At 43.1% G+C, this 144,179-nt stretch overlaps 3 protein-coding genes across 6 annotated transcripts; all 3 read left to right on the forward strand.

Moving 5' to 3' along the window:
- Nucleotides 1-14,516: 14,516 nt before the first annotated feature.
- Nucleotides 14,517-85,841, forward strand: LOC147632410 (katanin p80 WD40 repeat-containing subunit B1 homolog KTN80.4-like). 4 transcript variants are annotated; one of them, XM_086807221.1, is made up of 19 exons: nt 14,517-14,920; nt 15,167-15,297; nt 15,445-15,562; nt 15,665-15,891; nt 16,183-16,285; nt 35,827-35,897; nt 36,001-36,075; nt 36,151-36,294; nt 36,387-36,564; nt 36,878-37,441; nt 38,865-38,924; nt 38,996-39,135; nt 58,846-58,974; nt 84,155-84,229; nt 84,389-84,501; nt 84,657-84,773; nt 84,954-85,022; nt 85,231-85,349; nt 85,486-85,841. In XM_086807221.1, exons 1-18 carry the CDS (start codon nt 14,899-14,901, stop codon nt 85,289-85,291), a joined length of 2,397 nt encoding a protein of 798 aa, XP_086663347.1. In that variant the 5' UTR covers nt 14,517-14,898; the 3' UTR covers nt 85,292-85,349; nt 85,486-85,841. The 4 variants fall into 4 exon arrangements, with proteins under 4 accessions (XP_086663347.1, XP_086663346.1, XP_086663348.1 ...); XM_086807220.1 differs by having other exon boundaries at nt 14,527-14,920; nt 85,465-85,841; XM_086807222.1 differs by having other exon boundaries at nt 14,527-14,920; nt 36,878-37,408; nt 85,465-85,841.
- On the forward strand, nt 70,625-72,138 carry LOC147632411 (uncharacterized). The gene has a single exon (XM_086807219.1). The coding sequence runs from the start codon at nt 71,076-71,078 to the stop codon at nt 71,994-71,996; it is 921 nt and encodes a 306-aa protein (XP_086663345.1). The 5' UTR covers nt 70,625-71,075; the 3' UTR covers nt 71,997-72,138.
- On the forward strand, nt 72,118-74,052 carry LOC147632412 (uncharacterized). The gene is made up of 2 exons (XM_086807217.1): nt 72,118-73,188; nt 73,310-74,052. Exons 1-2 carry the CDS (start codon nt 72,154-72,156, stop codon nt 73,736-73,738), a joined length of 1,464 nt encoding a protein of 487 aa, XP_086663343.1. The 5' UTR covers nt 72,118-72,153; the 3' UTR covers nt 73,739-74,052.
- Nucleotides 85,842-144,179: the final 58,338 nt, after the last annotated feature.

The raw sequence follows: 144,179 nt of genomic DNA on the forward strand, positions 1-144,179 counted from the left end.
CAGATTCTGCTCAGGAGTATAAGGAGCTATGCGCTCTCTCTTGATCCCACGAGCCTCACAAAATTGTTGAAATTCATGAGAGATATACTCTCCAAATTGTTAGTCTTTAAGCACTTAAGCTTGCATCCTGACTCATTTTCAGCCAAGGTTAACCATTTCTGAAATACTTTGAAAACATCACTCTTCAGGGCAATGGCATAAGCTCATCAATGAATGTCACATAATATTCAGCTCCTCGTAGTGACCTGGTAGGCATAGGACCGCATACATCTAAGTGCACTAAAACTGAAGCTTTTCAGTCTCTATCTTTCATCTCCTTTTGTGGGCTGATTTTATCTGCTTGCCATAGAGGCAATGCTCACAGAAGTCAAAATCTGAAAAATTCAAATGTGGTACATAACCCAACTGGCATGACATCTTCATGCCTGTCTGGCTCATATGGCCTAACCGACCATGCCACAAAGAAGTGCTCGGCTACTCTGTGATTGCCACAACATGATCAGTTGCTCCTGACACTTGCAAGGGATACAATGTCCCACACTTTGCACCGCGAGCCAATAGCATAGACCCTTTCTGAATTTTCTAGCTTTGGGATCCAAAGACAACCTGATAACCAGCATCATCTAACTGACCGGTTGAGATAAGAATCTTGGTCAGCTTGGGCACATGTCTCACATTCTTCAAGAGAAAAGTAGATCCGTTTGCAAAAGCAAACTATATATCTCCTACACCTACTATGTCGCAAGCATAGTTGTCGCCAAGATGTACACAACCTATTCTCCCATTGCCATAGGCGGATAACCACTCCCTATGAGGAGTAACATGAAAAGAAGCTCCTGAATCCAAGATCCAATCCTGGGAATGTGCGTCATCCTGTGTATTCAACAGTTCAGATACAGATAGACATGACATAAGAAGAACATCATTGTCACAATCCTAAGTGATAGCATTAGTGTGACAGCATTAATCTCCTCAATCTTCACCGTGCTCTTATTCTTCTGGGTCTCTGCCTTATTGCTGGCATTGTTGTCATCATTTCTCTTCTCCTTTTGCTCCCTCTTCTAGGCAAAGCAATCTCGCTTGATGTGGCCCTTCTTGCCATAGTGATGACATTTAATGTCTTTACGGCTTTTTGACTTACTGTGTGACCTTCCTCTTTCATTGGGCTTCCCCCTAAACTGTTTCCTTCCTCTTTCAACATTGAGAGCTACATCCTACTTGCCATGATCCATGGACTCTTAATCTCTTCTACAAGTAGAGTACCCACAACGTCAGTGAAATTCAAAACTCCACCAGGGGCAGAGTTATTGATGGCAGTGTGGAATGTATCCCATGATGAGGGCAACGAACACAGGAGGAATATTGCCTTCATCTTCACATCAAAAGGTCAGCTTCATCATGGGATACAGTATCAACTGCACTGGCAACAACCACTATCACTAGTCACAGCTCAAGTGCATTCACCCTTCACCAAGCAGGGAAAAGCTGATCAATATGCATTAACTGATAACATCAATCAAAATGCATCCAGTATCTCTACATAATCACTGCCAAAATAGCATGATCACTGGCATGTGTCACTCTGCCCCACTGCCAAAAAACATATGTGACTTGACAATGCACAATAAACCCTTGGACTGAAGATAGTTCCCAATTTACTATTTCCAATTTACTGTTTTGCAAGAGTAAATTCCTGCAACAAAACCTCACTTGCCACTTTGGTTACCGAGCTCTTGGGAACTTTGTTGAGGTGGAAAGCTGTACACAAAAGCTCCAGAAGCAACCAGATTTGTGGGTTGTTCTATCATGAGCTTCCACAAAAGCTTTTTAGCTTTTCACAGCCCACTTTCTTGCTGTCAGCCCATGCCTCCTTGCTACATATGATCATGGGACTAGCACGCTTCTGATTGAGTAGATAGTGAGATTGCCATCGAATACATGACTATAGATAAACAACTAATCAAATTTGAAAATAGGCAACAAATTCAGACTTCATAACTACTTCAGTTGTGTCTCCTTGCTGAATACGATCAGCCGATTATAACAGCAGCAGGAACTTCATTTAAAAAAACCTTCAAATCCTAAGATGATGCGAAAGGCTGCTTCCTTGGATAGAACTCAATCTACTGTCCTTCCTTGGGTTCCCCTTCACTGAGCTTTCTCCCTGAACTCATTGACTGTTCATGCAGCAAACGATGATGCTGTTGATGGAGCCTCTGGACTACGTGATTATTCTATGTTGCTGCAAGCTGTGTGTGGCAGAACTAAGTGCAGCAAATGACCAATACTTCTCTTGACCTAGAAGAGTAATAGAGAATTAACCTGCAAACAGCTGGGCATCCCACAGAGAATCAACTTGGAAGATGAAGAGCCTATGTCCAATTCTCAGAATGCCAATGAAGCCAATGTCTCTTCCTCTCTTGGCACCTTGGATGAAACCAAAGCTCTAATACTAGTTGAGAGAGCAACGAAAGCAGGATGCGAGAGAGAGAGAGAGAGAGAGAGAGAGAGAGAGAGAGAGAGAGAGAGACTCAAACACAGAATGTGGTGGGTGCAAAATCACCCTTATCTTCTAATAAGTCTTATAATATATGTTTGAGTATACATGTGTATATAACCGGAGTTAGGCACAGGGGCCTTTAACCCCACAGATGGCTAGCTTATAACAATCATCAAGCAATGTTGGTTTAGCCAACAACAAGTAGTCTTGCATTTAAGTATCCATAACTCCCTTGTGGAAGCATCATAGCAATTTCTCATGTGTCAACCTTTCCCTAGGTTTACACCTGGATTTTAGGTTCTTTAGATGAGAGATATAGTCTCGCATCGCCTCATGCTCCTCTTTCTTGATGTTATACAATTGACCAACATGGCTCCATTTATCTCCATTTCATGCAAAAACTGCGTACAAACACACTCTTAAGTCGTGTGAAGGTAATCCTATCTTCTGGCTTAAGAAATTGATACCACTGATGTGCTTTCCCCTCTAATGTAAGGGAAAGCACAAATATCTTTGTTTGGTCCTAATCAGTCCATGCATCTCGCACACTGATTTGAATATCTCCAAGTGTTGTATGCAATCGCCATCACCTAAAAACTTTGACATTAGTCATGCCACATGTTTGGGCTTGACTAGTGTTTCTCTTGTTTGTGGTGTCAGTGTACTACCTACTAGCAACGCCCCTTCCTATTTCTTCACCCATCCTTAATAGATATGTGGGTGTTGCAACTCCCATATGAGGGGCTACTCTTATTAGCTCCCTCGGAGTGGGGCTTCATATGCCATCATATCTGTCTCCCCTACCTCAGCCTTTTGTGGCTCCACCATGTCGATTCATATGAACCCTTGGGTCAACTGGTATTGGAATATTTTCCATTTTTCTATTTACACAATCATCCAAGACTACCCCTCCCAATCTCCCTCCTTGTTGAGCAGCACAAGCCTCTCATGTAGTCCTAGAATTCATGGGTCCATAGCATTGCATCTACTTTGGCCTTGGTGTAAATTTTATATGCATCACCTTGTAACAGTTCCTTATTTCTTCATAGAGGTGCTGCGAGAGCGGCAAAGTCATCCCGAGGCTCCTCGAGAATAAGTTCTAGGGTGGCATACCCTTTTCCACTACTAGTTCAACTTCTTTAGCACTAACTCGTAGTACGACCGAGTTCTCATCATTCCTCAATCCCCTAAGATTAATGGAATCCTCTCCACAACTTGCTATATCATAAGCATGCCTCTCAGCCAACTACCTGTGGAGGTCTAAGTAGGTATTTTCTTGTTTATGCCTTCTAATTTGGGCTTGTTCTTCTATCAAGTTTTCCTCAATCTCTAGCTCTCTAGAAGTGGGAAAATTAACTACCCCTATTATTTGGGTTCTCACAGGAACCCTTCGTACATGTACCAAGAATGTAGCTCTCTCGTTTCAACTCTCTCTCTCTCTCTCTCTCTCTCTCTCTCTCTCTCTCTCTCTCAACACCATAGACAATCAAGAAAGCAAGGAGATAAGACTAAACTCAATTGGCACAAAGGGGAATTGTGTCTTTCATTATGAGAATAGTGTTATTTATACATCTGGCCCTTATTCACACTTGGGTGTCCAAAACTTAATAAAATATGGACTCAAAAGTTATAAATTACATGGTTTTATGGCATATCTAGCTATTCTCATAATTATTACCTTTATAGTGCCATTACATGACACCTATTATGCTCTCTCTCATGTGTAATGGAGAGATGGTAGGTTAACAAAGATACTATAAGGAGTGAACCTTTACTAGATTATAACTAGTAAAGGGTATTTATGATGGTATTCTTAGAATAGATTGTCTAAATTTAAAGCAAAAGGTGCCTCCATCACATCCACTCTGAGAGTGGAGAAATCTCATTTAAGGATGCTAAAAACAAAGAGGGAGTGGCTTTAGGGAGGAGGACTGGTAGACCCAGCTTACAAAAGCTAATACAAGGTAGTAAGTTACAGAAGGGTCAGAGTTGATATAGAGCTCAAGAAATAACTTTGACTAATGTTAGAGCAAGGTTTTATCAAGCCAAGTGTATCACCTTGGGGAGCCCTGGTCCTATTTGTGCAACCTCATTTCCACTTACATCAGCCCCAATAGCATCTTTTTTAGTAGTATACCATCTACTCATCTCATCAAATACATCCGTGCTTACCCTCAATTCACATGTATCAGGATTATAACATCTATATCTCTTTTGCTCAAGGGAATACCCAATAACCACACAATTTTTTACTTTTGGATCCAGCTTCGTATGCAACCCATCTGGCACATGCACATAGGTAATACATCCAAAAACTTTCCATTGAGACAAATCAAGGTTCTTGCCCACTAAATTTCTCCTCTGGCGTCACATCATGTAAGGCTGCACAGTAGGAGTCCTGTTCATGATACAAATTGTTGTAAAAACAGCTTCAACCCAATAGCTATGCAGCATATTCTTCTTTGTCACTCATCAATGCTCGTGCTATCTCTGTAATGTGCATGTTTCTCCGCTGAGCAACTCCATTTTGCTACAGAGTGTATCTACATGTAAACTGTCTCTGAATGCCATTCTTCCGCAAGAAATCAGAGAACTCATTGGAGAAGTATTCTTCCCCTCCATTTGACCTTAGGCACTTCACATGCTTTCCTATCCGTTTTTCACCCATCACTCTAAAATTTTAAAAATGAGTGAAAACTTCACTCTTCTCTTTCATGAAATACACCCACACTTTCCTCGTGTGGTCATCAATGAATGTTACATAGTACCTGCAGCCACCCATAGACATAGTCTTCGTAGGACCCCATACATCTAAATCCAGAACATCTAGTACATTCCTCCTCACATTCCAATCATCTGGAAATGCATGCTTTGTCCGCTTCCCAAATTTACATGCTTCATAAATTTTCTACATACCATCAACTTTTAAACTTAGGCAGCCCTATCACAATTTCCTTAATCTGCATAGACTTCATTATCTACACATTTACATGACCAATTCTTTTATGCCATATGTCTGTATCTGCAAACAATTCCTAATCCATTTGCAAACATTACAGCACTCGCATCAGGCATATTTACATTCAGTGTAAAAATTCACCTTACCATCCTGCATAGACAATGGCACATCTCCAACATGGGCAATCGGATGAGCAATGCTATCCCCTGTTTCAACAAAACCTGGTCTCTTTCAAGACTCTTCATTTCCTTGAACCACTCACCATGAATTATCATGTGGTCCAAAGCACTGGAATCAACATACCATACATCATCCTTACATGCTGCTACATCATTTCCAGACACAACATTAACTATGTGTTGCATAACAAACAACCTCTCATTATCCTAATTATTTCTCATGGAGAACGGATAGTTATTTTACTACACTTTTCCATTTTACATGTCATTTTGCTTCTAATAGCAATCCGCCTACACATGTCCAAGCTTTCCACAGTAAAAATAGCCTCGTGTATCATTATGATGCCTTTGCCAATTACCATGACCTCTTTTACTCCCCCTGCCTCTAAATTGGCCTCTTTCACCTGTGTGTTGTTGTTGTGATTCATGGGACTGTTGATGCTGTTTTGTTGCTGACCATAATTTCGACTACCTGTTCAGCCACCACCTTGGCCACGTCCATGACCTCTACTTCATCCTCTACTTGAACTTGTGTAGAAGGCATGTTGCTCTAAACTGTTTATGTTTTGTAAAGACTGTTGATCTTCACCCAAATTCTTCTCTTCAATGATCAGCATCATTGACACCAAATCTGTGAAGTAGGGAATGTTCTCCTGAGTCTAAATAGATGTCTTGAATGCCTTGTATTGTGGCCCAAGACCACATAGACATACTTATCATCATCATCAACAACAGAAACACCAATATTTGCTAGGGATTCCACAATGCCCTTGATCTTCAAGGCATAATCATTCACAAACACGTTTTTCTTCTCCACAGTATGAAGCACATTCTTTAACTGAATCTTTGCTTGGTGTTAGTTTCATACAGCTTCACCAAGGTGTCCCATGCCTCCTTGGGTGACTTGGCATCCTGTATATGCCCAATCATGGTGTCATGTATGCTAATAGAAAGCCAATACATGACTTTTCTTGCTCCTTGATTCTAATCCTTATATTCTTTTACATCTGCAGCAGTTGGATTAATCTCTAGTATCTATGGTGCCTCCTCATGTTCACCTTCAATGTAGTCCCAACAGCCTTTTCCCATTAGGAAATTTGTTAATCTAAACCTCCAAGCATGGAAGTTATTCTTGTCAAGCTTTTCTGTACAATCTGGTTAATTCCATCATTCGACATCTTGTCTGCAACACAAACTCACCAAAAACAACAGTTTGTTTGACCTCCACAAATTGTTGTATTCTTTGCAGCGGTACTATACTGTACCCAAACTGTCACAACCAGTGACCTCAATTGGCATACATACACCCAATGGCAACTATAAGACCTTTTTGCAGTACACATAGGGTCTACACAACCAATTACCCTTCCTACAATATGAAAAATAGAATTCTACAGAGAATCGAAACTTACCCGTAGTGCCTGTGATGAACGCTTGTGAACTGATGAAAAACAGAGATCTAGACACGCCTGAAACGCGTTTTTGGCTTGAAAAAATATGTTTAAATGGCAATATAGTTGCCCTTAAGCTTCGCTCCCACGAAGAAAGCTCCTCAATCGGAGTTTGTTTGTCGATGCCTCCCAAAGAGCTCCCGACAAGGGTGTAGTAGCCAACACAAAGGGGGGCATACGTTGCTTTAGTGTTGGTGAACATCATGAAGACTATTGGAGCAATCATTCAATGGAAGTGTTTGATGCAAAAAGTACGAGGTTTAAGGCAATCTATGATTGGCATTAATATATGCAATTGAACTTTTATGCTCATACACATTTGCATGGATGTATTGGATGCCCATGCTTATGACATGGACATGCCTACGTAAGGGCCATACTTGTATTGTTGGTTGATGAGATTTGGGATGTCTTTGGAGCTAAGTGGTGATGGAAAAGAGCATGAGTCCATGCTAAGTGATATATGGCATTTTGAGTTCATGCAATCAATCTTGTAAGCAAAGCTACCGATCCTTTCAAGCATTCTATGCAAGTTCCACACACACATTGTACTCACATTTCCTTCTAGAATCTAGATCGTGTGAGGGTGCCCTTGGCATATTGGAGGAGAGGCCAAGGGTAACATGTGTCTTGAATCCATCTATCTGTGAGTGCCTTGGAAAAGCGGATAGATGGAGGATTAGGTACATAGAGGTAAAGAAATGACCTCAACCCTTACCTCGGACATAAACTTGGTACGGGGATGAGAAGTGCTTGGCCAAGAGATCGGCAAGCATTGACGCGCTTCTTCGAAAACAATGAATCAAAGATCAACAACAAGTGAAAATGGCAAAGTGATGCATTTGGGGCACTTGTTGACACATGGATTGAGTTGGATCTTGCATAGTATGGCCATTGGTGAACATTACTTGGGGATTGATTTGAGATTTGCATCAAACTGTGGGGAGACTATGCCACAATTTGGGCGGTTTTCCCTATACTTTGTAGTACACAAAAAGTCAATTTAGTCTAGAATGGCACAAAATGTTACAAGGGTGTTTTGGGGACCTAGAATCACTTCCTAAGATGCTCCTACCAAGCCGTTAAACACTTGATTTGGTCGCCATTTAAGGGGTCAAAAAGGGTAATTATTAACTAGCTGAAAACCCTAGTTCAGTCAATAAAGATGTAGGCTGAATTAGAGATCTTAGCACAGCTTGGAAGTACTCTCTTAGAGCTACCATTCAAGCTAGCAAAAGCACTTCATTATGAGTTTGTTTGGGCAGTCAACCAACATAGTTGACTTTTTCACAAAAGTCAAATTAGAGAGTACTTGTCCTTTGACTAAAGTCAAACATCTCATATGGTTGTTAGTACTCCTCAAGAGCTTCCCATTGAGCTATAGATCGTTCCATTTGGATCACTTGTTGGAGATTTATGGTTATTTCTCTATTTTCAGTTGTAAATCATAAAATTCAAAACAGAGAGCCATAGGGATTCTCGAACCAGAGATCCAGGGTGGCAAGTGCATTCTTCTTATCATTACCAGCGCAGCAAGCTAAAGGCCATTGAATTTTGATTTCATTTGGTCAATTAGGGATTCTCGAACCAGAGATCCAAGGTGGCAAGTACATTCTTCCTATCATTACTAGCGCGGCAAGCTAAAGGCCATTGAATTTTGATTTCATTTGGTCAATTTACGCCTAAATTGATAATTTTGGTAGTTTTTAGCCATTTACATGAGGGTATAAAACCCTAATTCAGTCTGAGGCATATTGAGTTAATCTAAAGTTTTGATCAAGTAGGTTGAATCCTTGCTACTAAGATTTACAACCAACGAGCTCTTGGTTCCATCAATCAGATTTTGGAAGGTCGAGATACCACTATTTATGTACTTACATCCATAACTTTGGGCGATGCAGTGATGCATACTCCTTATAGGTGGAGCAAAGTTTATGAGAAAATGGATTACTCTATGGGAAATGCTCATGCTTTGTAGATCTATTAACATCCACAAATGTGTTTGCAATTTAGCTTCAAGACAATGTATTATGCAAGTTGGCTGCCCAAGAGAATGAGTTGTTGTTTGATGGCAATGTGAGATTGGCCTTTGAAATGGAAGAGTGGATATGGCGATGGAATAGATATTTTTATCTATGAAGTGTTGACAAGCACCTAAATGCCAAAAAGATCGAACAAGTGGGTTCTTTCCTTGTTTGTCATGCAAAGGATTGGAATGAAAAGAAGTTTTGGTATCTCTCCTTCATTCATGATCATGGGAAGATTTTGCATACTTCGCAAAACCTTTCTCTCCCATTTTCCTTTTAAAAAAAACTCCTTTCACATGCATGCAATTGGTCAATATGAAATTTAAAAAAAGACATTCCATACCCAAATTCCCATGCCCAAGTTCCCATTTGTCTAATTTGCTCAATTTTCAAAGCTTTAATGCACTCAACATCACCATAGCTTGGGTTCATAACATCAAACATGAAACATTATCCATGCTTGCACCAAATTCTTCAAGAAAATGTTGAGGAAGGATCAAGAAATGCAAAGTCCATGGCACAAGAAATCCAAACTATGCTTGAATAAAAAATTTCATGAAAATTTTGAGAAATTTCAAGAAAATCAAGAAACCATACCTTTTCTTGAAATTTTTGCAAGAAGTGAAAGAAAATGGATCAAATGTAATGCTTTAATACCAATGCAAGAAAGAAGAGAAAAGTGAGAAGAGAGAATGGAGAGATACACTCATCACACAGAGTACCTACCACATGTGCACTCTAGGGGAGCACCACCTTGCACTCATGAGGGAGTACCACCATGGAAGCTTGGGCATGCGAGCTCCAAGAACATGTAAAAGTGATAAGTCAAAAGTACAAAAGGTTGTCAATATCCATGTGCCCTATTTATTTTACCCCCCAAAGCCACATAAACCCATGTATATAAATGACCCTAAGCCCAAAGTGCTAGGCCCATTCCCCATGTGAATGTGCACCTAAGCCTCTACATTCAATCCTAATACAAAAAAAAAGATCCCACTACCTCGTGTAACTTGTTACATGATGAGTGATTAAAATTTGTTTATATAATTATGGGCTACGATTTGACGTAATGGTATGGCACTCAACAAATTCAAGTGTGCATGCGAAAACAATATTGGTAATGGTATGTCATAAAACAAATCCAAGTGTGCATGCGAAAACAATATTGGTAATGGTATGTCATGCAACAAATTCAAGTGTGCATGAGGAAACAATATTGGTAATGGTATATCTTGTGAAAAGCATTCCTTTACCATCACACCCACATGCCCTTCAATAATAGGCATTTTGGGGATGGTTTGCAGGCATGGTTTGCATGAGTAACCCATATCCAACTTTTCAATGGCTAGGCATCATTCAAACATCATCACCTCTCACAAAATCCTAATACAAAAAAAATATCCCACTACCTCATGTAACTTGTCGCATGAGGTAATTAAAACTTGTTTATGTAATTTTGGGCTATGATTCGACGTGATTTATTGATCTGTATCATTTTGCAATTTATTTAACTTGCTTCCATGGGTGTTACACCTCGTCTCCACGTGTGATCCACCTCATATGCATGTCTCAATTCCATCTCCACCTCAACCCCCATCACCATGGAAACAAAAGAGAAAAAGCAAATGGCCATGTGTGCAGAATTCTTATTTTAAGTATTGTAATGCAATGAGAGAGAGAGAGAGAGAGAGAGAGAGAGAGAGAGAGAGAGAGAGAGAGAGAGAGAGAGGATGAAATATAAGAGAGATAAGGGAAGGAGAGAAATTATAGACCGAGAGAAGAGAAAGAGTAGAGAGAAAGGAGGACGCAAAAGATTAGAGAGATTAGGGAAGGAGAGAGATCGGAGACCACAAGAGAAGAGAAAGAGTAGAGAGATCAGGGAAGGAGAGATATTGGAGACCAAAAGAGAAGAGAAAGAGTAGAGTGAAAGACTGATCGAGGAAATAAGCTCCCTGAAAAGGTCGCTTAGAAAATCTCACTCTATGCCCACTCGGAGCAAATACTATGCCATTGAAGAAAAACAAGCACCAATTAATCCCTTCCTACTAGGTTCTCACGTTGTAGCATTACTTCTTTGCATTTAAACCTCGTGCCACACTACAAAAAAATAAATAAATCCAAGTAGCCAATTTATTTCACACTTACCATTGTTTTGTGGAAAAAGTAGTTTTGTTACATCCAAGATCTAGATTTGATTTCATCTGGTAGCTCCCACTCAAAGGTTGGCTTCTCTTAATTGCTCTTAGCATTAGCTTAAGTGACTCAAATATTTACGAAGAAAATCATGACCTCGACTCTTAGAGATTGACAAAGTGAGCATTTTAATGTATAAAATAACTTCATAATATACCATGTGCCCCTCACTTAAAAAACTCAAATCCTATATTTATGGTAGACTATTACAAGGCCTCTGTTGAGTGAGGTTGATAGAACAAAAAAAACTAGAACCACTTATAAAGCTAATGCATTACATTGGACCCTCAAACCTTGTTTCAAAGTAGGTAACATGATATCTGAGCTTTATTTTAATGAAATATGAAAGTGTCCTTACATCACCCTTTCCTGATTGGCCCAGTCTTTTTAAACATTTTATATTACATCACCACCAAAGTCTCTTTTATAGTAATTTAATCACTTATGCAACCCCTTAAAAACATGTTTGAACCTCATTGTATGGAGACATGGGACTTGTGATGGTGTTCAAGTATACTTGTTAATTTTTTAATATCACTTTCCTCCTTACATCCTTTTCATTTCAACAATCAGGTGTTTATCATTATTATCTGTGCTCATGTAGATATGCAAGGTTAGCTCACATGTTTAAACTACTGCACCTTATGCTAGGCTTTTGCATTGGCTAGGTTTTTTTTAACTAATTCTCAACTTCACTCTCTAGATCTATCTAGCCATAGATCTCAACTACTAATTGCTTGTGAGCCATTTGTAGATTTATGTTTAATATGGATAGCAATATGTGACTTGCACAAATAAGTAAAATCCTTTAGTACCAAAAGACAACTGTGATTTGAAGAGTTGGCTATGCCCTTTCTTTGTGAATTAAAAAAAGCTTTATTCTAGACCCTAAGCAACTTTTCAACAATCTTAAAAGAGATATAAATAGTTAATCATTTGTTCCATTGACTATATGCCAAGTTGGCAAACCTCTTATGTAGTTCTATGCCTTCTTCTCATCTCGTTTAATGGTGTCAATGTCACCAACCTGCACTTCTTGTTTTGTTAATATATATGACCATTTTTCCTATATAATTACCCCACTCTACGCCTTATAGTAAGATGATAAATACGTTGCCTACACTAATGATTGGCATAACATTATCCAAATGGCACATTTATGTATGTGAACAAGTATGAATTTAACATTTATTTGTGTGCATGCTAATGTGTGTAATTTTGATCTTCTCATTCTTCTTCTTCTTCTTCTTCTTCTTCTCTCTCTCTCTCTCTTCTTCTCTCTCTCTCTCTCTCTCTCTCTCTCTCTCTCTGTCTCTCTCTCTCTGTCTCTCTCTCTCTCTCTCTCTCTGTCTCTCTCTCTCTGTCTCTCTCTCTGTCTCTCTCACACACACACACACACACACACACACAACAAACACAACTGATTTAAGAAAAGATGATACTCTAAGTCTTGAGCAATATATACGTTTAAAGACATGACCATCTACGGAGAATAGTGGAGCTCACTTAGACACCACTTAGAGAACAAGGAGCAAACCTACAAAGGTTTGTAATATGTTAAAAGGAATGATAAAGGCAATGCATTGAGAGGGACACAATTTTATTAGTGTTAATGTGAAGGGTCATAATGGTTCAAGCTACCAAGTCACTACCTAACAATTTAGTGCATCTATAGGACCATAACTTAAACAATGCATTAAAAGGAAAAGGAATGAATTACTAGGAGGAGATTATAAATATCTCCTAAATAGATGAAACATCCTTGCTTCACATACAAGAATGCTTCACTCTCTTGCTTCACATGCTAAAATGATTTTTACTAACAAAGGGACGATTGATGGGCATAATAATGAGATCACAGACATGGGAAATGACTTCTACATCAGTGGAATATAGAAATTCACTAATGATTTCAACAATCTTAGATGGAGGATTGGGAATAAACTCATTACAAAAGGATCAATACACAAAGTGAGTTTGACTACCTTACCAAGTTGGCTAATTGAGCAAGGGTAAAATCCTTAGGGTTGACGAGGTACCTTTCAATTTAAATAGCAAGCCTCTAATTGTAATTTTGGTCCTACCCAAGTCATCGATATAGTCTTAGGCAAGCCACGATTGAGAATGGCAAAAGCGATTCATGATTGTGGTGCCAGAAGAAAGCACCTTTAGAATCATGATGATGCCATCAACATTAATTATTATACTTTGGCAATAAAGTCCAAAGTGCTTAAAGAACTTGACTTAGCTTCAGGCACATTTGAAAGGACCCATAAAGTGCTAGTGACTAAGAGACACATCCTCATAGTGAAAGGAGCCCATAAATTGGATGCTTGAATTGGCTAAAATAGATGGCCCTTGCATCTATTATCATGGCTGCTTATAGAAGATAGAAACTTCTTGTAGCCACTTAAGAAAGCATGTAACCCTCGAGATTGAAGTAACTATGGTATAATTAGATGAGAGGTTTGGCACTTTGAACCACACCAGCAGTTGATCCCTTCCACATAGATCTAGTAGTAGGCACAATGGCAAGCGATGATGATCATGTTCACGCAAGCAACGGAGGCTCGATAGAAGATTGAACCCAACTTCACAAAGGCTTGCTATGTTTAGGGCCACCACAAATTGGGTATCCCTCAGAGGCCGCCCTACTTTTAAACTCTGTCTATATGCTTATTCTGTTAATGAATGTTATTTTGCGGAGGACAGAAATTGTGAAGTGGGCCATATGAACACCAACGTCCTCATGCTACGAGGCTTGGTTTTGAGCAATGAAAGAACCCCTTGCCATGGCATGTTGGGTTAATGAAAGTTGTAAAGTGTGCCCAATTTAGAGGGGCTCTCTAAAGCCACGACACATTGAAAAACCGGCAAATGGTTCTCACTTGATGATCTAGACTCAAAGGGGGTGGGGTGCTCCACAAAAGGAGACCCTATTTGGGCTCTCACCTTTCTCTTCAGTCGGTTGCTAGAGATCAAATACTCTCAATAAAAGCAAGCCACCCATGTGGGGTCAGGGGTGTGAACTGTCTTTTAGCATCCCATGATGGCCTTTTGTTGGTTTATTGTTCAACTCAAATTTCAGTGAGTATTCAAAATGAAGGGGTGGGGTCAAGTGGTTGGTTAGGTACTCAAAAGTGACCTCAAAAAACGGCGACAGTGTTGACGTGGCATAAAAACCTTTGGATTAAACCAATAAAACATATCATGAATCGGAGTTGAACATAAATTTCACGTCCGTCTGTCCTTGCGTCTCTCTCATACACACTGCTCTCTCTGGTTGCGTCTCTCTCGCATTCCCCAGATCTGCTCTCCTTTGTTCTCACTGTGTTTTCCCTTTGCAGAGCTGGTCTCTTCTAGGGTTAGGGTCTTGGTGCCCTGGCTCCCTTCTACCATCATTTCGATTCGGGTTAGGGTTGCGTTTTCTGTTACCTTTCCTCGGGTCTTCTTACATCAGGGGTAGGGTTTCGGTGCCCTGGACCTCTTCTTCTTCCGGCATTAGGGTTAGGGTTCCGGTACCCTGGCTCCCTCGGGGTCCGTCGATCGCCGCGACACTGCTCCGTCGCCTACACAAGCGACGAGCACCATGAAGCGGGCTTACAAACTCCGTATCCTACATCTGGCAAACTTTCTGGTAGTTTACTGTTCCTTCAGTCCACATTTTGATTTTTGCTTGCTTGCAGAGTGATTCTTGCTTCTCCGTGGATCCACTGGTACGTCATGAGCATCCCTATATGTGGTGCCACACGTTTGCTAGTAAGCGATGAATGTGTGTTACTGGCATTAGGAATTATTGCTGTGATTAGCATACAAATTTTTGATGTGTTATGCGATTCCTTCACCTACTTCCCCAGAGGAGTTTGTTGCTCATGCAACCAATGTCAATTGCTTGAAAATTGGCAAAAAAACATCGAGGGTGCTTGTCACTGGGGGAGAAGATCATAAAGTTAACATGTGGGCTATCGGCAGACCGAATGCTATCATGGTAAGTCTCCAGTATTTTACACTCCAATTAGAAACTGGCATAGCACATTCTGCCTCTCGAGGGCATCCTTGCTTCGGATATCATCGACAAAGGAACATTGCCTGATAAACCTTCCTGTTTTGTGTTTTGGACGACCATTTTCTTCAGAGTTTGTCTGGACACTCAAGTGCCGTGGAGTCTGTTACCTTTGATACCGCAGAAGCTTTGGTTGCAGCAGGAGCAGCAAGTGGAACAATCAAGCTATGGGATCTTGAAGAAGCAAAAAGTAAGTGCTATCAACCAACATTGGCTCGGTTATTTGATATGGAACATGCCATGATATGCCTATTTCTAATCATGGTGGGATTTGTTTTGAACATCTTTGCAGTTGTGAGAACCCTAACTGGTCACCGATCCAATTGTATAGCAGTGGATTTCCATCCATTTGGAGAGTTTTTTGCCTCTGGTTCACTTGATACAAATCTTAAAATTTGGGACATTAGACGGAAGGGCTGCATCCACACATACAAGGGGCATACTCGTGGTGTGAATGCAATCAAGTTTAGCCCTGATGGCCGTTGGGTGGTGTCTGGCGGAGAGGATAACATCGTTAAAGTGCGCTATCTTTTTTGACCTTTGGTGTATGTGTAGAATGTGCATGTTCTCCTGTTAGTTTTGTCAAATGCAAGTTGCAGTGATAGGTTTTAGAGCTAATACATCATACCTTGTTTGAATTTGTCCACTTTGCATGTGTTAACATATAAACTGCAAGACTCTAAGCTTAGGTTTTGTTCTTGAGCTCTTTAACTTGGCACTTGTGATGAAGGTGCAGGTGTTAACAAGGAAGAGGCAACTTTTATTTGCAGTTTGCTTTTTATTGATTTGTTTTAACTTACGTGATTCCAGCTTTGGGATTTAACTGCTGGCAAGCTCATGCATGACTTCAAGTGTCATGAAGGGCAGATCCTATGCTTGGATTTCCATCCGCATGAATTTCTGCTTGCAACAGGTGATTCTGAAATCTTATGCATTTTGTAATGGAGACTGGTCAAAAGAAAGTAAAATTCTCAAGCTAGTGTACGATTTGTATTTGTACAAAGTATGTTTACATTATTTTCTATTTGAGGCTATGGTTGAAAGCATGTGCATGCCTTTTTAACTTAAATATTTCCTCATTTTACATAGGGGTTATCAGGCAACAGCTGTGGGACATCAAACTTTCAAAGAAACTGCATCAATAGCAATGGAGATCCATGCCGTGCTAGTTTGCAATTCTGGCACATGTTGTCATCGGCACTTGGTTGGCCATTGGAGGGTAGCTGGCATAGTGCGTGTGTTGCAGCCATAGTCACAGGAAACGACCGTTTCAGTCCCTAGAAACACGTTTCCCCATCCGTTTCCATGGCCGTTTCTCATTTCTCAAGTGTAGACGGTGCGAGGCCTTCTTGCTGCGGATGAGAGAATGCATGCCACTAGCGTTCCAGGATCACGCACAGGCTCATGCACAACACTGGTGCTCCCGTACTAGTGCCCAGCTCTCTCAACCAACGGTGAAACCAAAAAGCACTATTCTTCGTAGCACTAGCACCCAAGGTCACTCTTGGACATGAATAAGCTTGGTAGCACATGAAATATCAGTTTTGGGAAGCATCAACAAGAGCTACACTCCACCAGGTAGACACCAAAATCAGCGACGAGTAGTGTTAGAAACATAGTTGTCACGGTACGAAAATGTGATACCGTACGGGAATTTTTGGTATGATATGAAATTTTCGGATATCGTACGAGAAAATATAGTTTTTTTTGTTTTTTGTTTTTTCACTTACAACCTATGGAGCTTCAAGCTTGAATGTGAGGGAAGGTTGGGGGGGGAAGGGGAGTCTACAATGCTTGAGGAATTAGAACATGGATATGTGTTTCTCCCAGTTGGATCTCTCGATTGTCTCCAAAAAAGAACCCGAACGGGTAATGCAATACCAAAGGTCTCCCAGTGTAGTGTTTATGACTAAGGGACCATCCTTGCACAAATACGAGTAGTGCATCTAGGGTGATAGGTTTAGGGACTCCTCTAGATCAAAATGGCCATGTCCAAATCTTCTCCCTCATACATAACTTGAGAATCTGATTGTCTAGCCTACCTAGCTATACCAAGGATCTACAAGTGATGTAGCAAGATTCTCTCATCCTACCAATCAAGTGTACACTACCAGTCTACCTTGCCAGATTTTTTAGGTCTCTTAACAACCCCATATGGAATACTGAGTGGACACGAAAGTTGCGAAGTATTGTGGGCATTTGGGATCTTCGTTAAGCAGGGTTTTTATATATTTTTTAAAACATTTGGATTTTTTTTTTCAAAGTGGGGGGGGGGGGAACTCGTACGTACGATATCGTACGGTACCGTACGAACTGTATGGTACGAATGGGTTCGTACCAGTACGAGAAACAACTATGGTTAGGAAGAAGATTGTGACCAACAACAACAAACAAGAATATTCAAGTTGTTTTACAAATTTCAAGGTGTCAGAAATGCTCAAAAAATGGATTTTAGGGTTTTCAATAGTAGATTAGGGTTTCTAAAAGGTCGTTCAGCATGTCTGTACATGTACGCATGTATCCATACATGTCCATATAGTATGAATTAGGGTTTCGTACAGGTTGGCTAGCAAATGGGGGGTGCTTGGGTGTAGGAGAGAATGCTAGTCCCCTTGCCTAGCTCACACAATGGAGAAAGAGAGAAGGGAATGAGTTCTGTATGCTAACTTGTCATCCTTGGGCCACTTGGGGCCAACCCCACTCACTTAAGTGTGTGTGGGTGCCCATGAGTAGTGCCTACATCTTTCTACGCACTTTTTAAAATTTGGGCCCTAGGCACCTCTTATAAATTGGGCTCCTTGGTTTTAATGAAGTGTGAACCTGTTAGGTTGTTGTTAGTATTCATGGTGCCAGGATGGAGCATATGGAGAGTTTAGGGTTTGCTAAAAGGCTATCGTGGATGGAGGATAGGCATGGTAAAGAGAGATAAAGAAAGAAAGAAAGTTATATTAACGTCTACAAAAGGTCAAAATGACCTATGAGACCAGAAGGATTATGTCATTTCCATGGAATACATCATCATGGGTACTAAAATGAAACAAAATGACATAGCTAAATGCTAAAGCTGAGATGCTAGGGCTGATCCATGTACAAAGAGCATAAGTCATCCACGGAGAGAGAGAGAGAGAGAGAGAGAGAGAGAGAGAGAGAGAGAGATGTGACAAAGCTCAAGAGATAAAGATTGCACAACTCAAATGATACTCCATGTTATTAAAATCACCCAAGTACATACTTTTATAGGCATCAAGCCTTATCTTTTGACCAAATTTAAATAATACCCAACCAACCCCCCTTCGGAGTGATAAAGGTGATGCTTGACAAACCTTCATTAGCCACAGCAATATGGACACTAAACTGCAATCATGTGATACAAAAGAACAAAGACAAAACCCCCCTTGCTCTAAGCAAGGGTAAAGAGGGAACAATGGAGCATTACAAAAAGGAAACACAAATATTTAATTTAGATTTTGGGGGACTTCTTGGGCAGATAATCCACGACTCAAACATAATAATAAAAAGATAATTTTGGAAGTTTAAAAACTTCCTCTTGTTGGAGTAGCGCCGTCCAATAGCTCCACGTGGAGGTTGATTGTCCCATAGTTGAAGTGAGTGGTTGGGCATAAGACATAGGGCTCACACGCTGGTTAATATCTCCCACAATTTTAATTGTGGTTGTATGGATTTGAGTGTGGGGGAAGATCTTGTTAGTAGTCATCTCGTCTATACCTTAGGGAGTGAGGGTCTCTGTTGTGGGTGTGCCTGCCCGGTTAGGAGTTTTCACCATTTTTCCTCATTGTCCATGTTTTTCCCTGTTTTTTTGGTCGTGGGGGGCTGTACTGTGCTCGCCGACCCGATTTGTTCATTGGCCGATCTGATCATGTGCTGGCCGATTGGGATTTATCCAATCATGTGTTGCTGTTAGCTTGTTTTGCTCTGGCTGACCAGCAGCCTAGGGTGGTATACCCTTGCCCCCGACACCATTGTTGTACCGGATCATGTGTATATAGTGGAGTTTATACAGCTTCTCTCTCTCCTATAGTTCTGCGTTTTTTTCTCACAGTAGTTTGTCTCATTTCCGCTGCCCATTCCGACATGGTATCAGAGCCCCAGGTGGCTTGAAGCTTGGAGACTGTGAGAGCTTGAGGGTTTACTATTTTTTGGTGCTGATTAGGGAATTTTTGGGCTGTTCGGGATGTGGAGAAGTAGGTAGAAGGCGGCCATCATTATTGGACAGCCACCTTGCATAGCAGTTGTAGCCTCTTCTTCATTTTTTTTTCCCACCCACCCTCCCTTCACAAGACCTTGTGAACCCCCGAGATGGCAGATTTGCTCAAGATGGCTGAGAAGCATGTGAAGATCCCCACCCTCTCGACATGGACTGACTGTTGGACGGGACTAATTATGGCATCTGGAAGGTAATGATGGAGTCCGTCTTAGAATCTTATGATTTGGCTGATTTCATTGTGGTTGGAGTTCCAAGGCTAGAGTTGGAGGAGGAGGAGGAGCTTTCACTATCCACTAGGAAAGAGCGGGAGGCTTAGGCACAGTTGTGGGATCGTGTCAATGCTCGCGTTCTTTCATCTTCCTTAATTGCACACCCCAAGTGATCAATCACATCAAACACATGACGTTGGCCCAAGGGATTTGGCAGCACTTGGCTTCTTTGTACAATAGGGTATCACCCATGAAGAAGATTTCCTTGGAAGTGTAGATGCGAGTGATGAATCCTGCAAAGTCTTCGATGATGCGAGAGCACATCAACAAACTCCAGGCTCTTTAGCAGGAGGTGCTTTAGGCTGGGAAGGAGATATCTTCAGAGGATATGGTCATCACCTTGTTGTCTTATCTTGCTTCTCAATACTCAGCTTTCTATTCTTCTTTGATTACTAGTGGGAGGTTCAACACCATTACATGGGAGGAGCTTGTGCCGATGGTTTTGAACCAAGAAGAGTGGTTTATGAACCCTCCACAGGATGAAGATTCTGGGGCTTTGATTGGCCAGCGGTCGAAAGGCCGCAACAACAATAACAAGGGCAAAGAGAAGTCTTCACCGGCGAAGTCTTCTGAGAAGAAGCTCGACTCAGAGCATGATGCTCTGAAGGTGGAGGTGACCTGTAGGCTGAGACCGCTGTGGCCAGAAGGTTCACTATTGGAGGAAGTGTCCTCAGTGGAGCACCGAGAACGGTGCTTATTCCTCAGCTGCTGCAGCCGCCGCAAAGACTCCAGCTTTTGTGCACTTGGAGATTATGGACACTGGAGCTTCATCTTCTTCGCAGTTGGTCTCACCGCTAGGGATACTCGTGAGTGGATTCTCGATAGTGGTGCTTCCAGGCACATGACTCCTTCTCGAGAGTTATTACAGGATCTTCGACAGCAGACATATCACATCTTTATTGGTGACAAATATCCCGATTAACAGTGAGGGCAGATTGGAGATTATTCCCGATGGCAGAGGAGGGAAGCATTCCTCCCGGGTTCTTTATGTCCCATCTCTTGGCTTTCATCTTTTGTCAGTGCATGAGGTTTGCAAGATTGGCATGCGGGTGGAGTTTGATGAGTATTTTGTTGCTCTCTGGGACAAAGCAATTGGCCAGGTTGTTTGGGAAGGCAGAGTGGAGAATGGGATCTACAAACTCTCAGCACTCTCTTCTTTGACAGGTACTCAACTCGGTGATTTGTGGCATTTTCGATTTGGCCACTTGAATGTGGATGCGCTACGGCGGGCTTTCCGGGACCAGATGGTGGATGGCTTGTCAGATGTTGGCAGCAACCAGGGACACTGTAGTTCTTGCATTCGTGGTAAGCAGCACAGGGAGTCTTTTTTGAAGTAGGCTACTAGGTGGGCTTGGAAACCTTTGGAGTTGGTACACACTGACTTGTGTGGACCTATGGAGACCCATCTCCGAGAGGTTCCTTGTATTTTATGCTGCTTGTGGATGATTGTAGCAGGTTCACTTGGGTGTATTTTCTTTCCTAGAAGGACCCAGCCTTTGCTCGGTTCAAGGATTGGCATGTTATGGTGAAAAAGGAGTTTGGATTGTAGGTGAAGATGGTTCGGGCTGACAAAGGAGGAGAGTTTTCTTCTAATGCTTTTGTGCGGAACATGGCATCAAGTGGGAGCTGGTCAATACAAGGTCGCCTTCAGAGAATGGAGTAGTTGAACGTGAGAATGGGAGTGTGGACATGGCGAGGACGATATTGGAGCATCGTGATCTTTCTCGTCCACTTTGGGGAGGCTGTGGCTACGGCTTTCCATACCCTCAACCGATCTCCGACGACTTCAGTACCTAAGATGATTGCATATGAGGCTCATTTTGGCAAGAAACCAAATGTCTCCCATTTTCGTGTTTTTGGGAGTGATGCTTATGTTCACATTCCAAAGAAGAAGGGGGGGAAACTTGACTCAAAGTCCCAGAAGCTTGTTTTTGTGGGATATAACTTTCTTTCCAAAGGCCACAGGTTATATGACCCAGAGCGGAACGAGGTTGTTTTCATGAGAGATGTTGTCTTTGATGAGCATGTTCCAGTTTCCACTGTTGAGGAGCCACCACTTCTTGGAGAACTAGATGGGTACGAGGATGATTCCCAAGCTATTGTTCTAGCTAGCCAGCCTCAGTCAGTTGTAGAGGTTGAGCCCGAGGTTGGAGATGAGCCTTAGCAGCAGCAGCAGAAGGAGGCTCCGCGTTCTGTTCGAGTACCAAAGTGGTTGTTGGACACCATTCGGGGGTCAGGTGTTACGAAGTATCCCTCCGAGTGGACCACAGAGGATGGACCTCGAAGATCGCACAGAGTTCGTGATAAAAGTCAATCAGAGGAGCTGTTTTATTGGTGAACTATGCATTGATGTCTCGTATCATTCGAGACAAAGAGCCTAATTTAGTTAAGGAAGCTCTTTCCCAGGAGACTTGGAGGAAAGCCATGCAAGTAGAACTTGAAGCCATAGAGAAGAATAACACTTGGGAGTTGGTTCCGAGGCCGTCAAAATGGTCAGTCATTGGTGTCAAGTGGGTCTACAAGACCAAGTATACGTCTGATGGGTCGGTGGACAAGCACAAGGCCAGACTTGTGGGCGAAGGGCTATGCTCAGCGGCTTGGCATCAACTATGAGGACACTTTTTGCACCGCAGCTAGGATGACCACGATTCGGACAGTTCTTGTCCTTGCCTCTTCTCAGCTGTGGACGGTGTATCAGATCGATCTAAAATATGCATTCCTGAATGGTGATTTGCAAGAGGAGGTGTATGTTGAGCGGCCTCCAGGCTTTGAGGTTCCGGGATCAAAAGGTATGGTGTTTACAGGTTACGGAAGGCCTTGTACGGTCTTAAATAGGCTCCCAGGGCTTGGAATCAGAAGATTGATTCCTTCTTTCTGCGAAAGGGTTTCCAGAGATCAGTTTGCAGATTCGAACTTGTATCTTTTTCGGCAACGCGGAATGGTCACCTTTATTATCCTCTATGTGAATGATCTTATTCTCACTGGCGGTCATGTGGAGCACATAGTTGTGAACGAAGGCTGCCTTGTCAAAGGAGTATGAGATGACAGACTTAGCCTTTACTCCATTTCTTTTTGGGGTTGGAGACTTGGTAGACCCAGAGGGGGTTCTTTGTTTCTTAGTAGCGGTATGTTCATGATTTGTTGGAGGCCTTTGGGATGGAGAACTGCAAGCCTATTTCATCTCCGAAATACCAAACTTACAGTACATGATCCTTGTGAGCAGGTTGATGCCTCCTTGTATCTGAAGCTTGTTGGTTCATTGATTTGGTTGCTGAACACCAGATTGGAGTGACTTTGATTGGGGAGGAGATCCAGACACGAGGAGACCTACATCAGGCTACGGATTTACCCTTGGCTCAGGAGCTATTTCTTGGAGCAGTAAGAGGTAGCCAACTATTGCCTTGTCTTCTGTTGAGGCAGAGTACCGGGCTGCTTGTGCTGTTGCTTGCGAGGTGGCATGGCTGTGGAGGTTACTTGGTGAGATTGGGTTTCCACATAAGGAACCCACAGTCATCCAGTGCGATAACCAAAGCTGTATAGCTATTGCTCGGAACCCGGTCTTCCATGCCCGGACCAAGCACATAGAGATACAATATCACTTTGTTTGTGAGAAGATTTTGGCTGGTGACATCTTGCTTATCTTTTGTTTGACGGCGGACAAGGTGGCGGACCTCTTCACGAAGCCTCTACCTCAGCAGATGCTCCGTCAGCACTCCAGCTCATTGGGGTTGGTTCCACGTCCAGGAGCTGAGAGGGGGTGTTAGGAGTCATCTCTTGTCTGTACCTTAGGGAGTGAGGGCCTCTGTTGTGGGTGTGCCCGCTTGGTTAGGAGTTTTCTCCATTTTGCCTCATTGTCCATGTTCTTCCCTGTTTTTCTGGTCATTTGGGGGATTGTACTGCGCTGGCCGACCTGATCTGTTCACTGGCCGACTGGGATTTATCCAGTTGTGTGCTGCTGTCGGCCTGTTTTGCTGTGGCCGACCAGCAGCCCAGGGTGGTATATATACCACCCTTGCCCCCCACACCATTGTTGTACTGGATCACGTGTATATAGTAGAATTTATACAGCTTCCCTCTCCTACAGTTCTGCGTTTCTTTCTCACAGCAGTTTGTCTCATTTCCGCTGCCCATTCCGACAGATCTAAGGTTGGCTGAAAGGTGGTGTTTCTGTTGCACGCCTTGTTGCTGTGTTTACCCTTTATGCCCGGAACCAACAGTGGTATCAGAGCTCGTTGGGGTCGTTGGCCTATTGTTGTTACTGTGCTTGGCGTCGCCTTGGTTGATCTCCTCCCTCGTGATGGTGGGCATGTTGCTGGTGTGCCACATGGACACATTGCTGTTAGTCGGTTGTAAATGCTCCAGGGGCTGGCCCATGTGTTGAGGCTGCTGGGCGTCATCGATGGCGAGGCAGGCAACCTTTGAGCCATGGTGTGGTGGTTGTTGCAGCTCTTCGTCGAGGGGGGGTGTTGGAGTAGCACCGTCCAGCAGCTCCACATGGAGGTTGATTGTCCCATAGTTGAAGTGAGTGGCTGGGCATTAACGGTATATAATGCAAATGCATAGGGCTCACACGCTGGTCAATATGCCCCACAATTTTAATTGTGGTTGTATGGGATTTGACTGTGGGGGAAGGCCTAAGGTTGGCCGAAAGGTGTTGTTGCTGTTACGCACCTTGTTGCCGTGTTTGCCATTGATGCGTGGAACCAACACCCCTTGAACGCATGTTGGTGAAGAGTACTCTCTTTCGGTGATGTTTCCGTGCCAGTGCCGATGCAGATTTTGTCACAGAAGGCAATGATAACCCAATGCCAATGCTTGTACCTTCCACGGCGCTATGGAAGCTCCAATCTGATGTAGGAGGCTTTTTTTTTGAAAAAGCCCCAAATCTTTGGGGATGCAAAGGCTTCAATCTATGATTTTCTTCATATTTCAGAAAAGCCCCAAATTTTTGCACTGTGTAGGGATGTAAAGCGGTGAATTTGCTGACCTAGATGACATGAAGAGAGAGGGTGTTGTGGGCTGAATGCCGGTCCTCTGATGTAGGATATGCTGGGCAGCTTTGTGACGTGCATTTATGCTTCTACAGCCTGGTTAGACCTGGGTCTTGCTTCATAGCCGCTGTCGACTGGACGTAGAGCTCTCTGTAGCTTGCGTTAATGGCTGAGGGCTGCCTTAGGCAGTGGTAGCAACCTTGGATGTGCAAGAATGATGAGAGATGGCTACATTGCTGTCCACTGGGCTACACAATACTTGGACCTTCTTGGACTGATATGGACCTGCTTCTGGGCTGATTTGGAGCCCTGTTGGCTGTGCGTTAGGCTGCATACAGAGCGGCTCTGATTGTACTTGATTTAAACACCGCCTTTGGATGCGTTTTGCTGCTCTGTAGGCCATTCTGATGTGCATTTTTTTGCACCGAAGATGGGCTGCGTTTTTGCTCTTTTGGCTGCTTTGATGATGTGTGTAGAGAGCATGTATTGTGAGAATATGTGAATATGAAGTGGAAGCAAATAGAGATCACACAAGAGAGAGTAGAGAGCCAATAGAGATCCAACACTTGAGCCAAGAACTGAAAGTATTGAATGAATTATGAAGGCACAATGGCCATGCTTATATACATCTCATGGAGAGCAGTCGACTAGTAGCAAAAGGCACACGACTGTAGCAAAAGTGATAAATGCCTAAAAATAAGCTATAAAATAGTGGAAAAATATGGGGAAAATACCTAATGACATTAGATAAATATGTGGATAAAAAATGGCATAAAATGGAGTGAAATGGGTTGGAGATGACATGTCCAACGCCTCCTCTCAGCTCAGCACGGGGGTCCGCCTCCCACACGGGTAAGGAGCTGATTAATAGTATCTCAAGGAAGAGGTTTGGTGAAGAGATGAACAACGTGGTCCTAAGAAGGACAATACTCCAGTGTAATGATGCCATCGGCGGTGACTAGCTCACGAACGACGTGAAAGTGGATCTCAAATATGTTTGGTCCTGCCATGGAAGGATGAAGTTCGAGCCAACACGAAGGTACTCTGGTTGTCCGTAAGACTATGGATTGGATAATCACATCAAGATTGCTCAATATCTGGAACAACCATAACAGCTCACAACAGGTATTGAGATAAGCACGGTACTTAGCCTCAGAAGAAGATAATGAAACTGTATTCTACTTCTTGGATCTCCAGAAAATAAGACCGGAACCAAGAGAAAAGCAATAACCAAAAGTGGATCGTTGAGTATCCTGATCACTTGCCCAATCCTCGTTAGAGTATCCAACAAGCTGAGTGCCTCCTCTGAAAGAGAGACCATAGTCCAAGGTATTAAAGAAGTATCGAAGAATCCTTAGAGCAGCCTTCCAATGAGAATGTCGAGGAGCGGAAGAGTACCGATTGAGCACCGACACTGAAAGAAATGTTGGACCCGGTGTAAGTTAAATAAATAAGAGAACCAACAAGCCTTTGGTGTTGTGTACTATCCTCGAAGAGGGGAGAGGGATCATCACGGGAGAGCTTGGAGTTAGGATCCATCGGACAAGAAATTGGACGACACTTGGCAAACAATCTGGCTTTGTGTTTGTCCAGAGATCCATCAGCATGAAACTTGGTCTTAAAGATCCACTTGACCCCAATGACCTGTCGATGCAAAGGCCGGTCCACAAGCTCCCATGTACGATTCCTCTCAATGGAATCAATCTCGGTCTCCATGGCTGCTTGCCACTTAGGAAGAGCAAGAGCCTCTTTAGCTGTAGTAGACTCATATGATTGTATCAATGTACTCATCAGGACGTGGTTACAAGAATAATGAAGCTACTGTAATCTCCGTGTCCGTGTCAAAGATTGTGTTGAAGAATCATCAAGCTGATGAAGTTCCATATCGGAGAGATGAGAATCACAAACAGTGGTTTCTAAATTCTAGCAATCGTGGAATCTTGGGGGCAATCCTCTGTTGCACAGGAGCAGGAAGAGGAGGAGAAGAAGCCGAGGAAGGAGGAAGTGGAGGTGGAGAGGCAGGAGTAAAGAAGTAGATGGTGGAGAAGCTAGTGGTGGAGTTGGGATGGTTGAGGAAGGAGGGGGGACCTCGATGGTAAGCTCGGGATGAGAGCGAGAATCGTTTGATGAGGGCTCAACAAAGTGAATATTGCGAGAAATCACCAAGGATCGCGACTCTAGATCCCATAATCTGTAAGCTTTGGAAGGAGAGCTATATCCAAGGAATTTGCACTTCGTGAACTTAGGCATCACAACCAAAAACCCTGAAATAAGAGACGAAAGGTTTCTGTTCAGTAAAAGCCTCCTTTGGAGTCATATGAGAAACCGCCTTTGTAGAACGGTTGATGATGTTGTTAGAAGTCATCTCCTGTCTAGTTTTATACACCAGGGCCTTTGTTGTGGGTGTGCTCGCCCTTATGAGGTGTTTTCCCATTTTTCCCCACTCTCCGCATTTTTCCCCTATTTTTTCCCATTTTTCTGTAGTGTGGATGGATGCCAGATGGTTGGCAGGAGCCCATGGGGCTGGCTGACTGCACCCCATGGCTGGCCGACCTGTTTCACACAGTCGTGTAGGTGCTGGTGGCTGGCCGTCTGTATCCTTCAGTCGTGGAGGCTACTATTGCTGGCCGACTGCATTATTCAGTCGTGGAGAGTCTCTAGCACAGGCCGACTGCATCTATGGAGCATATAAATATGCCCCATGCTCCCCACTACTTCATGTATCATTTCTCGGGATCTTCTTGTGTATATAGAGCAGAGTTACACGCCTACATCTCTCTCTCTCTTGTGCTGTTTTTCTACCTGCGTTTTTGCTCGTGTTCCCAGATTTGGTCATCATCTCCGCTGCGTATTCTGACAGATGTAAACAGCACTGCTCATAGCTTCTTCCCAGAAAGAGGGAGGAAGGTCAGAAGAAAAAAGCATGGTATGGGCCATCTCCTGAACAGTCATCCTGTTCTTGTGTTCAACCACACCATTTTGTTGAGGAGTGTGAGGTGTGGAAAATTGATGGCTTATATCTTTCTGTGAGCTAAAATTATGGAAGGCTTTGGAGATGAATTCTCGCCATTGTTGGAGCGGACTTGTCGAGCCTTTTGTGTGGTCGTAGTCATGACCAAAGTCACCCACTGTTGGAAGCAGGAGAAAGCTTGAGATTTTTTTGCCAAGAGATAAACCCAAACTTTGCGTGAGTAATCATCAATAATAAGCATAAAGTACCTGGCTCCTCCTTGGGTAGTAGTCCGCATGGGGGAAGCGTGATGAGTAGCCTCGTGAGGAAAGGGGTCTCGGTGTTGCTTGCCATGAAGACATGCCACACGAGTGGAGTGGGAGAGTTTCAGTGGTGGAAGACACTCGACCATCTGCTGAGAAGACATCAGCTGTGCAGAGAAGTATAATTCAGATACCCGAAGTGAGCATGCCACAAATCCGTATCCACATGAGCTACCAAGGCATGATAGCTGTGGAAGAAGTCTCATCATATGAGACTTGGATTCATTCAAAGAGCCACTAAAGTCCTTCAACCAATAGAGACCCCATCTTCTTGGATACCTGTGGCAAGGTGCTGGTGTCGATGATCTCAAGGATGGAACTGTCGAAGTAGACACCTTATCCTTTTTCCGCAATCCGAAAAACTAAGAGGATATTGTTGGAGAGCTTGGGAACATGACGCACATCCTGAATGGTAGAAGGTTGGCCTGGGGAGGAAGAGTTAAGTCGCACATTACTAACCGAAGAGGCCTCCAAGTTGGAAGCATCACCAATGGACACCATTGAAGAGCTGGGATGAATGTCATGAAGAATGGTCTTGTCAGGAGTTGTGTGAGTAGTGCACTCACTATCAACCACCCAATCCGTTAGACGTGAGGTGGAAGGAACAAGAGAGTCAGAGGGAGACTCCTCAGTACTGATGAAGACAATCTCCTTGGTGGAAGAGGATTTTTGAGTTTGGTTGGTGGATGAAGAGATTTGATTAGGGGGTTTCTTAGGAGAACCACCTTCTGTCTTCTTCTTGATTGTCGATTTGATTAGGGGGTTTCTTAGGAGAACCACCTTCTGTCTTCTTCTTGCGACAATCAAGCTGAATGTGACCTTTGAGAGCGCACCTACCAATCATTTCATGCTCAAATTGCTTCCAACATCTTGCTCCATTCAAGCCTCCAGAAGACAGAAGCGAGGGTTCGCCTCCTCCCGCCCCCGCTCCGGTTTCGGCAGCGGCTCCCTCTCCACCTCCCTCGCCTCCCCCTCCTCCCCCTCCGCCCGCCTCACCTTCCCGGGAGACCTTGGCAGTTCCCTGGCGCTCACCTGCAGCCCGGAGAGCGCTGAGCACTGACCTCGCTCGAGCATCACAGAGGAGACCTATGCCGATTAGGGCCTCACGGATTTCATCTATCCGCAGTCGGCTGAGTCGCCTTGTCATTAGGCAGCGCTCGGAGGCCTTTGATTATACCTTTACACGGCTTTTTGGAGCAGAGGGCCCCCATGAGCCAGCACCCATTCGAGTTCATGTAGTGATTCCTCCGGCCCGCGGGGAGGAGGCACTAGACTCAGCGGTGGCCTTCTCGTTCCCTCTTTGTGGACCTTGTGATCGGGAGTGGACTCTAGAGCTCGCTCTCAGCACTTTGAAGACTCAAGCAGTTGAGTTTTCTCACCACATGAGCGATCTGGAGGTGACTGATGTGATAGGCCGACTTTGGGAGTTGGCTCATTTTTTCTTGGATCCCGGGAGTGTGGATACCTCAGGGATTCGACATTTGGTCGTGCGCATAGTGGCAGACTTGGCGCGCGACCCTGGATATGTGAGTATACACGAGGTTACTTTGTCAGAGCAGGAGGCAGTCGCCATGGGCCACAGCCACTGGCGCCTGATCCGGGATTCTTGCAGTACACCGGGTGGGCAGATTCGCAGCCGTTCGGATGGGGACTACTCTCCATCCACGCCGCTTGCGAAGGCCCGCCGTACGGCTGAGACAGCATCCACCTCAGCAGGGCATCCATGAGGATCATCTCATGGAATGTACAGGGCCTTGGCGGAGCACACTTTATACGCTATCGAGGTTGCTTGAGGCAGGAGCTTCAGAGATGCCTGGTTGGTGGCAGCATTGACATTTTGATGATGCAGGAGCACCACTTGGGTGAGAGCAGGATCCGGAGATATGGTTCGGTGATGCCTGGTAGATGGGACACTTTTTGGTCTGCAGGGTTTGGTCCTTTGGGTGGACAGGGAGGAGTATGCATGGTTATTGCAGATGCATGGCGGCAGGCCATTGTGGATCGAGGGATCATTGTGCCTGGTAGAGCACAGTATGTCATTCTGAGGATGCATGATGAGCTATTGGGTGTGCTCAACATCTATGCGCCCAATCATGCTAGTGCCAGAGCAGAGTTTTGGACTCAGGTTACAGATGCATTGCCAGAGGCCGCACATTGGTGTGTTGGGGGAGACTTCAACATGCTTGAGGACCCGGCAGATAGGGTGGGAGGCAGTCATGTTACAGTGCACGGCACGGAGCTTGCAGCTTGGGACCGGTTTTGCATGTCACTGAGGATCACTGATGCATGGCAGCATGGGGCTTTCTCCCGGTCTCAGGACAGTCTTAGTTTCTCTCGGTCGGATCGCCGGTAGGGAGGGACTAATCTATCACGGATTGATCGCTTTTATGTGGGCGATTGGTTAGGGGAGCGAGGGGGCTCCGTTGGCATTCTTGCTGGCACCTCATTTTCAGATCATGCGCCAGTTATATTGACATTGGAGGAGGGGACACGGGAGCCCAGCTTGCAGTTGAGGATCCCAGAGAGGGTACTTGCAGATCCCAGTCTCACTGAGGACATTGAGAGGATCTGGCATGATAGTCAGTGCTCTGACCAGGATGCAGCGGGCCAGTGTGCCCAGGGACTCATTGATCTTAGCTCTTTTCTACACGCTGCAGCTTTGACACGACTGGGAGAGATTCGCGAGCGGGAGCAACGGCTGAGACGCAGCCTTGCTTCGCTACAGCGCCTTCAGGAGCAGCAGCCTGCATGTGAGTGGGTGGCGTCCCAGCTGAGCCAGGCACGCCAGGAGGTTAGAGAGGTAGAGGAGCAGAGACATGAGTTTTACTATCGTCGTCAGGCCTCTCAGTGGACGCAGCTTGGTGATAGAGTGACTGGGGAGTTTTTTGAGATCACTGGACCCCGTCATGCGCGAGCAGGAGTTCGCCAGCTTAGTAGACCGGATGGATCGATAGCTACTGAGCTCGGGGAGATCAGAGCCATTGCCATTGCTTTTTATAGTGACCTGCTTTCAGCGGAGCCAGCCACTGAGGATCGAGATGTGTGCAGACAGACTGTGTGGGCCCATGTGCAGAGGAGGGTCACAGACCATATGCGCACAGTTCTAGGTGCGCCTCTGTCAGAGATTGAGCTTGCCGAGGCCTTGAGGGTCCTGCCGCGACATAGTTGCCCAGGGGAGGACGGACTGACGCCGGCCTTTTTTATGCGCTTTTGGGACCTTTTGGGGCCAGGCCTCCGCAGGGGCTTTCAGCATGTTTTGGACACTGGGGTGATGCCGCAGAGCTTCTCAGAGGGCTTGATCTATCTTATCCCCAAGGGGGAGGGAGTATTGGATGACATTCGGCAGTGGAGGCCTATTACGATCCTCAATACTGTCTACAAGGTCTTAGCAAAGGCCTTGAGTTTGAGGATCCAGCCCTTCCTTGGGGAGTTGATTCATGCTACTCAGACAGGATTTGTCAAGGAGCGCAGTATCCTTGACAACATCTCTACTTTCTGGGAGGCGACGGCCCGAGCTAGGTTTCTTGGCGAGGACTTGGTCGTGATGCTTCTCGATTTTGAGAAGGCATACGATAGAGTTGATTGGGGATTCTTAGAGGGCACTATGCTGCGCCTGGGCTTTGAGCCAGGATGGATCAGAGGGGTGGCAGCTTTGTATTCCACAGCTCGTAGCCAGGTGCTGATTGCAGGAGGTCGGGGGCCGAGTTTTGAGCTGACCAGATCAGTCCGTCAGGGGTGTCCTCTCGCCCCCTTCCTTTTTCTCTTCTTTGCGGAGGCTATGAGTATGTATTTGACGGCAGAGGAGGTTGGTTTGAGAGGACTTCAGCTCCCAGTCCGGGGGGAGGATTTGCTTGATGCTGAGTTTGCAGACGACACGGGCTTATTTTTGCATGGCCAAGAGGCCAATCTTATTCGGGCAGAGCAGTCGCTCCAGGTTTTTAGTGCAGCTTCGGGAGCATTGATGAATTGGCGCAAGACAGTGGCCTTTTGGATCAGTAGTGCTCCCACTCCGGCATGGACCCCGGACCCCGGTTTTAGATGGATTCCTCCAGGCACAGCAGTGCGGTATTTGGGATGCCAGATTGGCCTCGATTTGTCACATGAGCAGCAGATTGCCCCGCTTCTTCTGAGCATTCGGAAGAAGCTTTTGTATTGGAGTACAGCTCGACTATCCTTGGCTGGGAGGGTGGTGGTGGCAAATCAGGTGCTGTTAGCGACTATGTGGTACATTACGTCTTGCTGGATTTTCTCGAGCTCTTGCATCAGCCAGGTACAGAGGCTGATCAGGAACTTTCTGTGGTCTGGGCGGGACGGTCAGCCAGCTCGGGCAAAGGTTGCATGGGCAGTTATTACACTTCCGCTGGCTCAGGGCGGTTTGGGCATTATAGATCCAGTCGATCAGAGTAGAGCCTTATTGGGGAAGCTTATTGTTCGGGGGTTGCTTCCAGGCGCTGAGCATTGGAAAGAGCTCCTCTTGCAGCGACGACTGCAGGCCCGGGCGCCTCCTGCAGGGGGTACTTGGGCACCAGAGATTCGTTGGATCTTCATAGAGATGAGGAGGACAGGCCTCAGTAGAGGATGGGAGGACAGATTTGCTTTGAGTATCCTGAGAGCTTGGGAGCTGCTGAGACCGGGGCTCTCTCAGCGGCCTCCTTCTTGTGTTGAGGAGCGGGTCAGGCAGCCGCTCATCTGGAGCCCAGCGGTTCGTACAAAGCAGGGTCATATGCTGGGTTCTCGGCCTCGTCTAGCCTGGGGACCTTTAGCGGCAGGCCCAGTTCGTAGTTTTGGAGACTGGCAGGCTTTCTGCAGTCTACCAGAGGAGACCCAGGTGGAGAGGCTGAGTCACTTCAGAGGGGGGTTGATTATGAGGAATGATATTCAGGAGGCACTTACAGAGGAGTGGTTCACACCTCTCGAGCCAGTGGCCCCACGGTGGATGGGAGCCTTTACACAGTTGGAGATCCTGATTGCTGTCAGAGCTAGCACTGAGGATGGCAGATGCCTCTATTATGAGATTCAGGATGAGGGCAGACTCCAGCGAGTGGAGGTGGAGTCGCCTTTGGTTACAGAGTGCACCTTTCAGAGGATTCGGGTAGTGGCTGCCGCTTCTCGGAAGTGGCATATTGACCCCGACCCTGCTGATGTGCTCCCGGATTGGCGCATATGGGCATATGCAGCGCGCCCCTTGGCCCCCGGCTACAGTGGGACCCCGGGGAGTACGTGTGGCATGATCCTTATGCATCCCTTGAGGCCACAAAGATCACCTTTTTCCAGTATACTGTTCGGCTGGGACGACATATTTGACGGCGAGGAGGACGGTTTCTCCAGCAGCAGCGGGGCATTGGCGATTGTAGGGACTATCACAGGAGTTCCTGGAGGATTTCTGGGCACGGCTCTGGGCTAGTCGACAGGCCCGCCGGATCTCGGCTTTTCAGTGGCTGGTCGCCCACAGGGGCTCAGCAGTTGGCACTTGGCTTGTTTACAGCGGTCTTCCGGCGGCATGCGTCCGATGCGGCCACCCTATGGAGACACAGAGACATTGCCTTTGGGACTGCCCTCAGGCACAGCAGATTTGGCTGCGGATGCTGCGTATTCTGGCCCCCCTCTCTCCAGAGGGTATGTTTACGTGGGGTGCCGCTGCTTGGTCCACTTCGTCAGGGCCTGCTATGGGCTATGAGATGGAGCAGGGCAGTCAGGCCATCAGATTTATTAGGGGCCAGCCTCGCCTGGTTCCGGCACCGGATTTCTCGTCCGCCAGCTGGACACAGGAGAGGGATTTACGATGGGAGCTCCTCAGCAGCCTCACCATCTGGTTCACCTGGAGGGCCCGGTGCTTTTCGGCCTTTGAGGGGCGATTAGAGCCACCAGCAGAGACTGTTCGGGGGATTTGGCAGGAGTTGATCCACACCCTGCGAGGACAGTACGACCGCATCCGGGGAGACTCGGATGAGGCGATCTTACGGCGCCAGGCCTTTCACACCACTTGGCGCTGCGGCCCGTTTTACACCCTACACATGGGATCCCCCCGCCGTTGGCACTATAGGCCACCTGTTTGGCCCTCCCCCCCCCCCCCCCCCCCCCCCCCCCCCGATTGTATGATTTAGCCGCTCAGTTTTTTAGACTGATGCTTGTATTCTGCAGCACCTAGGGAGAGTCTCCCGGGCTGCCATGATGTATTCACTGCTCTTCTCTCCTTTAGGAGCAGGGGGTTTTTTTGTAGCCCTTCGGGGGTTTTTTACATAACTAATGAAAGGATCTTTTCTCGGGAAAAAAAAAAAAAGACAGAAGCGAGGGTTACCCATGAGAGACCACAAGACCGAGCTCCGACACCATGTAAGAAGTCACAGTGGTGTCGCCACGTCTAAGCACAACCTAGGCCATCAGGATGACCATGCAACACGGCACAACTAGGAGGTGAACCACCATGAGTACGCCCCCCCCCCCGCGGCATTGCAGCAAACCCCTCTCCAGGCTCCCACCTCCCTCTGTGCTATCCCCCAATAATACTGGCCGAGGGAGATAACTATGACAAGGTGCCACTGTAGCCTATATATGGCTCTTCGACTTCCCATGTTTCCACACGTGGGATTATCCCACATGTTTCCACATATGGGATAATCCAAGTTCCAACACCCCTTCCAGTCATTTCATTCTCGAATTGCTTCCAACGGTGACAAAGCTCAAGAGAGAGATTGCACAACTCAAATGATACTCCATGTTATGAGAGCCTCCCAAGTACATGCTTTTAAAGGCATCAAGCCTTATCTTTTGACCAAAATTAAATAAGGGCTATTCACACCAAAAGAGGGTGTTCACACCAACTAACTCCGAAATACTCATAAAGCATTACATTAAAATAAACAAAGGTTTAGGCATTACTTACCACTTGTTTACATGCCACAAACCACATTAGAAGATAGGGCATACACGCATAGTTCACGGGTGGGTGTCCCCCATGCCCATGAACATGATGACACGCATAGGAGGCATTCACGAAAACAGTTCATGCGAAAACAATTTCAAGCATACAAACATGTGTGCACGTGCAACTTTGCCATGGAAACACCTCCCTTTCATGGAACTTGTAAAGCATAGGCATTGCCGGGCACAAATCTGGCTCTCCGGAAAGCACGAGTTACTTAGGTCCACACATTGACCTTAATACGGGCGGCACGAAGCTCTCGTTAAGCGACTCGACATTGGGGAGGAACACTTGGGTGGCCAAATGGTGACATTCGCTCAATGTCGGAGAAATCCAAGCATCCATTCAATAGCTCTTGGTTTCAAGCAATTGGAGTAATGTTGTTTCAAGCCATGTACCCAGCTGTCTGAAACTTTTTTTTTTGGGGATAAAAATGTGACAAGCTGCACAAAGGGAAGAGCTGCAATGTTTAATGTGTGACAAACACATGGCACCAATGATGTGGGGTTTTATACTGTAAAAGTGAGCATGCAACTGCAAGGAGTTAATCACATCTATAATGATTTGAGGAGCACTCTCACATCAACTAGGGTCCCACTTTCAGGCTTTCCTCAGCTCCTGACATCGTTGTCACTCTGATCAACACTTACATGTAACATTTGTTTCCTTGAATTGAGTCATTGTCCTGTTGATTTTTCTCCACATTGTCTAACATGCATAAACTCAAGTGTTGTGTTTATATTGCATAAAATATGCTATACACTTTTCATGCAGGATCTGCTGATAGAACTGTGAAATTTTGGGATCTTGAGACCTTTGAGTTGATTGGATCAGCTGGACCCGAGGTTGGCTCAAGCCTGATCATTTTTTGTGCTGCAACATCTTCTTTATACCCCATATTTGAATTTTCTTAATAGTTGTTCTTATGCAATGGGTTTTTAAAAGCAGGTTACTGGTGTACGCTCCATGATATTTAATCCAGATGGTCGTACTTTACTGGCTGGTTTACACGAAAACTTGAAGGTGAGCATTATAGTTTTGCTTTAACAATGAGCTCTATGTATTGGGAGCCTTTTCAAACTGAACAGCAATTTGCAGGTCTTCTCGTGGGAGCCACTGAGATGCCATGATGTCATTGATGTTGGGTGGTCCAAGCTAGCAGATCTTAATATTCATGAAGGGAAGCTTCTTGGTTGCTCCTACAACCAAAGCTGTGTTGGCATCTGGGTAGTTGACTTATCAGTAAGTAGTTCTTGTATTGGAAAATGCTTGTCCTTGAAAAGCTAGTTGTTGTTTAATTGCAGTGTTATACCTTTCTTTCTTGCTTGTTGCAGCGTGTAGGGCCTTATGCGGCTGGCGGTAATAGTCGTATGAATGGTATTACCACAATCAATCAGCCCTCTCAGCAGATGGTGGATGGAAGCTTGAAGAGCAGCAGTGTGGTTCGGAATGCGTTACCTCATGTTGTGGAATCTTCCATGAAAGACATGAAGCTGAGTATTCCGACAATACGTATGTCCTGATTATGTTGAAAATTTTGGTGATGTTTTCAGCAAGTACATTTTTTCCATTCTGCATACGACAATAATGAATGAAAAAATGGCATAAAATAAATGACATATGGCACATATACTAGAATGAAAGACATTATGCTGTGCTTCTTCCAAGCGATCGGTCAGTTTATTTTACAATGCATGAAGAATTAGCTGACATGTCTGTGGTGCCTTGTTGGAAAACAAAGCATGACTTCTTCTTGTGTAAGTTTTAAGGATTCATTTGCTTTTGCAAATAATGCTACCAGCTGAAATATGATGGAAATGTGCAGCTGCAGATAGTGTGCATAATACACCACAAAGAGTTGCCAGCACAGGTTCCACAAAAGTATCTGCATTGGGGTCTTCTGCAGTGTCAGCATATGTGCTAGCGTCAAGAAGAGTTGGTGCTGGAAAGGTTCAACCTACCCCCATGGTTCAGCCGACCAGTAAGCTTGATACAGCACCTGTTGTGGTACCAAGGCACGCATCAGGGGTGGAATCTGTTATTGCAAGGCCGGTTCTAGAAATAAATTCTGCTAGACCTATGGCCCAGCTAGTGTCTTCCCAAACCAATGATCCAAGCAAGGCAGACAGCTTCAAAGGTACCAATGACAGCCCAAGGGTTGATCTAAATGCAGAGACTGGTGGTTCAGGTCGGAGGAGTCCTGTAAACAGGGGAAGGATGCTTCCTAATGCTGTGCTACTGTGTTCAGAGACTCCAAATGAGGGAGTCCCTGCCGTTGGTGAAAATGAACGTGGAAACGTTAAGTGGATTGGATCCGGAAAATTTAGAAGAACTGCCTCCATTGGAGCCCAAAGAGGTATTGTTACACGAGGACTGCGACCATTTTCGGGTAAATGTTAGCTTGTTTGATACTACAGCGCCAGTCCATTTTTTTATATCTTGTGTCTCACTGCCTACAATGATATTAATGAAATTGACTAGTCCAATACGCTAAATATTCCCTATTTTTCATATTTTTCCTAGTCCTGGGGGCTGTAAAGCTGGCCAGCAGCTCTGCCAATCTCCTATAAATAGGACCCTTCGGACCTCATCCCTCATCACTCGGTAGTTTCTCTCCCATCATCTTGCTAAGCAGGTTCAGTGCTTAACATGGTGGATTCCAAATCAAGGCTGTGACTCTTCAACAAATAAGACAACATACGGCTTTCCATGTACAATATCAGTCTCTCCTTTACTATACTGAGCTTCAAATTATTATTGTCCAATCAGTGTTGATCTCTAAAACTTAGCGTTAATCATCATTAGTACACTTCCTCATGGTTAGCATGTTACATTGGTATCAGAGCTTCTAGGTTCTTCCCATGCAATGTTTTTGCATTAGGGTTTGAAGACCTAGGGCAAAGGAATCCCTGCGACACACAAGGGACAGTTTGGAATCTGTAGTTCTCCGAGATCAGTGCTGTAGCTGTCCGAGTCTACCTAGCCAACTTGTGAGTTTGTAAAACCATCATCAGTTCAAGGACCGGTCTCTAGTGAAAACATTTATGTTTCAGGTATGTCTCACTAAATCCAGTACGGAAGAGGATGAGACAAGCGTTGTAAAAGTTCTTGTTGCAGCAAAGGAGTTTCCCACGTCATCAGTGTCGAAAGAGCAACCATTGGCAAAGGAGTCAAAAGAAGTGCGGGTAGCCCCTGTGAGAGCATTAATGGAAGAGGAGACAGAAAAAAGAGATGAGCTTATGAATGGATCATGTTAGGAATGGAGGAAAGGTGCATAATTTTCCTCAGTATTCCAAGTTTAGCGAAAGGGGAGACATGCACACCTTAATTGGTTGCTATATAGACATGTTTATTCCTTGCAGCTTCCTTAGAGGCAAAGTTTGGGGCTGTATGTTGGAGCAGTTTTGGCAACCAATAGGCACCCCTTGGGATATATTTTGTTCATAATTTGAACATGTTTAATGACCTTTTTGATGATGTTTTGGGACTTGAAAAGAGTTGGCTGACCATCATATGACTCGCCATCAAAATCCCTATGAAAAAAGAGGGCTAGGGTCATGCTTCATTCATTCAAGCATGGGAAAGGCACGCCCAGACATGGATCAACATCAACAAGCACCTGCAGCACAGCAGGTTTCAGCTCTGAAAAGCTTAGGAGCAGGAAGTAGAAGCAAGCACAGTTAGTGTTATGCATTGTAGCATTTTAACTTAAAAGTTAAGTGTATCTGCATGAACCAAAATCTTGTTAAGAGTTGTATTTTGTGTTTTGGAAGTCTTGCAAGCATAACATGAATTTTTACCTTTTTGTGCAGAGGATGATACAGGGAGAGTCGAAGATCGATATACTGGCGCGAGAGAAGTGTCGCTGATGGGTAAGCTTACCTTTTTACTGCATTTTTTTAAAGTAGAATTGGCAATTGATTCTGGAAGTTTTCTAATGCAGGTGGTATAGAGGTTGGGCGGGTGCGCTCTGTGGCAAGCGCATATGATAAGAAGGATACAGTGCTGGGAGTGGATATGATGAGTATGCCTGCTGGGCATGGAGTGAGATCATCTATTCTTGATGCAAACCCTTTTATTTTGGTACGTGAAAGCTGAATCACTAAGGGCTCAAAAGAAATAAGGTGTCAGGCTTCTTGACAGCTTTTAAAAGAGCTTGGGATTCCTTTTTGATTTTGGAATTACATTGCTGGGTCATAAATGTGTGAAAGAATATGCAATCGCTGCACTGTTTAATAGATGGAATCATGTCATGATGGTGATGGGATTGCATGTTGGTGTTCCGTCCGCCAGCTGTGGTTACTACACTTATGGGAGTAGGTTCTGTGTGTGTCATGCAGGTTGACCTGGTTTATGACTCATACAGTATCGCTGGAGGATCTCCCCTCTGTGGAACTGCGGTGTGGGGAGCTGTCGTGGACCTCGGGCCCTCCAATGTCGAGTGCGCTGTAGCTGGTGGGCGCGATCCAGGGTGACTCGAGGGGGTTGAGGTGCGACACGGGGGCGGCTAGACCTCTGGGGCAGCTAGACCTCCCGGGTGGATCTGTGGGCATAGTACATCTTTGGATCGCTGGCTAAAGTTGCCATCCTGCATCTAATGTTCCGCTGTGAGGTGTCCGGGTTTGGGCTCTGTTCTTTCTAAAGAGTGACTCTCCGTGCTTGCTGAGCTCCAATCAGGTGTAGTTCTAGACGGTTCTCCTCAGGAAAGTCAATGATCCTGGACAGTGGACTGAACCCCTCTTGGATGCGGCAATGGAGTCTCCCCTGGATCACATAAAATACTGTGCATCTACATATGTAGTGCTCCTCTTTCTCAGCCTCCCTGGAGCAGAGTTGACAGATCTTGTCCTTTCTGGCAATGCCCTGTGCTCTCTCTGTCTCCACTCTAAGGCGGTGGGATGAGACCCAAATGTGTTAAATTGCAATCCGCATATGGCATGTGACATGTGCCTGTGCAAGTATCCCAGCATGTGCATCTGGATGAATCCATCCACTCTGTAGAACTGCGTCTTTGTGGGTAGCTCCCAAGGGAGGGGGGGGGGGGCATAAGTCATGTGGTGTGGGTGTGTAGGATTGTAGCATGCGCCGAGCTAGGACCGTGTGAACCAATGAAGCCTTTCTCTAAACCCGAGTTTAGTGAGTCTTTAGCAATCCTTTAAAACAGCATACATGAATTTGAAAGAGATGTAGTAGAGACGACAGCAGATGGGGTCCCGAATTACCCTCTGAAGCCCCCCCCTCACCCCTCCCCCGGTCCCCGGCCCTCGGCACGCCCCGCAAGCAGGAGTATTTGCTTTATTTCTTCTTTTGGAGAACTGTATTCAAGCTGAACTGTGACCACAAGACTGAGTGGACAAACTGACTGACTGACCACCAAACGCAAGGACAAAGCGACCAAACGCTGGGCAGAAATGTGCATAAGCTGTAGGCGATTGTGAAGCTATCTTCGAGAGAAATACACCGGCCCGAGACTGAGGGTTGGTGTGCTGAATACTCGTGAAGAGACTGAGCTTCTTTGCCTTGGGCTGAAAGCACAAGAGTGGCTGTAGGTATGCAGAGGTAGGAGCCTAGGCATACATGCTTGACCTAGCTTGATAATCTTTGAATTTTACTTGATGAATTATGGGACTGAACATGGCATGCCTTTTTATATGGCTACTGGATGCTGGTTGGCTGCCCGAGGATGCTGTCGGCATGTAGAAAATCCCACGATTGGAGACAAAATAGCATTTAATGCTTGGTCAGCCAGATTGGTCTGGTCAAGCTGCTGCATAGGTTTGCCGATTGGCATATCAACTGGCCGACAGCAGTCTGGCACTGGCCGACTATTGTCCGGGCTCCATTGGTCCTAGCCGACTGCATCTTAGCCCCCCAAAAGGCTGCTGACTGGCCCTAGGTGCATGGCTCGGGGGTTGGCTACCCCTTGCAAGGCTAGCCAATCTTTGGGGCTGGCCCTTTCTAAATGTAATGCAACTAAATGCTTCTAGTGCATACTACTGCTATGGCTGACCTCTACATGCACCTACATGATGAACACTTGCTGAATTCTCCACAGTGGGTTAAGAGGACTGACTTGACATTGACCTCTATGGCTGGGAGATTGACCTACGTAGCTTGTGCATGACATGTCCCGGACTCGGGCTCACAAAGGGTGTCACGACGTACGACATAAATATCCTAAAAAGGTACTACTTCTGGACATGATTCTTGCACTATTGATGAGCCAGTTTGTCACCGTGTACCACAGTGCATGGGTGCATGTGACATTCCCTCCTGCTTAGCTAGGTGGCACGTTCATAGCTTCGAGATAGTCCACCAATAACTGTGGATACTCGTGAAAGAATTCTTCATCTAGCCAAATCGCTTCATGGGTCCCTCGATCTTTGAACTTTGTATAAAATTGGTGAAGACGTCATCCAGAACCATGCTTCCAACGATGTAGAAGGATTTGCTCAGGCTCTATCACCGTTGCTTCATCAACCATTACCGGCTGCTGCTCTTCTGGAACATTCTGCAATGAAGGTTCAATATAAGGCTTTAACCAAGAGACGTGGAAGACGTTGTGCATCGTCTAATTGGATGGCAATCTGAGTTGCATGGCGACATTGCTTATCTTCTTGATGATGGGAAAAGGACCAAAACTTCCGAATAACAACTTTGGACATTGCTTGTCCACTTGCTTGAGTCTTTGCTTCATGATCCTTAAATATACCCATTCACCTTCTTTGAAATTGATGTCTCTCGGTGACTTGTTTGCCTATCTGGTGTAACCCGCTTGAGCTTTGGTAAGACGCTCTTTGACGGACTCAATGATGGCTAAAAAAGTTTCTGTCGACTTGTTGGCTTTCAAGGAAGGAGAGATCATCCTCGTGAGAAGGGATGAAAATCGTCGACCAAAGGTTGCCTCGTACGGAGTTTTGCCAACACTAGATGAGTGAGTGTCATTGAGAATTGCCTGTACCAATGGGAGTTGAATCTCCCAATATTTTCTTCTTCTTGTGGATGATTTCACTCGCAAAGTCTGGGTATGTTTTTTGGCTCGCAAGTGCTAGTTTCAGGACTTGGATCAGGATGGTGGAAAATCAGTTTGGCGGTAGAGTTTCTTTTCTTTTCACCGGATTGATAATGGTGGCAAGTTTATACTTTTTGATAACTTCCTTGCGTCAAAGGGCATTCACTGAAAGATCACAGTCCCTTACACTCCTCAGTAGAATGGAGTTGGGGAATGGAAGAACCGGATCGTCAAAGAGACGGCTCGTTCTTTGTTGCATCATGAAGGTCTCCCTCCTGCTTTCTGGGGTGAAGCTGTGGCTACCTCAATTTATCTCATTAACCACTCTCTCACAAAAGGGGTTGAGGGGATGACCCCAGAGGAGGCTTTTACAGGACATAAGCTTTCTGTTTCTCATCTAAGTGTCCCAGATTAGAAGAGGACCACACTCACACCAAAGTCAAAGAGGATGATCTTCACAGGCTACAGTCTGAGATCAAAAGGGTACCGCTTCTGGGATCTGGAGGTTGATGACATCATCATTTCCTGTGATGCTCGGTTTGATGAGAGCTTGTTTGGCATTGAATCCTCTCCACATGATGCATCTACAGATTTTCGGGATGATCCATTCCTGGCGGATGTTAGTGATCTTATACCTCTTCCACCTCCTCGTCCTCGTCCTCCTACTGCAACTTCGGTGCCAGTTGCTCCTTTACAGCCACTAGCAACTCCTTTACAGCCACCAGTTCGTGTTGCACCAGCTTCTATAGCTCCCAGTCCCTCTACTATTCTTGCTTTGACTCCGGGATTACCCCCACCAATGCTTACTTCATCACCTCTGCCAACAGCATCGGATGAGTCCTCTACTGCAACAACTAGATCTTCTTCTTCTTCACGCTTTGAGAGGAAGTCTTGCCTATCTCGGTGGGTTCAGCAACTCTTTAGAGATTCTAGTCTCACTGATGCACAGATCCATAACTAGATCTCTACCACCACCCTTGGACCTCGCCATTCATCTCGGGCTTCCACATCTCATCACATAGTGAATTATGCTCTCGTGAGTTCTCTCCAAGAGATCGATGAGCCTAAGAGTCCAGACGAGGCTCTAAAGAAGGCTCTTTATGGTCTCAAACAAGCCCCACGTGCCTAGTATGAGAAGATTGATGCCTTCTTGTTATCTCTTGGCTTTGAGAGGGCATATGCTAACAACAATCTCTATGTGCTTCTTTCTGATGGGGATATTTGTGTCATTGTTTTGTATGTTGATGACCTCATCCTTTTTGGCTCAGATACTGAGTTGGTCACACACGTTTAGTCCAAGCTTTCAGAGACATTTGAGATGACTGATCTTGGCCTTCCTCATTATTTTGTTGGGCTGGAGGTTTGGCAGAAAGATGATTGTATCTTCATTTCTCAGCAGAAGTATGTGAAGAAGGTGCTCTCACTTTATTTGTACTTCTCTTTCTTGTGCCATGGATCCCAATGCCAAGTTATCCAAGGAGGATGATACACCCTTGGTGGATTCCACAAAGTACCGACAAATTTTTGGCTCATTACTTTACCTTGCCAACACCCATCGAGATATCTCCTATGCTATGAGTGTTATTAGCCAGTTCTCATCAGCTGCCCGAAGGTCTCATTGGCAAGTAGCCTGGAGAGTTCTTCGTTATCTTTGAGGTGCTTCAGATTATGGCATCACCTATTCCAATGGTGTTGATTTGGTTGGTTTCATAGATTTTGATTGGGAAGGCTGCATTGATACTCTGAGGTCTACATCTGGATATTGCTTCATGCTTGGTACAAGATTGGTTTCTTGGAAGTCTCAAAAGCAGAGGACTATTTGTGCTTCTTTCGTCGAGGCTGAGTATAAATCCTACCTTCTCTCCTCCATTGTGGCACTTTGGATTCATCAGATTATGGAGCATTTGTGTTGTGCTGACACTTCCCCAATTACCATATTCTCAGATTCTTAGAGTGCTATTGCTCTAGCTCAGAATCCTGTGATATGGGGACGATCCAAGCATATTGAAGTGCATTATCATTTTGTACGTGACTGGATTCAATTGGGACCTCTTCGGTTGGCCTACTGTTCTACCAAGGACAATGTGGCTGATCTCTTCACTAAACCACTTTTGAGAGCTACTTTGGAGGTGTTACTTCTGTGTGCTGGTATTGGACCGCCCCTCTGGTGCTAAAGAGGATGTGTTGGAATATATCGTCTGTAGAGGGTCTACATCACCTTTTTTCATGCTTGTATTGGTCTTTTTATGAGACCTTGCATCGGCATATTTAGCAAATATAATTTGGGATTTTACTACCATTTTTAAGGCATTTTATAGCATTTTATGCTACTGGACAGCTATCGGCTTGCTACAGCTGGCCGACCAGCTCTTTGGATGGATATATAAGGGTTATCACCCTTCCCCTCACTTTTCATCTCATTCTTGCATATCTGCTGCTGTAGCAACAGTCTCTTATGCTTGTAAGCACCTACGGGCTTCCCTTGTGCTCATTTTCAGCAATAATCAATTGTTTCCAGCCTTCTACAGTTTGTGCTTTTTGGTCCTACAACCTGTGATGCTCTTTCTTTTAAAACCAACTGGTGACCCTAGCATACGATACCTGATCTTGCCCTTGCTCTTTAGCTGTTGGAAGGACTCCCAAGCAAGCCTCGTGCTTTGAGAGGTTGGGCTGCTGGACCACTCCCTATGACCAGCACCAGAGTGCATATTGGGGCTGCCCAGCTTGCCTTTTTCTGCCTGACCTGCATCTGACCAGCCCCGACCTGTTCCAATCTGACCCGGCCACTGTATGTCTTGCCTCGCCTGCGCGGCTCTGTGCCTGACCTGTCCTCCCTGCCTGCCCTGCCCAGATCAGCCCATTTCTGCATGGAACGTTACCCACACTGCCTGGCACTTCTGCTGGAGCTCAAAAATGTTGTGGGTCTGATATACATATTGTGTCTGGTGTGTGGCAAACGGTCTAATACGTTGCTTGGACATGTACAACTTACAACGTAAGTGCGCTACAGCTATGACATATTTGCAAGACAAGCCACTGACTAAATGTTCCAAGACCTAAACATGACGGTTACTAGTGAATAGTCCTTGGACTAGGTGTTACGTACCTAATACTAATCCTTGGGATTAGGGCCTAATTTAGCAAGATTATGGGAGCCCTGAGATTAGTGGAGGCAGGCTGATATACAGGTGACTAAGGTTCATTATTAATAATCCATGTATATTGGCTATTTATGACTTGATGGTTATTTAAGCAGGAGTATCTATATAAGTGACTTTTGGGTTATTATCATTATGGCTTGATAGTTGGCTTGGGCCAGAGTTGCCGTAGACATGGTGGATCAGACATAGTCAAGAGTTGTCATACTCCTACCATAGACATGGCGGAGCACAGATAGTCTTGCCAAGGGCCTCGACGTGTAGGCATTGGTGGTATGGGACTCCAGGCATGGATCTGTGGGAGTGAGCCTTAGCCTCTGGCTCGGGGGAGGTCTGCGGATGCGGACCATGGTTGGGTGGTAAAGCTTGCCTGCCTTCCATGTTGCTTGCACTTATCCTTGTGTTTAGCTTGTGTTTACACTAGGGCTCACAAAATGCATTGTGCTCATCACTAATCCTCCGAAAGGCTTCTGTGCACTCTAGTGGAGTGGGTTCACGTGACATGCAATATGTAGCAACAGTTTCTTCTCCATCATATATGGCAGCCATAATACTGATCATAGTCACACCCCACATGATTGTTTGTTTGCTGCACTGTGCTCAGCACTAATCCTCCAAAAGGCTACTGTGCACTCATGGAGTGGGTTCACGTAACATGCAATATGTAGCAACAGTTTCTTCTCCATCATATATGGCAGCCATAATACTGATCATAGTCACACCCAACATGATTGTTTGTTTGCTGCGCTCCCCCCCCCTCCCTCCTTTTTCCCTTTTGCCAGGGTGAAGGGTTCGCACCTTGGGACCTTCGTGTTGCCAGTGTTGGATCAGGCCCCAAGGTGCAGGCTAGTAGAGCTGCTATGGTGGATGGAACTCCATGGTGGCTGTGGAGAGAGAGAGAGAGAGAGAGAGAGAGAGAGAGAGATATTAACGTCTATGAGAGGCCAAAGTCGGCCTATGAGACAAAAAATAATACAACTGTGTTCTTCCGGTCATCGGAAGAAAAGAAACAAAAGAAAAAGTGTGCATGTGTCTGGATACAACTGTGAATCATCATGGATCGGTGGAGCCCATATACAAACAATATAAGGGGGGTGGGGATGTGGATGGAGTGCTAAGGCAAGATGAATCTCTATATGCTGAAGGTGTAGTACAAGCATGCTATGCAGATCTATGTCTAACTCCATCCACCAGTGCCATAAGAGGGATATAAGATATCATACATCGCCAATGCTGAGGCTGTGAATGGCATGAACATGTACCCTGAGTCTGAATGAAAGCGAGCTAGCCTCTCGTGTGTCTCCATCTGGTCATCACTTCTACCCATCCTTCGCGGGCCGCCTCCATTTTCCCCTCGATTGTGTGGGTGAGGGTTTTGGTGATCTCTTCTTTGATTGCCTCTTTGTCCACCTCAAGAGTCTCTCCTTCCTCTCGTGGACGATCGCGTAAGGATGCCACTTCGCCCTTCAGAAGGTTGATTTCCTCCTGCATGGCGAGCTTTTCCTTCTCCCACTCCTCTTGCATGGTAAGCTTCTCTTCCTTCCTTATTTCGGCTTCGGCCTCCAGCTTACCCATGCGCGTCAATAAGTCCTTTTTGATGGCGGTGATGGTGTTGTTGAGTGTCTTCTTCTGGTCCTTAATAAGATCCCTAAGGATATGATCAAGCTGGCTGATTTTGTCATCTAAACACCCTCCCATTCTAGAGGGAGGGAATGTTTGAAAGGAGCAGGTAAATATGTGGGAGAGAGAGAGAAGAAATGGATGAAATTCAAGTCCCCATTATGTTGCTGCCTTGGGGGCCCGAGCAAGGGTGGCTGGGAAAAGGGCTCGGACAGATGCAGGCGAACAGTGACAGAGAGGCGCAGGCAGCAAGGGTGGCTGGGAAAGGGGCTCGGACAGATGCAGGCGAACAGTGACAGAGAGGCGCAGGCAGGCAGCGGGAGGGGTGGGCGCAGAGCGAAACGGAAGGGGTGGGTGCAGCGGGAGGGGGGGGGGCGCAGGCAAGCAGCGGGAGGGGAGAGCGAAGAGTGGGAGGGGTGGGCGCAGAGCTTGCGGGAGGGGTGCAAGCGGCAGCGAAGCGGGAGACGCAGGCAAGCAGCGGGAGGGGGGGACGCAGGCAAGCAGCGGGCAGTGAAGCGGGAGGGGGGGGGCAGGCAAGCAAGCGGGCAGCGAAGTGGGAGGGGGGGGGGGCGCAGCGGGAGGGGGGGGGCGCAGAGAGAGAGAGAGAGAGAGAGAGAGAGAGAGAGAGAGAGAGAGAGAGAGATTAAGTGTCTACTTAAGACCCAATGGGCCTATGAGACCAAAGTGACACAATAATGTCCATGGAATATCTCATCATGGAATGGAAAATAAAACAGAAACAAAACACACACACTTTTTTTTTTTTAGTAAAACCAGTAATTGTTATATTTTCATAAAGTCAATATACAAGACATTAGACTCCAAAGGAGAGCCTAATGGAAGCACACAAGAAAGTTTACATAATCATATTCTCCAGAGTGGAGAATATCCAAAGATCAAAAGCACTCGAAGAAAAGCTGAATACAAGATGCATCCATGTCACCCTCAAGGCAAGCAGCATATACAGACTGTCGCAATGAGGCTCGGAAAGATTCATATGATTGGAGATTGTGCCTTCCCAAATATGCAAAATTGTGTTCACTCCAGATGGTCCATAGGGCCAAATATCTCACCCAAAATAGAAAAAGTGAGTATTGGGACAAAGTTCTGAGATGTCTGCCAAAGAGCCAGAAATGTTTCCCAAATCTATGAGTTGGGAAGCGAAGGCAAAGATAATCAGAAATACGCCTGAGGAGGATCCTAGAACAAGGACAATGCCAAAGCAAATGAGGAATTGTCTCTGAAAGAGCCATACATCTTAGACAGGTGGATGATGCAATATGGCGTCTTGCAAGTGTAACCCCCACTGACAATGTACCTGTCAAACATCTCCAGAGGAAAAGTCTTTGTTTCAAAGGCATTTTACTTTTCCATATCATTCGAATATTCTTCCTCCACCATGAAAGGGGTTTCCTTATATGCCATAAAGAATTGCCATATTGCTGGATCCATGGAGCAGGCTGAAGTAAATGATAGGCTTTAATGGAGGTTAGAGCGGGGAGAGGAACAGGATGAGTGCATGTAGTGGAGGAAAGCAGCTGCCAATCCATAAGCCGATCCATAGGAGCCATAGGAGGAACTGGTAGAAAAGGAAATAATAAATCAGCAATTTTCTTCCATATGGTCCTGTGATGCTTTGGAAACAAAACACACACACACACACACACACACACACACACACACACACACACACACACATGCACACTTTTTTTTTTTTGTGGAATCATAAGTATATTAGATTTACAAGATGACTATCCAAAGTAGATAGTCCCGAAGTACATCAACTGAAGATGTCAATATAAGACAAATATACATCATGATCTATTTGGTCAACCTGCATGCAATCGAAGAAAGATTGATGCAGGGAGTACCGAAAAAAAGAAAATGCAGAAAAAATCGCATCACCGAAAACTCCATGGTTGCGAACTTTCCATAGTGTCCATAAAGCCCAGTAGTGCACCCATGAGAAGAAAAGAGAGAACTCTAGTTTGGGCAAATGAAGACCAAATAGCCAGAAAAACTTAATTTATGAGAATCTTAACGAGATCCTTGCCATGATTCTGAGAGATCTCCTGACAATATACAAGCCGCCTGGCTATCAGCATAAAGCCAGTAAATGATATTCTGCATTTTTTCTCCAAATCCCAGAGCACGCATGGTTTCTTGAATGAACCCCCATTTAATAGTATCAAAAGCCTTAGCAATATCCACTTGCAATAATAAGACATCATGCTGCGTGTATTTGGCATATTCAATGCCAATATAAGCATTTGCAATGTTATCTGTAATGTGCCTGCGAGGAATAAATCCATACTGTGCAGAATGGAGTCCATCATTCAAGCAACCCTTAATGCGATCGACAACCATTTTACTGATAATCTTGTATATCACCGGCATAAGGGTAATTGGTCTCCAATCTGCCAAAGACTGACATAAGTGTTTTTTAGGCAACAGCTTCACTAATCCTTTTTTCCAGGAAGCTAGCATTTGCCTTGTCTCCCAGTCAATGTTTACCATACGCAGCAAAGGTAATTTGAGGGTGTCCCAATATGCAAGAAAAAATTCGACTGTAAGGCCATCCCATCCTGGAGCTTTCCATTGGCCACAAGACCTGATTGCATCAGACAGTTCTTGTTCAGAGAATTTTGTTTCTAGTTGTTGCGCCTGAGTAGCAGAAAGGATGGGGGATACATGCTGTAATAAACGATGACGTGCATCATACACTTCCATGGCGTGAGAATCGTCCTCACCAAATTGAGAGGAGAAATGGGTAACACAAGTCGCAGCCAATTGTGCTCGGGTGGAGGTCCACGTGTCATCTGAAATTAAAGTGCGACATATAGATGCAGCTTGTTTTCTGGAATGTAAACTCTTGAAAAATTCTTTGGAAGAGCAGCCTTTGTCCAAAAGCGCCTGTTGTCGTGCCCGTATCTCCCATTTGACAAGCTTTCGATGATCATTTACCTGAATACAGTGACGAGCTTGACATAAAGAAGTGGCTTCAGCCAAAGTTAGGGAGCGAAGATGACTAAGCTCGATTAACGATTGGCATGTTTGCTTAGCATAAGCAACAGTTTGTCTCCAACCTTTCAGATACTGTTTACCATAATCACGGATGACTGATTGCATGCGAGCAATAAAAGCTGTCCATGCATAATCCAAGTCAATGAAAGATTGAGGAAAGAGTGGCTGACAGGCCTCAAGTATCAGTGCTTTGAATGCATCATGCTCCAAGTAACCATTATTGATGATAAGCAACCTTTGAAGTGGCAATCTGTCATCGGGCATGTCGTGCAGATGAACTTTGAGCCATAAGGGTACATGATCTGAATATGTAAATGTATAATCCACCCACAATTTGGTCGTGAGAGTATCATAATGAAACGGATCAAGCTGATACCATCGATCCAAGCGAGCTTTGTAAGTGGATTGTGCATCATGTTGGAAGGTATACCCAGGCATCAGAGGTTGAGATTCTTTCCAAAGATCAATCAGATTAAGCGTTGCTACAAAATCTGTCCACGAAGACCTCTCAGTAGCAAGCATATGTGTACGATCGGATGTATTATCACCAGGTTGAGGGGCATTATTGAAATCTCCACATATGAATGCTTTCTGTCTCCAAGGGTACAATTTCATTTGTTGCCATATCTGTCCTGTAGCCTGAGAGGATTGAGGTGCATATATTGATGCAAATTCAAAGATTTCACCCTGAATAAAGCATTGCATAACCATCCATCTGCCTTGGAGGTCATTAAATGCCATGACTGGCTGCAAATGATGTTTCACAAGAAAAAGTACACCCGAAAAGGCATGGTGGCCTGCATAAAAAATATCATAACCAGCATAATGGCCTTGTTGTCCAGCATAGTGATGTTGATTGTGTTCCTGAAGAGCAACGATATCTGGCTGCATACGCTTCAAATATGCCCAAACCATCTTCCACTTTTTAGGGTCACACAAACCCTGTACATTGAGAGTCAAAACTGTGATATATGACATCATATTTATAGTGTATGTACAGTATGAACAAAAAAAGTAGCTCAAGCTTGCATTTCCTCCACAGGGTCTGCACCCCGATCAGGAGGAGGAATATCTATGAGACGGGTGGCTAGCAAGCTAGCAGCCTCTTCTTCGGGAAATAGAGTACGATCTGCAGTTACAGTAGCCCAGGTGATGCCAATTCCAGAATTTTCTTCTGGGGTATGCCCACTGGAGGAGGCTCCATTCCAAGTTCTAGAAGGCAAAGGACGCCTGGGGATAATTGTCCTGCGTGGTGGCTGAGATGTTTCTTGAAGTGTCTTTTCTTTTCCTTTTGGTGAAGAAGTAGAGGGATTAGCCACAGCTACATTCATATTAGAAGAGACTGGCACTTTGCCTTTTTCTTGAGGCATAACAGGAGTCTTTAGACTTTTGTTTTTAACCCCTGAAGGACCAGGAGTGTCCTTATTTTGCATTGGGATGGGCAAGGCATCAGGCGGCATCTTATGGAGGACCAGAGGGCATTGAGATGCCATATGTCCAAACTTTTTGCACTCAAAGCATGCGCCTGCAAAAAGACCCCATTTGAGTCTGAAAAATGCACTCCCCATGGAAACGTTATTTATGGTAACAGCATAAGATTCCGGAGTGGGCCGATCTGTGTCCCATAAAATACAGAATCGATTTGAGTTGCCATTTGGCCTTGGAGGGCATACAACCTTTCCTAGAGATGCTGCAATTTTAGGTAACAAGGAGGCCAAACATTGGGGGAAGTCCACCACTTCTACCCAAAAAGGACAGCGATGCTTAATCAAAGCCTGATAGTCTCTGGTGGGGGACCATGGCAATACATGAACCATCTGTTGTCCATAGAAGAGAGGGGAGTGCTCTAAAAGCGTTTGCTTATGGTGCTCATCCACCATAATGACCTCAAAGAAACCTCTTGCCACATAGTGGACTTTGCGAACAAAACAACCACCCAATGTCCGTGTTAACCAATTCCCGACATCAGCAGCACAACAGGCATCCTGCCTGGAAAAAAGATAATCACAGCATGCTTCGCATATTCTCGAATGGGATCTATGATTTCATCCACATCCACTGCAAGCCCCACCATAGGAACAGGATCTTTCCAATTCTCGCGTGTATCCTGAAATCCTTCATGCATTACCTCATAGATCAGCCCAGCCTCGGGCGTCTCATGCACAGGGTCATCCTGACCCACAGCCTGCTTTTGTTTTTTATGAGCATAATATTTTGTAGGAGAAGCCATGATGAGATAATAGACACCTGGAAGAAAGCTGTATACAGAAATTTGTAAAAGCAATGAAGGATATAAAACAGAGATGGAAGAGGGAGTATAGATTAGCAACGATAGATTTAAACGATGCTGAAGCTATACACAGGAAGGAAAGGGGATGTCGAGGCTAGAAAGCGTCATGGAATGAACAGCGAGGAAGAGCTAGGATCAAGCGAAATTCGATGGAGAAGCTACTAGGTAAAGTCGGTGCAGAAAGGCGAGATCAGGACAGAGAACGCAGAGATTCCAGTGGCTGGACAGAGAATCGAGGGCGCTGCAGAGGCACCAGCAAGCAGTCGCAGTGGACCCACGAGCAGGGACAGGCACTCCAGAAGCAGAATTCGGCGACCAAAATGTAGAACTGGGCGATTGGGATAATGGCGAAGCAGTCTGCTGTGCAATTTCAGCGACGAATTGAAGCTCTGAGGGAACCAAGTGCTCACGGGAGCAGCAAACGATGGAATCGAGGCTGATGGACCACGCAGGGAGACCACACACTACACACAACACACACACACTCTCCACACACACACACACACACACACACACACATATATATATATATAGAGAGAGAGAGAGAGAGAGAGAGAGAGATAGAGAGAGAGATTTAAGCGTATACTAAAGACCCAATGGGCCTATGAGACCAAAGTGATACAATAATGTCTATTGTCCATGGTGTATCAAGCCTTAGGAGCTTTCGGAGGAGCTACTCTACCCTTGACCACAACTTCACCCTCCGTGCCATCATCGAGGAGGGTAGAGCACCTGCATCCTTGTCTCTCTACAAATGAATTGAGCTCTGCCTCTAGCACCAATCCATAGAGTTTGGCCAATGTGTCGCCAATCGTGATTGTCTTGTAATTATTAGGATCAAGTGGATCTCCGGCTTTGAGGATGGGGCTGATGGTGTTGGTGGACCAAGAGGGTGGAAATCCTTCACGAAGGGCTCTATTGAACATGTAGGCTAGAAGGGGCGCCAAGGTGTCATGTGCACGCCCATGCCATGGCTAATCCTATGCATGAACAATCTTAATCCTTGATTAGTCAGCAATTAGCATCAGTTAGACAGCATGTAGGACAAACAGTGTCAGCATCATCAGTAGAAGCACCTTTGGTGTTTGCTTCATCATCATCATCATCATCATCATCATCATCATTCTCAGTAGCATCACCATCAACAACCTCATGGGAAAGCTACAGGTGGCCTGTCGGCTGGCAGCAACAGCATGTCGGAGCAGGTCATTGTACAGCAGAAGCACCTTTGGTGTTTGCTTCAGCATCATCATCATCATCATTCTCAGTAGAATCACCATCAACAGCCTCATGGGAAAGCTACAGGTGGCCTGTCGGCTGGCAGCAGCAGCATGTTGGCTGGTAGCACGTCATTGTACAGCAGGCGGCCAAGTGACTAGTCAATGGGCCAGCAGGTGGGACATATCAAGGCATAAGCACAGTAGTAAAAGGGAATTTAAGTGAATTTTTGTCCAGCAGATATGGCCGACAACAGGGAACTGGCCGACTTGGTCCCCAGAAGCATATATAAGCACTAAGTCATTTTCAGCAAAGCATCAAGTCATTCCTCATCATTCATTCATCTCAAACATTAGTATAAATCATGTAGAAAAGGCCAGGATCACCCCTATGGGCCTGATCAAAGGCCTAAGTCATATACAAGCATTAAAGCAACCTTCTTGTACCATATGAATAAGAGAAAACCCTTTCATCCAATCTCTCTCTTCTTTCTTCTCCTCTGTCTTAATCATGCTTATTTAGCATCAATGTTCTTAATCAGGCTTAGGGCTGTGGATCAGTATAGCAAGATTTCTACGCATGCAACATTGGTATTAGAGCATTCAGGCTCAACCCACTAAGCATAGTCCCAAGGAAGGTGCACAGTTCCAGCAGAAGAATGCAACAGGGTAGCAAATGGAGTGGTCTGCAAACAGGCAAAGCTGGAGGGCATGCATGCATAACCAGTACATCTTGAAGCTCTCAGATTCATTCCAAAGGCCTAGCAACATGCATGATCAGTTTCGGTAGGTGACCCGCCGCTGTGTTAAGGGTAAGGGATAGCAGGCATGGGGACAACAGTGGAAGAGATGCTTAGTTCTTCAGCAAAACTTGAAAGTGGAGATGAGAAGTGGAAGGTGTTCAGACAAAATATCAATCAAAGTCAAAGTCAAACCCAAAGTCAGGACTCAGGTCAGTAGTCTAGGGAGGAAAGGATGACAGAGTGTCCACCCCGTCATCAAGTTTAGCAGAAGGGAATGTCACGTGCACGCTCATGCAATGGCTAATCTTGTACACGAACAGTCTTAATCCTTGATTAGTTAGTAGTTAGCATTAGTTAGACAGTATGTAGGACAAACAGTGTCAGCATCATCAATAGAAGCACCTTTGGTGTTTGCTTCAGCATCATCATCATCATTCTCAGTAGCATCACCATCAACAGCCTCATGGGAAAGGTACAGGTGGCCTATCGGCTGGCAGCAGGTCATTGTACAGCAGGCGGCCAAGTGATCAGGCAATGGGCCAGCAGGTGGAACAGATCAAGGCATAAGCGCAACAGTAAAAGGGAATTTAAGTGAATATTTGTCGAGCAGATATGGCCGACAACAAGGGAACTGGCCTACTTGGTCACCAAAAGCATATATACACACTAAGTCATTTTCAGCAAAGCATCAAGTAAATCCTCATCATTCATTCATCTCACGCAGCAGTAGAAGTCATGTAGAAAGGGCCAGAATCACCCCTATGGGGCTGATCAAAGGCCAAAGTCATGTACAAGGATTAATGCAACCTTTTTGCACCATATGAATAAATTTTGGCATCCTCTTCTCAAACCCCTTCCTCTCCTCAACCCGGGTCCGCCGCCGCCTCCACCACTTCAACACCCGCTCCATCACGAAGGAGGAGGCCCGCCGTACATCGATGGAGTTGGTGGGATGAGGTAGAGTGCTCGCAATACAGTCAAGGGGGTGGTTCAAGACCATGGGTATGTAAGCTTTGCGGCTACAAGCGAACCGGTGGTGCCCACAAAGTGCGTAATCACTTCTTGCATGAGCCCGGCAACGAAGTGCAATTTTGCAAGGAGGTTTCGGCCGAGAAGAAGAAGGAGCTCCTTGAAAAGCTTGTGGTTTATGAGGCGGCCGAGTTGGCAAAACGCAATCCTCAAGTGGCCGTCGACCCCACATTCTTTGTGAGGACATCAACGCCGCATGTACTTCGTTCATCAAGAGAGGCATCCGCTTCCCGGGGACGCCAAAGTACTCTTGATGAGAATTGGAACCCTCAATTGAAAGAGGAGGTGGACATGGCGGTGGCACGATTCTTCTTTCATGACCACATAGCATTTCGGGCGGCACGGTAAGTCCTTGGCACTATGCATATGTATTATTATTTAATATTTATACTATTATGTATTATGCGTTTATACTTTAGGCCGTAGGGTTGCTCATGTACTATTCAAATATCATGCTCTAAAGACAAAGACTAAATGATGGTAAAAATCTGAATTTTGTTTGTGTTTTGCATATGGTGTTTTGGATAGATCTCCATACTTTCGGGCCATGTGCAAATTGATAGCTGAGTATGGACCCTCTTATGTTCCCCCCTCTTCGGAGACCATCCGCACCTCTCTCCTTGAGAAGGAGAAGGCAAGCGTGGAGGTGGCGGCCAACCACATGAAAAAGCAATGGGCTGAAAATGGTGTTACCCTCGTCGTTGATGGGTGGAGTGACACTAGAAAGCGCTCCATCCATGGAGTTGTTGCCTACTCACGAGGGGAGACATACTTTGTCGACTCCCATGATGCTTCCGGGACGGGGAAGAGTGCCGAGATACTTGCTGCGGAGTGGGCAACAACACTAGAGACGGTGGGGGCGGAGAATGTCATTGCCATATGTGTGGATAGAGAACCGGCAAATAGGGCGGCGGGGACAATTCTCCAAGCAACTTATCCTCGCATCACCGTGTGCGTTTGCATGGCCCATTGCCTCAACAACCTTATCAAAGACATAGGGGCCTTGGATTGGGTTGCACCTGTCATTGAGGGTGCCAACAAAATAGTGACCTTTGTCCTCAACCATCAAAGGGTGCAGCACGAGTTTTCCAAGAAGTCAAGCCTCTCTCTTCTTAAGTATTCCGAGACGAGGTTTGCATTCAACTTTCTCATGCTAGGTCGTTTCTGTACATGTAGCGGGGCATTGAGGGGACTCTTCCTCAGTGATGAGTTTGCACGCACTTCAGAGGCTTCCACGACGGTCGGCAAATTTTGTAGGGAAAGGGCGGACGATGCGGCATGGTGGGAGGAGGCCAAGGCGCTTGTGGAGATGGTGCAACCGATTATTGATCTCCTTAGGGTAGTGGATTCCACTCAACCATGCATTGGCAAAGTGTACGAGGCAGTGGATCGCATGACAAAGAAGCTAAAAGCAATGTTCAAAGTCAAGCCTCACTATAAACAGGTCAAATCCCTATGTTTGAAAAGGTGGCAAGCCTACCACTCTCCCCTCCATGCCGCTGCCTACATTGTTGATCCTGAGTTTCAAGGCAAAGGGCAACACAAGGACAAAGAGGTGAGCAAAGACCTTCGACAAACCTTGGATCGCCTTTACACTAGTGAGGAGGATCGCCGCACAATCAAGGACCAATTGCAGATTTATAGAGAGAAGCGGGGGGCTTTTGGTTTGGCAGATGCACAGGCGGACCGCTTCAAGATAGGGTCTGCACTTTGGTGGGAGGATTATGGTGCGGAAACTCCAAAGTTGCAGGAATTTGCTGTGCGCGTACTTTCGCAGGCTTGCAGTAGCAGTTGCCTAGAGCAACTCTGGTCAGTTTATAGCCACATTGCCTCTAAGAAGAGGAACCACCTTGGTGTACAGTGTGCAAATGATTTGGTATTTGTTAGTGCCAACTTGCGAATGCTTTGCAAGGGCTTGACAAAGAAGGCAGATCCTTTCACCGAATGGGAGCAGGCACAGCAGGACCCACATCTCTCTGATCAGCAGAAGGCCGAGATTTTAGAGGAGCTTGAGGTTGTGCCCGAGGCATTGTCCCCCCCACCTCCCCCTCCCCCTCCACTTGAGGACCAGCCTATGGAGGACTTCACTGAGGAGGTCACGATTGATCTTCACCCTTTTCAGCCTCTTGCCTAGTCTCTTGAGTCTAGAGTCTCGAGTCTCGACTCTTGCCCCACTTTTTTGCTAGCAATCTTGTATCTTGGCACTTAGTCATTTTGCCTTGAGTGTACACCCTCCTTGGCCCTTTCATTATGCCATTTGGCATTTTTGTTTAGATTGTACACTCACTTTTGTTTATCACGCCATCGGCGTCCCATTATAGTTTTTTGCTAATACGACTATGCATTTCTCCTCTTTTTGGTGCAATTTTGCGCTTAATGTCTTGGTTTCTAAGTGAGTGTGTAAATCAAGTGTGTTAAAAAAAATTGCAAAAAAACAATCCTTTTCAGATTGCCGTTTTTTTCACCGTCCCCAGGACAGCCTTTTGTCCCGTCCCGGTCCCGGTCCCCGTTCCCGTTCCCCGTCCCATGTTTCTATGAAATAAAAGAAAACCGTGACACCCAATCTCTCTCTCTTCTTCTCTCTCCTCTGTCTTAATCATGCTTATTTAGCATCATTGTTCTTAATCAAGCTTAGGGCTGTGGATTAGTACAACAAGGCTTCTGTGCATGCAACACAGGGTATCATCGGCATGTGAGATGTACTCGGCAGTGAGTCCCTCATGATCCTAGGCTTGCCCATCACGTAGTCTACGAATTGCCTTGAGGACCATGCCCTTTGTGAAGAAGGTGGAGGTGGTGGGTTGGGGGATCTAGTGGTGGGTGTAGGGGTTGATGGGGGATATGATAGAGGGAGCGTGCATAGGAGTGCTATTTGTCCGGGCCGGTGATAGGTGTGGGGGGGCGATGTTCTCGGAGTTTCGTCCAGGCCTATTTGTAGTTCAGTCCTAAGAAAAGTCGGTATAACTCATCCTCTTTCCGAGCGTAGAACTCCCGTTTCTTGCGTTGGTGAGCCGTTGAGAAATCCATTGCGCTTGGCGCTTTGTGATTTGCCCAATCCATACCTCATGCTTAAGACGGGAGCGTGCGGCTGGGCATTCGTCATCATACCAACAGTTGTGGGGCATGGAACCGCAAGGTGGCTTGGTGGTAGACCGCTGTGCGGGAAGAGAGAGAAGTGAGACAATGATTGCACGACTCAATGTAATTGATTGATTGATATGATTTGAAGTACACCAAGTATATGCTTTTATAGGTTGCAAACCTTACCTTTTGACTCACACAAATCACTCACATACGGGGACATGACACATACATGGCACACTTTTAATCTTATCCAGATAAGAGGGTGTTCACACACATATAGGCACACTTACTCAAACATGGGGTGTTCATACCTATACAACCACATGTAGATGGATACACACATACTAACAGGTATACGAGGTGGACATACATGACACGAGACTCTGAAATACCCAACAGGGAGGTCAAGGTGTTACCACTTGGGCAAATCGGCTGACAAAGTGAACTGCATTCCTTTTTGTAATCAAAGCAAACTTGATTTTCTGTAAATAAGGGTAGATTTTTTGTATAAAAGCAAGCTGGCTTTTTATTCAAGCATGTATGAGTACTAAATCCATGTCAACGCTTCACAGGACTGAATGTGTTGTGTTTTTTGTTTTGGCTGCATGTACATTAGAAAGGGAGTCAAAGCAATTTGGAAAGGTCCCCAACTCTCATGGGGAATGATGCTGATATTATAGAGCAATTGATGCAATCGCACAGCTCCTTCACTAGTATTATGCAATCAAGGCTGACAAAATTACAGGTGCTTATAAAATTCACCTTAGTATACGTTTCTGGTTTCTTTTATTACTGTAAGTTATTACTCACTTAGTTGTGTGGATGTGTTTGTTGCATTACTGCTCTGCTAAGCCTGCAAGCCAGTCGTCCTAATGAATACACAGTATGAAATATTTATTTTAGGAAGCAACTTGGGTAGGTCATAGAGAGGCCATGGGTCAGGAAGGGCTTACATGTAGTTGCACTCATAGGGGCTTTACAGACATTCCTGGGCATCTCACTGGACTGTCCCTTATGGTTGAGGGATTCCACTGTCTCAAGCCCCACCACCCATTTGATGGGTGGGGGAGGCATCTGTAAAGATTCTTAATAATAATGAGAGGAAAAATTAATAGCCAATGGGGTCATGTGGAAGCAGCTCAAGGACTTTGGAGCACGCTTCATATGCTAGTGTTAGATGTTTCCTATGATAAATAATATGCCTTACAGTGGCACAGTTCTGATGGGCCAGATGGTTTGACGATCAGAGATCATGTGCATTAGCTAGGGTAGACAAAAGCTTGGCACTAAAAACACCTCTTAGAAGATAGGAATAATGCTTGTAAGGTTAGAAGGCTTAGGGAAAATAGAGGTGCACAATTGAATAGGAGGGTGCACGGGTAGAAATCAATGACCGCATACACATAATGTGCTGGTGCTCTGTCACATGCACCCATGCACTGAGGTGCTAAGTGGCACATTGGCTCATGATCAGTGCTATACTTGTACATCATTAGTACATTTTTAGGGATTATTTGTTGTGTGCCGTGACCCCATTGTGAGCCCTAGTCCAAGGACATGTTAGGCCCGAGCTATGTAGGTCTTTCCAGGCCTTAGGTGTTAGGTCAGCCTAGCATAGGAACATATAACATGCATTTAGTAAGCATATACGGCATAGGCATTGGCTAGGCTAACTTCTAAGGCCTTGCATACGGCCAGCCTAAGGCCTTGCATATGGGCAACCCACCAAAGGGGCCCAACCAAGGGCAACCCATAGCCACCAAAAGGGAAAACACTTGAGCTGACGCATGGGGACCAGAAATAGGCCAGCCATCACTCAGTTGGCCAGTCCCTAAAGGCATGTTGGCCAGCAGCAAACGCAGCCAGCCACACATGGGAAAAGTGATAGCATTTAATGCTAATTTTTGCAAGTCGTGAGCTGGAAACCCACTACCATCTGGGTGTTCATATATAAGCGCCCTTCATCCCCCCGCATAAATCATCTCATTCTCTCATAGTTTCAGCAGTAAACAAGAGCAGAGACATGTGTGCTTGAGTCTTAGACTTGTGCATACATATCCACAGCCAAGCACTTCATTGTGTTTCAGTCCAAGGCATCCCGAAGTCTTCTCCAGCATTCAACCTTTAGTCTTGCATCTCCCTCAACAGATCTAGGTGTGCATAGTGGCTTCCGAAGTGGCTTCAAAGTTGTCTTCAATCTGCTTGATGCTTCAGCTGACGTTTGGTCTACCTCGTCCTTGTGTTTGGCATTCCTTAGTCAACTGTCATTAGTAAGTTTTTGCATTGTAGAAGAAGTTCTCCAAAGCGCCAATACTCCTACTTGCGGGAGGGGGCCCTTAAATGGGTACTTGGCACCCAATCTGGTGTCGACTCTACATCGCCAGTGGCGTTAGATGGAGTCATGCAGCTGAGCCCCGTTACACTGCGTACGGCCTAAGCCTTCTTTGCACAGTGGCAGCACGACTTTTACCCCGTGTCCGACCCAGTGGTTGGCGGCGTGTCAGGCTTCCTAGTGATAGTCTGCTTCCCAGGTCTCAGGAAGAAATACCTTCCTCTTCTTCTGGTGATCGGTGGAGTCATTGGGAGCGTGATAGAACCCCCCTCCCCACTGCCATCTCGTCCCTTGCACGGGCGGTCGGGATTCCATCCCTTCACGTTTGTATTGCCACGCCGGAGACAGTGCCTCATGTCATCCATTCCATGCCTTTGGGGCGATCCCATCATTCAGCGAGTGGAATACTAAGGCCTTCTTGGCCAGTGTTTCATTTGTAGGTAGATGAGCCACCTCGCTAGAGCTTGCCCGCAGCGCCAATCTAGGAGACCGCCTCCGGTGGTTTCCTTCCTTGGTCGCCGTTCAGATCTTTACCTTTGGGTAAAGCAAGAGACAGGCTCAGGCAGGTGAGCACCAGGCCTGCTTGCGGATGATTCTGTCGGAGAGTGGTAGACGGTTGGCCCCCGCCTCGGCCGTCAGTTGACTACTAGAGCTGAGCGTCACCGTCGCCCGCACCAGTACATGAGGATTCGGTTATGTCAGAGAACCGTTTCAAGCATTTATTGTAGCAACTACCCGGTGGCGAAGGGCTCCCTCCAGTCACTGTGAGGGTCCCTCCGGCTCCCTCGGTTTGGCAGCCGTTACCCGGTCGAGACTCTTCCTCCGGTTCTCAGTTTCCAGTGAGGCTAGCCGGCCCCACAAAACCCTCGATGAGCCCCTCCCAGCACCCTCCTTCTCCGATGGATCTCTCCTTACCGCCCCCCTCTTCCCCCCCCCTTCTCATCCTCCATCCTTGCCTCCGACTCTTCCCGCAATAGTCCCCCCTTGCCCTACCCTCTTCCTCTGAGCTTGCTCTCCCCCTCCTTTCGCCTCTCCAGAGAATTCCCGTTGTCCCCCTGCAGCGCCCGACCTAGAGCGGAGGCAGCTGGTGAGCTCCATCTACCGCTTGATTCATTAATTCTCTAAGCCGGTAGAAATGAGCATTGCCGCTTCCTCGGTGAGGGCTCTCCCACCAGAGTCCCCAGGTGGGCCCCCCAAGATCTTGGGATTGCCTGTGGATTACAATTTTGTCCAATGTCTTCCGGTGGAAGGAGCTTCTCTTTTTGAGGAGACAGTGGGTCCTATTTAGAGATAGGTGGTGTTTCACCATTCCGGGCCTTCTATGCCAGAAAGTGGCGTGATGATCTTCTCCTTCCCCCTTGAGTGCAACCCCGGGGACGGAGTGGGATTCGGAGTTGGTGGGTGCCGCCATTCAGGGGCAGGAGTAGGACTATCACACGATCTTCATGATCTTCGCATCATCGACGTGCTCACCCACCTCTAGTCCTTGGCTAGGATGGATCTGGGAGGCTCAGGCCAAAGACATCAGGACGTGGAGGTGGTATCCTCCAGCTTGGAGGTGTTGCTTTTTGTGTTCCTTGATATCTTAGCTGCAGTACCCCTCCCCCTCTCTTACAGATACCACCATTGTGATCAATGGAGTTTAAAGTATGCCTACTCTCGTGCTCGAATAGAGTGGCGACATATAGAGGACAGGATCCGCGTCCACTTGGTGCGCCTTTGTCCTAGGAGTGATTGTGATTATTCCCCATCCAAACCCACACCCGAGACTCTTTGAGTGGAGGGCAGTTTCGATAGTTTCGCCTTCCATAGAGATTGATATGCGGATAGTCTCTTGGAACATTCAGGGTTTGGGAGCCTCGGTGCTTTCAGAGGCGAGGCGTCCTTAGAGGAGAGCTTTATAGAGCTACAGTTGGGGGATCCATCGACATTCTTTTCCTCCAGGAGCACCACCTTTCCGAGGGGCGCACCCGTCACTGCGTGAAGATTTTACCAGGCAAGAACTACACTTTTTGGTCTCCTTTTGGTCCTTGGGGGACGTAGGGAGGAGTTTGTATTTCTGTCAACGAGAAACTATTGCTGACAGTGACATGCTTAGATGTCATAGTCTCTGGGCAAGCGTAGTGGGTTACCCTTATGACTGGAGAGGATTGCGTGGGCTTCCTCAATGTTTGTGCCCCGAACGTTGTAGCTGGTAGAGCCATCTTCTAGAGCACAGTCCGTCAGGCCGACTTTTGGTGCATGGGTGGAGACTTTAACATGATTGACTCAGTAGAGGAAAGACTTAGAGAAGATACTGCTACAGTCTCAGACTCAGAGTACTCTACATGGGAGGAGTTGATCCTGGCACTCAGGGGACAGGTCACAGGACCCTTGGCATCTTCCAGAGTTTGGGCGCAGTTCTGCGAGCCTGTGTTTCTCGCGGTCCGATAGGAGGAGCACCGGCCCCAACCTCTCTCGACTTGATAGGTTCTATGTGGATGAGTGGGCTCGTGGTCGTGGGGGCATGATTGGCATCTTAGCAGGCACCACTTTTTCTGATCACGCTCTGGTTATTCTGGCCTTAGAAAACCCTTGGAGGTAGGACATGCATGCGAGCACTAGGATTTTGGAGAGCCTCATAGAGGACCCTGAGATTTGCAGCAAGGTAGAGTAGATATGTGTGGGATTGGATTTCATCTCAGTCTTTGCCGTGAGGACCTTGGATGTGGGCCTTGGTGAGATCAACAGATTTTTGCAAGAGGCAGCATAGAGCAGATTGGAGGGATTTCGTGAGGAGGAGAGGAGTGTGAGGAGGGGTCTTGCCTCTCTCCAGTGGCTTCAAGAGAGTTCTCCCCTGATAGTCCGTGGATTTAGAGTCAGCTTTCCGATCCCTTCTCATGGGCGTTCCCTTATCCCCATAGGTAATGGGCGCATGTGAGAGGGTCTGGTGGCACACGAGAGAGGTGGTTCCTCCCGCTCTATGGTCCTTATTGACTCTCTTCACACCAGAAGAGCTGGCGGAGGCATTGATGGCCCTCCCTAGTTTCAAATGCCCGGGGGCGGGCGGACTTCCAATTTCTTTCTTTCTTCGCCACTGGGATCCCATGGAAAAGGCAGCCTTGGGGCAGCCTTCAATGAGATTATGATCACAGGTGCCATGCCAGAGAGGCTTTCAGAGGGTTTGATACACTTGATTCCTAAGGAGGGTGGTGATAGATTGGAGATTGGGCAGTGGAGACCGATCACCCTTCTTGGGACAAGATCTTGGCCAAGACCATTAGCCGGAGACTTAAGCCTATCGTCCCTGACTTGATCCATGACACTCATACAGGTTTTGTTCAGGATCGGAGCAATCTGGACAACATCTTCACTTTCTGGGAGGCGATAGCTTTGGCCAGGCTGCAGCAGCAGCAAGACCTCATAGTGCTTCTGACTTTGAGAAAGTGTATGATAGGGTTGATTGGAGCTTTGTAGAGGGCATGATGCACCGGATGGGGTTCCTAGTGGAGTGGATCCGTGGTGTTTCGGGACTTTACTTAGCCTCTCACAGTTAGGTTCTCATTCAGGGAGCCCGAGGCGAGCCCGAGGCGATAGATTCCCCCCTTTCTTACCCGGTTTGGCAGAGCCGTCCTCTTGCACCTTACCTTTTTCTATTCGTCGTTGAGACCATGAGCAGTTTACTTTTTGCTCAGGAGATGGGCCTCCAGGGATTGTCCCCCCCCCCCCCCCCCTCCGTGGTCAAGAGGAGCTGCTGACTTAGAGTTTGCAAATGACACAGTAGCATACCCATCCGGAGATGTCAGGAATCTCCAAAGATTTGTTGAGGCGATTGAGATCTTTTGTCATGCATCAGGAGCGATGATCAACTGGCACAAGTTGTGGGGTTATTGGGTAGGTTTTGCACTGCCGCCAACTTGGTGGCCAGTTTGCGGCTTTCCAGTGGATCTCGAGGGGCACTCCAGTCTGCTATGTAGGATGCCAGGTGGACATCGATATCTCTCCGGGGTAGCAGCTCACCCCTCTTCTTCTCGGCATACAGAAGAAGCTTTTGTATTGGAGCTCTGTGAGGCTATCTTTAACTGGTCGAGTGTTGGTGGCGAACCACGACCTTCTCACCACCATGTGGTACATTACGTCCTATTGGGCCTTCTCCCGAGCATGCATTGGTCAGGTACATCAGTTGATCCGGAACTTCTTGTGGGCTGGCAGTGATGGGAGGCTTGCCTGGGCCAAGGTGGCATAGAGAGTGATCATTCAGCCGCGATGTAGAGGGGGCCTAGGCATCATTGACCCTCCATTCGGAGCTGCACCCTGCTAGGCAAACTGATTGTTAGAGGATTCCTTCCTGGTGGTGAGACTTGGAAGGACTTCTCCTTGGCCCGGATTTCAGCCCGTACCTCGAGCCTGGGAGACCCCTGGCTGTAGAGCACCAGATGGATCTTCACTGAGATGCGGGCCCACGGATTTAGCCCAGCGTTTGAGGACAGATTTGCAGCCAGCCTACTCCGAGCGTGGGATCACCTCAGGCCGGCCCTTAGGCAGTTAGCTCCAATAGTCCCTGAGGAGTGTCTTCGACAGCCCCTGATCTGGAACCCCTTGATCTGTTTACCCAATGGCCATATGTTGGGGACCCGACCTCATGTATCATGGGGAGCATTGAGCATAGGACCTGCCAGGTTCCTTGGCGATTGGCTTGCACAGAGGCAGTTGCCCCCGGAGGGTTAGGAGAGAGGCCTGGCAAGGATCAGGGGTAGAGACAAACCCATTCTCTGTTAGAAGTCATCTCCTGTCTAGTTTTATACACCAGGGCCTTTGTTGTGGGTGTGCCCGCCCTTATGAGGTGTTTTCCCATTTTTCCCCACACTCCGTATTTTTCCCCTATTTTTTCCCATTTTTCTGAGGCTTGGGAGGGCTGCCAGGTGATGCCAGGAGCACTCTGAAGCTGGCCGATTGGATCTACATCAGTCGTGGGCTATCAGAGTGCTGGCCGACTTGTTCTGTCTAGGTGGAGGCATCTGTAGCTGGCCGACTGCTATTTTCAGCAGTCGTGGACATATTCCTCAGTCGTGGGCTTTCCTGATGCTGGCCGACTGCCCTCTAGGGGAGTATATATAGGTCCTCAGCCCCCATGCCTTATTTGTATCATATTCGGGATCTTCTTGTGTATATCAGAGCAGAGTTACACGCCTACATCTCTCTCTTTTTGTGCTGTTTTTTCTGCCTGCGTTTTTGCTCTTGTGTTCCCAGATTTGATTATCATTTCCGCTGCATATTCTGACATGGTATTAGAGCCTAGGCTCTAGATAGTTCTTGGGATTTGTGTGAGCAAGAGGGGGACTGTTTTGTGGCTGATTGGTGGACTGTTTTGGTCTGATCGGGAAGAGGAGAAGCAAGAGGAAGGCGGGCTGATTTGCTGGACAGCCACTTGCAGGTATCAGTTCTTCTTTGTTCCCACCCACACACCCTTTTCAGAGTACATCCCCGCTATGGCAGATCTGTTTGAGATGGCCGAGAGACATGTGAAGATCCCGACACTCCCCACGTTCCCGGTGGACCGTCAGTTGGACGGGAGCAACTACGGCATATGGAAGGTGATGATGGAATCCGTTCTGGAGTCCTACGATCTCGCCGATTTCGTCGTTGTTGGTGTTCCACGGCCGGAAGTAGAGCAAGGGGAGTTACCGTCAACCCGAAAGGACCGGGAGGCCCAGACACAGATGTGGGATCGTGTCAACGCCAGGGTCCGTTCGTTTATTTTCCTCAACTGCACACCGCAGGTAATCAATCATGTCAAGCACATGACGCTGGTCAGAGGTATATGGCAGCATTTGGCCTCACTTTATAACAGGGTATCGCCCATGAAGAGGATTTCCTTGGAAGTACAGATGCGGGTTATGAGCCCTGCAAAGTCGTCGACGATGCGGGAGCATATTAACAAGCTGCAGGCTCTTCAGCAGGAGGTTCTTCAGGCTGGGAAGGAGATATCGTCAGAGGACATGGCCATCACGTTGCTGTCACATTTGCCCTCTTCGTACTCAGCATTCTACTCGTCGTTGATTACCAGTGGCAGGCTCAGCACCATCACGTGGGAGGAGCTTGTGCCCATGGTCCTGGACCAGGAGGAACGATTCACGAACCCTCCTCAGGGTGGAGGTTCGGAGGCCTTTACTGGCCAACGGTCGAAAGGCCGTAACACGGGCAAGGGGAAGGCTTCATCGGAGAAGTCTTCTGAGAAGATGTCCGACGCTGACCGCGAGAAGCTAAAGGCAGAGAGGACCTGTAATGATTGTGGCGAGAAAGGCCACTACTGGAGGCAGTGTCCCAAGCGGAAGACCGAGAAGAGTGAAGACTCCTCAGCAATCATGAAGACTCCGGCTTTTGTGCACCTGGAGGTGATGGACACCGATGCTTCATTTTCTTCAGGCAGAGAGGAGATTGGAGGACTCTCCGCAACGGATACTCGGGAGTGGATTCTCGATAGTGGTGCTTCCAGGCACATGACTCCTTCCCGTTCCGGTTTACAGGATCTCTGCAGGTGTTCTGGTCATATTCTTACTGGTGATACGTCCACTATCCCAGTTCACAGTGAGGGCAGGCTGGAGATAGTTCCCGATGGCAGACGGGGGAAGCATTCCTCCCAGGTGTTGTATGTTCCGGCACTTGGTTTTTATCTGTTGTCAGTGTATCAGGTTTGCAAGACTGGCGTACGGGTGGAGTTTGATGAGCATTTTGTTGCTCTCCGGGACAAAGCAACAGGCCAAGTGGTTTGGGAAGGCGGAGTGGAGAATGGAGTTTACAGGCTTTCAACACTCTCTCTCCCAGGTCCTCAGGATTGTGATGAGTGGCAGTGTGGTAATGGCTACTCCGGTGTGGATACGCTGCAGGTGCGGGCTTTCCGAGACCAGGTGGTGGATAGCTTGCCAGTAGATGGCAGCAGTTGGCAGGAACTTTCCAGTACTGAGGTTGGTAGTTCTTGTGTTCGTGAGTCAGAGGAAGCTGAACAGGTCACTTATGCTCTGATGTCTCGTCGTGTTCGGGACATAGAACCTCCAGTAGTTGAGGATGTTCTTTCCACGGGGACCTTTCGAAAAGCCAGGCAGGTGACAGGTGATTACTTGCAGAAGGAGGTGGTTTCTCCAGGCTTTGTCGTTCCGGATTCAGAGGGGGTTGTTGACAGGTTTCATCAGGTTTCCAGGACTTGCTTGTGCACCGTAACAGGTGTTGATCCTTGTGAGCAGTGTGATGTCTCTGTGACTCAGAAGCTGTATATGGTTCATTGATCTGGTTGATGGACACCGGATTGGACGGGAGCTTCCTGATGAGGCAGTTGAGCTCATTGTTGCAGATATCTCTTTGTGAGGCAGGATCGCGTTTCCTGTGGTTTCTGCGGCATGCGAAGGATCATGGACTCTTGTACACAGGAGGGGGATTGTTGGATGGAGTCTGACTCCACGGTTGGAGTGACTCAGTTTGGGGAGGAGATCCGGACACGAGGAGATCTACTTATGGCCCAGGAGCAGTTTTACGGAGCAGGAGGAGGTTACATTGCAGGTTTGGGCTTCCACTGGAGGAACCCATGGTCATCCAGAGGCACTTTGTTCGTGAACAGATTGTTGCTGATGACATCTTGCTGGAGTTCTGTTCAACGGAGGACAGTACGGTGGACCTCTTCACGAAGTCGCTCTCAGGATTTGCTCAGGCGGCACCCCAGCTCCCAGTGGTTGGTCACACAGCCAGGAGCTGAGAGGGGGTGTTAGAAGTCATCTCCTGTCTAGTTTTATACACCAGGGCCTTTGTTGTGGGTGTGCCCGCCCTTATGAGGTGTTTTCCCATTTTTCCCCACACTCCGTATTTTTCCCCTATTTTTTCCCATTTTTCTGAGGCTTGGGAGGGCTGCCAGGTGATGCCAGGAGCACTCTGAAGCTGGCCGACTGGATCTACATCAGTCGTGGGCTATCAGAGTGCTGGCCGACTTGTTCTGTCTAGGCGGAGGCATCTGTAGCTGGCCGACTGCTATTTTCAGCAGTCGTGGACATATTCCTCAGTCGTGGGCTTTCCTGATGCTGGCCGACTGCCCTCTAGGGGAGTATATATAGGTCCTCAGCCCCCATGCCTTATTTGTATCATATTCGGGATCTTCTTGTGTATATCAGAGCAGAGTTACACGCCTACATCTCTCTCTTTTTGTGCTGTTTTTCCCAGATTTGGTTATCATTTCCGCTGCATATTCTGACATTCTCGACATTGACTCTGCTATTCCAGAGAAATGGATGACCCCTATCCTAGACCCTCACACAACGTTTTCTCTCAGATTTTTGAAAGAGGCTGTGGGAAAGTTTTTGGCCTCGAAAGATCACTCTTTTTTGGTTGATGGCATGCAGGAGCTTGGCGGTTGGCACGTGGTTGGCCATTGGTGGTCAACTAACAACGTGCATCCACCCTTGGGAGTCTTAGCGACATTGTCTTTGGGATTGCCTGAAGGCTTAGCAGGTTTGGCAGCGGATCCTCTGCATCTTCACAATGGACAGAACCTCAACCCGTATCATTACATGAGGCACAATCGCTTGGGCCACAGAGGCTGAGGTTACGAAGCTTACGAGGAGGAAGGTGCGGGGCTAGGCCTTCAATTCAAGTCTCTCACCCTTGAATTTTGACAGTACCAGTCTGAGTCCCATCTACTCATCACTGGAGACCGGGCTCATGCTAGAGATGGGAGATTTGCAGTAACATTGCAGTCTGGCATATATGGAGAGCTAGATGTAGTGAAGCTGTAGCATACGCCAAGCTAGGACCGTGTGAAACAATGAGGCCTTCTCTAAACCCGAGTTTAGTGAGTCTTTAGCAATCCTTAAAACAGCATACATGAATCTGTAGTCGAGACGACACCAAAGGGGTTCCCAAATTACCCACTGAAGGGCCCTCCTTGCTGGCAGGAGTATTTGTTATGCTGAAAATAGGCAAAGACCGAGGGCCTAAACAACACATGCTTGACTGTTTGCTTGAGACTTGATTTGTTTTCAGATGATTTAGGGACTGAGGCTGAGGCGCCTTTTTATATGTCCATATGGGCTGGTCGGCTGGTTTAAGATGCTGTCGGCCTGTTCATTATTGCTTCGATTGAGCTTGGTTAGCATTTAATGCTGCTCTTGGGTCGTGGGCTGGTCTGGTTACTGGCCGACTGCATCAGCCCTAGCCGACTGCATGTTTGGACCTGGCTGACTGCAGTCTAAGCCCAACAAGTGCTGCCGATTGGTTCTACATGGTGGCTAAGGGTATTAAATACCCATCGCAAGCCTGCCCCCTCCTTGGGGCTGGCCTTAGGGCTGGCCCCTACTATATGAATGCAAATGATGCATACTACTCCTAAGGCTGACATCTGCATGCACCTACATGAGGACTACTTACTGAATTCTCAAAAGTGGGTTAAGAGGACTGACCTGACATTGCCTTGACAGACGTCTAAGGCCAGGAGATTGAGCTATGTAGCTCGTGCTTGACATGTCCCGGATTGGGGCTCATGAAGGAGTCGCGGCATACGACAAAATATCCTAAAAAGGTAGTGCTACTGTACATGATTCTTTTATTGTTGATGAACTAGTTTGTCACCGTGTACCACAGACTACAGTGCATGGATGCACGTGACATTAGTATAAAATTGGTGAAGTCGTCGTCCAGAACCGTGCTTTCAACGATGTAGAAGGATTTGTTCGGGCTCTATCACTTTTGCTTTATTAACCATTTCTGGTTGTTGCTCTTTTGGAACATTCTGCAATGAAGGTCCAATATATGGCTTTAACCAAGAGACGTGGAAGACATGCGTTGTCCAATTGTCTGGCAATTTGAGTTGCATGGTGACATCGCTTAACTTCTTTATGATGGGAAAAGGACCAAAACTCTTGAGCAGGGTTGTTTCTCGTACGCGTACGACTGGATTCGTACGTACGAATCGTACGGTACGATACCGTACGATATCGTACGATATCGTACGGTACGATATGCCAGATTTGCCCGTTTCTGTCCGTTGCGCCGCCGCCGACTGCGCGTTTTCGTGGCCGTTTCTGTCCGTTGCGCCGCCGCCGACTGCGCGTTTTCGTGGCTGTTTGTAGCCGTTTGCTGGCCGTTTTGGGCATGGCACTTGTGGCCCATGTGCCCATTGGCCATGGCCCATGCTACATGGCCTTGGCCCTTATAAAATGCCCACCCCCTAAGCCTCTCTCAAAGCTCTAGCCTCTCAATGCTCATTACTCAAGCCATCAAGCCCCCCCCTCTCTTGAGTCTTGCTCAAGTGACCATCAAGCCCCCCCCTCTCTCTCTCTCTCTCTCTCAACTCTCAACTTTCAAGCCACTCTCTCCCCCATAGGCCCTCTCTCAAGCCTCTCTCTCTCTCTCAAGCCTTTAGGCTTTCTCTCTCTCAAGAGTCAAGACTCAAGCCTCACTCTCATTTTCTCAAGCCTCTCTCTCTCTCTCTCTCTCTCTCTCTCTCTCAAGCCTATCCATCTCTTGAATCTTCTAACTTCTCTCTCTCTATTACAATGACAAGGGAGAAGAATGAAGCCTTCAATGTGCATGCTATCCATGTAGAGAAAGCCGATGGAAAGTCCAAGTCATATAGGTGGACTTGTAAGTATTGTGGCAAACAATACACAAGTGGAGTTACTAGGCTTCTCCAACATGTTGGAAAGGTGGGGGGGCAAGTTGCGCCATGCAAGGAAGTCCCCCTTGCTATATCCGATGAGATCTTCAACAAGATCAAGGGTGGATTGGGTGCTCACTATGATAGTGGTAGAAGCTCAAGGGCGGATGATGAGGTCATTTCCCCGCCTTGTGATACATCCTCCCCCGCCGCCTCCATCGGTGCCACCTCCATCGGTGCCACCTCCGCCTCCGCCTCCTCAAAGAGACAAAGGCTTGAGTCTCCCATGAGGCAAGCCACTCTAGCCCAAGCCACCGGGGGGTTCTCTTCTTCTCTATCACATCTCCGAGAACGGCAACGGCTAGCGGATATAGAGATTGCACGCACCATTATTGAGTGCAATCTCTCATTCCATGTGCTCAAGGTAGATCAATGGAAGTCAATGGTGAAAGCCATTGCAAATGTGGGCCCATGTGAAGGATGGACCGGCGTCTCCTATCATGACATGCGCACGAAGAGGCTTGTGGACGAGAGGGAAAGAATCGATAGATCTCTCAATCCGGTGCGGGCGGCATGGTCCAAGTATGGGTGTAGCATCCTCTCCGACGGATGGAGTGACCGGAAGAAGAGAGGCATCATCAATATACTTGTCTCTTGCCCTCTTGGCACATACTTTGTGCGGGGCGTGGATTCCGGAAAGGCGGGGAGGAAAACATCGGGTGCATTCATATATCGCCATATCAAGCAAGCCATCATGGAGGTAAGTTCCAACTTTCAAATTGCACTAAAGTCTTTAAAGTTTAGGCTTTGGTATATGTGATATGAATCATATGATCATATGTGGCTATATCATGAGTCATGACTCAAGTCTCATACGGCATACGCTCATTGCATCCATTCATGTGCATTGTGACATGTAGGTTGGATCGAAGAACGTGGTGCAAGTCATCACCGACAACGCTTCAAATTGCCGTCGGATGGGGAAGTTGCTCGAGAAGGACTATCCCTCCATAGTATGGACGCCTTGTGCCTCCCATTGCATTGACTTGCTCATGGAGGATATGGGCAAGTTAGTGTGGATGAAGGAAGTAATGACCGAAGCTATCTCTATTGTTACCTTCTTCACCACAAAGGTGAAGGTGCTTGCCATGTTCCGCGAACATAGCAAGTTGGAATTGAAGAAGCCTTCATCTACACGCTTCGCCTACATGTGGCTCGTCTTGGAGCGCCTCCACGATGTGAAATCCTCCCTTCGCCAAACAGTGGTCTCCACAATGTGGAATGAGTGGGATGAGCGAGAATCGGCGGAGGCCAAAGCCATGCAACGGCTTTGCCTAAAGGAGGAGTTTTGGCAGTCGGTCCGCACTATTGTCATTGCGGTCACGCCCTTCTATAGGGTATTGCGGATGACCGACATGGAGGGAGCCACCATGGGCCTTCTTGTTCACTTCATGGGAGAGGCCATAGCAGAGTTACGCGTTTCTCCTTCCATCGACGAGGAGAAGCGCGATGGTATGTTGGCCATTGTGGAGAAGAGATGGAAGTGGATGCGAAGACCTATCCATGGTCTTGCCGCTTTATTGCATCCGGCTTACAAATCACCCGCCCTCTTCACCAACGTGGAGCTACTTGAAGCCCGAGATGCTTACTTGCCCAAAGCATTGCCGGAGGATCGCCATGGGAAGTTCCTTGAGGAGCTCATAAGCTACAATGACCAAAGGGGAGGAGCCGTGTTTGCATCTACTACCTGTTGGAAGAGGGAATCCCTTGTGAAGCCCCTCTTTTGGTGGGAGACATTTGGGTATGCGCTCTCAAGCCTCCAAAAGGTGGCTTTGAGAATCCTAGCTCAGGATTGCTCTTCGGGTGCATGTGAGAGGAACTGGAGTTCCTACTCACTTGTACACACGAAGTTACGTAATCGCTTGAGCACGCAACAGTTAGAGCGGCTAGTGTATTGCCGCGCTAACTTGCGCATGCTGCGCGCAATGCAAAAGATGGAATCAGCGAGACAGGTATAAGTTACAACTTATAAGTTATAAGTTATAAGCATTCAAATTTCAAACTTCAATGTTTATTGAAATTTGGAACCAAATTCTAATACATTGCTTGTCACTTGATCATTGTACAATGTAGGTGAATGTGGATACATTCAAGCTCACAGGGGACACTCTTCAGAGTGTAAACAAAGTGCAGGATGAGGAGGAGGAGAGGATCTATGCAGAGATCTATCGAGAGCTCGAGTCATTTGATCGACGACCTACTCGCACTCGTCGTGGGCGTGGAGGTAGTGGCAGAGGAGTGCAAGTAGGAAGCCGTGGATGCACGGTTCGTGGTGCTCCCAGGGACATAGTGCATACCTATGTGCGGCGTGGATCGGGTAGCTCCACACTCGCTCTTGCAGATGAGGATGCTCCCTTTGGCTTCTCACATGAGCTTAGAGAGCCCGAGTTCGATGATGAGGGCAACCTTCTTAGCGATGGCGACTTCGGCGAGGCCACTGATGTGTCCTCTTCCCATGAGGATGATTTCAGCGAGAGCTCTGATAGTGATGCCTTTGTCTAGTCTCTCCTTGGGCCTTGGCTCTAGCCTCTCTTTTTGTACTCGCGCCTAGCGCGCATGATCGCATCGCACCTCTATACTTATGTACTTTTGTTTGTCACTTCAAACTTGTTTAGTTGTTTTTAATGATATTTTGGTTTGAAACAACTTCTCTAGACTCTACCCTTCCAAATTGAAAATGTCTATGTTTGTAGGTGTTCTTTAATTTAAAAAACCGTATTTTATCGTACCGTATCCCAAAATTTCATATCGTACCGAATATTCCCGTACGGTATCGTACCGTACGGTATCGTATTTTCGTACCGTGACAACTATGCTCTTGAGTGACAACTTTGGACAGCGCTTGCCCACTTGCTTGAGTCTTTGCTTCATGATCCTTACGTATACCCTTTCACCTTCTTTCAAGTTGACGTCTCTCCTTGACTTATTTACTCGTGTGGTGTAAGCCTCCTGAGCTTTGGTAAGACGCTCTTTGACTGACTCAATGATGGCTGACAATGTTTCTGACATCTTGTTGGCTTCCAAGGAGATATCATCCGCGTGAGAAGAGATGAAAATGTTCGATTAAAGGTTGCCTCGTAAGGAGTTCCACCAACACTGGATGAGTGTGTGTCGTTGAGAATCACCTACACCAACGGGAGAAGCAGCTCCCACTTCAGTTGCTGAACATGGCAGTATGCTTTAAGCACATTGAAAGCCAACTGTTTGTAAATCTCTGTTTGGCCATGAGTCCGGGAATGGAATGCACTGGACAATTGCATTTTGGTACGAAAGTTGTTGAACAAATCTCACCAAAAGTGAGGTGTAAACTTGGGATCCCGATCTGAAGTAATGGTCCGTGGCAAACCACATATTGGATACCAATGTCGGAGAAAGAGTCGGGCTGTATCTTCTGTTGTGGCCATCTGTTTGCATGGTATAAGCATATAAAATTTACTGAATCTGTCAACTATCGTCATACACTACGTATTCCGAGATTCAGTAGATGTGGGAAGTGGTCCAACGAAATTCATTGAAATGTCGTGAAAAGGACCCTCCAGAACGGGCAATTGTTGAGCAACCCTACTTGTTTGGTGTGAGGTACTTTCACTTTTTGACATATGGAACATGGTTGTATACATCCCTACGCATCTTCGGCCAATAAAACGATCTTTTTAACTCCTCCAAAGTACTACTGATCCCACGATGACTACCGACAGGTGAATCATGGACATCATGGAGGAGTGCCGGTCTTTTCTCCCTGAGAACACATAGTTGACCCATATTGTGGCACAAGGTTAGAAAATCAATCCATATGTGAGCTATACGCTTGGCACAAGCTCACGAAGGAACATATCTCTTGGCTGTCGTTGGAACGTCCCAATCGAGAATTGCCTTCATCTTCTCAGGGTCAAGGCGAATGTTGTTCAAAACCGATCACATAGCCTAGGTACTAGACTTCTTGAACTCCAAATATGCTCTTCTTTGCATGAAAGTAGAGTTTGTTGTCTTGCAAAAGCTGCAAGATCTTTTGAACATCTTTCACGTGCTGTTCTACAACGGTAGAAAAAATAAGAATGTCATCCAAAAAAATGAATAGACATATACCGATGAGTATTGTGAAGACTCGAGATGTAATCTTGTTGAATGTCGCTGGTGCATTGGTCAAACCAAAATGCATGACCACGAACTTGTAATGGCCTCGTTTTGTTCGAAAGGCCGTCTTCGGGATATAGGCTTCGAAGTCTTTGACTTGATGATAGCCACTTTTGAGGTCGATCTTGGTGAAGTACTTAGCATCCTTGAGTCTTTCAAGGATGTACTCTATCCTTGCATGGGGAACTTATTCTTGATTGTCAATTTATTCAAGGCTTGGGAATCCACACAGAGACGTGTGGTCTTATCTTTCTTTGCACAAAAAGAATTGGTGCAACAAATGGGGAGGATGAAGGCCTGATGAAAGCAGACCTAAGCAACTGTGCTAGTTGCGTCTCCAACTTAACTTCCAACGCCTTGGAAAGATGATACGGAAACTTATTGGGTGGAAGGTGGGGGTTTGGGTGGGAGATCATCCCGCAACATGATGTCTTGAAATTGTTGGAGGAGTCTTGTCATCTTTGGCTCTAATGGAGTCGCGGTGGATGTCGATATTTGCTGTGGGCGGACATAGATCATCGCACACTCGGCTCGCTTTATGATAGCTCTACTAGCCTGGAGGTGGGAAATGAGTGGAATACCTTGAATGTTCCGACCCCTACGGATGAGAGTAGGCTCAAGTAAACCTTCGACGATCGTGAAGGTGTCCTGCCTCCAATCAAGAATTGGCGCATACCAGCGGAACCACATAATCCCCTAGGATCATGTCGCACCTGAGAAGGGGCGAGACAATGAAATCCCGTTGAAGCTTGGCCTTTTGTATTGTGATGGCAAACTGTTGAGCTTTCTAGGTGATATGGGTACGTAGGCCGGGAGTTAACCCATCCACGTCCAAATGATAAGGCACTAGGGCACATTTCATCTTGGTCGTCAACTGCGGAGAGATGGGATCTTTTGAACTGCCTTTGTGGAAAAGAACAACAAATTGTTGCCCCTTCGCTGAGCTATAATCTCTCATTAGACCTTTCTGAAGCTCCTTAACTTCGCCCTCTTGCTTATCATTGAATACCACTGCGGATATTGCATTCAAAGTGGACAAGAGCTGAACAGCATTGCTGGTTGAGGGTGGGGGTGGTACAGTTGTGGCGGTAGCCATTGTAGAGGCTGGTTGTTTGCCTTTTTCTGCTTGCCATTTGGAACAATCCTTCTTTGCATGTCTTGTGTGGTGGCAGAAAAAACAACGGTTCTCTTTGAAGTACCGCTCCTTCTCATCTGATTGTAGAAATCCCCTGGTAAGGCCCTCCTTATATTCTCTTCAAGTGTCTTCTTGGGTCCATCTTGTTGCTCCTTCCCTTTAGAAGAGCTATTCTGGCCCTTGTTCTTCTGGTCTTTGTTGTTGGATGCCCCCTTACCTGACTGTGGGTTAGATGCCTGGTTCTGCTGGGTTATTATTGTTATAGGTAATGCAAATACTTCCTTGGTGGGGGGGAGGGGAGGGGGGAGGGGCATCGAAAGAAACTAGGTACATAAGCTAAGGTTTCCATGTGATGCTACATGATGACAATGTGTGGTCACACAGTGATACCATCTTCCTCCAGAATGGAACGCAAAGCAGCCATAGCGTCTCCCTTCTGTGATGGGGGGAGCTTTCCATGTCGTCGAAGAATATTGTGGATCTGCGGCTGCTGGGTAGAGAGAAAGATCCAGGGTGTCTGGCTCTTAGAAGTGATTGCACACGCACATTAGTGACAACCTATGTATGTGGGGCCAGAGGATATTCGTGGACCTGTCTGGTCCTGCCCTTGTCGGGCCACTATAATTGATGGCTATGACCCAAAGAAATCTCTGATGGAGGTGTGGGAGGCGTCTTGTTGGTCTGTCTCTTGGAGTGTTGCCTCAACATGATCTGTCTGTGACAGTGGAGCTCCAGCAAATACATGGCTAAACATCTATGGTATTCATACGTCATGACTTGTGCGAGGGGGCCGAATCTGACTCGTGAGAGGGAGCCGAATCTGTAGTATGTACAGCAAGAGAAAATGAAATCTCCGTCGGATCTCATAGCATGGTGGTCATGTAAACAAATAGTGCTCCTTGTCGTCCACGTCATGAGTGGGGCGCACTTTGCATATGCTTGCATCTTGTGGGGTTCCCTCCGGTCTTCAAACAAACAACCCTTAGGCGGTGAGAAGATACCCATAACTAACGAATCGCTATTTGCATGGAATGCAACATGTGCATCTGTAAAATACCTTAAGCCTTCAATGAATCTATCCTTAGAAAGTCTCTGAAAATGCTCTTTATAAAACTGAGGTTTCGTGGTGAGCGCTTATGGGGACAGCCATGTCCGTGTGATTTATGCTCCATGGGGGTGTGAAGCACCAAAGTGTCTTGTGGTCGGGTACGTAGTTGTCGATCACTGAGATCCCTGTGTTGTGTGAAGGCTAGGTGATAAAAAAGAAATTACATGAACGTTTACAAAAGACCCGAAGGGCCTATGAGACCATGCATAGTACAATGATACCATGGGTATACAGTACCATGGAAAAACTAAAAAAATAATGCGAAAACTGAAAACTGAAAACTGTAAACTGAAACATGACTCTATAAGCCTCCTGATGGTAGATGTGGCTATGGTGAGGACATGTCTTGTCATTGGAAAATCTCATGGAATTGTCTGTGTGGTGGAGATTCTCGGAGCCTGGGTTGGGTGTGCCAGGCACATAGGATGGAGTAGGCCTGAATGTGGCCTGTGTACGGCTGCTATGAGCTGACGTGGATGTGGTGGTGTTGGTGTGGGTGGCTGATGTCGATTCCCGTGCCGTTAAGAAATTAGTGATGGATCTTTGGGCAACGTCTTGTATGGCTGGCCTTGTCTCTCAACATGTCTTGCAATACTCCTTCCCTATGTTATCTGATCTCTATCAGGTACATCCTGCAACATCTCTGGTCCCTAAGTCATCTGAGAGAGAGAGAGAGAGAGAGAGAGAGAGAGAGAGAGAGAGAATTGTATTAACGTCTTCAAAAGGCCAAAATGACCTATGAGACCAAAAGGTTACATCATATCCCACTTTTTGGAGGTAGACTTGTCAAATCCCCACGAATCTCCTCGTGATCGTTCTTGGTACGGGACTCGAAACCTGCAAACAAACGAACAAACAAACAACAAGGGGGTGCACGCCTGACTCACCTCCCAACCATGACAGCCGTGGGCGAGCCCACAGTCTTGGCTGTCCCCACCGAGCCACGAGCTGAGCTAACTAGGATGACGTACCGACCAATCTCCTTCCCGCGACGTCCCATACCGCCACGAAGCTGCCCTCGCGGGCCTCGAGATTGTTGCCGGTCTCGGCTGCATAAAGCAGGTGCACATCTACACTAGATCCAGGCTCCAAGACCATAGAGCTCTCACAAACTCGCGAGACTCTCTATATCCCAATAACTAACCTTGGCCACCCTTTTATAGGCTCTTGGCCGGTCATCGGGCGTCCACACTTGGGCGCCCGCCCGTCCATACTTGGGTGCCCGCCCGTTAGTATATCCCTAACTCAGCTCGTCAATCAGCCTGCCTAGCTCCAAGCTTCCCCAAGCCTCGAAACTAGTCTTCATGCGTGTAGCACACGGTAGATACACACTGTGCACATGACATACTCCCCTTCCTCTAAGAGCTCACTCCTGAGCTCACTAAAAAGCCAGGGTAATCTCTCCAAAGAGTAGTCAATGTCACCCATCTAGCGTCCTCCTCAACACGATCCTTCCACTTGATCTTGTATTCCGTGATAAGCGTATTACACAATCTTCTTTCACGAAATCCAAGAATCTTTTCAGGTTCATGCGGAACAAATGTCATATCCTCGATATCTATAATTTCTTGAGGAGTAACTGATCTGCTCCACCCAGTACTTCCTTAAGTCTACTGACATGAAATACAGGATGAACTTTCACATGAGAAGGCAAATCCAATTCATAAGCAACTGAATCAATCCGTCGTGTAACACGAAATGGCCCACAGATAATTTTAGAGATCGACTTGTCCGTAAAGTCTCGGAATCTTTCGGAACTCTCAAATACACCATCGTTCCTTCAGAGAACGCTCTGGGTGAACGATGTCTATTAGAATAAAACCTGTCTCGGTCTTGAGCACTTCTAATAGATTCCTTCGCAACTTGTAACATTTCGTGCATATCTTGCAGAGAAAATTACGTGCTGCATCATGCTGAAGTCCTGAGAATCCTACTGTAACAGGTGATCTAGGTTGAAAACCATACATAAGCATGAAAGGACTAAACCTTGTACTCGTATGCTTAGTACTGTTATATGTAAATTCTAACATAGGAAGATAATCCTCCCATGAACTGTCTCTTGGATACATATGCTCGAAGCATATCCTCCAAAATCTGATTCACTCTTTCAGTCTGGCCATCAGATTGAGGATGATCTGAGGAACTCAAATTCAAAGTTGTTTCTAACTTCTCAAAAACAAGTTTCCAAAAATCACTCGTAAACTTAGAGTCCCTATCACTGACTATGTCCTGCAGTAACCCGTACAGTCTAAACAGTTGCTCGATAAACTGCCGTGCTAATTGCGTAGCTGTAATAGTCTTCCGGGTTGGTAAAAATCTAGCCATTTTTGTCAAGCGATCTACCACAACCCAAATAGAATCGTGGCCTTGATGTGTTCTTGGCAATCTGGTAATAAAATCCATGGAAATACTTTTCCATTTATTACCTGGGATTCGTAAAGGATCCAACAACCTAGCCTGTCTAAAGCGTTCAGCTTTATTTGCCTGACAAATTTGACACTTGAGAACATAATCTTCTACATACCCTTTCATCTTTGGCCAATAAAAAGTGTGTTTCACTAATGATAACGTCTTGTGTATCCCAGGGTGTCCAGTAGAAGGGGCGTCGTGACACTCCTTAAGAATCTTGGACCTAATGTCCGGGAACTGTAGTACACAAATTTTGTCATTACGGAATAGTAAACCATTCCGAATCATCCACTGGCCTCCTGCAGCCTGAATGGTAGACTGCACAGTCATCGAGTCTTGGTCAATCAATGAGCTCCCGTCCTGGATCTTCTGCCAAAATGGACCAAAATAACTATCAGTCCTGCAAAGCCCTCTCAATGATTGAAATAAGTCAGTAGAAATCTCGGTGAACGACAAAGTATTCACCTCTCTAATTCGACTAAGTGCATCTGCAACACTATTCATGGACCCTTTCCGATAATGGATCTCAAAATCAAAATCTTGCATTAACTCTGTCCAACGAGCTTTCCTTCCTCTCAAATCATCGGCATCACACACATACTTGATTGACTGATGATCAGTCAATACCACAAACTTGAAGGCATATAAATAATATCTCCAAACCTTGAGAGCATGAATCACAACATAAAGCTTCTTCTCAAGGGTTGGCCAACGAGATTGAGTGTCGTCTAGCTTTTTACTTTCAAAAGCAACCGGTCTACCATCTTGAAATAGAGCAGCCCCGATAGCATAGTCACTGGTATCAGTTTTAAGAACATAAGGCCGACTAGGATCAGGTAATGCTAAGATAGGTGCTTCCTTGACTTTATCTTTCAAAAGTCTAAAGGCCATATCCAAATCGTTATTCCAAGTGATAGGTTGATTTGACTTACGTCCACGACCTTTCAATAAGTTTGTGATCGGTAGTGTGAGCTGAGAGTACTCCCGTATAGATTTCCGAAGAAAAACAACAAAATCGAGAAAAGAACGAAGTTGTTTCACTGTTCGCGGTATAGGCCAGTCCAGAACCTTCTGAACTCGGTCATAGTCAATGCTCAATCCATCTCGAGTGATCTTGTGTCCCAAGTAAATGATGTCGGTCATAAAGAACAAAGTGAACTTGCCACTTATGTAGCCAAGTGTCGACGATCTCCCTGGTGCGTTGCTTTTGCTCGCCCCCGAACGGATCCGGAGTAATGTTGGGGCCTAAAGCAGAAGCCAAGGTATCCATACCCGAAAACGTAGAGAGGGTAGTGGTCAATAGAGCGATGGAGTTCTGCAAAGCTTGCATCTGGGCTACAATTTGTGCCTGACGTTCTGTTTCGAGAGCTACTTTGAACTCTTGGAAATCTGATTTTGACACAAAATCGTCAAAAAGATCAGCATCGGTATCTTCTGTATCCGGCAAGCCTTTGCGTTCCACAAGGGGCTCCAACTCTGATTCTTGGGTTGACATCGTGAAGAGGGTAAGTGGAGAGAAAATTCGATCTTTGCACAACAAAAGTGCGAGTGAACTTGAGAGCTTGAGAGCTTGAAAACTTGAGAGAGGTGTGGCAAGAAGCCCACTTAAGGAGGTTTATAAAGGTTTCCAAAAAAACTAAAAGTCCCCAAAAGCTATCTTTAGCTTTTGCTTTTGTGTTTTTATATATATATATATATATATATATATATATATATATATATTCTATATTCTAAAAAAAACACTTTTAAACCTTGGAGGAGAGGACTTTTAAACTAAAAAAACGAAAGCCCGAGTGCTTTCCTTGTTTTTTTTTTCTTTCCTCCTGGATTAGCCCGTCGGCGTGCTGCTGGCGTCACCTTCTGCCGTCGCCAACTGCTGTCGGCGCTTGATGTCCCGCCGGTGTTTGTGTGCGCGTAAGTGGTCTGCGCCAGCCCTCACGTAAGCCTGGCCAAAAAGCGGCGTAGGCCTAGGCGCCTGCCTTGCTGGGCCTGGGCTGGCTACGCAGGCTTGGCCGCCTGGCTACGCAGGCCTAGGCCGCCTGGCTACATAGCCCTAGGCGCTTGGCCGCCTGTAGTAGCTGCCGCCTTTGCCTACACGTACAGCACTTTACGACCAGCAACTCCACTTGATCAGCCTTGCAGCGTGGCCTGGCTTGCTTTCTCTCGCTCTCTCTCTCTCTCGTTCGAACCAAAAGCAACAAAGATGCTTTTTCTGTTTTCTCTCGCTTTGTAGTTCATGCGACTGCACAACAAATCTCTCCTCTTCCTTGCAAGCAAACGACCCTACCATCTACCATCCCCATCAACATGGGTTTCTTTGATGAAGAAAAACACATACTATTCTGAAAATAGCAGTATGCAGAGAAAAACAGCAAGCTTTTTAACACATACCTTTCTTCGACCTCATCTTCTCTACCTACCGACTTGCTCGTTCACGAGGTATGCTCTGATACCACTGTCAAATCCCCACGGATCTCCTCGTGATCGCTCTTGGTACGGGACTCGAAACCTGCAAACAAACGAACAAACAAACAACAAGGGGGTGCAAGCGTGACTCACCTCCCAACCATGACAGCCGTGGGCGAGCCCACAGCCTTGGCTGTCCCACCGAGCCACGAGTTGAGCTAACTAGGATGACGTACCGACCAATCTCCTCCCCACGACGTCCCATACTGCCACGAAGCTGCCCTTGCGGGCCTCGAGATTGCTACCGGTCTCGGCTGCATAAAGCAGGTGCACGTCTGCACTAGATCCAGGCTCCAAGACCATAGAGCTCTCACAAACTCGCGAGACTCTCTATATCCCAATAACTAACCTTGGCCACCCTTTTATAGGCTCTTGGCCGGTCATCGGGCGTCCACACTTGGGCGCCCGCCCGTCCATACTTGGGTGCCCGCTCGTTAGTATATCCCTAACTCAGCTCGTCAATAAGCCTGCCTAGCTCCAAGCTTCCCTAAGCCTCGAAACTAGTCTTGCGTGCGTGTAGCACACGGTAGATACACACTGTGCACATGACAAGACTCTAGAGAGAGGAAGAGAGCCACTAAAAGTAGCAAGTTGATTCTAAGAAGAGAGAGAGAAGGCATGAGAAAGAAAGAAAGAAAGAAAGCTGTATTAACGTCTACTAGAGGCCGAACTCGACCTATGAGACAAATCAATGTACAACTGTCAATGTCTTCTGGATGTCCAGAAAAAAAAAAGACAAAATGAACATGAAGTAAATTATGAAAGTACTGAGCTAGTGGGGGGGTGTGATGGATGGAGCACTACTGCTAGAGGTTTAGTATTTAACCTATATGCGCAGGGTATACAAGAATGCAATGCAGATCTGTCTATCTCCAACCAATACCATAATGGGGGTGTAATATGTGATACATAGGCGATGGCGAGGCAAAAATACCTAGGAGCATGATCTCCGGGTGTGAGTGTAAGTGAGCTAGCCGCTCCTGGATATGGTGCTGATGTTGACCCGGTATCTCTCTGTGATCTCCCTCTGATGTAGTCTGGGAGTCTGGTAGCTTGGTGCTCTCGGTCTCTGTCTGGCTCGGAGGTCTGCAGCGTGCTGAAGTGTAACCCCCTCCTGTGTTAGAATAGGCATTGGGATAGATCTCTGGAAGAAATCAATGAGCTGGAGCTGTCGCCCACCTCTCCCTGTGGTAGAGAGAAGGCATGAGAGAGAGAGAGAGAGAGAGAGAGAGAGAGAGAGAGAGAGTTTGAATGGGCCACGCTGGGAGAGGATCTAGAGAGAGAGAGAGAGAGTCTAAAGGAGAGTGAGGGAAAGAGAGACACTAGAGAGAGAAAGAAAGAAAGAAAGAAAGTTGTATTAACACTAAAGGACAGTGAGGGAAAGAGATCGACACTAAAGGAGAGCGAGGGAAAGAGAACACTAGAGTTTGAATGGGCCACGCTGGGAGAGAGGATCTAGAGAGAGATAGAGTCTAAAGGAGAGTGAGGGAAAGAGAGACACTAGAGAGAAAGAAAGAAAGAAAGTAAGTTGTATTAACGTCTTCAAAATGACCTATGAGATCAAAAGGTTACATCATATCCATGAGGTACATCATCCTGAGAGAGAGAGAGAGAGAGAGAGAGAGAGAGAGAGAGAGAGAGCTATGAATTGCTGACTTGCTTGTAGGTTATAAGGCGATTTTGGACAAAGAATGATTTAAAAGGTGCAGTGGAGGCCATGGCGAAAATGGCAGATCCTTCGGTGGGTATCTTCTTTTGTGATGCATACACAAGATTTCTATTATTTGCAAAATTGCTTCTTTGCGTAAGATTGCAGGCAATTTTGATGTTATAAAAAGAAAATGTTTTCTTGTATTTATAGCCAGGATTTTCACCTTCTTATTTTGTGTTTGATGTTCAGGTACTGGTTGATGTACTTACTTGTTTGGTGGATCGAAGTGAGGCCTTTACTTTAGAAGTATGTGCTTTGCTTCTCCCGTTGTTGAATGGATTACTTAGCAGTACCCTCGACAGGTAAGGGAATAATTATGCTTGAGAGTGTTAGTAGCTTGGCCTAGGCTTCAGTTTGGTTTAACAGACCTCAGATATCTCTCACGAACCAAGCTGGCAGCTGCTGAAGAGACATAAAGTTTTTTTTACTGAAATATTTTTTTCGTGGTCTTTTTCAGATATCTGAGTACTGCGTTGGCAGTATTATCGGTGCTTGTAAGGAACTTTGGGCAGGTCATTCATACAACCCGCACTGCGTCACCATCTTTTGGGGTTGATCTTCATGCAGAAGAGAGGTGCCCACCCTTAGTTTGCAGCTCTTTAATACCATGGGATGTTCTTGCTTTTGGTTTTAGAAACAGTTAGCTGGATAGGTCCCATGACTTTATTTCCCAGATGGGCCTTGTGAGTTCATCTGAAAGGGTGTGAGGGTGATTTAGCTTTTGATGACTGCGAAATTTTGGGGTCTGTTGCAGGATTGAACGATGTAATACGTGCTACTTGGAACTACAAGTCATAATGCAAAGTTTAACTCCGCTTCTAAGGTACACAGGCATCTGCACAATCCTTCCTTTCTTCACACAGACAGCTTCTTGTTGAGGCTTTGATGCATTTTAAGTAGGTTTTACAATGCTTCTTTTTGTGGTCCAAAGAGGCGACAAAGTCATTGTGGCTTCCTTTATGACAAACTCCTTTGGACTCGCTAGAGTTTTTTTTGGAAGAAAAATGGAGTGTTGTGAACTGATTTTACAGGAGAGGCGGTGATATCGGAAAGTCTGCCCAGGATTTGAGTATAGCACTTCAAGAAGTGTGATTCAAGGCTTTCTTCTGTTGTCCAGTGCTGTTTGCAGAAGCCCTCTTTGGGAGTAAAGGTATGAACTCTCTTACGATAGTCTCTATTCGTTAATGCTGGTCAATTGATTTGAATATACCTACTTATGCTAACATACTGGGTTGTGTTTCTATATGATGGGCATATCTAATCAGGATGTTTCATGTGATCTTAAGAGATTCCACCTGTGAGGCCATGTATCTTCGGCAGAGACTTTCTCCAAGATCAGTGTTGTAGGGTGCCGCAAGGTGTCAACAATGTGGTAGGAAGTGGAGTCAAACTTTCCAAACTCATTTGGTGTTTGTGCAAGTCAAGCTAAGCTTCTTCCTCCAAGAAGCGAGTCATGATGTACAGTTTTCAATGTAATGGCTCTTATACATGGAAACAACACAGATGCTTCAGTAACAAAGTGTTCTACTGTCTTAAGGTCATGCATATTTCATATATGCTGCTATTGTGCTTGTAAATTTCCAGGGAACACTAATGTCATTTTTACATCTTACACTAATGCAAATCAGCATTAAAAGAGCAATAGTTCGTACACTATTTATGTGCAGAAGTATCTGGAACAAATTATCTTTGTGCGATTTTGGAATTGAAAAATGTCTCACTTTGTACTTGCCATGTAAGAATACTTGAGTTGTTTTAGCTTTTGCAGTGTATCATCGGGGCCCCCACAGAATCTGGACACAAGGCGCAACCCGGGATCTGTCACAAATGCGCTGATAGAGGAAGGGAGTTCCCCCACAGAATCTGGACACAAGGCTCAACCAAGGACCTGTCACAAATGAGCTGATAGAGGAATGGAGTTGTTTGGGGGTTGTCGGAACCAACCCTGACTTGTGCCTTGGGTTGGATGATCAGACGACAACATTGAAACCTCTTACCTTTATTAAATCATCACCAACTCAAGACATCAAGGTTGTGGGGCCATGCTATATTTGTTATTCTTATCCATGCATATCCTGCTGGGTAAAACAATTGGACTACTTGTGAGTTGAAATACATAAGCCTTATCCAACAAGCAGATAGCTAGATACAAGTATGGAGATAGCAATTGTTTTTAGTAGCCTCGCACTCCATACTAAGCCCTCCTGGATTAGAGGTACGTATGCTCTGAAAATCGTGTCCCATGAATGATTGTTGTGAGTCTTAAGTGGATGCTATGCAACAACAATGTCCCTACCTAGGGTGCATGGTTGAGTAACTCCTGCAATTCTGGTGTCCCTTTTTCCAACTCACTTGTGTCCCTTTTCCATTGCACCTCATTGTTTTTTTTGTCTAATCATCCTTCTTTAGGCATGGAGCTCTACATGGGTGGAAAATGGTACTAGAGTTGAGTTTCTGTAATTCTTCATTACTGAAGTGTATCAATGAAGTAGCAGCTCACGAGCAAGGATTTCTATGGTTGTCCTTGCATGGCAGCTTATTACAATGGCGTCCTACATCAATTGATATGTTTGTGCACAATCTTACAAAGTGAACACATGTTGATTCAAGAGGAATTTTGATCATGAAAAATTAGTAATGGCTAGAGTCTAAGCGGTAATGATAGTGTCATCATGCACGGTAGTGTGCATTGTAAGGGCAAAAGACACATCTATACATTGCATAGTAGCTAAAAAGTTTAAAGGGGATTTTACCTCAATTCTTCGCATTAAAGAATACGAGGAAAATGCATTTTGTTTACAAGAGGTGTAGAACAGGTTCATGAGTATGGAGGGTGTGAAAAGAGATGAGAGATTGGAATAGCGATGTAAGCACAGAGGTAAAAGAAATTGCAAAACTTGAGTTTTGAGGTTACCACTACAGGGCAGAAGAGACAATTTTGCCTTACTAAACCTTTGTTGCTTCCACCATTTAGATTGATACAAATGCAGAGCGATTTGGTGTGCAGTGCAACAAACATGGCTGGCTGTATAATAAGGGAACTTAGTTTGCATTGTATTGTGATTTGATGCTGATGACTTGAGCTGTAGGCTCGTTAATGCACGCCCTAGGCACAATATTTACTATGGCTTGAATCATGATACAAATGCTTACATCACATGACTACTTGCAAAAGTTTGTTCATTGAAAGTAGGCATTAATTATCTTGATTTGACTTAAATGCCACAATCAGAATTTGAAAGAGAGATGATGGCTGATGGCTGATGGCTGATGGCTAACGGTTTCTTTTTTGAGTATCCACTATCATGCCCAAGTACCTCTTAGGGTACCTCCCTCCAAAATAGTTCCCATTTCAAGCCATGCTTCTCCACATCTTGCAATACAATATTTTAAATAGGAAATTCGGAATTGCTAGTTAGATTTCATATCTTGCATTAGTTTCCCCTTCTGGTACAGATAAATGGGAGCTCAATAGTGTGCCATGCAAATCTTTTTAGCAGTAGGTGGAACCTTATGTAGATTGCAAGCTATCAAAGCCACGATGGTTAGTTGTTGCAACATAAGAGTAGAACAGCTTTTTGGATGAGAGGTGGCCTTCCCCACTTTTTGAAAGAGGGTACTAGATTTAAGAAGTCACTAGGGTAGATTTGAACCCACTACCTCTTGTTAGAGAGGTAGGGGCGCTACTCCTGGGCTACACAGCAGCCCATGAGGCGAAATCATGTTTATTTATGCAGCCAATTTATCTTGCATAGTTAGTAATGCTTATTTAGTACTGACCAGCAGCAATGCATTTCGTGATCCTGATTTTCCATCTATCAATACGCACGATCAGAAGCATTACGAATGAGAAGAAGTTAATAACAAGATGATGGGCTGTAAGCAAAGCAATGAACAAGAAAAATGGATCACCTACTCTCCCAAAGCATGCTTGCTAAGTAAAATTACTGTTTTCATCTGACCATTTATGCCTCCTTAGTGCCATTCCTCCCTTTCTCTCGTTTGTTTATGTGGCCCATGGGCACTATGTTGCTCTAGAAGAATGAGAGGTGGTAGATTTGGATAAGGATCAGATTCTATGTATTTGTTGAGGGAAGGATTTTTTTTCTTTTAAAATCTCATTGAAATCACAGTGGTGTGCCCCCATTATTCTTGTTTCACTAAAGAATAACATAACACCGAGCCTAATCTCATTGAAATCACAGTGGTATGCCCCCATTATTCTTTATTCACTAAAGAAAAACTTGAGGATAGCATAACACCGAGCCCAATCTCATTGAAATCACAGTGGTAAGCCTAATGCCATTCAGATCACAGTGATAAGCCTAATCTCATTGAAATCACAGTGGTATGGCCCCATTATTCTTGTTTCAATAAAGAAAAACTTGAGGATAACATAACACCGAGCCCAATCTCATTGAAATCACAGTGGTAAGCCTAATGTCATTGAGATCACAGTGATAAGCCTAATCTCATTGAAATCACAGTGGTATGTCCCCATTATTCTTGTTTCACTAAAGAAAAACTTGAGGATAACATTACACTTCTTGTTTCACTAAAGAAAAACTTGAGGATAACATAACACCGAGCCTAATCTCATTGAAATCACAGAGTATGCCGCCATTATTCTTGTTTCACTAAAGAAAAACTTGAGGATAACATAACACCTAGCCTAATCTTTCTTATCTGTTTTCTCGATAGATGTTTGGCAAGTTTAAATGAAGAACTTGTTGATACGTTTGATGGTGAAATTTAAGGTAACAACCATTTGTGCAAAATTGTGTTTTGATAAATATTATATAATATTTTCTCTATACAAAGTAAACTAAACAAGTGGGGAAAACAATAGGCTTATCATGATTTAAAAAAAAAAACAAAAGCAACCAAAAGCTCCAAGATATTAAAGATACACATGCACAAAGATATAAACTTATGTGTGATCTCTGGAGTCTAGAATCCTTCTTGGAGAGTAGGCCAAATTAGTATATATGGCACAATTTTTAATTGACCAATAGATTTTGTTTGATTTTTTTAAATTGTCAAGCTCATTTTTGAATATTCAAAGACAAACTAAAGCCAAGGCCTACCCCAGGGAGGCCAAAAATGAAAATGTAACTGATAAAAAGATAAATTGTAACCATAAATTGAGCGGGAAGGATATAACAGTGACAGCTATATAGGTGGATCAAGTAGGTGGAATACAAAATTCCATCATTTGATTTGATGTGGATCTAGAGTTATAATTTGCAACTAAAAAAACTAGATATCTAGAGATCCAATAAAGTGGTAGCGCACTTTGTCTTTTATAAAAAAACAACACCACTCTTACAAGGGAGCCACTTAAAATCTAGGAATAAGCTTTGGAACACACTCTTTACCCATTATTTATTTTCCCTTGCTTTGGAAAACACTCTTTTTGGCTGCTACCTTTAGTTGGGATAGTTTGAAATATCAAGCCACATTTTCGTATGTCAATCTAATAAATTACTTCCAATCAAAAAACAAAAGGATCTCAATGGGCATGAACAACTAGTTAAACATATTCAAGGTAGACAGGTCATGTTTATGAAGAAAAACTCAAGAATAATTTCATCACTCAATTGAATTGGACATACCAGTAGTGAGACCATCTATAATTACAAGACATCCTCCCTGTTGAGATGTCAAGCTCAACATGAATTGACACTCACGAGGTGCTTGCGTGATTGTTCGACATTTACATCATTGGCGGAATTGGTAGCGGCACCGACATATATTTGCCAAATATTGTACACCTGGACTACACCAATAAGTCCACACCTACCCACTCCACTTTAGCGTGTTTACATTATGGACTGCTTGTATATACTCTAGTATGTGTGTTAGTCACTTTATCTCTTTTGTAGACCTCTTTTGTTGAAGAAGAAGAAGATCAATTTTTAGCCTCTCATCTTGTGTGTTCTCTTCTAGGGTTTGTGTAATTGTGTGTTTGCTTGCAAGAGCTCAAGCTCTCTTCCTCCTTGCATCTTTTCGTGGTATCAGAGCTTGGTTCATGCTAAGAAGCTGAGCGGCAAGCAAGAGAAGCACGTGAAGCAGTATACGAGGATAAGAGCTTCATCTATTCTTCATAACATTCCAATAATCAACACATATGCCATAAGTAACCCATGACTTCACGAAACATCATTCTTGATAAGAAGCATAAAGCCTTATCATAATAGCATCCCACAACTCATTAGCATGTCCAATAGCATCCAATCTTCACCGCCATGAATGTGGATGGCAAGAAACCTAATGGAATGGCTCAAGTATGCTGTAAGATGTGGTCAATGCTTAAACTCTCATGTAATGAAGCATGAAGTCCATTACAAAAACCAATACAAGACATCACTATGAATTTCCCCATGCTCCCAATACTTGCATCACTTCACCAATGATCGCAATGACTTCAATGAAGCATTGAAATTGCCAATATGCTTCAAGGATATATGCAATGCCTCATGTGAGTTATCATTATTGTAAAATTATGTTGCAAGCAAGCATTAGCATCACCATTGATTGAAAAATTAAGCAAATCAACACATAAGGCATGTCATCAATTTGGCCCTTCCACCTATTCTCTATCTTGCATAAGATATGGCAAAAGAGCAATAGGGAACTCTTACAAGCATATTATGCATGTCATAGGCATTCCAGTGCATGAGGATTTTTTCATTTTTCACGAATTAAAACATCGTGAATGATTTTATCTCTATGCATGGTGAACTCCCATTTGAACATGTACAAAGTTTCCCAATAGCATTTGCTTGTGTAAATGTCATGAAGCTTCAACTTGATAAAAGATTTCAAACATTAATCACCTCTTTCCCCATGGCCATGAGCTATTCATGTATGAATGGAGATAGCTTTAGCTTCAATCTTGATCAAGAAACAATTCAAGATAGAAGAGCTATAGAGTAAAACAAGGCAAAGAAATGGCACCAATTCAGAGAGACGTGGCAACCATTTTGAAAAGGCATTGGATGGAAGAAAACGTGAAGTCTTGCTGTCGACTCTTTCACGCAAGACTTCGAGTGAGTGTTGTTGCTGCTGTGCTGCTACCCATTTCGTTTACCATCCACCCCATGGCATGGTAAGGCTTCACAATGCTTAGCAATGAAGTCACAATAATCTCTACAGGCGGTGAACCCAAAAAACACAGAGGCAAACCCTAAGCGCTACTACAGGAAAGATGGATTGGGAAGATTTTGCATACTTCTTGGATCAACACTTTATAACTTTACATGATACGAAGTTGGTTCGCAACAATCAATGCATGAATCTTGAGAAAAATGGTGGATTACAAGACTATGCCGAGAAGTTTTGGTATCTCTCCTTCGTCGTTCATGATTATGGGAAGATTTTGCATACTTCTCAAGGTTCAACACTTTATACCTTTACATGATATGAAGTTGGTTGGCAACAATCAATGCATGAATCTTGAGCAAAATGGTGGATTACAAGACTATGCCAATAATTTTTGATATCTCTCCTTCATTCATGATTATGGGAAGATTTTGCATACTTCTCAAGGTTCGACACTTTATACCTTTACATGATATGAAGTTGGTTGGCAACAATCAATGCATGAATCTCGAGCAATATGGTGGATTACAAGGCTATGCCAAGAATTTTTGGTATCTCTCCTTCTTCATTCATGATTATGACAGGAACGAAGTAGTGAAGAAGTTTGTTGGTGGCCTACATTATGAACTTTGACGTTGGGTGCAATGTATATTGAATGAAGTGGAAGAATGTTGACTATAAGAGGTTATGATGTTTGCATGGATTTGTGGATTACCATGTACAGAAGAGTCTACCATTTGATCCTTTTATTTATGGTGGTTCTCCAACAACAAGGGAAGGCTACTTGGTACATGCATTTTAAGGGCAAAGAGGATTTCTTGGAAGATGCCATTGGCATTGTTCTTTAAACAAGGAGCTACAAAGCAATCAGCCTAAGGAGGTGTTATACTTGTATGATCAAGGTTATCCATGCTATGGGTTGATTGAGAATAGTGTCCAAAAGGGTAAGGTTATGATCCTTGAGCACCCGGGCATATGTGTGCATGATGGAATGCTACTTGGTACATGCATTTTAAGGGCAAAGAGGATTTCTTGGAAGATGCCATTGGCATTGTTCTTTAAACAAGGAGCTACAAAGCAATCAGCCTAAGGAGGTGTTATACTTGTATGATCAAGGTTATCCATGCTATGGGTTGATTGAGAATAGTGTCCAAAAGGGTAAAGTTATGATCCTTGAGCACCTGGGCATATGTGTGCATGATGGAATGCTTCAGCCCATGATGAGAAATTTGGGTGTCAAAATGGATAAAAGAGGTGACCCACTCACTTAATCTTATGGTCATTGCATGGATTATGATTAGGCGGGCCTTTGTGAGTTCATTGTGGGTATCCACGGGACCAATACAATTGCTAAAATTTCTAGGTAGCAAGTGATTGGGAAGCCATACACACAAGTGCGTAAGGTTTTGGACATTGTCTCATGTGCCGGTGATATTCTGACATGCATAGACCTTTTTCCTTTGATGGAAAATTTCATGTGTTTATTTGGTGGTCCATTGTGAGCCAATGATGAGCTTCATGATGGCTAGAAATTCACAGCTCATTGATGGTTATGTGGACGAGCCTCTTTAACCTTTCTCAAAGACTCTTCACACTTGGCTTTGTGATGCATGGATTGATGATAGTTATGGTGTACGTGTAAATTGCCTCTTAATCCCATGCTCTGTCCAAGTAATCATTAAGCTCATGAGAGAAATATTCTCCCCCACCATCTATCCTTAGGCATTTTATGTGTATGCCTTTGTCTTTCTCCACCATAGCTTTGAAACTCTAGAAGTCAGTAAAAACACCTCACTTTTCTTTTTCATAAAACACATCTATACTTTCCCAGTGTGGTCATTAATGAAAGACACATCATAATGACATCCTCTAGTTGATTCCATCTTTGTTGGTCCCTAAATATCAGAATGCACCACTTTTAATGATCTAAGAAATTTATTGTAATAAAGGATTGAAGAATCTATTTTTTTAAAAGGGCCAAAATGTGGGTTTAGTTAGTAGGAGAGTTGGAGTTAAAGTAGAGAGAGGAGGTCATGTTAGTTCCTCCCCTACGTGTGAGGAAAAGCCTAGTTACTTTATCCAATCCATCTCTCACCAAAGCCCACCCTTTCCCCTATCAGTCGGCTCAATTGGAAGCTCTTCACTTGTTCCCCTTCTCGCGCAAGATCTTGGTCTACCTTGGCCTAAAGCCCTGACTGCCATCTTCAACACAACCCCCCCACCCCCCTTCTTGCTCTGATGTCTTACGAACAAGTAAAATTTGATTTTTTTTCTCTATAGGTTATAATCCTTAGGTACTTCTACCATATAAGCTTCCATTAACCACAGCCACACACACACACACACAAACATATAAAAATATGCATAGAAAATCAAGTTTTTCTTTATAAATTTTGAGGCTATATGAATGCCCTGTTAAAGAGGAAGTTGATTTATATAAATAAATTATGTGTGTGTGTGTGTGTGTGTCCTTATCCTTCCATCAATGGAGCCTTTAGTAGATTTGAGAGAGTAAAGGCCCTATACACCTATACCAGATGCAATATAAACATATATTTTGTTAAAATCTTTCTATGGTCAAGATGTTCAAATATATATCTATATACAGATGTACCCACACACACACACACACAAGTAAAGTTAAACTTATAAAATCTTACTCCCTTTTCTTAAATCTCCATTTATGAAGTTATTGTGAAAAAGATGAAATGACAAAAAAGATACTTTTTTAGTAAGAGTAATATATAAATATATATATTCTCACATGAAAAATATTCTTTCTTTATAAGCATAATATTTTAAATCCCTTTTTCTATGTAGTTAAACATAACCCCCTTCTGATTACATTTATACAATTTTTTTCTTTGTAAGATTACATATAAATCTAAGCGTTAGAGAGATTTTATAAAAATTTGGATGGGGTTGATTTTTGGAAACTGGTCAAGATGATACATACAGGTGAGAGCAATGCTACGATGCTTCCTGTAGAATGAAAAAATACAGGACTATAAGGCCCAAATCCCAAAGGGGATAAAATAGTGCTATCTAAGCACATCCCTAACTAAGCACAACTCTAGCTAAGCACAAAGTGCCATAACTTGACATAGCTAGATAATAACTGAATGAACATGAGGTCACGTAGGCCCCATGGGTCCGGGGGAAAAAACCTCCAGCTGCCGGAGTAAAAAGTGCCCCGTGTGATCACTGGCACTCCCCGTGGGTATGTAACGGAACGGTAAAACCCAACAAACCCCCCTGGAGTGATATGTGATCACTGTACAAGTAAGCATCAATCACCAAAAGTAAATAGGTTTAAGGCATGTCGAAAGGCCTCAAACTTCTCCCTGGAAAGTGCTTTGGTGAAGATATCTGCGACATTCTGATCAGTAGGACAGTAGATCAGACTGACATCCCCTGCATGTAACCGCTCCCGTACAAAGTGATAGTGAACCTCAATATGTTTCGTCCGTGCATGAAACACTGGGTTCTTAGCCAAAGCAATAGAACTTTGACTATCTGAAAAGATGGGAGTGGGCTCATCAACAGAAGAAGACAAATCAGCCATGAGTCTTCTGAGCCATACACACTCTACAACTGCCGTGAAGGCTGCCTTGTACTCAGCCTCACATGAACTGGTCGCTACCGTGGACTGCTTCTTGCTCAACCATGATATACAGCAAGAACCAAGGAAGAAACAGTTACCACTGGTACTCTGTCTGGTGTCAAAATCACCTGCCCAGTCCGAATCACAGTAGGCATGCAGCTGAAAATCACCCCCCTTGGGATAAAGCAACCCAAGGTGCCGTGAGCCCTGCAAATAACGGAAGACCCGTTTCACTGCCTGCCAATGTGAAGCACGAGGACTGTGCATGAATCTGCTCAACTGTGACACTGCATACTGGATGTCTGGCCTAGTGTTACACAAGTAAATAAGGCATCCAACAGCCTGAGCATAGGTACTCACATCAAAAGGTTCACTGCTATCATGCAGTGACAACTTAAGCCCTGTCTCCATAGGAGTACTAATAGGCTTACAGTCTTGTAGACGGAACCTCTCAAGAAGTTTGCCCACATACTTCGACTGTACGAGCCCAATACCTTTCTCATCCTGTATGAACTGGATACCCAAATAATAATGCAGTGGCCCCAAGTCTGACATGTCGAATGTCTTCTTCAAATCAGCCTTGAAATCTGCAATTTTGACATCACTAGTGCCAGTCAGCAGTAAATCATCAACATAAAGTATGATGATAATCAAATCCCCCCCGTCCTGCTTAACATAGAGGGTGGACTCAGATGGACAGTTGACATAACCCTGGCTCAGCAAATAAGCATCTATCTTGGCATACCATGCCCGCGGAGCCTGTTTCAGCCCATATAGTGCTCTTTTCAACCTGCAAACTTTACGTTCACTGCCAGGTACTGCAAAACCAATGGGCTGATTTACATAAACTTCTTCCTGTAGATCCCCATTCAAAAATGCAGTTTTGATATCAAGCTGAAATACTGTCCACTGATAATGGGCGGCCATAGCAATCACAGATCTAACTGTAGTCATGCGGGAAGTGGGGGCAAATGTCTCATCATAGTCAATCCCCTTCTTCTGTGCATAGCCCTTTGCAACAAGCCGGGCTTTGTACCTGTCAATGGAACCATCTGCTTTACGTTTAACCTTATAAACCCATTTGGTCCCAATGGCCTTCTTCCCTGTAGGCAAGTCTACAAGATCCCATGTATGATTGCTCTGTATGGAGTGCATCTCCTCCTGCATGGCTGTCCGCCAATGCTCATAAGCATTTGCATCATCAAATGAGTCTGGCTGCTCTTCATCTGCGCATACCTCCATAACATAATCCAAAAGATGACCCTGCTCATGCAACCTAGCATCTGCACGTGTACGGCCAACAACTGGAGCATCCAAATGGCTGTCCCTCATAGTAGTAGTATACCACCTGGGTAACTGCCTCGCTTCCTGTATGCCATCCAATTCTTGCTGTACTTCATGTTGCATATCCAAATCTGCCATAGGCTGATTTCCAGCAGCTACAGGAGGTGCTACTGGCTGTGCATTACCACCAACAACAGGAACACCAACTGTATCATCCATAGGAATAGGCAAAAGCCTCTCAAATATGTCAGGAGGAGCCTGATAAGACTCATAACCAGCCAAGGAAAGTTCTGATTTTTCGTCGAAAATCACATCCCTGCTAGTCAAAATTTTCTTACTGACAGGATTATAGAGCCTATAGCCCTTGCTCTCCTTACTGTAGCCAACAAAAATGCATTTGACTGCCTTGTCATCAAGCTTTCTTCTGATCTCCTTTGGCACATGAGCATAAGCAATACAACCAAAAGTACGAAGATGTGCTACAGAAGGTCTCCTGCCATACCACGTCTCAAAAGGTGTAACCTTCTTCAGTGCCTTTGTAGGACACCTGTTCAAAATATGGCATGCTGCCATGATTGCCTCCATCCATAGGACATTCGGCATCTTTTTAGCCTTGAGCATGCACCTGGCCATCTCAAGATGTGACCGATTCTTAATCTCAGCCAAACCATTCTGCTGAGGTGTGTAAGGGCATGTGTACTGATGAGAGATCCCTCTCTCCTGCAAAACAGTATTTAAGATCTTTGACATGTATTCCCCCCCTCGGTGAGATCTGAGAGACTGCAACTTACATGAGGACTGATTTTCAGCCATGGCTATCGAAGCCATAAATGCATCATACACTTGTGACTTCCTGGTCAAAGCAAATATCCATGTGAACCTGGAAAAGTCATCAATAAAAGTGACAAAATAGAAGTGACCCCCCAATGATTTAACATTCATGGGTCCACAAACGTCACTGTGTACAACCTGTAACTTCTGTGTGGCTCGAAAGGACGACCTGGCAAAAGAAAATCTGTGCATCTTCCCCAAAATACAGCCCTCACAAACATGTGGTGGTGGCTTCTGCATAGGAGGCAAGTCCTCCACCATGCTGTGCCTGTGCATAAGCATCAAACTTCCAAAATTGACATGCCCCAGACGAGCATGCCATAACTCTGCAGTGGACTGTGCAGGAGTAAGAGTGGTGGCCAAAAAAAGAGCCTGATCAACAGGCTCTCGTGTATCCAACTGATACAGGCCACGCGTCAAAGTACCTGTCATCAAAAGACAGCCATGCGGGCTTCTTACAACACACTGATCTCCCTCGAAAGCAACAATAAGTCCACTCTTCACCATGGAAGATACTGATAACAGATTCTTTTTGATTCCTGGTACAAACAAGGAATCCGTGAGGCATACAGTGGAGCCATCTATGGCTGTAAGTATAATCTTACCCACACCTTTCACTGGATAGGTGGCACCATTTGCACATGCCACAGTCTTTTTGACAGAAGGAGGTATCATGGATGCAAAGAAATCACGCCTGGCTGTAATGTGCTTTGAAGCACCACTATCAAAGTACCAAGCATTATCAGACTCACCAACATGTAGTGCATGGGAAGCATCATAACTGCATGTATAAAAACACCAATCCTGCTCTTCAACAAAATCAGCATTCTCTTCTGTAGTACCTGCAATAGAAGCATCGGCAACTAGACCTTTCTCCCTTTGCCTTTCTCGTGCAATCCTCTTAGGACACTCTGTAATGAAATGCCCTGGCTTTTTGCAATAGTGACAACGCCCTTTCTTCTTAGGCTTGTCACCATCCTTCTTCACGCCTGAAGAAGTAGTTGCACTAACACTGCCATGTGGTTTTGGTACAGGATGGGGTTTAGGCTGAAACTTGCCTTTCCCTTTAGATCTAGCATAGAAAGCATCTTCTGCAGCACCCGTCCTCATATCCTTGTTCTTCCTAACCTGCTCCTCCTGCAACAATAAAGAAACCAGCTCCTGGTATGTGAGTGGTTGTGGTGCATTCCTCAAAGACAAGTTCAACGAAGTATGGAAACCCAAGTAAGACGGTGGCAAAGATCTCAAAGCTGTCTGAACAAGCTGAGACTCTGGTATGATCTCATCAATGTTGATCAGCTGCTCTCTCAAATCTTGTATCCTATTCAAATGTGTTTGCATAGCATCACCTTCCTTCATCTCAAGATGATCCAGCTCTCTCTTTAAGAAAGAAACTTTAGCTTCATTCCTGGCTGCGTATAACCTCTCCAAGGTTAGCCAGGCTGCTCTAGCATCTGTGCAAGAGCGAATATGTGGAATAATCTGTCTCTGCACTGAAAGAGAGATAAGAGACATAGCCTGTGCATCTCTCTTATCCCACCTCTTCTGATCATCCGTCCTAGGAGGAGGTGGAGGTGGTGCCAGTTGCTGTTGCCTACCCCCCTGAGGTGGAGTGGCAGGTGCAACTGTAAGAGGCCTAATCTCGTCACCATTGACATACTCCCAAAGACCTTTGGCCACCAAGATGTTCTTCATCATGAAGGACCACATCGAAAAATTGGTGCCATCAAGCCTGTCCTCCTTGGACACAATCTGTAGCACATCATTCTGATTCTGTGCCATTATATGCAATCAAAAAGACAGTAACACACAGTATGTGTGTCTCACAACAAGTGTACCTGCAGCAAAATAAAAGAATACCCAAGAAAGAAGGTCACTTTATGTGACACTTACGGGATCAATAATTCTGATTTTCTGCTGCAGCATAATCAATGCATCAAATGTCTCACTGTAGTATCTGACAGTGCCTGCAATCTCCCACTTATGACAGTGAAGTCAACTATAAGTGCATTCACCACTGAGAGTTCTCAAAGCACATAAATCTGAATATTTAAATTCAGGCCTGCATTATTTCTGTGCATAAATCCCTGTGTAATCAACTCAAAAACTGAGTATTTTTGTCCAAGCTTGTATCTGATACTTCACACAATGTTCTTGAGCATAAAGGAATGAAAAGCCCCTTGTTTATCCACCACAGAACTGAGATTCACTCAGTGTGGATCAACAAGATAAATGTTGGTCTGGCCGCCTATAAGGCAGGCCTCTGCTGCCTGAATCTCTCTTGGGAAAGCTGATTGGACAGCCAATGCATGGCCCTAGGGTGGCTATAACTCTTGCCAGGTATCTTCCAGATGGCCTTGTTGCAAGAGGAACATCAATGATGATCTCTTTCTCAGTGGGCTTCTTGGCTGTGGCCTTGATCTCGATCAGATAGCTCCTTCCAACCCACCCGATCCATCCTGCAATGTAGAGAAACAAAATGCCCGGATACACAAATTCGCCCAGATTGGCTTGGTCCCCATCCACAATCAAATGCGGCAGCCTGTCGGTTCCGCACAGCAGACCCTGCTTGCCATAGAAATCGAAGCGGCGATTGGTCTTCTCGATGGTAGCGTTGATAGCTAAGGCGGGGGCGCTATCAGGGGCGTACTTCTCGAGCCGTTTGGCGAGCTTCTTGATCTCCTTCTCCTCACGTTTGGCGAAGGCCTTGGAGTCCTTGCAGGGTAAAGCCAGCGACGTCGGCGAGGGCGGGGAGGGAGGGATCGTGCTAGCTGTTCTGTGCAGACCTGCTCTGATACCAAATCAAGATGATACATACAGGTGAGAGCAATGCTACGATGCTTCCTGTAGAATGAAAAAATACAGGACTATAAGGCCCAAATCCCAAAGGGGATAAAATAGTGCTATCTAAGCACATCCCTAACTAAGCACAACTCTAGCTAAGCACAAAGTGCCATAACTTGACATAGCTAGATAATAACTGAATGAACATGAGGTCACGTAGGCCCCATGGGTCCGGGGGAAAAAACCTCCAGCTGCCGGAGTAAAAAGTGCCCCGTGTGATCACTGGCACTCCCCGTGGGTATGTAACGGAACGGTAAAACCCAACAACTGGATATGTGTTCCTAAGGATTTATTTAATGAGGAATATCCTTATAAAAAGAAATGGTGTATTCTCCCTTGCCTAGAGTATATATACAAATAAATTTCATGTGTTCACATCAAAATTTCCTTTTATTACCACACTTATTGTGTGTGTGTGTGTGTGTGTGTGTGTGTGTGTGTGTGTGTATATACATGTATACATACAATGGTGTATATGAGATTAGAAAATGGTAGGTCTAACTTTTAAAATCCTAGGACTTCTTTCTGAAGGATTAAGAGGTACTTATGTATGAGTAAATAAGAGGATGGCAAGTCTTTCTTTTTAAATTCTAGATTTAGAAAAGGAGAGGCTCCTTTGAAGATTTGCTTAAAAGGTATATTTAAATCCTTGGGGTGAAATTGGAATCATAGAATCATAGTTTTCATGGATCTAAAGATAAATTTTGAGTAGGTTATAATGTAAATCCTATGTTTGAAGTCTAGTTGAGACCAAGAATGTTGAGAAGATAGCCGTGAAGCCTCCTAAAGAGAAAATAGCAAGAGAGAAAATATCTTCCAAAGTAAATATTGTCTGATTGGATTATTCTTTGATAAGATGGTGTGTACTTGTCAAAGGCGAGAGCATACTTGGTAAATCATCCTTTTCCTAGCCAATTCTCAAAGAATTCTCTACATTATTAGAGTTGACACCATTGGGAAATTAAGAAGAATTTAAAGTTAAGCTCATATTTCAAAGCTAAGCTCATCCAAGCTTTCTATGGGGAAGGGTCAAGAAGAGGACTATTAAAGTCCGATTTTTTTTTTGGGCGTCCATTACATGAAATTTCTAACTATGGTACTGTGTTAGTTTGGAATGAAGTTCTTCTACAAGACCCCATCATGAGCAAGAAGGAGGCAAGAAGATGCCAACTTCAGCTTGGTCGATCCAAGCCATCACTTTTTTGGCATTAGGTTGGCTTCTCTTATTTATTTATTTAATACCTAAATAAGAAAATTATTACTTCATCAGTTAAATTAGTTGTATTTTGAAGCTTCTAAAATTAAATGAGATAAGTTTTCAAAATCAAAGAGAAACTGAGAAAGATACCTTCCAAAATCTTTTAGTAAATTTTAAAAATTGAAAACTTAGTCTTTAGTAAATAGTTCCATATGAGAACTAGAACTTGAGAAAATATGTCAAGACCTTTCAAGATTTTCTTGAAAAAGAAATTTCTTTTTAGTTGATAAAAGGATTGTTTTCTAAGACATCTGGAAAACATTATGGTGGGCCATACGTCCTAATGTTTTCATGATGCTTGGGGATCCTCGTAACAACAAAGTGATGATTGAGACTAGTGCATTAGGGTGGTGTGGACACTATGTGACCCTCCATGGCCTCCATGGTTACGTGCGTGTTGTCTTGGAGGTGTGCCTTCTGAGGTTGAGACCCTCCCTTGGATGAGCAAGATAAGGGTGTGCTTCTAGTACGACTATTAGGAGGGTGGTGCAAAGTGACCTCTAAAAAATATAAGCTTCCATTAACCCACAACCACACACACACACACACACACACACACAAATATAAATATATAAATATATATACGTATATATATACATAGAAATATAAATATAAATATAAATATAAATATATACACACATATATATATGAGTATATATATATATAAATATATATAAGTATACACACACACACACACAAATATATAAAAATATGCATAAAAAATCAAGGGTTTCTTTATAAATTTTGAGGCTATATGAATACCCTATTAAAGAAGAAGTTTATTTATAAATATATAAATATATATAAGTATACACACACACACACACACACACACACACACACACACACACACACACACACACACACACACACACACACACACACACACACACACACACACACACACACAAATATATATAAGTATACACACACACACACACACACAAATATATAAAAATATGCATAAAAAATCAAGGGTTTCTTTATAAATTTTGAGGCTATATGAATACCCTATTAAAGAAGAAGTTTATTTATACAAATAAATTATGTATATATATATATATATATATATATATATATATATATATATATATATATATCCTTACATCAACGGAGCCTTTAGTAGATTTGAGAGAGTAAAGGCCCTCTACACTTATACTAAATGTAATATACATATATATTTTGTTAAAAGCTTTCTATGGTCAAGATGTACAAATATATATCTATATAGAGATGTACACACACACACACACACACATGCTTCTCATCTATTATAAAACTCACATGAAAATGGATACTTTTTATCTCTATCTCTCTCTCTCCCTCCCACACACACACACACACACACACACACACACACACACACAACACACACTCACATGCACATTTTAATTTTGGTGCATCCCCTATTAGTGGTGTGAATCCTTAGGTGGTTGATTCACATAACTACCACTTATTTTGGGTCAATTCACAGAAGAGTCTTTTTAATAATAAACTATACCTAATCTAATGCATGTGGAGTTACTCGCCTGACATGGCTTTCATTTCTGTCGAGCCGGCTTTGGCTGCCTGACATGGCTTTCATTTCTGCTGAGTCAGGTTTGGCTGGCTATGGTTTATGACCTTGCATATGTGCTTGTGAGGAACCAGCGAAGGCTGGTTATGGTTTATGACTATGCAAATGCGTTGGTGAGGAGCTTTGATGGCGATTTGGCAGCAGCTTCATACGGCTCTACCTATATAAACAGAGCAAGGTGAGTGCTTATACACTCACTTAGCCTGTGTCTTGTGGTTGTTTGCCATGTCTCTTGTGCTAGCATTAGCCGGGAGTTCCTCATCTTCTCAGGTAAATCATATGGATTTACCTCGCATATACGAGTTATGATTATTGAGTCCCTTGATGACTGTTGGTGGGAAACTCTGTGCTTAGTACAAAATTATGGGTTAATGACCCTATGGAAACCTAGAGCTTAACCCTCGGTTTAATTAGAGGAGGGAATGTCATGGCACATGAGAATATCTATAGCTTCTCTTGTTTAGTTGAAACAGGGTCACCTGGATGCTGCCATTAGAATGCCTTTCATAACACTACTACAATGTCGTGACAATGATTTTTTGGTACATCTAGGTTGCTTTCTGAATTTATGCAAAAAGATTTCCTAATACAATATTAACACGACTACCAATTCTTTGAACCATATGTGGATTGTTATGGTATTTCTAGGGATTATCTTTGGAGATACCCGAGTGCTTATACCTTAATAAGTTGTAACAGATAAATTCAATTTGTTTAGCTTCTACTGATATGATAGGAGATATCTATTGGTTCTTTGGGATTACTGAGAAGCTAGTTGTCTTTCATATAATAGGTCACAATATTGGATCTCTTTATAGAAATCACTAGCCAATTATCTTCCAATTTTCTATTTATTATTGCATAAACCATAGGCTATTTTGGGTGACATCTATAACATGTGATAGGTACTATGACACCTGCAAGACACACATGGGCTAACTCTTTGTTTGTCTGTTTAGATGGATGCAAGTAATAGAATCTATTCTCTCAAAATAGCTTTGGGTTTATGCTCTACACCAAAAGTTTCCAAATAATGGAGTCACTAGCTCCCCTTACTTGTAACATGATTATTGTATACAAATTTGTTGTTATATAATCATGTTTAATGTTTTCACTGGTCAAGTTGGATAAGGTTCTTATTTTTCTAACTAAACACACACACACACACACACACACACACACACACACACACACACACACACACACACACACACACACATAAGTGAAGTTAAACTTATAAAATCTTATTCCCTTTTCTTATATCTCCATTTATGAAGTTATTGTGAAAAAGATGAAATGAGGAAAGTGATACTTTTTTAGTAAGAGCAATATATATCTCACATGAAAAATATTCTTTCTTCATAAGAAAATTATTTTAAATCCCCTTTTTCTATGTAGATAAACATAACCCCCTTTCGAGTACATTTATACACATTTTTTGTAAGATTACATATAGATCTAAGCATTAGAGAGCTTTTATAGAAATTTGGATGGGGTTGATTTTTGGAAACTGGATATGTGTTCCTAAGGATTTATTTAATGAGGAATATCCTTTTATGAAAAGAAATGGTGTATGCTCCCTTGCCTAGAATATATACAAATAAATCTCATGTGTTTACATCAAAATTTCCTTTTATTACCAGACTTATTGTGTGTGTGTGTGTGTGTGTGTGTGTGTGTGTGTGTGTGTACATACAATGCTGTATATGAGATTACAAAATGGTAGGTCTAACTTTTAAAAGCTTAGGACTTCTTTTTGAAGGATTAAGAGGTACTTATGTGTGAGTAAATATGAGGATGGCAAGCCTTTCTTTTTAAATTGTAGATTTAGAAAGGAGAAGCTCCTTTGAAGATTTGCTTAAAAGGTAGATTTAAAGCCTCAAGGTGAAATTGGAATCATAGAATCATAGTCTTCTTGGATCTAAAGATAAATTTTGAGTAGGTCATAATGTAAATCCTATGTTTGAAGTCTAGTTGAGACTGGTAATGTTGAGAAGATAGGCGTGAAGCCTCCTAAAGAGAAAATAGCAAGAGAGAAAATATATTCTAAAGTATATATTGTCTGATTGGATTATTTTATGATAAGATGGTGTGTACTTGTTACATTCAAAGGCTGAGACTATTCTGGTAAATCATCCTTTTTCTACCCAATTCTAATAGAATTCTCTACATTAGAGTTGACACCATTGCAAAATTAGGAATAATTCTAAATTAGTAATTTCAATGTTAAGGTCATCCAAGATTTCTTTGGGGAAGGGTCAAGAAGAGGACTATTAAAGTCCAATTTTTTTGGCATCCATTAGCTGAAATTTCTAACTATGGAAGAACAAGTTGATGGGCTGCCGAAGATCGAGGAGGAGAACATGTCAACATGGAGAATAAGATAGAGGATTGGAAGTTGATAAAGTTTAGCTATATAACATCTCTTTCAATGCCAAGAGGATAGTCCAAAATCTTCAAAAACACCTTGCAAAAATAAAGAACATTCCTATTAACCATTTTGGTTAACATGGTTACTAACACTAACTAGCAAAGGCAAATACGCTAACACCAAAGTGCCTCAAGGAGATAATATATAGCATCCACAAGAACCAATGGAAAATTTCAAGTTAACATGGTCATATTGTTACGTCACAATTCTCACTTGAGGAGTGAGTGGGAACAAGCTTGCAAGGATTCCCACTAAATGTAATTGAAATATGTATTATGAGAATGCATTGTAATTGTGTAAAAGGCCATATAATGAGCTAAAATATGTCTTAGGCATGGACACACTTGAGTGTGAACATTACACGGTCTTGTATAAATATCAATTTCTTTCATTAATCTTGATCTTGCTAATCTATCTTTTAATCTTCATTTGAATGCTTACTAGGAGTTCTTATGAGTGTCTTTGAGGTAAGGAGAGGGTAACACCGATGGAGATGGAGTCGTTACAATTGTTGAAGGAAAAGTAAAAGGTTTTTACATGCTTTAGACACTTTGTTTCTATGCCAAAAAATGATTTCACATGTAAAGTTTGCACCCTCGTATAGATCGAGGGAGGGAGTATGTGTCAAAGGAGTTTCATGTATATATGGCTGAAAGAGGCATATAACGTCATTGCACAATGCTTTATACACCTTAGCAAAATGATGTGGCGAGGAAGAAAAAATTCTCTCATATAGATGGCACATTCCATGGTTAAAGGCCAGGATTTGCCTCATGTTGTTTAGAGGCAATTATGTGTGTCACCTATATGCTAAATAGATGCCCCACCAAGGCCTTGTAGCCAATTAACCCTAATGAAGCTTGGAGTGATAGGAAGCCCTATGTGGATCATTTGTGTATTTTTGGTTGTCTCTTGTACATGAGTTATAAGCTAGATGATAAGGTGATAAAATGTATTTTTATGGGATATAGCTTAGAAATCTAAGGGTATAGACTCTACCATCTAGCCAAGCCCACACATCAGCCTATTGATGGGGCAATTATGGATGATGCAATGGATGAGGGTAGCTATATAGGCCAAGAGTGTGCCAAAATGGCTGATGTAAACATTGCTCCTTTACCTATCAACACATGTGCAAGTTCTCATCATGCATCTTATTCTTTTATGGATCATGCTCTCATTGCCACTAGTATATGCAATGACGAGTATCCCGTTTCCTTTGAGGAAGCATAGAAAAATGATCATTGGATGTAGGTCATGCATCAATCCTCGAAAATGACACTTGGTATTTAGTAGATTTGCCTTATGGTATAAAGGTCAGTGGTATACGAAGTGGGTTTATAAGCTAAAGCGTAAAGCTGATGGTAGTGTTGAGATCACTCTATAAGGTAAGGCTTTTTGCAAAGGGTTATGCTCAAGAGAAGGGCATAGATTATGATGAGACCTTTGCACTCACGTCTCGCATGACTAGGTTCAGGTGTATTACTAGGTTCAGGTGTATTATTGTATTGGCAGTGCATCATGGTTAGAATATACATCACTTAGATATCAAGATTGCCTTCTTAAATTGTAGTTTGCATGAGGAGGTTTATGTATCTCAACCTCATGGTTTTGTTGAGAAGGGGCAAGAATCTAGATTATACAAGTTAAGAAAAGCTTTATATGGCCTTAAGTTTGCTCCCAAAGCATGGCATGAGAAGATAAATGTATACTTGGTTGCAAATGATTTTTACAACAATCCAACTGAGAGTACCCTCTATGTAAAGAGGAGTAAATATTATTTTTTGGCCATTATTTTATACATTGATGACATGTTGCTCACATGCCCTAATGAGGAGAAGATTTCAACCTTCAAGCTTGAATTACATGTGTCATTTGAGATGATAGATTTGGGTTCAGTGCATTATTGTTTGAGCATACAATTTATGCAACATGACGATGGTATTGTAATGTTATAGTCAAAGTACAGACAGAGGTTGGTGACACAATCACGTAGATTAAGTCTAAGCACATACAGAGGTCGGTGACACAATCACTTAGATTAAGTCTACATATTCCTACCTATATAAAAAGGTTTTAATTTAAAAAAAAAATCCATAAATGTTTTGTGACAAGCCCACAATAACTTAGATTAAGTCTACATATTTACACAAAAGAAGTGCAACCTTGAATAGCTTACTAAGATCTAGCACCTTTACTTTCTTAGTGGTATGAATTTTTCTTATTTGTCACATTCCAACTCCTGACCTCCACCTCCATGCCTATCCCTTTAGAGCTCATCTAGAGAGATTCCTTTCATGTAATTTGACTAGAATGACTAGAATCACATGTAAGAAAATAGAACTTGTGCATGAACACAAATAGCAATATCTTCACACATAACTTGCAAAGTAAAATAGATGGATAAATAATATAAATTAATGATCCAAACCAATGACTATAATTGATGGAAATTGCTTCCCACATGTGTGCTTCAATTGATGGGAATTTTGATAACATTCTATATACACACTACGATTATAAAAAAGGGAGTACGAAAGAGAGATTCAATACATTCTAGATAGACACATAGATTGTACAAGGTTGCACATACCATGAAGGTAGATCAGACTATGAAGGTAGATTTGATACTTATATGATGGAGGGAAACATTACTTACCTATATATAGTTCCCAGGGTGGTCATATGAGAGGTTGGCCCTTATCATCCATACATTGGGTCCACTTACCTATATATAGTTCCCAGGGTGGTCATATGAGAGGTTGGCCCTTATCATCCATACATTGGGTCCACTTAACCCAACTAACCACATCACCCATCCTGCATAGTATATAGACTAAAGAAAAGACTATAGGTTTTGGCACAACTTTTAGACCGATACATAATCACCCGGTTGCCCATTCTCGTGAAACCTGACTTGTATGTAGCTTATTTGGCTAGATGCCAAAGCTAACTAAACCCTATCAAACCATCTAGCTACATCTGATGTCCAAACCTGACTTGTATGTAGCTTTGGCTAGATGCCAAAGCTAACTAAACCCTATCAAACCATCTAGCTACATCTGATGTCCAAACTATGATGCTCAAACACAAAGTAGATTATCCTTATAAAATAGAGATAATTGGTACCCACACAATGAGGAGAGTGAAGTATTGATTTTCAACATTACATGTAATAATAAACTTAAACTAAAATAGTAGTATTTACTAATATCACCAAGGCATGTAGCAATTAACCACTTAAATGAATAATTGATCACATTCTCTAACAATGTTCATCAATCCAGCATCCATACCACATAAGGTATGTTTGATCAAGTACTTAAATTCCAGCTTTTGCTATTAAAAAAAGTCCACCAAGAATAAATTTTATCACTTAAATTAATAGCTACATAAGCTTCCATAAAGATAAAATGTTTTTGTGGCTACTCTTTTTTTTGAAAGAATAGGTTCTTATGTCTGCCATGTAGCTTTTACACTTATGTTCTTATCCAGAGGGGTGAAAAGAGCATTGTGAGTTTGTCCTTGATGCGCTCATAAGTATCCATTTGCAGATGTGGGGATTGATTCTTGAATTTGTGGCTGAATTACTGTCAAGCCGGTAGGTATAACTTCTGGTTGGTTGCCAAACATGCAAGCTCTTGTGTATATGTTGGATGCACAAGATGTGTTGAGTGGCTTGCTTGGTGTTGCTTGGGCCTCCATTCTTGTCGAACCTTAAGTGAAGCTTTTTGGGTTGAAGGTGTTGGTGAAGCGCTCTTCCCGTTGTTTGATCTTGGCAACCATATGATGGGATTGACATCATAATACCCTGGTTCTTGAAGCATGTGCATAGGCATCCATCTTTTAGGAGTTAATGGTTGAAGCATGTGCATAGGCATCCATCTTTTAGGAGTTAATGGTTGATGCCTTTGAGGCTTGGGGAACTTCTTGATGCACTTGGGAATCCAAGCTTTGGTATTACCTTGGTAGTACCCTTGAGCTTGCAGTAATGTTTTTGGTACCCGCACTTGTTGAGTTGGTGTTCTTTGAGGAACTCGCATAGGCTTTTATGGATGACATTGTGGAGTACTTTTATTCTTCATTGGCTATACCGAGTTTTGCATTAAGGAATAGGCTTTGATTGTTGAGGCACCCAAATTGGATTGGCACCTTCGCAATAGCCTTGAGCTACAAGTAGCTAATTTTCCACCCACATTTTGATACCATTAAGATACCTTGATCTTGGCTGGCGTGGTGGAGTTTTCTTTTGGGAGGTGGAAGGATTGGGGCCCTCCTTGACATTGGTTGGTGCTAAGGTTGTGGGTTTGAGACTCATGGGTGTTGTTGCAGATGAGACTTAGGTCTCTTGTGGAGTGGCTTTCGATGATGAGGCTTTTGAGCATGCAGCCCGCTCTTTTGGCAAGGTTGGTTGATGAAGAGTTGTCAAGTTTGAGGATTTTCCTTTGAGTTCCTACTTTGATATAGATGGTTGTGCTTGGGGAACTTCTTTAGGAATAGCTGTTGATTGCGAGGTTTTGGCATTGGACTTTATTGGTGAGGATGGAGTTGAAGGGTCATGTTGTCATCTAAATGTATTGCTTCTTTATAACATTGATTGAATGTCTCCGGATTGGATATAATGATCAAGTTGTGTAAGCTATTTTGGTTTATGATCATCATGAAACATCTCTTTAATTGAGCATCGTTTAGCTTCTCCCATGGTTCACATCGTGAGTCTAAGATTTTATGATCATCATGAAACATCTCTTTAATTGAGCATCGTTTAGCTTCTCCCATGGTTCACATCGTGAGTCTAAGATTTTTATCCGAAGGATATAATCCCTAATAGTTTCATTTTGTTTTCGCTTAATCAAATAGAGTTCTCTTGCTACACTACACCGATCATCTTGTCTTGAAAAGTCATGGAGAGTCCTCTTGCTTCACATCACTGGCTGTCCACTAGCTGTGAGCTAATTGTAGCATGCAACTTCTGCAACCTTCAGCTAGTGCACCCGCTGCTCGCCTTGCACCATTCTTTTAAGCTTAGTCTTCTTGATCTTGATAACAACTACTCTGGTGGTTACAACCCGCCACCTTCACACCAGCTTACGACATGGAAGGTGGTTAAATTGAGTGTTCTGTCACCATTGAACTACTGGGTGCAACAATTATGTAGCTCTCATGTAGGTTTATTCAATACATGATATAGATCCCTATGTAGAAGTAATCTAGGTCATCTTATTTGTAAATTATAGGAGTGTATGCATCACTACCATGAGACCCCTCTGCCCCCTCCGCGCACCGGATTCCCGGTTATTGCTAGCACAGCGGAAGTAGCTTCCTCTTGCGTGGGGCAGGGTTTCCCACTCGGGGCCTTGCCCTCGAATGTCTCACGAGACTAATCTGGTGGTCATTCCGAAACCGAAACCGAAAAATTTCCCTTGCTCGAAAAATGGGGACGATTCCACCTTTTTGATTTTCTTAACGAATTTTCTAACGGGGTCAAGAGACTAAACTATCCTTCACATGATTAAACCAGAAAAAAGGAAAACTATCACCGACTTAGTTTGAAGAAATCAACACTTTTTTTCTAACCGTAATCAGGCACAACCGTTGATCTAATCATTTGAGGAAATCAACGCTTTTTTCCTAACAGAAGTCAAGCACAGCCATTGATCTACTCATTTGAGAAATTCTTTAGGTTTTTATTTAACTACTCGAATTCTAAGCGTATTCCTATTATTTCAATTTAATTATTAAAACTCCACTGATTCCAGCCTAACCCCATCCGGTGGCCCATGAGTTAGCCACCACCCAACCACTGGAATCGGTAGAACCAGACAATTCCTCACCCACCCATAATTGAATGCCTTTCTTAACTTTTGCTTTCAAATACAGATACGCACACTCCTCTTTAAAACTTTAACTTATAAAATAATCCATTGACAAACAGTTATTGGTTACAGATGTCATAACTCAAAAATTCCATCTAGTCCCTTGTTTCTCAAAAAATAGTATCACTTTGGACTCTCCGTTGAGACCACTCGTCCAACAATGAGATCCAGTAAATAACAGATTACAAAAATCATTTTGTCCATCATACATATCTTCCATGATATACGCATGGGTGTCCTAGGCACCGCGAGCCCATGCATCGCCTGGTCAGAACCCTCCAAGATCCTCCTTAGGTGTCTTGGCACTTCACTCAGGGATCGTTTCGTCGGCCCTCGTCCATTGTACCGAAAGCGCACCATTTTTCAACCATACCGAGGCTGGTCAAGGCTTTGTCGCGTGAGCTGTCCTTTGAACACTCCCTGCCAAAGCTGTTGTTGCAGCCGAACTTCCCTTAAAAAAAACATATACCAAATGCTCCCTCTAGCATTATGGCGTAAGACAGTCCTTTAAGAAAACAGGGTTTCTATGCAAGTTTTTAGTTTGATTTTCTTTTGAATACAAGGAGTATTTCTTGAATCAGCATCCCCAAAACTTCTTGATCAGAATTCTGAATTTCATACTAGAATTCTTGGAATTCTATAACCTTGATCCACAGATCAATTTGAAGGGTCTCAAACTTAGTTTTAGATTTGGCGAAAGTTTTGAGTGTATTTTTCTAAACTGGTCACACCTTCTTTCCTCGAAACTGATAGAAGAGTTTGTTGGTCTTGGTCATACTCTGATTCAAGGTTCGAGTCGCCAGATAAGATTTTTCCTGAACTATCTTTCTCGAAAAGGTTTGATAATTCAGTTACTATTTTACTGAATTTCTTTCTTTGAATATTCACTTAACTGATTTCTAAATTAGTTACGAATTCCAATGAGGAATAAATTAATCATTTATCTAAATATTTTGATCTGGATAGATTTCTTGAATTTACTTTTAACAATCCGTGTGAATATAAAACGATAGAAATTTCTCTCTTAGAGTATTTAATTATTTATCTATTAAATACTGACAGAATTTAAACGCGAAATTTAAGAGAATTCTAATTTTGATATAAAAATTCTTTATGCATCTATTTATGCATAAAAATAAACTTCAATGGGAATAACACTTTTATATAAAAAAAATAATTTTATGCATCTATTTATACATAAAATCAAATTTAATAGGAATAACACTTTTAAAATAAAATGAATTTCTTTATGCATCTATTTATGCATAAAAATTAAATTTTAAAAGAATAATGCTTTTATAATAAAAAAAATCCTTTATGCATCTTCCTATGCATAGAAATCAATTTTAATACGAATAACACTTTTACAATAAAAAAATTTCCTTTATGCATCTTTCTATGCATAGAAATTAACTTTAATTAGAATAACACTTTTATAATAAAAAAATTTCCTTTATGCATCTTCTAGAAATCAACTTTAATAAGAATAACACTTTTATAATTAAAAAATTTCCTTTATGCATCTTTCTATGCATAGAAATCAAATTTAATAAGAATAACACTTTTTTAATTAAAAAAAAATCCTTTATGCACCTTTCTATGCATAAAAATCAAATTTTAATAAGAATAACACTTTTGTAATAAAAAAATTCCTTTATGCATCTTTCTATGCATAAAAATCAAATTTAATAAGAATAACACTTTTGTAATAAAAAAATTCCTTTATGCATCTTTCTATGCATAAAAATCAAATTTAATAAGAATAATACTTTTGTAATAAAAAAATTCCTTTATGCATCTTTCTATACTCTTTTATAATAAAAAAATTCTTTTATGCATAAAAAATCAAATTTAATAAGAATAACACTTTTGTAATAAAAAAATTTCCTTTATGCATCTTTTTATGCATAGAAATCAAATTTAATAAGAATAACACTTTTATAATAAAAAAAATTCCTTTATGTGTCTTTCTATGCATAGAAATCAAATTTAATAAGAATATCAGTGATATCCATGCATATTCAAAGGTGAATATGTACATGGAGTAATTAGAATATTTCTTTTAGATGCAAAAATGGTGGGAATTACTCTTTTGGAATAACATAAAAACAAACTATATTTTTTCACAAAATTCTAGAAAATTTTGCCATAACCTCCTTTGTATGGCTGACCATTTCTCGTTTTTATTTTGACTTAATTAACCCAATTTAGAATGATAGAATTCTAATCTACATAATTTATCTTTCTATTTTGACTTAATTAACCCAATTTAGAATCATAGAATTCTAATCTACGTAATTTTTTAAATTCAAGAGAGTAAATAATAAAAGAAGAGTTTAATTAATCACTTAGTTAAATCTTTCTAGGATTAAGAAAGGTTGGAATGTAAAGAAGAGAAGGGGGTGGCCTTTTTTTCAAAGGCATAGCATTTGAATTTAATTCAAACATTTGCAAAATATAAAAATCAAGAAAACCATAGACTTTTCATTAAAAATTGAAGCAAGAGTGGCCACCAATTCACTTTGGAGAGGATTAGGCCAAAAACAATTGAATTATTAAAAAATTCAATGTAGATGGCTCAGGACAGGAGTAGAGTAACAGTGCATAAACACCGTTAAGCTTTTACAAAAGAGGAGGCTTCTATTTATAGGAAAAAGTGATTCTCTAACCAAGCAAACTGATTCTAGAATTTTCCAAATCAGTTTGGTCAATTTTTGACCAAACTGATTCTAGAATTTTCCAAAGTAGTTTGGTCAATTTTTGACCATTTTTGGGTCAGTTCAGCTTACTTTTTGGATCTAGTTTTGAAACAGGAGAGATGAAAATATCTCATTTTATTGATTAAGAATTGGGGGTAATGATGAGAAAAAGGCACCTACTTCATGAGAGGGGAGATCCCCACTCTGAGGTGTCAAAATTTAATTTTTTTAAATACTTTTCTTTGGTCCTTAGTCCACTCTTCATCTTATGTGAGCATTTACTCATTTTTGGGGGGTTTTTCTTTTATTCTTCAATTTACCTCCTCCCTACAATTGGATTAATCTTACTGGTCCATAGGAACCTTAATCCAAAATTTTTAGAAAATCTTGACCCTTAGGCTAAGGTCTTTTGTGCACATTATAATTTATTTCTAATGCACCTTAGGAATTTCTTTTTAAACTTTTGTTTCGGGGGAATATATCTTAATAAGAAGGGATATTTTTCCATCCAAAGATATCTAAAAATTGAATTACCTGTCTCTAGAACATTTTCTCTCTCTAGGCCAAAACAGGTAGAAAAAAGATCTTTTATTATTCTGAAAAGGGGATTGATTACATCTGCTACTCCATGTCGTCAAGCATCTGTCTGGACATCTCAACCCTAATCAATGGGTCAGACCAAGTTAATGGTGTTAGGCAATCTTGTCCATACAGAGCTTTGAAAGGGCTCATCCCGATGCTTCGGTGATAAGAAGCATTGTAGGCGAATTCGACTAGGTGCAGATAGCTTAGCCACTTCTTGGGTTCCCTGCCACACAGCATGACCGAAGTATATCTTCGATTACTTGGTCTAGCCTTTCTATTTGACCATCGGTCTCGGGGTGGTAAGCTGTGCTAAGATCCAAGAAAGTTCCTACTGCTTCGAAGAATGCAGTCCAGAATCTTGACGTGAATTTGGGATCTCGATCACTTACTATTCTCCTGGGGTAGGCCATGCAATCTGAAGATTTCTTTGAGGAACACTCTGGCCACATCCACTACACTTAGGTTTCTTTTACTGGAATCAGATGGGCAACTTTGGTTAGTCTGTCAACTACCACGAAGATGGAGTTGTAACACTTGATTGCACTGAAGGTAGTCCAGTAATAAAATCCATACTGATACATTCCCACTTCATCTGGGGGATGTCTAATGGATGTAACTTCCCAGGCATTTTTACTCTCTCGGCTTTGACTTTCTGACATATCAGGCATTAACGTACATGATTAAGTACATCCTTTTTTAGTCTAGGCCAAAAGAAGCTTTTCTTTATAGACATGTAGGTCTTGTTGATGAAACCTGGATGTCCTGCTATATAAGACTATCATGGGCTTCATTCAGAATTTGACCCTTAGTTCCCTCATCATTGGGAATGCATAGCCTGCTATTATAATACATAATTCCTTCATCCAGGCGATACCCTTGAACTCAGTTCAACTCCTGAGGAGTTTTGCTTTCCTGCATAAGTAGGGTAGCAATAGGGCCAAAGAATCTATCCTGCACGATCTTCTCTCTTGCTTCATTAATCAATGGATTTGACACCACTGTGATTGCAAGCAAGGAGGGTTTTTTGTTGAGGACATCTGCTACCACATTTTCTTTGCCTGGGCGGTACTTGATTTCAAAATCAAATTCTTGCAGGGTCTGCATCCATCTTCTTTGGCGCATGTTGAGATCCTTTAGAGTGAAGATCCACTTTTCTGATGATCTGTCATCAAAGTGAATCTTTGACCCAGTAGGTAATGTCTCCACAACTTCAGGAGGGCATAGACTACTGAAAGTAGCTCTAGGTTGTGGACAACATAATTTCTCTCATGCGTTCTGAGTTTTTGGGATTCATAGGCCACTGCATGACCTTCCTGCATGAGCGCACCTCCCAGGGCAAAACCATTGGCATCAAGTACTACCTCAAAGGGTAGAGAGAAATTTGGCAACTTCAGTACGACATTGGTTACCAAAGCTTATCAAAAGCGCTTTGACACGTGGTAGACCATTGAAAGGGGGTATTCTTCTTTGGAAGATTAGTTAGGGGGGGAAGCTATGAGAGCATACTTGTTGGGGAAGCTATGAGAGCATACTTAGGTATAGAAATTCTATACCAACCAGTTAATCCCAAGAATCCCCTGACTTCTTTCACTGTCTTTGGTTCAGGTTAATCTATGACTGCTGGACTTTTGCGAAATCTGGAGAAATTTCGTCTTTGAATACCAGAAAGCCCAAGTATTCAACATGGTCAACAGGGAAAGTGCATTTGCTCTTTTTTGCAAAGAGTTAGTGCTTCCTTATAATCTCAAGAACTTTTCGGGCGTGAGCTTCATGGTCAGCTGCATTCTTTGAGTAAATCAGATTATCAAGAACTTTTCGGACGTGAGATTCATGGTCAGCTGCATTCTTTGAGTAAATCAGATTATCATCAAAGAAAACAAGAACAAAATCATCCAAGTATTCTCTGAGAATGTCTTGCATTAGGCGATTGAATGTAGCTAGGGCATTAGGCGATTGAATGTAGCTAGGGCATTAGGCGATTGAATGTAGCTAGGGCATTTGTCAATCCAAACGGCATGGCTGTAAATTCATAGTGTCCATAACGAGTATTGATGGCTGTCTTTGAGATATATTGATCATTAATCATGATCTGGTAATACCCTGATTTGAGATCTATCTTTGTGAAGATCTGGGCTCCATTTAGCCTGTCCAGAAGCTCATCAATTTTGGGGATAAGTTACTTATTCTTGACTGTCAGCAGCAATTGATTGAGACCTCTGTAATCCACACAGAGGTTTTAACGTTCCATCCTTCTTTTTCTGAAAGAGAATTGGCACTCCCCAAGGTGAAAAACTAGGTCTTACAAACCCTTGTTCTAACAGTTGCCTAAGCTATTCCTTGAGTTCAACAGCTTCAGGGATTGGCAATTTGTACGTGCGCTCGGCTACTAATTGAGCTCTGGGGGTCAATTCTATCTCATGATCTACTTCCCGAATCGGAGGCATCTCAGTTAGCTCTACTGGGAATAAATCATCATACTCACTTAACCATTCTGGTTCTTTAGCCTTTAACTTTGTATCTACCGGATTCATTTTGATAACATAAATGAGCTGCTTCTTTCTAAGTCCTTTCATTAACCTAGAAGATTTTACTGATTGTAGATCTGGGGATCTGGAAATTCTAGTTCCTTGAACTTTGATCCCGTGAAGGTCACGGAAGGAAATGGTTCCATTGTGACAGTGAATGTCAGCTTGATTTTTGTGGAGCCAATCCATTCCAAGGATTCCGTCGAAAACTCCCAAAGGTAAGACTTTGAACTGGCAGTCAGCTACATTTCCATCTAGATTAAACTAAATACAATCTGTCTCATGGTGAGTGAAAAGAATCTTCCCACTGGCCAATTCAACTTGCATAGGTTTCCCTGATTTTTGTTCTAAGACTAGCTTATGCAAGCATCCTGGATGGGAAAATAAATGAATGAGTACTACCTGAATCAATCAAAAGCTTAAATGGATTACATTTATACTCAGCTGGAGCATGGATGACAGAGAATTGACGATTTGGCCTTTGGTTTTCAATCGCAGCATAAATCTAACCTCTTTTCTCTTCCACTACTTCTGCTATCGTAACTGCTCTGGCTGCTATACAGCTTGGGACGGAACTCTTTCTCTTTGGTTACCCCAATTCTGGGAGGGAGTTCTGAGATTACTCTAAATAGAGGCAAATGATTGAGGTGGAGTCCTCCTGGGATTGCCCTGATTTTGGTGAGACAGTTGACTGATACGAAGGGGCTTGGTCTCTGCACTCTGGGTCCTTGACTTCCCTGTCCTCTTGACATGGTAGGAGTCGGGCAGTCTTTAAGCTGGTGAGACTGAAACCCTAACACCCAAAACACCTGTTCTTACTTTTAAGCTCATCCCTTTGAATCCTTGAAAAAGGTGGGGCTCCTGATAAAGTGTTATGAGGGAAGGGTCTTCCTTCACTTCTGAATCTCCCAGCATCTTGATTCTGATTAAGGCCTTACTGCCTCTTTGGGGGTGGAAAGTTTGAAGTACTTCCCAGGGTTTGGAACCTTTTAAAGTTTGAGAGTGCAGGCTTCGGCAAGACCTTAACAACAAATACTTTGGCAAAGTCGTTTGCCATTGAGACTGGTTTGGCATTTTTCACTGAAGTGTCCAATGGCTCGTTCATCCCTTGAATGAATCTGGCTTCATCCAAAAGTGGAGAATATTTGAGGAGAAGGGCATGGTATTCTTCAATCGTCTGGCTATCTTGCTTTAGTTCCAAGAACTCATTCATTTTGGTTTCCAGGAAGCCCGGAGGACAGAACCTCTTCTTGAGGTAAGCTTTAAGATCTGACCAGGTCTAGGTATTTCGGTTGAGACGGTCTGTCTCACAATGATTCTGCCATTCGACCTTGGCCGTTTCCACAATTTTCAATCTGGCGAGAGCCATCTTGCTCTTCTCGTTATAACCAGTTACATCAAAATATTCTTGCTCTTCTCGTTATAACCAGTTACATCAAAATATTCTTCCATTGATTGATCCATTTTTCCACTACTTCTCCTAACTATTCCCCTTCACACTTGGTTGGGATCGGTGCAGGGCTTTACGAACGTTCGGATCTAACTCTTCATTATCGGCGGGGTAAGAGGATCTGGCTGCCTACCACGGCCCACACACCTCATGATTCTGACAAAATGATATTTTTGTTAATTTAACTTTGTCATCAGATTTGTGACTATTTAATTTTTGAGATTTATTTCTTAAACAAATAATATTCCATCATAATTCTTGAAAACAAGATTCACTCTGATAATTTTATTAACCAATATTCACAATCACGAAAACGATTTGGAATCTTTGCAAAACATCATTTATTATCAAAAGTTTTTGATATATACATAGAGTGTCTCGGCTCCAAAAGTCACTGCCTCAATCGTGTACGCATAAAAAGGCGATACTACGATGGAGACATGCTATGATATACACGATTCATCACTGATAATGGTGCTATAATTCTTCTCCTAGGAATAAAGCGGCTAAGAAGTCTAAAAATACGGCAAGAATTTCTAAAATTTCGGGGTGAGTGATTATAGAGTTGTACATAATGAACAACGCCTAGCCTTATCAAGTTCATGGCAAGCGAGATATTATGTCTGAGTCTCTGTCGTTGATTGGTATTGAGGCGAATACTTTGCCCTCCAGAGAACCACATATGCTAACATCGCTCTAATGGATCAAGAAAGTATAGATCCTCAAAGTGACGAGCGAGTCTCACTCTGCTTTCTCGGGTTGTAGTGGAGTTGATGAGATTTTGGAAGGCAAAGGCGATCATATCATGACTCTAGTAGAGTCCAGGAATGCTAGACAAATTTGGGGTATCCATCTAAAAATCCAGTTCAATTTATGAGTTTTCAATTTATGAAGTTCATTTCAAACATAATATTAACAAGTGAAAACATTATTTCCTAGATTTACATTAAAATTTTAGGCAATTTCTGGTGCTATTTCATAAGTTTACAACAGTTCTCTGATATCAGCTGTGAGACCCCTCTGCCTCCTCTGCGCATCGGATTCTCGGTTGCTAGCAGCGGAAGCAGCGGAAGTAGCTTCCTCTTGCATGGGGCATGGTTTCCCACTCGGGGCCCGCCCTTGAATGTCTGGACACGAGACTAATCTGGTGGTCATTCCGAAACCGAAACCAAAAAATTTCCCTTGCTCCAAAAACGGGTACGATTCCACCTTTTATATTTTCTTAGCGAATTTTCTAACGGGGTCAAGAGACTAAACTATCATCCTTCACATGATTAAACCAGATAGAAGGAAAACTATCACTGACTTAGTTTGAACAAATCAACGCTTTTTTCCTAACCGTAATCAGCACAGTCATTAATCTAATCATTTGAGGAAATCAACGCTTTTTTCCTAACAAAGGTCAAGCACAGCCATTGATCTACTCATTTGAGATATTCTTTAGGTTTTTATTTAACTACTCAAATTCTAAGCGTATTCCTATTATTTCAATTTAATTATTAAAACTCCACTGATTCCAGCCTAACCCCATCCGCGGCCCATGGGTTAGCCACCACCCAACCACTGGAATCGGTAGAACCAGACAATTCCTCACCCACCCATAATTGAATGCCTTTCTTAACTTTTGCTTTCGAATATAGATACGCACACACTCCTCTTTAAAACTTTAACTTATAAAATAATCCATTGACAAACAGTTATTGGTTACAGATGTCATAACTCAAAAATTCCATCCAGTCCCTTGTTTCTCAAAAAACAGTATCACTTTGGACTCTCCGTTAAGACCAACAACGAGATCCAGTAAATAACAGATTACAAAAAATATTTTGTCCATCATACATATCTTCCACGACATACACATGGGTGTCCTAGGCAGCACCGCGAGCCCATGCATCGCCTGGTTAGAACCCTCCAGAATCCTCCTTAGGTGTCCTGGCACTTCACTGAGGGACCGCTTCATCGGCCCTCATCCATCGTACCAGAAGCGCACCATTTTTCAACCATACCCAGGATGGTCAAGACATGGGCAGGCTTTGCTGCGTGAGTTGTCCTTTGAACACTCCCCGCCATCTGTTCAACCAAACTTCCCTTAGAAAAACATATACCAAATGCTCCCTTCAGCATTTTGGCGTAAGACAGTCCTTTAAGAAAACAGGGTTTCTATGCAAGTTTTTAGTTTGATTTTCTTTTGAATACAAGGAGTATTTCTTGAATCACTATCCCCAAAACTTCTTGATCAGAATTTTGAATTTCACACTAGAATTCCTCGAATTCTATAACCATGATCCACATATCAATTTGAAGGGTCTCAAGCTTAGTTTCAGATTTGGCGGGAGTTTTGAGTGTATTTTTCTAAACTGGTCACACCTTCTTTCCTCGAAACTGACGGAAGAGTTTGGTCTTGGTCATACTCTGATTCAAGGTTCGAGTCGGATAAGATTTTTCCTGAATTATCTTTCTAATTCAGTTACTATTTTACTGAATTTCTTTCTTTGAATATTCACTGAATTGATTTCTAAATTAGTTGCGAATTCCAATGAAGAATAAATTAATCATTTATCTGAATATTTCGATCTCGATAGATTTCCTGAATTTTCTTTTTACAATCCATGTGAATATAAAACGATCGAAATTTCTCTCTTAGAATTTTTAATTATTCATTTATCAAATACTCATAGAATTTAAGAGAATTCTAATTTTGATATAAAAAATCTTTATGCATCTAATTATGCATAAAATGGGAATAACACTTTTATAAAAAAAATCCTTTTATACATCTATTTATAAATAAAATTAAATTTAATAGGAATAACACTTTTAAAATAAAACAAATTTCTTTATGCATCTATTTATGCATAAAAATCAATTTTTATAAGAATAATGCTTTTATAATTAAAAAAATCCTTTATGCATCTTCCTATGCATAAAAATCAAACTTTATTAAGAATAATAATTTTATAATAAAAAAATTTCCTTTATGCATCTTTCTATGCATTGAAATCAATTTTAATAAGAATAACACTTTTATAATTAAAAAATTTCCTTTATGCATCTTTCTATGCATAGAAATCAACTTTAATAAGAATAACACATTTATAATAAGAAAATTTCCTTTATGCATCTTTCTATGCATAGAAATCAAATTTAATAAGAATAACACTTTGTAATAAAAAAAATAATTCCTTTATGCATCTTTCTATGCATAAAAATCAAATTTTAATAAGAATAACACTTTTGTAAATAAAAAAATTCCTTTATGCATCTTTCTATGCATAAAAATGAAATTTAATAAAAATAACATTTTTGTAATAAAAAAAATTCCTTTATGCATCTTTCTGTGCATAGAAATCAAATTTAATAAGAATATCAGTGATATCCATGCATATTCATAGGTGAATATGTACATGGAGTAATTAGAATATTTCTTTTAGATGCAAAGATGGTGGGAATTACTCTTTTGGAATAACATAAAAATAATCATTCTTTTTCACAAAATTCTAGAAAATTTTACCATAACCTCCTTTGTATGGCTGACCATTTCTAGTTTTTATCTTTCTATTTTGACTTAATTAATCCAATTTAGAATTATGGAACTCTAATCTACACAATTTTCTAAATTCAAGAGGGTAAACAATAAGAAGAGTAAACAATAAGAAGAGTAAACAATAAGAAGAGTTTAATTAATCACTTAGTTAAATCTTTCTAGGATTAAGAAAGGTTGGAATGTAAAGAAGAGAAGGGGGTGGCCTTTTTATCAAAGGCATAGCATTTGAATTTAATTCAAACATTTGCAAAACATAAAAATCAAGAAAACCATAGATTTTTCACTAAAAATCAAGAAAACCATAGATTTTTCACTAAAAATTAAACAAGTAAGAAAATTAGCTTACATGGAGCTTGTAAGCTCTCCTTTGGCTTGAGAGCATTTACTCATTTTAGTCTTCAATTTATCTCCTCCCTACAATCAGATTAATCTTATTGGTCCATAGGAACCTTAATTCAAAATTTTCAGAAAATCTTGACCCTTAGGCTAAGGTCTTTTGTGCATATTATAATTTATTTCTAATGCTCCTTAGGAATTTCTTTTTAAACTTTGTTTCAAGGGAATATATTTTAATAAGAAGGGATATTTTTCCATCCAAAGATATCTAAAAACTGAATTATCTCTCTCTAGAATATTTTCTCTCTCTAGACCAAAACAGGTAGAAAGAAGATCTTTTATTATTCTAAAAAGGGGATTGATTACATGGGAAGAAATTGGACATCTTGAGGGGCTGGGGAGGAATCTTAAATCCTCTCCCACTTGAAAAATGCGAGATGTCCTCATCTCACAAACTCGGGGTAATCCCGCAGCACCTCGGCTTCTTTCTCCCACGTGGCGTCTTCAAGAGGATAGAACTTCCATTTGACTAATAATTCTCTCAGAATTTTGTTCATAAGAACCTTCTCTCGAACATCAAGGATTTCTTCAGGTTGGAGTTCCATCTGCCCTTGGGTTGAAAAAGTTAAGAGTTCATCATTAAGCACATGATTCGGGCTCGGTACATACTTCTTCTTCTTAAGTAGGCTGACATGAAATACATTATGTACTTTGAGATGAGGAGGCAGAAGAAGTTCATAGGCTAAGTCACCTACTTTCTTTGTAATCACATATGGCCCACAGTATCTGGGGGATATTTTCTTGTACTTCCTAAGAGATAGAGAACTTCTTTTGGGGTGTACTCGAATAAAGACCATATTTGCTTCTTCGAATTTTCGTATGATCTCTTCTTATCTACATACTGCTTCTGTCTATCTTGGGCAGCTTTTATATCCTTGCAGATTGACTGCAAGGATATACTGCTTCTGTCTATCTTGGGCAGCTTTTATATCCTTGCAGATTGACTGCATCTGGTGCTCCATGTCATCAAGCATCTATCCGGATATCTCGACCCTAATCAATGGTCGGACCAAGTTAATGGTGTTAGGCAGTCATGTCCATACAAAGCTTTGAAAGGGCTCATCCTGATACTTCGGTGATAAGAAGCATTGTAGGCAAATTTGACTAGGTACAGATAGCTTAGCCACTTCTTGGGTTCCCTGCCAGCATGATCGAAGTATATCTTCGATTACTTGGTTCAGCCTTTCTGTTTGTTGACCATCGATCTCAGGGTGGTAAGCTGTGCTGAGATCCAAGAAAGTTCCTACTGCTTCGAAGAATGCAGTCCAGAATCTTGACGTGAATTTGGGATCTCGATCACTTACTATTCTCCTAGGTAGGCCATGCAATCTGAAGATTTCCTTGAGGAACACTCTGGCCACATCCACCACACTTAGGTTTCTTTTACTGGAATCAGATGGGCAACTTTGGTTAGTGTGTCAACTACCACGAAGATGGAGTTGTAACACTTGATTGCACTGAAGGTAGTCCAGTAATAAAATCCATACTGATACATTCCCACTTCATCTGGGGGATGTCTAATGGATGTAACTTCCCAGGCATTTTCACTCTCTCGACTTTGACTTCCTGACATATCAGGCATTGACGTACATGATTAAGTACATCCTTTTTTAGTCTAGGCCAAAAGAAGCTTTTCTTTACAGACATGTAGGTCTTGATGAAACCTGGATGTCCTACTATAAGGCTATCATGGGCTTCATTCAGACCTTAGTTCCCTCATCATTGGGAATGCATAGCCTGCTATTATAATACATAATTCCTTCATCCAGGCTATACCCTTGAACTCGGTTCAAGGGTATAATTCCTTCATCCAGGCTATACCCTTGAACTCGGTTCAACTCCTGAGGAGTTTTGCTTTCCTGCATAAGTAGGGTAGCAATAGGGCGCCAAAGAATCTATCCTGCATGATCTTCTCTCTTGCTTCATTAATCAATGTATTTGACACCACTGTGATTGCAAGAAAGGAGGGTTTTTTGTTGAGGGCATCTGCTACTACCACATTTTTTTTGCTTGGGCGGTACTTGATTTCAAAATCAAATTCTTGCAGGGTTTGCATCCACCTTCTTTGGTGCATGTTGAGATCCTTCAGAGTGAAGATCCACTTTAAGCTCTGATGATGTGTCATCAAAGTGAATCTTTGACCCAGTAGGTAATGTCTCCACAACTTCAGGAGGGCATAGACTACTGAAAGTAGCTCTAGGTTGTGGACATCATAATTTCTCTCATGCGCTCTGAGTTTTTGGGATTCATAGGCCACTGCATGACCTTCCTGCATGAGCACACCTCCCCACTGGCATCAAATACTACCTCAAAGGGTAGAGAGAAATTTGGCAGCTTCAGAACGGGATTGGCGGTCTTTAGCTTATCAAAAGCGCTCTAACACGTGGCAGACCATTGAAAGGGGGTATTCTTCTTGAGATGATTAGTCAGGGGGGGAGCTATGAGAGCATACTTAGGTATAAAAATTCTATACCAACCAGTTAATCCCAAGAATCCCTTGACTTCTTTCACTGTCTTTGGTTCAGGCCAGTCTATGATTGCTAGGGCTTTTGTGGAATCTAGAGAAATTCCATCTTTGGATACTAGAAAGCCCAAGTATTCAACATGGTCGACAGAGAAAGTGCATTTGAGGGAAGGTCTTCCTTCACTTCTAAATCTCCCAGCATCTTGATTCTGATTAGGGCCTTGATGCCTTTTTGGGGGTGGAAAGTTTGAAGTACTTCTTAGGGTTTTCAATATTTAAACTGATTAACGTAACTAATCGTATCTAGTTGTTTCTCCCGATCCAGCCTATCCGGCCCATGGGTTAGCCATTGGTGGGATTCCTTTATAAATATTTGATTGGGTTTTTTACCTCGGTATCGAGGAAAAGAGTTCCCAGGCCCCCTAGCCAGTGATTCATACAAAAATCAAATAGGCACACCACATACACACCTAATATGAAATTGCCATTTATAATAGATTCAACTGGTTTTAAGACAATCCTTGAATAAAATCATAATATTTCCGATCATCATTTTCCAAAATTCCAAGTCCATTGTATTACAAAAATGCATCATTTGAACTCTCCGTTAAAGACCACAGCTGGCCAACCAATGAGATCCAGTATCAAATTTTTGTTCCCAAAAACCTTTCCTTTTTGTCCACCATCAGATATCTTTCTCGACGTACGCCTGGGTGTCCTAGCAACCGCGAGCCCGTGCATCGCCTGGTCAGAACCCTCTAGGATCCTCATCAGGTGTCCTAGCACTTCACTCAGGGACCGCTTTGTCGGCCCTCGCCCATTGTATCAGAAGCGCACCATTTTAACCGTACCGAGGCTGGTCATCAAGACCTCGGCAGCCTTTGCTGCGGGGGCGACGTCTCTTGACGACTCCCCGCCAGCTGTTCCAACGAACCTCCTTTAGAAAAACATAAGCCAAATGCTTTGCATTCTGGCGTAAAACAGTCCTTTGAATGAAAAACAGAGTTTCCAATGCAAGTGAGATTCCAGTTTGAGATTGGTTCCAAAGACCCTTTTTCCAATAATTCCCAGTTTCAATAATGAGGATCCTTGATCACTCATGAGGGTAATCTACCCATCATTTTATCCATTTATCCAACTAGATTCTTGGTGAGATTGGTCAGGGAAAAACTAGATTCTTGGTGAGATTGGTCAGGGAAAAACTAGATAAGTTTCGGTAGTCTATTCTTTGGATTTAGTAACTGGAATTGGTCATGAAGTTTTTGTCTGATTTAGTTCGAGAGAAGGACAATTAGGTTTACTGTCCGACCTCACGTAGTCTAACTAAATTCATTTAGTTTAGTTCTACTAGGATTCCTTTCAACTAAACATCTAATTTTTGGGTAAATATCCATTTAGTGATTTTTCCAATTCAATTATCCAAGATTTTCTTTTTTCCACATAAATTCTCAACCTTAATTCATTAGGTAGAATTATGATGGAAATTCATCCGTTGACATTAAAATTTTATTTTAAATCCATATTTTCTCAATTATCATGGAAATTCATCTTTTAACTAAAATATCAATACCTATTTTTTTTGAATAAACTTGAAATCCTTGTTTTTCTCATTTCAATGAGTGCAATCCAATTATCATGGGAATTCCTCTTTTCCCTAAATTAAATCTATTAAAATTCTTCTTAAAAATTACATAAAAATAACCATTAATTCCTTTAAGCTAAAAATTCCACTTTTCTCATCTAAACATTTGAATTCCAATATAGTAGGAATTCCTCTTTTATCATTTAAACTTATCTATGCAAAAAGATAAATTTAATTAAAATTTTCTCTTAAAATTTAAATAAAAATCTCCATTAATTACTTTGCACTAGGAGTTACACTTTCTTCATTTAATTTATTGGATTCCAATATGGTGGGAATTACTCTTTCATCATAAAAATTTATCTATACAAAAAGATAAATTTAACTATATTTTCTCTTAAAAATTAAATAAAAATCTTCATTAATTCCTTTGCACTAGGAATTATACTTAGAAAAGATAAAAATATAAATTTAGCTATATTTTCTTTTAAAAATTAAATAAAAATCTTCATTAATTCCTTTGCACTAGGAATTATACTTTCCTTATTTAATTATTTGAATTTCAATATGGTGGGAATTTCTCTTTCATCATAAAAATTTATCTATACAAAAAGATGAATTTAACTAAAATCTTTCATAAATTATACATTATTTTAGCATTCTAAATTTTTTTCTCTAAATCATTGGAATACATGGATTTCCAATGTCTTGGGGATTACTCTTTTAACATAAAAATAAATTGCCAAAAATTTATCTTTTTCCTAATTTACTAATTATGCATAATCATAAAAGTAAATTTCTTCATGATTACGATGGGAATCATTCAATTAATCTAGGATAATAATTCCTATAATATGGTAGGAAGTCCTCTTTTCATAAAATGAATGAAAATGTTTTATGTGTTTATTTTACAAAAATTTTACCATAGCTCCGCTACTATAGTGATAATTCTCAATTTAATTGAGAGAATGAAGTTTAATATTTTTAGTATGATTAGAATGACCACTAATTGGATCATTATCCAATTATGGATTGATTCATAATTTCTCTATGAAATAAATATCATAAAAGCATTAAAAAACCATTATTTTGGTCTCTAATTAGACAAGCATAAAAATTACTTTTGGATTAGAGAAATGCTTCATGAGAAGCTTCATTTGGATTGAGAATAGGTCATAGGAATGACCTTTCTTTGGGGGGAGGGAGAGAAATGCTTAAAAACCATTAAAATTAAGCATAAATGGAAATTTATGTGTTTCTTTATTACAATACATTAAAACATTTCAATAATATTCAAAAGCCATTCAAATTAAAGCTTCTCAAGCTTGAGAGGGGTTGAGAAGAAGAAAACATTTAGAAATTATAGAAAAAAGACCATAATCCACCCTTTACCTCCTAAAATGCTTGATTCTTTAGTCACTGTAGAGGCCCCCAACCAATCAATTGGTTTGGTATGTCGTAGAGGAGTCACCAAGGAAGATTGAAGAGAGAGAGAAGCTCCAATCTCTTCAATTTTGTAGAGGTTTTTAGAGGATAATAGAAATTAAGCTTAGTTTAGAGTAATACCGACATAGTTTAATTCACAGAATAATACAAAGGAATGAAGGTTTATTTATAGGAGAGGGAGGCCACCAACTGAGTCCAACTGAGTTCTAGAATTTTCCAGCTTCAGTTTGGATGGATTTGGACAAGTTTGTTGGAATTAGGGTTGCAGAAAAGCACACAAAGCTTGGAGAAGAAGAAGCAAGAATGCACACAACACACAGTGTATTAGATTATGTCGATGTACAAAAGATAAGTTAGCCCTAGAATGATGGGCGTTTATACAAGCCGGGGAAAAAAACCTCCTAAAGAGGGAAAAAGTGCCCCGGCGGTCCTAAGTGTGTTCACACACATCACTGCCTATATATATGGCAACAAATCCCCCCTGGGCATGAGGGTGAACGAGAGCTGGCACTTATGTATAGGAAAGTGCCATGCCCGAAGTAGATGAGTCCACAAAGGGGAGCAAGCCCAAAGCTTTGTGGAAAGCTTCGAACTTGACGAGGAAGCGCCTTTGTGAAAAGATCACCGAGGTTGTCCTGTGTTGGCACATAGGCCAAGCTGATCTCTCCTGTTGAGAATCTCTCCATGACATAGTGATAATGCACCTCAATGTGCTTTGTGCGAGCTTGAAAAACTAGGTTTCTCGCAACTGCCAATGCGCTCTGACTGTCACTGTAGATAGAGGTGGCAGACTCCTGTCCAACACCCAAGTCAGCCACCATAAGCCGTCTGAGCCACACACACTCATCAACCGTAGCTATGAAAGCTGCCCTGTACTTAGCTTCACAACTAGAAGTGGCCACAGTAGGTTGCTTCTTGCTCAACCAAGATATGCATGAGCTATCGAGTATGAAACAAAAACCACTTGTGGACACTCTTGTGTCATAGCAACTAGCCTAATCTGAGTTCGAAAAAGCATGTAAATCTAGCAACAACGATCCCCCCTTGGGATAAAATAACCCAAGATGTATGATACCACTCAAGTAGCGAAAGATGCATTTAACTGCCTTCCAATGTTGAGACCCTGGGCTATGCATAACCCAAGATGTATGATACCACTCAAGTAGCGAAAGATGCATTTAACTGCCTTCCAATGTTGAGACCCTGGGCTATGCATAACCCAAGATGTATGATACCACTCAAGTAGCGAAAGATGCATTTAACTGCCTTCCAATGTTGAGACCCTGGGCTATGCATAAACCTGCTCACCTGTGAGATTGCAAACTGAATGTCCGGCCTCGTAATGCATACATAAATGAGGCAACCAACAGTTGTCTGATAGAGTGTGACATCAAAGTGATCCCCAGCATCATGAAGAGTCAACTTCAAACATGTCTCCATTGGAGTAGCAATAGGCTTGCAGTCTTCACAAGGCCAAATCTCCGCAACAATGTCTCAATATACTTTGTCTGACACAAAGCAATACCTCCATCACACTATTTAAATTGTATCCCCAAATAATGATGCAAATGCCCCAAATCTGACATCTCAAAAGAGGCATTCAAATCAGCCTTAAAATCAGCAATTTGACTCTCATTTGGTCTTGTGAGTAGCATGTCATCGACATAGAGAGCAATGCCATTAGATGTTCATCATCCACACGTTTAACATACAAAGTGCTTTTTGTTGGAGTATTCTGAAAACCATGTGTGCAGTCAAATATATATGTATCTTTTCATACCAAGCTCGATGACCTTGCTTTAAACCATACAAAGCCTTTTTCAACCTGCACACTTTGTTTTCCTGCCCTCTTTGAACAAAACCACGAGGCTGCGATACATACACCTCCTCATGCAAATCTCCATTCAAGAACGCAATCTTTATGTCCATCTGATGTACGTTCCAACCATTATGAGTTGCCAATGCACAAATGCTATGAATGGTAGTCATACGACAAGTGGGAGCAAAGGTCTCATCAAAATCAATGCCCTTTTCTTGAGCATAACCCTTTGCAACAAGTCTAGCCTTATAGCGATCAACACTGCCATCTGGCTTTCGTTTCAACTTAAAAACCCACTTACATCCAATGACCTTTTGACCAATAGGAAAATCACACAAAGAACATGTACCATTCTTCATTATAGCATCATATTCACTTTGCATTGCAGCCAACCAATTTTCTGATTTTTGTGCCTCATCAAATGAAAGAGGTTCTTCCTCTTCACACATACTAGACACAGCCAAAGCATAACAATTTGATGCATAAGAGGCATATTGAAAACCTGAACGAGTACGACTAGACATAGGTTCATCAATTTTACTATCACGCAAGGTTTGCACTAGCCATTTAGGCATACCTCTAGCCTGCTCATTTTCAGCCCTATCCTCATAAATTACATCCTATAAATCTGCATCAGAAATAGGCTGATCTATGATGTCGTTTGAAATCTACATAGGCTGAATATTTGCCTTATTAGGACTTACATTTGAATTCTCACCTATAAACAGAGACAACAATGTATCAAATACATCCCGTGAGCTCACACCTGTCTCTTTGGTACATGATAACAAAGGCTGCACAACATCTTCCACAAAAACAACATCTCGACTAATCAAGATACGCTTTGACTGTGGATGATACAATTTGTAACCCTTGCTCTCAGCACTGTAACCAACAAAAATGCATTTAACAGCCTTATCATCCAATTTTCTACGTTGTTGCACAGGCACTAAAGCATAGGCCACCAAGCAACCAAAGACACGCAAGTGACCAATAGAAGGCTTCCTGCCATGCAAAGCTTCGTATGGAGTAACAGACTACAAGGCCTTAGTGGGACACGTGTTGAGTACATATGCAGCACACATGACAGCCTCAAGCCAAAACGCATGTGGCAAAGCTTGGCTCTTGACCATACATCGTGCCATCTCCATAAGTGACCTATTTTTCCTCTCAGCAACACCATTTTGCTGAGGGGTATACGGCACTGTACATTGGTGTTTTATCCCACGACTAGCCAGAAATGCATCAAACTCTTTAGACATGTACTCCCCCCCTTGATCAGAATGGAGGGTGCCCACAGTACAATTGGATACATTTTCTGCCCATAAACAAAAATTGTTTGAAGCACAAAAACACTTCGGACTTTGCCTTCAGTGGATATACCCATGCATGCCTTGAGTAATCAAGGGAAACATTTTTTTGATATTTGAAGAATTTATTTATCCAAAAATATCCCAATTTTGATTTACCACTCTCTAGAATTTTTTTATCTCACTAGGCAAAACAAGGAAAAATGATATTTTCTTGTATTCAGAATCATAGAATGATTACAAGGATTAAAGTAGAGGCTTATTTGATATTCAGCTTTAGGAGGAATCTTACATCCTCTCCCACTTGAAAAACGTGAGATGTCCTCATCTCGCAAAGTGAGGGTAATCCTTCGCCAACTCTTCTTCTTTCTCCCAAGTGGCGTCTTCTAGAGGGAAGAACTTCCACTTTACTAAGAATTCTCTAAGGACTCTGCCCTGAGAATCTTCTCTTGAACACCAAGGATTTCCTGAGGGGTTGGAGTACCATCTGGCCTTGAGTCGGAGAGATCAATTGCTCATCATCCAGCACGTGATTCGGACTAGATACATACTTCTTAAGCAAACTGACATGGAATACATCATGTACTTTGAGATGGGGAGGCAGAAGAAGTTTGTAAGCTAGATCGCCCACTTTCTTTATGATAGCATACGGCCCACAGTATTTGGGAGAGAGCTTCTTGTACTTCCCTAAGGATAAGGAACTTCTTTTTGGTACTTGAATGAAGACCATATCTGATTCTTCAAACTCTCTCTCAGATCTCTTTTTATCTGCATATACTGCTTTTGCCTGTCTTGGGCTGCCTACATATCTTTACAGATTGATTGCATCTACTGGTAATGTCATCAAGCATTTGTCTGGACATTTCGACTTTGATCAATGGGTCAGACCAAGTCAACGATGTAAGGCAATCTTGTCCATCCAAAGCTTTGAAAGGACTCATCCCAATGCTTCGATAATAAGAAGAATTGTAAGCGAATTCGACCAGATGCAAATGACTTAACCAGTTCTTGGGTTCCTTGCTTGCAGCATGACTGAAGGATATCTTCAATTACTTGATTCACCCTTTCCGTTTGGCCATCTGTTTTGGGGTGGTAGGCTGTGTGGTGAGATCCAAGAAAGTCCCTACTGCTTCAAAGAATGCAGTCTAGAATTTCGATGTGAATATGGGTCTCGGTCACTTACTATCCTCCTGGGTAAACCATGCAATTTGAAGATCTCCTTAAGGAAAACTTTGGCAACATCCACTGCAGAGTATGTTTCTTTCACCGGAATCAGATGGGCAACTTTGGTTAGCCTGTCAACTTTGGTTAGCCTGTCAACTACCACAAAAATGGAGTTGTAACCTGATTGCACTAAAGGTAATCCAGTGACAAAGTCCATACTGATGCATTTCCACTTCATCTGTGGAATGTCTAGAGGCTGCAGTTTCCCTGGCATCTTGACTCTCTCTGCCTTGACTCTTTGGCATATTAAGCATTTTCTTACATGATCAAGTACATCCTTTTTGAGTCTTAGCCCGAAGAAGCTTTTCTTCACAGACATATAGGTTTTTATAAACCCTGGATGTCTAGCTATCAGGCTATCATGGGCTTCTCTCAGAATTCTTGCCTTTATTCCCGCATCATTGGGGATACATAGTCGATTATTATAATACATGCATCCTTCATCCAGTTTGTATCCAAGAACTCGACTCATTTCCTGAGGAGTCTTGCTTTCCTACATCAAAAGGGTAGCAAGAGGGGCAAAGAATTTGTCCTACATAATTTTCTCCTTTGCTTCATTGATCAATGGATTTGACACCACTGTAATTGTTGCAAGCAAGGAGGGTTTTCTGCTGAGCGCATCTGCAACCACATTTTCTTTCCCTGATCGATACTTTATTTCAAAATCAAATTCCTGCAGGGTCTGCATCCATCTCCTTTGACGCATGTTGAGATCCCTTTGGGTGAAGATCCACTTCAGACTTTGATGATGTCATCAAGGTGAACCTTTGTCCCAAAAGATAATGTCTCCACAACTTCAGAGCATACACTATTGAGAGTAACTCCAAGTCATGTGGATGGCATAATTCCTCTCATGTGTTCTGAGTTTTCTAGATTCATAGGCCACTGCATGACCTTCCTGCATTAGAGCACCGCCTAAGGCAAATCCACTGGCATTAGTATAACTACCTCAAAGGGTTTGGAAAAATCTGGCAATTTAAGGACAGGGTTGGTTACTAAGGCTGTCTTCAACTTGTCAAAGGCACTCTGACACATTGCAGTCCACTGAAAAAGTGTACTTTTCTTGAGAAGGTTAGTTAAAGGGGATGCTGTCTGAGCATACCTAGGTATAAAGATCCTATACCATCCGGTTAACCCTAGGAATCCTCTGACTTCCTTTACTGACTTGGGTTCTGGCCATTCAACTACTACTTGGATCTTTGCGGGGTCAGGAGAAATCCCATCCTTTGACACTATGAATCCCAAGTATTCCACCTAGTCAACAGAGAAGGAACACTTGCTCTTCTTTGCAAAGAATTGGTGTTTCCTTAGGATTTCTAGGACTTTGCACACATGATTTTCATGGTCTGCAGCATTCTTTAAGTATACTAAGATATCATAAAAGAAGACAAGAACAAAATCATCGAAGTATTCTCTGAGAATATCTTGCATAAGACGATTGAATGTCGCCGGAGCATTAGTTAATCCAAACGGCATGATTGTGAACTCATAATGCCCATAGCACATATTGAATGATGTCTTTGGGATGTCTTGCTCCTTGATTCTGATCTGGTAGTACCCGGATTTGAGATCTATCTTTGTAAACATTTGGGTACCACTTAATCGATCCAGAAGTTCATCAATCCTAGGAATAGGATACTTATTCTTAATTGTTAATTGATTCAGTCCTCTATAGTCAATACAGAGTCTTAACGTTCCATCTTTCTTCTTTTGAATGGGCGCACCCCAAGGTGAGACACTGGGTCTGACGAATCCCTGCTCTAACAGTTATCTTAACTGCTCCTTAAGTTCTATGGCTTCAAGGACTGGCATTTTGTATGCACGTTGGGCTACTGGCTGAGCTCCGGGGGTTAATTCGATCTCATGATCTACTTCACAAGACGGAGGCATCTCAGTCAGCTCTTCAGGAAATACATCTGCATACTCACTTAACCACTCTGGTTCTTTAGCCTTGCATTTCATATCTACCGGATTCATTTTAACAACATACACAGCTTGCCTTTTTCTGAGTCCTTTTAATAATTTGGAAGCCTTGACTAATTGCAGCACTGGGGATCCGGAAATTCCAATTCCTTGAACTTTATTCCCGTGAAGGTCTAGGAAAGAGATGGTTCCTTTGTGACAATGAATGTCAGCCTGATTCTTTTTTTGGAGCCAATCCATTCCAAGGATTCCGTCATATATTCCTAGAGGTAGGACTCTGAACTGGCATTCTGTTACATTCCCATCTAAGCTAAACTGAATAAGGTCAGTCTCAAGGTGAGTGAAAAGAGTCTTCCCTCTGGCTAATTCCACTTGCATAGGTTTCCCTGATTTTTGATTTAGGACTAATTTACGCACATAAAGAATGAGTACTGCCTGAATCAATCAAAAGCTTGAATTTCTTACCCTGCTACTCTGCTTGAGTCTGGAGGACTGAGAATTGACGGTTATTTCCCTGATGCTCAATTGCTGCGTAGATCTGTCCTTTCTCTTCCTCCACTTCCTCGGCTATGGTGACTGCTGTGGCTGCTGTAGTCTGAGGTGGAACTCTCTCTCTCTTTGGTTATTCCAATTCTGGGAGGGAGTTTGGAGACTGCTTTGCATAGAGGCTGCAGGCTGAGCTGGCACTCTTCTGGGGTTACCCTGATTTTGGCGCTGGGGGACCCTGATTAGACTGATATGAAGGAGTCTGTCTTGGAACTCTGGGACCTTGGCTTCCTTGGCCCACAGAAGGAGATGGGCAATCCTTGAGCTGGTGCCCAAGTCCCTGACATCCGAAGCATCTGTTCTTGCTTCGAAGATCTTCCCTTTGCATTCTGGAGAGAGCCGGAGTTCCTGAGAAAGGGAAAGGTCTTCCTTCATTTCTGAAGCTTCCCGTCTCCACATTCTGGTTAGGACCTTGGTGTCTCTTTGGAGGCGGAAAGTTGGAAGAACTTCCCGGTGTCTGAAATCTCTTGAAGGATGAGGTTGGCGGGACTTTTACGATGAAGGCAATGGCAAAGTCCTTCGCCATTCTGACAGCTTCTGCCATGCACACTGGCTTGGCATTTTTGACCAGTGTATCCAAGGGTTCATTCATTCCCCGAATGAACTTGGCCATGAGTTGCTCTTCATCTAGAGGTGGTGAATATTTGAGTAGAAGAGCAAAGGCCTGGTGATATTCCTCGATGGTTTTGCTCCCTTGCTTTAGCTCTAAGAATTCGTTCATTTTGGTTTCCAAAAATCCAGGGGGACAAAATCTCTTTCTCAAATAGGTTTCAAGGTCGGTGGTCCAGGGCTGAGTATTTTTGTCCAGACGGTTGGTGTCACAGTGGTTCCTCCATGCCACCCTGGCTGTTTCCACTATTTTCAGTCTATCAAGAGCCATTTTGCTCCGCTCATTGTTGCTTGTGACGTCAAAATACTCTTCCATGGCTTCCACCCATTTCTCCACAGCCTCGCCTAGGTTCTCCTTTGTCCTGTGGTGGGCTGAGTCCTATGAAGAGCCTTCTTGCGAGGATGAACATCAGGGTCAAGCTCATCATCTTTAGAGAGAGGGTCTGGCTGACGGCCACGGTTTCCTCGTCTCATGATTTTCCCAAAAATTATATATTATTAAATTTTTATTTTGATATCGTCCACGAGATCCTAAGACTTAAGAGGTTCGGAAAATAATTTCTTAAACAAGACAATGATCTTATTGGAGATCTATGACATATGTCTGATAACAGATTTTTCTTTAACAGTTCGTCCATAAACAATCACTTATACAACAGGGATTTTTTCTCCAGAAAATATTTCTTTATTTATATAAAAGCTGCAATATGTACATAGAGCAGCTTGGCTCCTCCAGAATTCAAAATCTCCTCGGGAGACGCATAAGATGACGGTACTGGGCCATAGCCATGCCTTGATACAAACGTTCACTTACTGAGAAGGGAGCTATTATCTTCTCCTTAGGAATAAAGCAACTAAGGAGTCTATAGACTTGGCATGAAAGTCTGAAATTTCGAGGTGTTGAATGATATAGAATGACACCACGCACCATTTTCAGCTTTAACAGAATCATTGCCAATGAGAGGTTCTGCCTCAGCATTGCAAGCCGGTCATAAGAGGCATGGACATACTGCCCTGCAAACCACTTATGCTGTCGTCTCTCCGCTGGGTCAAGAAAATATAAATCCTTGAAATGGCGTGCGAGTCTTGCTTGGCTTGTTCGAGTTGAAGCGGAAGAGATGAGATGCTCAAAAGGCGACGAACACAGTCATATCTTGAGACTGGGTGAGGTCGGGAATACCAGATAAATAGGGAACTTCCATCTATAAAAATAATTTCTTTGATTAAAAATTCTTCATTAAAGAAGCTTACGGAATGAAAATACATTATGAAAAAATGTTTTTTCTAAGTTTTTATTATCAATTTTTGATAAGAATTTGTTTATCCTTATTAGCTTTCAACGATGCTCTGATACCAGCTGTGAGGTCCCTGCTCGCCCGCTCTCCGGGCTCCTACCAGCGCGGAAGCAGCATCGGCCTCCCGCGCGGGGCGGGGGTCCTACACACTCGGGGCCTCGCCCGCCGCGGATGTCCGGGATGAGAGGCTAGCCCGGGGGGCGGTCCCTCCGAGGCCGGCGGGCCCGGAAGACTCCCCTCGCCCGGAAGGCACGGGCGATTCCGCCAGGAAGGTGAAAAATCTTTTAACTAAGAGATTACTATCCAAGATTTTCTTTTTCCCACATAAATTCTCAACCTTAATTGAATTATGATGGAAATTCATCTTTTGACATTAGAATTTAATTCAAATCCATCTTTTCTCAATTATCATGGAAATTCATCTTTTTAACTAAAATATCAATACCTATTTTTTTGAATAAACTTGAAATCTTTCTTTTTCTCATTTCAATGAGTGCAATCCAATTATCATGGATTCCTCTTTTCCCTAAATTAAATCTATTAAAATTCTTCTTAAAAATTACATAAAAATAACCATTAATTCCTTTGAGCTAAAAATTCCACTTTTCTTATCTAAACATTTGAATTCCAATATAGTAGGAATTCCTCTTTTATCATTTAAACTTATCTTTGCAAAAAGATAAATTTAATTAAAATTTTCTCTTAAAATTTAAATAAAAATCTCCATTAATTACTTTGCACTAGGAATTACACTTTCTTCATTTAATTGATTGGATTCCAATATGGTGGGAATTCCTCTTTCATCATAAAAAATTATCTATACAAAAAGATAAATTTAACTATATTTTCTCTTAAAAATTAAATAAAAATCTTCATTAATTCCTTTGCACTAGGAATTATACTTTCCTTATTTAAATATTTGAATTTTAATATGGTGGAAATTCCTCTTTTATCATAAAAATTTATCTATACAAAAAGATGAATTTAACTAAAATCTTTCATAAATTATACATTATTTTAGCATTCCAATTTTTTTTCTCAAAAATCATTGGAAGACATGGATTTCCAATGTCTTGGGGATTACTCTTTTAACATAAAAATAAATTACCCAAAATTTCTCTTTTTTCTAATTTATTAATTATGTATAATCATAAAAATAAATTTCTTCATGATTACGAATCATTCAATTAATCTAGGATGATAATTCCTATAATATGGTAGGAAGTCCTCTTTTCATATTACGAATGAAAATGTTTAATGTGTTTATTTTACAAAAATTTTACCATAGCTCCGCTACTATTTTTGATAATTCTCAATTTAATTGAGAGAATAAAGTTTAATATTATTAGTATGATTAGAATGACCACTAATTGGATCATTATCCAATTATGGATTGATTCATAATTTCTCTATGAAATAAATATCATAAAAGCATTAAAAAGCCATTATTTTGGCCTCCAATTAGACAAGCATAAAATATCTCATTTTTTTAATTAAGACACCATAATTTTTAACTAATAAACCTAGTACTTGGTCAACTCTTCATCTTATGTGGAAATTTACTCATTTTTGGGTATTTTCTTTTGTTCTTTGGATTTATCTTGTCCCAACACTTGGTTTAATCTTATTGGTCCATAGGAACCTTAATTGGACCATAATAATTTTTTTTTCAAAAATTTGGACCCTTAGGCTAAGGTCTTTTGAATCAATTTTAATTAATTCCAATTGCACCTTGGAAAATCTATTTTGATTTTCTGTTTCAGGGAAACATTTTTTTTTGATATTTGAAGAATTTATTTATCCAAAAATATCCCAATTTTGATTTACCACTCTCTAGAATTTTTTTATCTCAAGGAAAAATGATATTTTCTTGTATTCAGAATCATAGAATGATTACAAGGGATTGAAGTAGAGGCTTATTTGATATTCAGGCTGAGGAGGAATCTTACACTCTATGCATGTATTGAGAGCTCTATGCATACATTGAGATCTCTCAATGCATGTATAAAGAGCTCTGTGCATGCATTGAGAGCTCTATGCATGTGTTGAGAGCTCTTAGTGCATTTATAAAGAGTTGTATGCATGCATTGAGAGCTCTATGCTAGCTCTATGCATGCATTGAGAGAATTGAGAGCTCTATGCATGCATTGGGAGCTCTTTATGCATGCATTGAGAGCTAACCTAAAAGTATAAAATCTAAAAAAATATAAAACCCTAAAAATCCCTAAAAGCATAAGAGAAAGGAGTGAGCTCTTACCTCAAGAGAATGTTGTAAGTGTTGACTTGAATAAGCCTACAAAATATCAACAAAATAAAACAAAAAGTTAAAAAGTGTACTACATTTTAACATATGAGAAAGCAAGAGGAGAAGAGAAAGAGGAGAAGGGGAAGAGGAGAAAAACAAGTGAGTCTCTTTAATCCTAACTTTAATACAAACTTAATAGAAAGCTTGTGGTCTAGGGAACCATAATCCTTTCTTCTAAATGCTTTGATCAAGAGCTCTCCATCAAAGCTCTATATTGGCACTTCTATGTAGAAGCTAGGGTTAGGGCAAGACAAAGAGGGGAAGGAAGAGAAAAGCTTGCCTCAAAGCATGGATGAAGCTTTTAATGAAAGCTTAAGAGTAAAGGAGAAGGGGATGAAGCTTTCAAGCTTGAGAGCATAGGAGAGGCAGATGTCTGCTGAAAGTGATCAAGGGTTGGATGTTGATTCCAAAGCATGGTTGCAAGCAAAGATATGATGTATGTGTGATTGATGTGCAAGGGCCAATATATATGATAATGTCATAAAACAATTCATCATGTCCATACATATGGGCTTCATGAGGCATTGTCATGTCCAAGGTGCTAATGATGACATGGAGGAGAGTCATAGGAGAGTGTTACACAATATTCCACACCATTCCATGACATCGCAGGTGGATTACGAAAGGTGGCAAGCCTTTATAGGGAAAGCATGTTTGAGAACATCTTATCTAATGAATGAGGTTCCTCTATCATTGCTACATGAGGAGGAAGAGGATCTCATCATGGAAGACATGGTGAATGATTTTTTTGAACAAGAGGTCAGAGATGATGGAGAGCAAGCTCCAATGTCATAAGAGGAGCATTGAGAATCATCTCCTCCATCTAATGAATGAGGTGCTTCCACCATTGCTACATGAGGAGGAAGAGGATATCATCATGGAAGACATGGTGAATGACTTATTTGAATAGGAGGTCATAGATGATGGAGAGTAAGCTCCAGTGTCATAAAAGGAGCAAACCTTACATAGAGAGGCAAGCACCCCTTTGTATGAGGGATGTTTGTACTCTACACTCCTATTATATTGGTGAATTACAAGCTCCATCCATGGTTGGCAATCAAGGAAGTTCATATCATGCTTGCTCTCCTTGTACCAGGCAAGTATAAGGTGGTGAACATGGATGTGTACCTTAAGACTTTGATTGAGAAGCTTGAGAAACTATGGCGAGGTATCAAAGTGCATGATGTCTCAAGGCTAATAAATAGGTGTGATATGGAGGTGAAAACAATTTTGCTGTGGATGATGTATGGCTATCTTGGGTTCTTAGAGTGCTCAGGTACATACTTGAACTTTAAACTTGTCTTACTCTACCTCTTAATCATCTCAATTTTATAATAGGTTTAGTAACTTGTGGACATCATGCATTGTTAACCCATTCCTAGGGTTAACAGGAGTTACTGCCATTATCTTATATCAAGGAGTCAAGGTAGATACACCAAAGGGTCATACATTCAAGATATGAAGCAATGGTGTCCAAAGCTACAACTTGGACGGGCGCTCGTAAGATGGAGTATTTGGCGAACGTATGGTAGCAAGTTAGGATGAAGTCCTAAGTGATGTACTTCATGGATATATTATGAGAGTAGTCATTGTAATAGCATTAGGCCTCTTATAAGCCTAAAGTGCCCGGCCGGCCATAATTTAAGTGAGTGTGAATACTTATGGCCATGTATATAAGTGAATTTCTCTCATAATACAACAGTGTGTGTGAGTGAAGTGAGGTGAGAGGAGGGACAAGTACCCGTAGTGCAACACAGCGGTGTGACAACGTTCACGGGAGGCACGGTGGAATTGCTTCTTAAGGAGTTGTAGAGCTTAGAGACCTTAAGGGTTATGAGCGTTGATGATCTGTGTGCACACTCACGATGGTCGGACCATCTAGCTTGTTTGAGGAAGGTGTTTAAACGATGTCTATTGTATCGTATATCCTTAAACCCTTTGAAATGCCAATTCTGGGTCAAACATGGTGTGATCTTAGGACACATTGTCTCCATGAACAGTATTTCCATGAATGAAAGCAAGGTAAAACTGATCTTGGAATTACCCCCACCCCCCAATTACAAAGGTGTAAAGAGGTTTATGGGCCACGTAGGTTATTATCATCGCTTCATAATGTTCTATGCTGAAATTGCCAGACCATTGTATAGACTACTCATTGTCTTTGAATGGACTGAGGAATGCCAAGAAGCATACGATAGGTTGAAGAAAGCACTGGCTAGTGCACCAATTCTAAGACCGCCCAACTGGGATCTTATATTCAATGTGCATATCGATGCATCAAACTTTGTAATAGGATGTGTATTGTCCCAGCCTGGTGAGTTCAAATTGGATTACCCAGTCTACTTTGCAAGTTCGTCAGTTAAATGATACAGAGATAAATTACACCACCACTGAGCGGGAAGGGTTGTTCATGGTTTATGTTGTCAAGAAATATCAACATTACCTATTGGCCAACAAATTTGTTTTCTTTTTAGACCATTAGGCCTATTATACTTGGTGAATAAGCCTTGCACTACAGGAAGAATCACACGTTGGTTGCTCCTACTCTTGGAGTTGGAGCTCACGGTCACAGTAAGAAAAGGGACACAATGTGTTGGCCGATCACATGTCTAGAATTCCGAATGGGGAACCTGCAAACTGGTATTGACGATCTCCCAGCAGATGCTTGTTTGATCAAACTGGACATGGTGCCTGAATGGAATGAAGAGATATCAAACTATCTAGCTTATGGTTTCCCGCAAGAACGGCATTTGAATAAGGATAAAATTTGTCGGCTTATTAAGTTAGCCGCGCCTTACCAATTGATTGCTAGAGAATTGTACAAGCTAGGTAAGGAGGACAATACCCTAAGAAGATGTGTGCGGGAAGATGAATTTGTCACAATACTAGAAGAGGCACACTTAGGAATAGCCAGAGGACACTTCGTTGGGAAATTTATAGCTCGCAAAGTGCTTCAAGCAAGACTATGGTGGCCCACGTTATTAGCCATGATGATGTGAGGAGTGTCAAAGATTTGCTTTTCCTCCCACAACAAAGAGATAGGATGCCGCTCACCCCATGATTGTAAGATAGCCTTTTGAGAAGTGGGTTATTGATTTTGTTGGACCCATTAGTCCAACTACGCATCCATCCGCAAGCCCAATATATGTGATCATGGTCACATACTATTTCACAAAATGGGAAGAGACAAGAGTCTCTAAGCAAGTTGATGCACAAACCACGGCTAAGTTCTTATATGAACAAATCATTTCTAGATTCATCTGCCCACTGGAATTAGTCAGTGATCGGGATCACATTTCATTAATGAGGTGATTCAGCACTTACTCGCAGGATTCCTTGTAGTCCACCGGAATTCATCACCCTATTATCTACAAAGAAAATGGTCAAGCGGAAAGTACAAACAAGATTTTGTGTACTATCTTTACAAAAACATCAGAATCCAGCCGCACGGATTGGGAACACAAGCTAACTGGAGCTTTATGGGCATATCAAACATCGTATTAGGTAGTGATGGGATATACTCCCTTCCATCTAGCTTATGGCGTTGAGGCGGTGATGCCTATGGAGTACTTAGTTTCAAGCCTGCGAATTGCAGTACAAGAGAGGTTAACCGAAAATGCATTAGTCGAAAGATTGGTGGATTTAGAGAAACTTGATGAAACCCGGCTAATTGCATCACATGGGCTTATGGTTGAGAAATTGTGAAGAAAGCGTTGGTTTGACCATAACCTAAAACAAAAGGAACTCAGAAGTACTAAGAAAAAGAAACTAAAATATAAAGGGCCAGGACCATTTAGAGTGTCTAAAATCACCCTCAAATTGAAACCATTAAGGGAGTGCAAATGGAGGGATATATCAATGGAAGCAATCTCAAGTAGTATTATGGACCACTAGGCCAAGAGATGCTCATGCAAGAGCACCTACTAAAACAAAAGGGAGAATTGGCCAAGGAAAAAATAAAACAAGCACAAGAGGAAGCCAGGGCAAGGTAAACCAAGGCCAAACAGAGACTCTATGAGAAAATATTACATGTGAACATGGCTTCATTAACTCTCCTTGATGAAAATGACATGGACATTGAGCCGGCATGTCTCAGTGTCAAAGTCTCTTACAAAAGAGAACTATGCAACAAGCATTTCATTAATTGATACAGGATCAAGTCATAACTTGATCTCTTATGAAACATGGGAAGCTCTAGACCAACCTCACCTTGAAGTCACTAATGCGCAAGTCCAAAGTGTGCATTTGTCAACCACCACAACTGTGGGATTTTTAAATGTTAATATTTCCATCAGAAATAATCCCTTGATTAGAAAGGTGTTTGTCATGCCTGCAAGATCTATGGAAGAAGAGATGATCCTTGAACGATCCCATATCTGTGCCTGTAATACCATTATGGAGCCCCTTAAACAAAGGGAAGCAGGCAATGATGGGTAACATGAAACCATTGACACCATAGAAGGCAACCGTCGTACCAGAGAAGGGGTCATCATCACAACCAATGGATTGTATGCCACATAATCCAATGCTCTCAATGGAACCTTTTTAGAAATGGGGTCTAGATTTTGTCGAATCATTTAAGCCTTTAGCTCAACAAACTAGCAATAAATATATTCTAGTAGCCACAGATTTTTAGCCACAGATTTTTAGACAAAATGGGTGGAAGCCAAGGTATTAAGACATAATAATGTGAGCTGAGTGGTGGCAAAGTTCCTATATGAAACGATCATGACTAGATTTGGTTGTTTGATTGAGTTAGTTAGTGATCAGAGTGGACATTTTTGAATGAAGTGATTAAGAGATTAACTCAATAGCACATGGTCATCATGAGATCCCTGACCCCACTGCGCAATGAATTCTGGGGTGCTAGCAGCGAAAGTAGCACTTCTTGCACGGGGCAGGGTCCCACACTCGGGGCAGGGTCCCACACTCGGGGCCTCGCCCACGGATATCCGGACAATAGACTAATCTGTCGGTTTTTCCAAAACCGAACCTGGAAAAACTTCCTTTGCTCGAAAAGCACGAGCGATTCCACCAAGATAACTTTTTCCTAACGTAGTCAAAACCTTAACTAACTCAACTGATCTGACCGAACTCGTAAGTTCCATAGTCAGATCAAGGGACAGATTGCACTTGGATCATAGAGACCAACGCTTTTTTCCTCATCGAGAGGCACAGCCGTTGATTCTTTTTCCATAGAACAATTTTTTGTCCGGGATTTACTTCATCTATCGAACTAAACAGAAATTGAGTCTCGATTTACGGATCCAGCAGTGTGGCTAGCCAACTGCCCCTAGCCAACTGCCCAACCACTGTCGTGATGGGACCCAATTAGGAATTTAGTTAGGTTTTGTCCCAGGTACCAGGGAAAAGAATTCCCAGGCCCCCTAGCCGGATGTTCATACAAACATAAAACTAGTCACACCACTTACACACCCAATATGAAATTG

Source organism: Cibotium barometz, chromosome 13 (assembly GCF_041138505.1).
Source record: "Cibotium barometz isolate CiBa-2024 chromosome 13, ASM4113850v1, whole genome shotgun sequence".
Taxonomy (NCBI): Eukaryota; Viridiplantae; Streptophyta; class Polypodiopsida; order Cyatheales; family Cibotiaceae; genus Cibotium; species Cibotium barometz.

Coding starts and splice junctions, on each gene's coding strand:
- LOC147632410 (XM_086807221.1), top strand. CDS start 14,899: ATGAAGCGGGCTTACAAACTCC. Junction 14,921..15,166: donor GAAGCGGGCTTACAAACTCC/GTATCCTACATC, acceptor CTACTTCCCCAG/AGGAGTTTGTTGCTCATGCA. Junction 84,774..84,953: donor GATCTTCATGCAGAAGAGAG/GTGCCCACCCTT, acceptor GGTCTGTTGCAG/GATTGAACGATGTAATACGT.
- LOC147632412 (XM_086807217.1), top strand. CDS start 72,154: ATGGGGAAGTTGCTCGAGAAGGACTATCCCTCCATAGTATGGACGCCT. Junction 73,189..73,309: donor AGATGGAATCAGCGAGACAG/GTATAAGTTACA, acceptor TGTACAATGTAG/GTGAATGTGGATACATTCAA.
- LOC147632411 (XM_086807219.1), top strand. CDS start 71,076: ATGACAAGGGAGAAGAATGAAGCCTTCAATGTGCATGCTATCCATGTA.